Source organism: Boleophthalmus pectinirostris, unplaced genomic scaffold (genome assembly GCF_026225935.1).
Source record: "Boleophthalmus pectinirostris isolate CB_2022bp ecotype Guang Dong unplaced genomic scaffold, ASM2622593v1 HiC_scaffold_13, whole genome shotgun sequence".
Classification (NCBI taxonomy): Eukaryota; Metazoa; Chordata; class Actinopteri; order Gobiiformes; family Gobiidae; genus Boleophthalmus; species Boleophthalmus pectinirostris.
In genome coordinates, this window is record NW_026571036.1 from 29,997,934 (window position 1) to 30,126,642 (window position 128,709).

General features: G+C 38.2%; 2 protein-coding genes across 4 annotated transcripts; both read left to right on the plus strand.

Annotated features, from left to right (window-relative positions):
• Nucleotides 1-2,469: 2,469 nt before the first annotated feature.
• Nucleotides 2,470-81,847, plus strand: evlb (Enah/Vasp-like b). Its single transcript, XM_055149537.1, is given in 14 exon segments — nt 2,470-2,629; nt 59,255-59,423; nt 61,609-61,786; nt 71,314-71,380; nt 77,117-77,190; nt 77,839-78,012; nt 78,015-78,082; nt 78,328-78,428; nt 78,507-78,534; nt 79,169-79,220; nt 79,313-79,370; nt 79,929-79,986; nt 80,075-80,132; nt 81,320-81,847. Coding segments are annotated over 14 exon segments (1,128 nt in total). The 5' UTR covers nt 2,470-2,624; the 3' UTR covers nt 81,358-81,847.
• A 4,440-nt stretch (nt 81,848-86,287) lies between these two features.
• Nucleotides 86,288-93,977, plus strand: yy1b (YY1 transcription factor b). Of its 3 annotated transcripts, none has more exons than XM_020933697.2 (5): nt 86,288-86,963; nt 88,424-88,586; nt 90,025-90,085; nt 90,597-90,755; nt 91,701-93,977. In XM_020933697.2, exons 1-5 carry the CDS (start codon nt 86,429-86,431, stop codon nt 91,881-91,883), a joined length of 1,101 nt encoding a protein of 366 aa, XP_020789356.1. In that variant the 5' UTR covers nt 86,288-86,428; the 3' UTR covers nt 91,884-93,977. The 3 variants fall into 3 exon arrangements, with proteins under 3 accessions (XP_020789356.1, XP_020789358.1, XP_020789357.1); XM_020933699.2 differs by having other exon boundaries at nt 90,037-90,085; XM_020933698.2 differs by having other exon boundaries at nt 88,436-88,586.
• The last annotated feature ends 34,732 nt before the right edge of the window (nt 93,978-128,709 follow it).

A 128,709-nucleotide genomic window follows, 5' to 3' on the forward strand; every position in this document is an offset into this window, starting at 1 on the left:
GAGGAAGAAGAAGAAGATCCCAGTCTGCACTGTCAGAAAGACCCAGGGGAGTGAGTCCACATGCATCCTCCAGAGGGCAGCAGCTGTCTCTCCTCCTCCTCTCTCACCCAAACTGTTTTATGTCTCAAACTGGAGCTATTTTAAGGTCTTCTCTGAGTGTATCTATAGCCACAGCTGCAGTGCAGGTCTTCAGAGCAGACTGTATAGAATAGACTGTAGGCTGTAGACCAGGACAATGTCTGGCCTGGACTTCTGACAGAGTAAAGAATGTCCAAATATACCTCCTAAACTACTAAATAAACAAGTATATGTAGTGAACAACTCTTAAGTATATGTTATTAGGTAAATTTTTCAGACCAATTTGTTTTCATACCTGACAGTTTGGGAAGCTCACGAGTGGTCTTCCTCAGAGTGGTCACGTGATGTTGCTGTGACGTGTCCGCTAAGTTGATTAAAACAGGTTTTGGCGCTGTCTTCCATCCTGAGGAGGCAGGACGACAGCGCCATCTGCAGTTTGACTTCCTCAGGACAGTCTCTCAGGTGTGTAAGAGTAAAAAAAGCCCCCTCGTCCCGGTTTACAGTCCCGTGGGCATGTTTCCATATTTCGATTGCCTCTTTAATCCAGCCACGATGTTTGTTTTCCTCTATCCCAATGATGTTTGCTCCATCCTGGTCCATAATGTGTTTCTCTCTTTTACGGGACGAAGGGGCTTTTTTACCCTCACACACTTGGGATACTGTCCTGAGGAAGTGGGACTGCAGATGGTGCTGTCATCCTGCCTTCATCTATAGGAAGACAGCATCAACACCTGTATAAATCAGATGAGCAACATCACATGACCACTCTGAAGAAGACTGCTATAGTGAGCAGTCCAAACTGTCAGGTATGAAAACAAACACTTGGTCTGAAAAAAGAATCTAATCACATAAATTATTAGACCAAATGAACCTCAGTAATTAATCCGTTAAAGTATTAAGTTTGATTTGTGTTTTCGGCAAATGTGCTGTCAGCTAGTCAAAGTCAAGCAATATGAAAATGTTGGGTTTTCTACACAGACACAATAAAATCAGAAAAGCACATGATTCCAAAAAGTGAGTACTCAAAAGTGAGGGTATTATTTAGGGATGTAACAATAACCAAAATATTGTGATATTGTATCAAAGTTCTCACAATAATATCATGGACCATCACAATATATTGAATTAAGTCTCTTTGCTTAAATGAAGAGTTATGGTGCAGCAATAGCTAAAAAAATAAATTAAAAAAATACAGCGGGAACTACATATACCATAATCCTTTGCTCCATTTCAGTGTAGGCTACATGAAGAAATAACAGTTCTAAGCACTTTTAAGTCTTAGTTCTTTGGATTAAGTATTGTCAAGGCATTTTAAGAGGAAAAAGTAGCATATTAACAGTTTTGTTAGCCTCCACAAAATATCGCAATAAATATCATACCATGAGATGTATATCGTGAAAATATCGTACAGAGAGATTTTGGATATTGTTACATCTCTAATTGTGAGCCTCCCCACCAAATTGTGAGCTTTCCCACGATATTGCAATATATATCGTACCGTGAGGTTCATATTGTCACAATATCGTATCATGAGACTTGGATATCGTTACACCCCTAGTATTGTTACTTCAGCAATAATATTTTGTATAAGAAAACATGGTCCAAGTGTGTTACAGGACTTAAAATCCAAATCCCCCTTTAAGTAATGACAAGTAACCTAATTTATGTTTTTTTTTTTTATCTAGGCTTGGGCATGTCACTCATCCATGCATCAAAAAATAGAAACTTTTATTGTCATGGAGCTTAGATGTGTGATACAGTATTTCCATTTTTTAATTTACTTTTTTTTTTTAATTTTGTCGTTTAGTTTAGTCTAGTTTCGTGTGTGTCTTTCTTCGACTTGTGTGTTCTGTTTAATTTCGATGAAAAAGTGTTTGATTTATCTGTCTTTCCTCCTCTGCAGAGTTCATTTATAATTCTCTCTAGTTCTGGATTCCATTCGCGTAAAAATAAACATTTATTCGTTTCAGTCTCTTTCCCCTCTTTGAGTGCAGCTGTACACAGAAACCTCTCATATTTGTTTGGAATCATAACTGAAATATGACCCATAAAGTTTATAATAGCAGAAATGACAGCTGTGCATTCTCTTTCTGAAGCTGTGGGGGCGCTGTTGTGCAGGTAAAAGTGTCGAGCACGTTACAGCAGCAGCAGCAGCAGCAGCGCCTCTCCTCCATCCAGCCCAGACCAGCCTCCCAGCGGTGGAACAGGGGAAAAGATGGAACCTGACGCCGCGCTGCCAGCCTCTCTGCCCGGCCTCTCCACCCGCGGACGGTCGGCGTGATGGTCCCACTGGTGCTCGGATCGAAAATGGCTGCGAACGAATCTCTTTGACAAAACCCCGGAGTACAGCTGTCTTTACCCCGCAAACTGTGGCCGTTCGTGTAGCATTTCCCCACCCTTTCGCCCTTTTTCTACCTTCCAAATCTTGCACAACGAGACGCTAGTTTTAGGACTATTTAACCAGCTTTTTTGCGACATTTTGGACTTCTTCTGGACGAGCATTCAACCCAAAAGAACATTATTATCACCCAAAAGAAGACTGCGAAATGAGGTAAGCTGGATTTCTGTGCGTAAAAGTCACGACGCATGATTTTATTGCGCATTTGTTTTTGATAGCAAAGCATGTCGCGCTGCGTTTTAGCTAAACATGACGCAGTTTTGTCGAATTTCCGCTGTTTTCCCGCACAAAAGGCTAGCTCACGACCATGTGGCGTTATTGACTGACTGAGCATCACCTGTGGACGCCATAGGCCAAAAAACGCACGGCTTTAAAGTAGCGAGCATCCTTGACACAGCTCTCCTCTGTGTCACGTGGAGGCTGTCGGTAGATGAAAGGGAGGGAGGGGTTGTCATGGAAACCGGGCCACTTTTCGTCCTTAAATCACGACGTAAACGACTTTAAACTAGGATTGTTGTCGTTGTTTATGTAGATATGAAATATTTTCAGGCTTAATTTGAGAATTTGAGAGTTTAATTTTAGAAAGATATGATGAAAGAGGCAACTCCGACACACACCCTCAAATGAACAGCCAATCACAGTGAAGAAACGGGCCGCATCCCAATTCGCAACGTGTCTGCTTCCTCTTTTCCTCGTTTACGCTCAAATGAAGTACATTGTTGTCTATGGGGTTTTCGTCTGTGGGTAAAGCTAAAGGAGAAGGAATTAAGGAGTTAAGATTATGAGAGTTTTGAGGATTTGGATGCATCTGAGGAAACAGCTGGTTTCACTGGCTCTGCAACTGGCCAATCAGCTTTTTTTTTAAAAAGAATCTGGGCACGTAGCCAATCAGCTGAGAGCATGGGTTTACACTGTGGTGGGTGGGGCAGCTGGCAGCATTTGGCAAACAACATGAGCATCAGTATTATATTTCAGCGTTATAGGCATATATTTGTGGTAGTTTAGACATTGGAACATCTTTATGGCCCTTAAAGTACAATGTTTTGGTCTAGACATAATAGAAAAACAAATAATGCAATTGTAAAACATAATTTTAAATATTGTACATATTGGCATGTTGTAGTCTACCCTTTTATGCTATTGTTGTGTACGCTATTAATGTCCATCATACTTAATAAAAACGTACAAAAAATGCCTATTAACTGTAGACATACTGTATATCTTAGACTTTTTAAAAGGTGCATTGTGTAACTTTCTGGTGGTGGATCTGTCAAATGTTTTACTTAATGAGATGTAATTGCTTTGTCTGGAATGTTTCACAGTATGGCATTAAACCTTCCTATCTTCATGGAGACCAAACCAGATCAAGTTACAGGTCAGATCTTTGGAGAGTCAACCCCGCTCACAGTCACAATGCCTGTTTCTCTAGATATTTTTAAACTATAAAACCACCTGTATTTGGATATATGTAAGGTAGACCTTTTTAATGCCATACTGTGGAACATTCCAGGCAGAACAACAAGCAGGTTACGGACCCCCTACCAAAAAATTACACAGTGCAGCTTTAAAAGATAAGAGTTGTGCTTATGATCAGTTGGATCAACAAAAAGTGGTATGTGGACCCTATTTGGCACCCAAGCCATAATTTGGATTTTCCTGATCTATAAAGTATATGTGTAGCCAGGCTGGCACCACCTAGTGCCTCTGCTCAATTTCATTTCTCTCCAGCGACTAGGCCAGGAATCAAAATACACTAGACGGTTCGCAAAACCCTCGGAAGTGCAAGTCTAGGCACTAGCCAATCAGTGAAGAGTCATATATTCAGTGTTGTCAACGATTCCTGAGATTGAGGATTTAAAGCCGGAACAAAGAGAATGTTTGGTGAATTTTATCAAGGGGAAAGATGTTATTGCCCTTCTTCCTACGGGATTTGGGAAAAGCTTATGTATGTTAAGTGGTATACTTAGCCCCATTAGCGGTGCATTACATATGTTACGACCAAATAGCAGCGATTGGTTAAAAGATAGAAAGTACCCGCCTACTGTCGTGTGAACGAAATCTAAGGCTGCGAGGTCAGACGGTTTGTACGAAGTGAAACAATGTAAAACTGGCTGATGAATCAGGCTAGTATATGTGAGAGACGTGATTAATTGATTTACAGTTATACATGATGTGAATTTATGTAAATATTATTGTTTTGAGGTTCACTGACACCCCCTATTGTTTTTATCGTGTTATTGTTTTAAATTCTGAACATTGTTATTTTTAAAAGGTGCATATGAACGCCCCGCACTGGTTTTGTACGTGTGCCTGGAACTAGACTGGGGTGTGTTTTTACAGCAGCAAGGCACTGGATGAGAGCGGGGAGCTGTTGTAGCTGATTTAACTTTTTGATGGGGGCAAGAGACAGTTTTTCCTATTGATAACATTGTACTTTGTCATATAATATTCATAAATGTTGAATCAGATCATTTTGTATTAGTGACTGGACCCAAGAATTCACTGTACTGTATTACAACTCTAACAATATACTTATAAACAATATTAATTTTAGCTCCACTCATCTTTATTAAATATTTTTGGCCTATAGAATGTAGTGAGGTCATTTGAAACCAAGTAATATACGAAGAGTTCACTGTGTAACCTAATACATAAACACTGAGTATAGAGCTGCTGTGTTTAAAGCAGCTGAGTAAGAGCTGCTGTTAGATGCTTTGTTGGCCTTGGTTAAATTAGCAGTGCTTATTCCACAGTTTTCATGTATTTATGGCCTTGTTGTTTTATAGCGCTGCTCTGTAGGGGGCATCACAGACTCATGACTCATAAAGGATCCAGTCAGCACCAGTCAGAGCGCTGTGTGTGTGCTGGGATTTATCACATTATGAGGACTAAAATCTGTACACTCACAATTCATAGAGAGCTGATTTATTTATGGGGACAATGTCAGGTCCATGTGGTGTAAATTGTTGTTATTATTATTAGATTAACAACATGTTTAAAGTTCAGATATGGGTTAAAATAGGTTAAGATTAGGGTTGAGGTTAACGTTAGGATAGGGCTGGGGCATTTCCTATCTGTAACTTGGATTATAATGATCAGAAGCACAAGAGGAGAGAAAGAAAAGAAAAGACGAGGAGCTGCGGCTGGGTCAGAGGGAGGGAGGGGGAGAGAGGGAGCAGGCGCATACACAGACCGAGAGGTTTAATTTTTAGTCCTATTGTGCAGATTTAAGTAAAAACTTGTGAAACATAAGGACACAGGTTCTTGTTGCTGTATGAATGAGGACCACAAAATGAGTAACAGACAGATTTTGTACAGCGATGGTTGACAGCAGGTGTGAGGCTTATGTCAAACAAAGTGATCAGTACATGGTCTGCCAACAACTGTGGTTGTAAAAGTCTGCTGTGACATCCATAAACATTCTTTAAGGTAATTTTTGAAAACAGCAAATCTATTCTCACACTCCTTAGGTCCTGACCACACAGCACGCGTCAGCATTTACACGTGTAACCTCGCGAAACCGCAGCCACATGTCAATGCAAGGACGGCCACGCCAGCAGCTCCAGCAGGACATATATGCGTGGCACTGGCTCTGATTTTCTCAATGAGAAAGCCAATTAAACTTCACTGGGTGCATTAAGCCACTTGTAACAGGTCTACAGTGAAACTAACCAGCTGAACAAGCTTGTATTTACCTTCTCTTCGGGCTGATCACAGCAAACGCAAGGAGTTCCAAAGTAAATTTCAAATTGACAGAATTGACAGAATTGACAGACTTTCTTGCCCTGGGCTCTTTCAAATAATACTGAACTGCCCCAGGAGCATGTTGTGCTGATGATAAATGCACAACTACAGGAATAGATGCATGGTCTCTGTGTAATTTGATGGGGATACATGCCTATGCTCACGTAGTGTGTCAAGAAAAGAATATTTTTTTCTGAAATCTACGCGCACAGGACTGCTGCTCCATACGTGCACCTAGTGCGGGTAGTGTGGCCGTCCTCATTAACTTTTAATGTATTGTAAAAAAAATTTTGTCCAAAAGTTGCAGTTTTTATGCTCGCGCAGGGCGAAATAGGGATGTAGTGTGGCCAGGCCCTTACATTAACCTTGTTTGTCCTTCAATTAACATGAAAAAAACATACTCATCAACTACTGGCCTAAACAGGAACGCTTAGGAAAGCATCTAACTCACTATTGTTTCTGTTTAGGGATGCATAAATAATCGCAAACCAATTGAACTGATACTTTGCGCTGGGGGTGGTCTATGAATCTGTGTTGGGGGAATTTTCAGCAGTTGATGTGACGCAATGCTTACTTTAGCAAACACAAAAACGTTTTAAGATTGTCTGGAAACTGAAGAAAAAATACAACATTGATTTAAACAGAACTTTTTCAGGAGCCTGGGATCAATACGAGCGATCGTGATGCTTTGATTTTTGGCACAGTCCTATGTTAGGCTGTAGTGACTATGTTTCAGGTTAGGATCAGTCTCTGGGAAATTAATCTTAAGTCAATTTGATGTCCCTGAAAAGAGTGGAGAGTATAGAAATGTGTGTGTGTGTGTTACATTTACACACTTGTATAGTTCTGTCTTTACTCTCTGTGTGTGCCAGTGGAACAGCTGCTGATCTGATTTGCATCGATCTGGCAATTCTAACTTAAGCTGCACAATACTTTTAGTCTGTCACTACTTTGGCTATAGTATTTTCCTGTACTTTTTATTAATAGTACTATTAAGAAAAAGCTGCAGGAAAATATGATGATGTAATTACTAATACGATGTTATGTTGGAAAATCACAAATCTAGAAGCTAAGGACAAAGTAATCAGAAATAACTAATGATGTCTTTAATTATTACATGCAACTCGAAAAGATGGACCTGGAGTTGGTAGGTTTGCATCTTAAAACTGACTCTTTTGGATTTTCTTTTGCAGTGCTTTTTCTGCCTTCAAGATACAACTTTGAAGTTTGCTGCGGATATTTTTAGCATTGTTTGAACTGCCTTTCTACTTGTCTTGTCTTGCGTACAAATACTACTCAAAAAATATCAGTGCTTCAGTGTTCTAAATATCTGACTTGGCAACTGTATCCTGTTTCTCATTTCTTTAGATTAGATGTATTAGATGCACTTCCCTCCAGCTGTGCACGGGTGGGGGTAACATTTTGGGACAATAAACTCTAGTTCAGGATTGGAATCTCAGATCTAAAGGACAGGGATTGTAGAACATCTTGTGAGACAAAATTGCCACAAGATCGCGCACCCATGAGAAAAAAATCTTGTGAGATTTTCATGTTTACCTTTGGATCGGACAAAAAAGAGTTAGGTATTGGTGAGTAACATTGCTTACAGTTCCAAAAAGTTACAATGGAAACAAAAATATGAAATCAAAGGAATAAAAAATTGCGAGTTGTAAAATTTAGATATTAGGAATTATGTTGAAATCTTGTCTTGTCTTGTTCTTGTGGACCCAATCTCGTATCTCGTCTCATGGAAATTGTGTACCATCCTGTCCCTAGTAATGGGGCACATTAAAAACTTCCAGTGGTAAGATGTCCAAAATTAGCCTGATCCATCAGCTGATTTCACTTCGTGGAAACTGTCTGATCTTGCAGCATTAGGATTTGTTTGCTCGACAGTAGGTGGGTACTTTTTTAAATTTAACCAATCGCTGCTATTTGGTCGTGACGTACATAATGCGCCAAATCCCCTAGGAAGAAGGGCAATAACGTTTCTTTCCCCTTGATAAAATTCACCAAACATTCTCTGCTTTAAATCCTCGATCTCGGGAATCGTCGCCAACACAGAATGTATCTCTTCGTCTACATCCATCTCGGCTGCTTTGTTTACTGTTGCGCTTGAGTTTGACATCATGGCTTCACAGCTCTTCGCTGTTTGGTGCACGGTTTACAATTTCAAGGGTTCTTGTAAACCGTCTAGTGTATTCCGATTCCTGACCTACTCGCTGGAGACAAATGAAATTGAGAGGAGGCACTAGGTGGCACCAGCCTGGCTAGTCCAAAATATCTGACTATCCAATATTGGAATTTTGTATCATGATTGTCATGGTCAAAAATAATTGCCATTAATGATAATATCACTTGATTAAAATTGCTAATAGTTTAAAATGTTATGGATACTAATAATTCAATTTTAACAAAGTTTAAGTTCCATGTTTAAACAACTTTTATATTGGAGTGAAAACAAAAAGGATCTAGAAGAGAACATTATGAATGAGCAGCTATCTTTTGACAGTCTGGTGGTATGGTATGCTGATATTTTGAGTATCAGAATTATACAAAACGTACCATAAACGATTATTGTCTACCCTTTTTATTGCCGTATTGTTTCATTCATTCATTCATTATTTGGCAAGCATTTCCAGTTTTCATTTGTATAGATTGAAGATTAGCTGCATAGACTCATTTACTTCCATCTGTGCATAGGGGAGGTAACATTGCTCTTGGGGTTTTGCGACAGTTAACTTAGTCCAGGATTTGAACCTCAGATCTCTGGAGCCTGTTGGTCTGATCCAGCTTTGGGCCTCCTCTTGGGGCTTATCTCATCTCCTGTGCCTTTCTCTCCTGGTCCATTTACCTTCACTGTCTTGTATACAGTATATTGATTTATAGACTGAGATCTTACAAATGCTGCATCCTCCTTTTTCCATGGCCTTTTAAGAGTTGTAAAGTGCACTATAATACTGCAGGGATTACAGAGCAGTGGGCTTCAAACTGTACGGGTCCCATTGGTGTGATATACTGTCCACAAGATGTTTATTACGGATTGGTTTAGTTGGTTTTGCCATTTAGTTCATAGTTAGGACTGCCAGTGGAATATTTTGGTCAAGTACACATTCACAAGAACAAAATTTAATGAAATACAGTTGATTTAATTTTTAAATCATGAGAACAGTAAATTGAAAAATTAATTCAGACACATTTTGAATCGATATCAAAATCGTGCAATGAAGTATCGCGATATATCACTGAATCGATATTTTCTTACACCCCTGTATATTACACAAAATAAACTCTTGTGAGCTTTAAGCCACATTACAGTATTGTTACCTCATCAAAATATACCCAGACATGTGTTTTGTTTCTGCTTTTTGTTTCATTCACACCCTGAATTATTAGTCTGACTTCATCTCCAAAGCTCAGACTGCTTTATTCCACCTTGTGATGTCATGTAGTGGTAGTTTTGAAGTTAACAGTTACCTTTTGTTAAGTAAAGATTGACAAATTCAGGTCTAGTGAAGTTATATGGAGTTTAAAAACACAGTTGAGCACTTCCTGTATCGCCACATGACATCACGAGGTGGAACAGAATGTTTTCATTTTGAGTGAAGAACTCAAGAGCCTAAAAATGCAAAGTTTGTGTGTTAAACATGTGTGAATGAAACAAAAACAAAAAAAACCTAAAACAAAACACAACACAACTCCAGGCATGTTTGTGATGAGGACACAACATCATCACATGGATCAGACAGTAGTGTAATCTGTTAACAAAAATATGATTAATACAAAGTGAAGAAAATGTATGAACTTTTTTCTCCCATATGTACTTATTGTAAAACCTTCTATTGTTCTATCCGTGTCTGGTGTTATATCTAACCCCATTCAGTGTAAGTGGGTCTGTGTGTGAGTGTCAATGTGGCTGTATTGATCCATGTCATCACAGGCTCTTCTCTGATCGACACATGCAGCTGGTGGTCTGAGTCTGACCCATTTGTGGAGCTGTGGTTCTAACTGAATTTACTCTAAGTGAGGATTTAACTGGTGTGAGGGGGGCGGGGCATTCAGCCATTGGTGCAGACACAGGAAAGCTTTGGAAATTATCGAACTAACTAGCAAAAGCAAATTGAATTGATAACATTAAAGGGTCTATATTGCACTATTTTCACAATGTTGTTTTCTCATCACAAACAGATCTGGAGTTGTGTTTTGTTTCATTCACACATGTTTAACACATATACCCTGCATATTTAAGATGAATTCTGAAAACACTTCCACCTTGTGGTAATACAGGAAGTGCTCTACTGTGTTTTTTAACTCCATACATGTTCACTAGAATCATTTGGATAATTTCAGCCCTGGATGTTTTTTCCTAACTTTTTTCACTATTATTTCCTGTTATCTTATATCTTGGGCCATCACAAGTTGATAAGGACCGTCCCCAACATGCCCCCGTTTGGTCCCAAAAAACACTCTATTTAGGAAAAGCTGCTGGGGAAATTATGTAACTGTAAATATTAAGATACTGCAACCTAAAAACACACACATAGTAGCCAGGCTGGCGCCACCTTGTGCCTCCGCTGATGGCTCATTCTAACGTGTTAGACATGCACATATTTCAATTATTCACAGTATTGAGCACCAGTGTACAGCCCTCCACTTTGTCTGTGTTTAGATATGTGGCCCTTGATGAAAAAAGTTTTTTCTGTATTTTTTAGTTGCAGTTAATTTGAAAACTACTGCTTCATGACACCACAAGGACATCACAGAACAGAGCATTTTGAGCTTTGGAAATGTAGACAGTACATCTATGCTCAAATGGCTCTGTTATGTTGCTTTGAGTTTATTAAATGTGACAGCCTTGCTTCCACTATAGTACTCACAAGTACAATACTATTAACCTGCAAAGTGGCTCTGACAGACCTCACACCATAGACCTGAGGGTATGTGCGTTTTTACATGTATATGATTCATTAGTTCAGCTTGAGATCAGGTTATGATGCTTCTACTGTACAATAAAGATAAAGAAATCATGTGCACAGCTCTCTCTCTCTCTCTCTCTCTCTCTCTCTCTCTATCTCTCTATATATATATATATATATATATATATATATATATATATATTCCTGAGAGGATACAGTGGCCATTTTGCACATCTCACTATTTAGATCTTCTGAAAACTTCTATCATCGTTTTCTACTTGAGCTCAGTTAATATGGTACCAACTGATATCAGATTATCGCCAGAAAAACAAAAATATATATTTCCTGAATCATGATTATATAAAAAAGACAAAAGCAGTGCAATTTTTTCCTCCAAAGTCTTGAGTCTGCTCTTCATTAGAAAGACCCAAGTTGACAGTTTGGATTGTGAGTTTAGTAAAAGTCCTATAGTACACAAAATTGAAGTTTAAGTCGCGTTAGAATGCTGTTACCTCAAAACACAACTCCAGGGAGGTTTCTGATTAGGAAACAATATTATAACATACATCAGAAAGTAGTGTAATATGAGACCTTTAAACTTCAACTAATTGCACGAATGGAAGGATGCCAAGAGCAACAGGATTTGTGAGTCTGTACCACTCTATCTCCACCTGCTCTGCACAGTCCCAGTGGAAAATTCCCTTGTTTTTGCTGCCTGCTGTGGTAATGTATTATTGAAATATACTGCAGTTGTGTGTTTATATTCAGCGGAAGAGCAGGGGGCTTGTGAGAAGGAACCGTAGTGACCTGGACTCCACAGTTTTAGAAAATGATTTGAGGTGTTAATGAAGGATTGCAAATGTGAGTTCATTTATGTTTCAAAATTAAGATTCTGTGGGAGAAGGCAAGTCATTAATGCACTCAGAAGTTGTATTTGCAGTGATTCATACATGTCTGAGTAATCTTTATGGTTCTACATTCAAGACACCTTTGCTCTGAAAATTCCTGTTTTCCAGGCAAAACAATAACGTTTCCATGGAGAGAAGCAGGTAGTGGACACAAGTTGCGCAGTGCACCTTACCTGGAGTTGTGTTTTGTTTCATTCACACATTCACAACACACAAACCCGGCATATTTAGTAGGGATGTAACAATAACTGAAATATCATATCATTTCGTCAAAGTTCTTACAATAATACCATGGACCATCACAATATATTGAATTACAAGTCTTTGCTTAAATAAATAGTTATAGTGCAGCAATAGTAAAAAAAAAAAAAAGACATAGGGAACTACATAGACCATGATCCTTTGCTCCATTTCAGTGTAGACTACATGAAGAAATGACAGTTCTAAGCACTTTTGATTAAGTCTTGTGAAGGGATTTTAAGAGGAAAAAGTAGCATATTAACAGTTTTGTCAGCCTCCAAAAAATATCACAATAAATATCGTACCTTGAGATTTGGATATTGTTACATCCCGAATTGTAAGCCTCCACCATATCATGAGCTTTCCCACGAGATCACAATAAATATTGTACCATGAGGTTCATACCATGACGATATCGCATTGTGAGACTTGGATATCATTACACCCCTAATATTTAGGGTATATTTAGTTCATCTCTCAAACTGAAAACCCCCCTTCCACCTTGTGATGTTGCTATGACCCAGCTCGCTTGGGGTGAGGGAAGTAACAAAAAACCAAGATGTTACATGGAATAAATTAAATAATGTTTAATTAACAGCATTGTAACAGGTAAATTAACAAAACAGACTAAACTATATACAGAAAATAATCTAAACGAAGAAACGAAACAACAGATGAGGTTCGTGCCACAAAACGGGTCACGCAGGCTTACACAAACAAGTGGTTAACTAAAGGGAGACAGACAAAACTTAAACACAAGTGCCCCAAATTAAACCACATAAGCCCACAAACAGAATCGAGTGACCAAATTAAAAAAGGCAAAAAACAGAACTAAACTACAGAACTAGACACACACATGAACACGAACACCAAATGGCAGACTGGCCACCAAGACCAGCAGCCCTGAACAGGTGCTGCCAATCTCCTTAAACAGGGGGCGGTGGCTGCAGGTGAGGTGGGCATAGACATGCCCCACCAATCACAAACCAGGGCTCCCACAGCAGGAATCCATTGGAACAAGGAAAATTACAACACACACAAAACAAGTTAACAAATTGGAGGCCTGCATCTGTAACAGATGTCTTGTGGTAATACAGGAAGTGCTCCACTCTGTTTTTAAGCTCTATACACCTTCACTTGAATAATTTAGAATTGCCAATCTCTACTGAAGTAAAGGTAAAAGGTAGCTGTTAACTGAAGAATTATTGCTCCATGACATCACAGGGTGGAACAGAGCATTTTGAGCTTTGGAGATGTGGACAAACTAAGAAATGATAATAAAGGATTACTCAGAATTTAGTGAATGGTTCTCCAGGTCTGTTTTTGAGGCGGTAACAGCATTATAACATGGCTTAAAGTTGCTATGAATCAAAATAGGACCTTTAATCTTTTGACCCTAGAGGAATCCACTTCTCTTGTATTGAGTTAATCCTCCCTCCGTGTATTCCCCATCACTTCCTGTTCCGCACTCTCAGGTAATGGCGTTGGCGAGAGGAGTCAGAACGGATTATTCCACTAAATAAAGAGCTGAAAACTGAGAAAAACTGATTTGGCGTCTGACACATTTGTTTCATCTGCAGACAGAGGATTAGGAAACACATAATGACACGCCATCAGCCCGCAGCTCTGCACAGACATCTATATCCAGTGAAAAACTCTTCGCCTAAGCTCCTTTTATGTATAATTTATATGTGTTAGAACATGTGGTTGTGTATATTAAATTTAATGACTGGTCTGTGGCGGCCTTTTGAACATAAATATCTTTGTTGATATTCTAACATCGCGCTGGGGGGTTTCTCCGGAATGTTCAGCAGTTACTATGGTGACACAGTTTAGCACACATTAACCGACACTTTAACTGGAACTGGAAATTTTCTGGTGAAGGGTATGGCATTAAACCTTTCTGTCATCATAGAGACCAAACCAAGTTACAGGTCAGATCTGTCAGCATGTTTGCTTTTCTAGGTATTTTTCAGCAGTAAACGCACCCATAATTTAATAAATGTAAGGTAGAACTGTTTAATGTCATACTGTGGAACATTCCAAGCAGAGCAATGACATATCCATTAAAAACAAGCAGGTAATGGACCCCAAATCAAAAAGTTACATAATGCATCAATAAGATACAAATAGGCCTGAAATGATAACACATTTTGTTGGATTATTAATTGACCAAGATATTATTGTACTTTTTTGAAACCATTAAGACAAAAGAATAAAAATGCTAATACACCGCTTTAAAGATCATATCTTTTATTTTCTAAAGAACATTTAACACAGCAAGACAACCAAAAACAATAGGCCTAAAAGGACTTGTTAACAATAAATGCACTTGAATAAACCATTGTTGAACCAAGCACAACCAAAACAGTAAATAAAATGGATTATTAACACTCTGTAACAAAATTGCCCTTAAAAGTTATTTTAGTCGTTGTCTTATATTGGAATATTGTGGCCCATCTCTCTGTGGCTGCTGCTGTGGCCTCTGTATTTTGGTCTCATATTTCTTTCTCTTATTTTGTCCATCAGAAAATCATATTTATAATATAGAGCAAGGCTCCTCGCTTAGTCCACTTTTTTATACAGAGATTATCTTTAGGAAAATTTTTTCGAGTTTGTTAAAAGTTACCGTACGATTAATTGATTTATTGATTATCGTTACAGGCCTAGATACAAAGAAAATTGATTTAAACAACACATAACACACTTGTTGTAATTTCAACAAAATACATTCTTCATAGTCAGATTGTTAAAATAAAGCTCAGATTAAAGTCAAACTTGAGTAACAGCTTCAGACAGAGCAGTGCCTCCAGTTGGTGGTTTTCAGATTCTAGAAATAACTGATGTCATATTTCCAGATTTCCTTATCCATTGCACAACACACAGTGGATGGAGAGAGAGCTGGAGATGGAGAGAGAGCAGAGGCAAACTTCACAAATGTTGAACCTGATCATTTCTATTAATGGTAAGACCCATATACCTGCTTTATCACTAAACTACATTTCAACAGTATTCATTTTAGCTTCCCTGCCGGGAAAGTCCAATCTTTGCTTGACATTTCACACTGTTTTTGTGTCATCTGGCAAGACACTTCACCCCCATGTGCTTACATAATGGATGGGATTGTCTGCTCCAGAACAGCTGAGGCCTGAAATAGATCGAGGAGTGAATGAATAATTTACACTAAAGCAACGTGGATCTTGAAAACTGCTACAGTGGATTCACAACAATGGGAATGAAATTATGTACAGTATAAATGTAAATGTGTGTGTGTTTTTTTTTTCTTTTTAAATTTTTCAGACTTTGTATTTTTCTTAATCAAAGTTTATTTATTTATTTGTTATCATAAAATTGTTCTGTAGTTACTTGAGGGATACGTTGCAGCCACATTTGGATCAGTTTTGTCTTTTTTACTTTTCTTTTAAGGAAATAAATCCAGATTTTAGTCACTGCCCTGGTACTGTTATATATATATATATATATATATATATATATATATATATATATATATATATATATATATATATATATATATATATATATATATATATATCGGGTATTGACAGATACTTAAATTTGCATTTTGTATCCATAGAAACAAGTAGGTGACGGATCCTCACAATACGCAATACACCTTTAAATCCGTAGTTTCGAAAGTGAAAAAACTGAATCAGTGCATCCCTACGTAGACTACAGGCGAATCACACCAAATGTAGGATTTTTCATTCATACTTCATTCATATACTTCAAAGTGTGCCATAATCCGTGTACACTGTGAAAGATGGTGTGGTCTTCATTGAGCCGTAAAGGTCCTGTCTCTTATCAGCCTCTCTCAGCCTCTTCAGCTCCATCAGTGAAAACAAACAACCACATGACATTACAAACTGCTCTGTCAGGATATTGTTTAGCACTGTCAGAATCATCAAATACGTTAGGCTATTTAGAAATACACAGATACAACATCACAAAAGGACTAAACTGTGCAGTATTCTTATGTAATGAGCCGTTTTCCCCAAAGGTTTGGTTTAATCCAGTTTAATAAATTGAATGGAAAGTGAACAAGATAAACAGCCACACTGTAAAATCATAAATGAGTTCATATTCAGGTTGCTTTATAGGTGGGAGGTAGGAGTTTTTTTTTTTTTTTTTTTGTTCGTTTGTTTTGTTTTTGTCCTTTGGGAGTTCTGGTCCCATATTTCACATTCATTCATTCCCATTATAAACAAATACACCACAAATAAAGTGTTGCTGTGCTCCAGTGTAAAACACATACCAGGCTAAAAGTCAAGATAAATATAAAGTATAGGAAGAGCCTGATAAAAGACAAAGGAATAACAGATAAAGAATTTACATTTTACACAAGAATTTATTTTAACAAAATAGCAGCTGCAAAGCTTTTGGTGTAAATCAGTTAGTGAAGAAATGGCTTCAAATATTCTTATCTTAATGTCCATAGATTTTGACTAAAGATTTGACATTTTGAGAGAGAGATAAAATAAGTCATTTTTACTCATCCATTTTTGTCTGCTTATCCGGGGCCAGATCCTGGATGCAGAAATCTGAGCAGGGAAGCCCAGACTTCCCTCTCCCCAGACAATTCCTCCAGCCCCTCCAGGGGATCCTGAGGTGTTCCCAGGCCAGCCCAGAGACATAGTCCCTCCAGCGTGTCCTGGGTCTTCCCCGGGGCCTCCTCCCAATGGGACATGAACAGCTCCCCAGTGAGGTGTCCAGGAGGCAGCTGGAACAGATACCCTCCCTCCAGCTGCTCCTCTCCATGTGAAGGAGCAGCGGCTCTACTCCAAGCTCCTCCTGTGTGACCAAGCTCCTCACAATATCTCTCTCTCTCTCTCTCACCTCACTTTTTCTGTTTCTCTCACCTCTCCCTCTCTTTCTCTCTCTCTCTCTCTCTCTCTCACCTCAGTCTCTCTTTCTCTCCCCTCTCTCCTGCTGCTCTCGTCCTCTGTGCCCTCACACTTCCACACTTCCTCTGTTCAGGTGATGTCATGGTCTGGCTGTGTCCAGGACAGAAGGTCAACTCACCTGCTGTTCAATAACAGACTCTAATAGTATCACCAACACACTGCTGCTACTGAGAGGCCAAAGAACCAGGAGAGACTGTGCACTTCAACTGCTCCTGGTCAGATCCCAGTTTAGTCCTGTTAGATCTTGGTTTGGTCCTGTTCTGTAGTCCTAGGTTAGTCCTAATCTACATCATATGTGAGACAGTCAAAAACAAATGATTGAGATGCCAGGAATTTTCTGTTAAAGGAGCTGTGGATAATTTAAAAAAGTTATTAAGTAAAATTAGTTTAAACCCTGTACAGACATATTGTAAAAGCAATTCTATAGGGTCAAAATAAGAGCACTGTGTGTTGTCTGCATCTGCGAATTATAAAGCCGCGAACCACGGAGTAACAATGGTGCTCTGTTAGCATGCTAGTTGTTGTTATCAGCCTAAACTCAACTTTGTCGTGTGAAATGTGCTTATAAACTCATAGTACTTACAACACTCCACTCCAAAGTCACATAGCGTACCTTTATCAGTTTTTTGTCAGTATGACCCAGCCTTACTTCCTGGTTGAATTCTTTTTTTTTTCTTTCTTTCTTTTAAAACTACATTCCTGTTTAATTCTACTTTCATTGTTTTTCTAGCTTGTTCTTTGTGTCTAACCCTTTATTCCAGTGTAGACCAGTGACCACTGCCCTGCCTCTTTCTGTTGCATTTTTCATGAAGTTATTTTTAGCTTTACGTTTGAGATCCACTCAGTGTTAAACAAGACTGTAGGCCTACTCCCCCCAATACATCAATGCTTGAATGAATAATGCATTTGTAAAGAGGAGAAAGAGGGAAATTGACTTGAGCTGAAACAAAACTGAAAGAAACTCAGTATACCCTATAGTTCACTTTTTTAATTTGATAATGCTATAATTTCAGAGGAAGGCAGGGGACTATGCAACTGTTTGGTGGTTTGAAAGAAATATCCAAAATGAAAACACAATTTGAACCTTATCATTAATTGTCAGAGACTGGCTCATAGACTGTATATATAAATGGACATAGCTAACCTGTTAGCTACCGCATTCCAGATAGGAAGTGTTCATGGGGGATGCTTCCGGCTCCATTGCCTCTGGTTCCAGTGGACTTTTCATTGAAAAAACTGTCACCCCTCTGTGCTACTGCTGCAGAGAGCATCATAATTTTTGTCTTAAAATGTTCGTATTAATGCACTCTACATGATCCTGGTGTTTTTATTTAGCTATTTTGTCAATAAATAAATTCCTAATATGGAACTTGGCTCCAAATTTGCTCCTGTAACTGCTAGCCTCATTTGACTGGAGCTGAACTCCAGAGGTGGGGACTTGCAGGTTGTGACTTGGACTCAAGTCAGACTTGAGTCACTATTTTTAGGATTTTTTGGATTTTGAGCCATGTGACTTGAGTCTGTTCTCACCATAATGATTTGTACTAAGACCTTGACAAGGAAAAAATTGCATTTTTACAACTCTTATATAAATACTCATATATAAATATACCATGACTTTTTAAGTACAGTTTAGTTTGAAAGTCATATGTTGGATATGACTTGAAATGACTCAAAGTTGATGACTTAGACTTGATTTATGGGTCAGTGACATGAAATTTGTCTTGGTCTTGCTCGGCTTTGACTTGGGACTTGACTCAAACTTGAGGTCAAAGACTTGTAACTTACTTGAAACTTGCAAAACAACGACTTGGTCCCACCTCTGCTGAACTCTATGGGTGACGCCACATTTCCTTGGTCTGCTTCTTTATACAGTCTACAGATTGGCTCTATAAACACTCCATGTAAAGTCCTTTTAACTGACAATAATCATGTCTTTGGGGTTGAAAGAAATATAAAATATAATAACAACAAATATGCTGTTTAATGATGAGAATACACTGAACTTTGTACCAGCTAAAACATATTATCAGATTTTATGCTATTTATTCAGTTAGTTTTTATAGAGGCCAAAATCACAACAGCAGTCAACTCTGAGGGATTAACTAAATAGAGCAGATAGAAGATTAAGGTGCAACTATGTAACTTTTTGAGTGGGGGTCCATCACCTTCTTGTTGTTATGGATATGTCATTGTTGTGTCTGGAATGTTCCACAGTATGACACTAAACACCTTTACCTTACTTTTATTCAGTTACAGGTGGTTATATATAAAACAGACATTCTGACTGTGAGCGGGGTCGCCTCTCCACAGATCTGACCTGTAACTTGGTCTGGTTTGGTCTCCATGAAGATAGAAAGGTTTAATGCCATACTGTGAAACATTCCAGACAAAACAATAACAATTCCATGGAGCTATATTCCTTCATTGCTTTGTATTACATTCCTTTACTTTTATATCTTCTTACAGAAAATGAACTAATTTGACCTGAGCTGTCTTGGCATCCTGTGTACATGAACAAGCAGGTTAAGAATCACTAAAGCGCAGAGAATTGACCCTGTTTTTGCAGAGCACTCAAAATGAAGCGTGTTAACTTTAGCCGCTACATGTCCAGTCCAATCAATGATCCCCCTCTGTCCTGCAGGCAGACACAGCAGAGGAGCAGAGGACTAAAGAGGGCATCAGCTGGCTTATTTTTTAACAAGACTGAAAAATATCACCACTTTTCTAACAAGCTTTGCAATATATTTGTGATTTATGTGTTATATTTTACAGAATTTACCCTTGTGAGCTTTAAGCTGTGTTATAATGTTGTTACCTCCTCAAAAACAGACCTGGAGCAGTGTTTTTTCCATTCACATGTTTGAGTAATCCTGTATTATTAGGCTGTCCTCATCCACAAACCTCAAAATGCTCTGTCCCACCTTGTGATGTCATGAAGCTATAGTTTATAGTTAAATTAATACCTTCAATTCAATTCCTTTATTGTCATTGTCATATAAAATTGAAATTACGTTAAAGTATCATACAGATTGCATAATATTTTAAAAGTGCACAATAGTGTATAATAGCCTGTTACTTTACCAATACCTTCTACATTTTGTTCAGTAGAGATTGGTAATTCTAGGGAAGGAATTATCCAAATGATTCTAGTAAAGGTGTATGGACTATTGACATAGTGGAGCATTTCGTGTATCACCACATAACATCACAAAGTGGAACAGAGTGTTTTCTGTTTGAGGGAAGAATAGAGAATAGTGTAGTATGGTCTCTTTAATAATAGGATTCTTTCAGTGTTTACAGTTCCAGACTATGAACAAAAACACTGAAAACTAATATTAGAATCACAATTCAGTTTTTTTATTTTTATTTATATAAATTTTTACAATGTTATTTATACATTTCAACAGCAAGTTACATATGTGTAACAAAACAAAAATGATGATACTACTACTACAACTACTATTACTACTACTACTACTACCACTACTACTACCACTACTAAATAATAATAATACATTTTGAAGTTGAACCTGCAAGTGTATAGCCTGATTCATCAGCTGGTTTCACTTCGTGGCATTAGAATTTGTTTGCTCGAAGGTAGGCAGGTACTTTTTTTATTTAACCAGTCGCTGCTATTTGGTTGTGATGTATGTAATGTGCTGCTAACGGGGTTAACTGGTATATTAAGCTTTTCCCAAATCGTGTAGGAAGAAGGGCAATAATGTCTTTCCCCTTGATCAAATTCACCAAACATTCTCTTTGTTCTGATTTTAAATCCTCGATCTGGGGAATCGTTGACAACACAGAATTTATGGCTCTTCGCTGACTGGCTGGTGTGCTGTCTACAACTTCAGGGGTTCCTGCAAATCATCTAGTGAATTCTGATTCCTGACCTAGTGGCGGGAGAGAAATTTAATTGAGCAGAGAAAGTAGGTGGCGCCAGCCTGGCTAGCAAGTGTACACCTCACTTTAAGATATTTTGTTGTTTGTGGAGGAAAATTATTAGTACTTCAAAAATGACAGTCTTAGTGATTTTTATTGTGATTAATCCTGGAGAGCTACACAGCAGCGGACAAAGGGGCAGAGTACTAGAAATAGGGCATTTGTGTGTGTGTGTGTGTTTTTTTTTTTTTTTTTACATTGATGCATTTACTGTAAACTCAAGATGAAGAGGATTTATTTATGATCACAAGTGGATGTAAAACAGCTCCAGCTGTTAATCCAGTGACATTCATGATTTACTGTATATGTGTGTTAATCTGGGAGCATTTAGAGCAAAAGGGGAGTGGGGTTGAAACACTCTGTTCCACCTTGTGATGTCATGTGGCAATATAGGAAGTACTCCACTGTGTTTGTAAAGTTTATACTCCTTCACTAGAATAATCTGGATCATTTCAACTCTGGAATTAAAAATCTCTGCTGAACAAAAGATAAAAGGAGCTGTTAACTTGAAAACTACTGGAGAGAACAGTTTGAGCTTTGGAGATGTAGACAGACTAATAATAATGGGTTACTAAAAATGTGTGTCAATGAAACAAACCACAACTCCGGCTATGTTTTTGAGGAGGTAAGAACATTATAACATGACTTAAAGCTCTCAAGATTCTATTTTGTGTAATGTAGAACAGTTTTATTTCAATGTGTGGAAACCAGTTGGAAACACAAAACAAGCCAAATTGGATAATGCAGACTTATTAAGTAACAAATTTCATTTTTGCAATCATGAAGTAATTATAGTCATGACCTTATGTTATTAATAATTCAGTGAATTCAATGATATGATGTGGTGCACACTTTCTCTAGTGAAACATTGTAAATCGTCACGGTAACACATCTGATAGTCTCAGTATAACTAATCTTTCTGGTATTTTTGTCTATTACCCATATCTAAAATACATTTAAAAATTACCAACATATCCATATCGTTATTGGGATACTCAAAAGACATATTTTAGTATTAATTTTTGTCAATATTATTATGGTAAAATAAACCCGGAATTAAATAGTTTCTGATTTGTTTTGAAATATATTCCTCATATTTGAATGAGAGTTGTCAGTGCTTGTTGTGTAGTCATTCTTTCTTCTATAATTGAATGAACTTATAATACATCATCTTTATTGTTACATTTTATGCCAGTACAGCAAAGCTCTCTATATTCTACAGGGTTTGTGCATTATATAAATGTTGATTTCTTTGGATTGTGCCATTTCATTGCTGCTTCTTTGTTCACCCTCCACCTGTGTCCTCATCTCCCGGGCAGCCCCACTATGAGGTCACTGTGCGCATGCGAGCGCGCACGTGAATATGAGCGTGCACGTGCGAGATGTGTTGCATGTCCGCGGCTCCACCCAGGGCTACACACGCCACTTTCAATCATGGCACAAAAAGACATGAACCATCAGATGAATTAAAACGCGCCGCCCCTCCCCTTTTTTCACCAGAGCCTTACGCGTACGTCGGCCCCGGCCAATCGGAGCGCGGAGTCGGGGGGAAAAGGGGAGGGGGGAGGGGCCACAGCTGGGAGGGGGAGAGAGTGAAAAAGAGAGGGAGAGAGAAGAGAGAGAGAGGGAGGAGGGAATCCAATGAGATGCACACAGTTTGGGCATAGGGGCAACGCCTCATAGCACCGCAAATCTCTCTCCATCTCTCGTCTCTCTTTCTCTCTCTTCTGTCTGAAAACCATTAGAACCTGCAGGACTATCTCATCTCATTCAGTGTCTGCTTGGCAATGGACTAGACCGATTTTAAATCTTTTTCTTAATGCTCTTTTTTTTTTTATATCTCACAATTCACCTGTTAAAGGATGCAACGCTGAGTCAAAACCTGGATCTGGTCATTTTTACGTGATTTTCCCCTTGACTTTTCAAAACTGCCAGATCATCTTTGTTCTTGTACAGCTGCTGACTACACAGTGTGGAAATAGGTTAGTAGTAACAGTTTGCAGAGGTGGGTGAAAATACATGGAGGAGACCAGGAGAAAGGACATGTCTTCTTGGTTATAAACTAGAAATTCTGAAAGGAATGGACTGAATCTTTAGGTTGCAGCTGGAATGAACTCTGGAAATTGGTGCTAGACAAGAGTGAAGACAAAAGGACTGAAAACCACCTGCGCTGACCCATCTTACCGCTCATTTTTGGTGCTATTGTGTGCAGAGGTAATGGATATTAACCTGCAACACCGATTCTACTTCCCCCCTATTTACTGTGCGGAACCAGGGGCGCAACCACAGCTCCCCGAATTCAAAGTGAGGTATGTAGACAGCTATTTAACCATGAAAATGAATACTTTTATCTATGACACTGTTTTCTATTGTTGTTTCGCTGTTATTCTCAATGGAAGTACTGGTATATAAGATGCTCGTACTTGTGTCTTCTGATGCAGTATATGTAGCGCTGTGTGTAAGATGCTGTGGGTAACCTTGCAGGGGGATGGGGCTGCATGCTAATAGGAGCTAGCTGTGCGGGTAGCGGACTCCTGGGAGGAAGTAGAGGGCATTGATGGCCCCGGCGAAGCGTGCCAACTTTGGACCCGAGAAGACATGACAGTGCTGCAGTTGTGTGGGGTTCTGCTTCCTGGGACCAAGTGTGGAGGTCTTGGATTTGTGAATGGTTGTGTCCATCTGTAACAGAATGGTGAAAGATTAGGATGGTTGCCATAGCGATGAACACATTTGAAACTAATTATTATATCGTTTGAATGGTAAAAAGTCCTTAAAGTGTCGCCTATACAGGAAGCTGAAACCATAGAACCATTGAAGGGTTAAGAGGTCTTGGAATCAGGACTTAACGAGGACTGAGTCAGGTTCATACCAAGACTAAACCAGGACTTAACCAGGACTAAACCAGGAGCAAGTCTAGACTAGACAGACTCAGGACTATAACAACCAGGACAAAAAAAAGCCTGTCTAAAATGAAACCTGAAGCAGGTCTAAACCAGCACTAAACCAGGACATGTCAGGTTCAAATCAGGATTAAACCAGGACTTACAAACCAGTAGCATGCCTACACTAGACCAAAGTTAAGAATCATGTCTAAACAAAGACTAAATCAGGACTTAAGCAGACGGAAATGCGGACTAAACCAGTACACAACACCAGGACAAAAACATGTCGAAGATGAAACTTGAAGCAGGTCTAAACCAGGACTTGAACTACGACTACTCCAAATAAAACCCAGGATTAAACCAGGACAAGTCAGGTTCATATCAGGATTAAAACATGTCGAGGATGAAACCTGAAGCAGGTCTAAACCAGGACTTGAACTAAGACTACTCCAAATAAAACCCAGGACTAAACCAGGACAAGTCAGGTTCATATCGGGATTAAAACATATCAGGAGTAAAACATGTCGAGGATGAAACCTGAAGCAGGTCTAAACCAGGACTTGAACTAAGACTACTCCAAATAAAAACCAGGACTAAACCAGGACAAGTCAGGTTCATATCAGGGTTAAACTAGGATTTACAAACCAGTAGCATGCCTACACTAGACCATAATTAAGAATCAGGTCTAAACAAAGAGTAAATAGGACTTAAGCAGACTGAAATCCAGAGTAAACCAGTACACAACACCAAGACAAAAACATGTCGAAGATGAAACTTGAAGCAGGTCTAAACCAAGACTAGGACCAAGACTAAACCAAATCTAACCCAGTGCTTAATTAGGACTAAACTGGGAGCTGAACTAAGATAAAGTCAGGATTAAACCAGGACTAAACAATAATTTAACCAAGGTGAATCCAGGTTTAAACATGGACTAGACAGTACATGAACCTGTACCACAATTTAACCAGACCTAAATGAAGTCTAACCCTGGACTAAATCAGAAAACCTCCAGTATCTCACTAGAACTACACCAGAACCTGGACTAGAGCTAAACCAAGACTGAACAAAGATTAAACTAGAACCAAGCTAGACCTCAACCAGGACTAAACCAAAACTTGAACCAACTAAAACCTGGCTAAACTGGGAGCTGTCCTAAACTTATTCCATGAGGTCTAACCCTGGATTAAATCAGAAATTGAAGCAAGAGCAAAACCAAGACTAAACCAGCACCAAGATAGATTTCGAACAATTTAAAAAGAGGACTAACCAGGACTAATGTAAATTTTGAACCAGAGCAAAGCAAAAGCTAAACCAGATTTAGACTAAATCAGGACTGAAATCAGCACTACAACAAGACATACCTCCGTATTTCCTTTTTCTGCATGACAAGTGCTTAAGCATGAACTAAAGCAAGGCAAAAACCTCAGGACTAAACCAGATCTAAACCAGATCTAAACCAGGATTAATACTGGATAGACACAGTATCTCCTAGTTCCATAAGGCCTTGCCTCATCATGGACTAAGGCAAGACAAACCCAGTACTGGACCAAGACTGAAGAAAGACAAAACCAGATCTAAATCGGATCTAAACCAGGACTAACACTAGATTAAGCCTTAGTAGCCTAACCCTAGACTAAGACAAAACAAAACCACTACTAGGTCTGAAGAAAGGACTGAACCAGGACTGAACCAGGTCTAAACCAGGACAGAACTAGGACAGAATCAGGACTAAACGTGGATAGACATGACCATGCTGAACCATAGACAAATCCAGACTAAAGAAAGGCTAAACAGAACTAAACCAGGACTAAACAGAACTAACACTAGATAAAACTTAGTATTTCCTTGCTCTGTACCACCATCTCTAACCCTAGTCTACTACTTGAACAGGACTAAAGAAAGACTAAACCAGGACTAAAGAAAGACTAAACCAGGACTAAACCAGACCTAAACCAGGGCTAAACCAGGTCTAAACCAAGGCTAACACTAGGTACACCTCAGTATTTCCTAGTTCCATATGCCCATGTGTTTGTGGTCCTTTTGTTCTCCGTCCCTCCTCTCTCTCTCTCTCTCTGTACTGGAGCTCAGATCTCTCTTTTGCTTGTTGCATCCACAGTAAATGCCTCCATCATGGCTGCAGACTGCTCCATGGCGCATGCTCAGATCCTCCCCAGACTCTCTCCTCTTTGTCTGAGAATGAAAACTGTACAGGAGGTGTGAGACTGAGCCAGACAGAACACAAAAACTCACCTGTTACTATGGAAGTTACAGTTTGAAATCATAGTGAAGGAGAAGGCAGTAATTCACAACATGAGTCATGAGTGTTTTCAGAAGAAACATGGCTTTATTGGCACCACCGTGTATGACAAGTGAAATACTTATGTCAAATGCTCTGATTTACAGTTGTGTTCCTTTACGGTTGTCAAAAGTATTGAAAATCAGATATGAATTGATACCAAAACTAGTACTGGAACTACTGTAGATACTCATTAAACAGATACTGACACTAAATAACTCCCATTCACAGGACAGACATTAATATTAAATGTGTCTATCTCCATAGAGACAAGCAGTTGATGCCACCAAGTTACAGTTCAGATCTGTGGAGAGGCAAAGCCACTCACTTTAAGAATACGTGTTTTTCAAGACACGTGTAATTAAGCAAACCTAAAACAGAGTCCTGCACAGGTCCATTTTTGGAGACTGGCACCCGCACAATACAGCACAACACTTGTCCGTTAACCCGTGATTATATATAAGTTAAATCCACACCCGCCTGGACCAGTTAAAATTCCACCCATTACCAGCCCGTGCCCGTGATAAAATGACATCAGCCCAGTAGTCAAAGACTAAACCAGGACTAAACCAGGATTAAACCTTACGCCATGTCATTAGTGTATTATAAAGATATACACGCCGCAACTGCAGAGACGATGGCCAGGACTACACCTGGATTGGACCAGGACTACACCAGGACTGAACCAGGACTTAACCAGGACTAAACCAGTACTGAACCAGGACGTAACCAGGTCTAAACCAGGACTAAACCAGGAGTGCTGCTGCTGAGCCGATCACCTCTGCTGATGTTTTTTTTGTAATAAATGCATTAAAGTCTCTCTCGGCCTGGTCCATTGTTCCAGGAAAAAAACAGGAAATGGCACTTGTTCCCCAGGGCAACAGACACCCTGGACACGCGTCAAGTATTTTTTTCCCGTTCGTCGTTCATTTGATTCATCTGACCCGCCCGTGCGTAATCACCACCCGCCCGCATACCCGCCTGTAAATAAAACAGGTACTATTTCATTTGTATTATTAATTACCATATTAACAGTCCTACCTTTTCAACACTCTGAAAACCATGGATACCTGTTAGCTGAGTCGTCCCTCCTCACCCTCTTGCCCTGTGGCTTGCGTTGCCATGGTAATCCTCAGTGATATGATTGACGAGTCTGTGCTAACAGCTCTGATTAGTGCAGCTTTAAAGGACTCAGCCCCAGTTTTGTCTCATAAGCAGCTTTTCGCTTAGCCACAACTCCAGGCACCACTGTCAGCGCACGGCCAGGTCCATCGCCATAGAAACAACAGAAAAGAAACAATGACGAACATGATCAAATCCAGTGAATGGGATTAGCGTTGGACTGTATGGACTGGGGGCTTTTAACACTGTTTTAAAGCCAATTGAACCAGGAGATAATTAGACTGAGACAAATGAGTGAGGTAATGAAGCCAGGGTTTAAGGGAGGGGAATAAATGCTTCCATTGTTGTAGAATTTGATAATTGAAAACGTAATTCTATCTTTTTAGAAATCCTCAAAATGGCATCCGCAATAGAATTGAAATCTATGAATAGTTTTTGACCCAGGGAGGTAAAGATGTTAGTGAAAAATATTATAATAATGAAATTGTTGGTTATTGGGCAGAATTTCAAATATATTGTCTATAATATAACATAAAACATTGCAAAAGTGCTATAAAAAGGAAAATCTTTCTTTGTAATCCTTATATATTATATTTTCCGTTCAATTTTATGTTGTTTCCTCATTACAAACATACCCAGAGTTGTGATTTTCTTTCACACGTTTAACACACAAACCCTGCAAATTTAAGCTGAGTTCTTCTCTTAAACAAAAAACACCCTGCTAGGGATGGGCATTCGATGAAATTTTCTTAATCGATCGTCGGAAGAATTAACGATCGATTATCGATTAATCATTAACGTTTTTATATTAAAATGATCATCATTATTATTACTATCTGCACTACTAATCTGCATAAATAAATTCAACTTTACGACATATAAACCGTAACCACTCTAGAGCCACATCGATCCGTTTGACATTATAATGTGTTTAATTCAGTTTTGTGCAACTCTCACAGAAACGAAACTTAAAACCACATCGCTAATTTGCATAAACTAAGCGAAGATAAAACTACAGCTCTTGTGTCAATTTCTGTTGGATTAAAAGACATGACTCAGTGGAATACAGGTTAGTGTGACCATATTTGCGTTTGTCAAAACCAGGACACCGTACGGGGGGTAGGAGGTGGGGACTCGTCATCGACATTGCGCGACTCTCACCTGGTAAAGCTTTTTCCCACTGGACACTGAGACATATGTTCCTGCTTTATACACTGTGCACATGGACTCACACTTGTCCCGAACGCAACGGAAAGCGTGGAATTTCTTGTACAAGTCATCGTTAAATACACATTTGTGCTTCAGTACATTTCAGATTGACCGACTGTTTGTGTCTCGCTCCTTCTGAGTGCAGAGACACATGTACAGACCTGTTTGGTCACACTACACACAGCAACCTACATTCGGTTTGTCGATTAAAATTAACGTAATCGATGAAATTCTTAATGATCAATTATCGATTAATGGATTAATCATGCCCATCCCTACACCCTGCTCTACCTTGTGATGTCACATGGTAATACCACGAAGTGCTCCACTGTGTTTTTAAACTCCAAACACTTTCACTAGAATCATTTGGTTGATTTCAGCCCTGGAATTGCTGATCTCTACTGAACTAAAAGTAAAAGGAGCTGTTAACTTGAAAACTACCACTACATGACATCACAAGGTGGAACAGAGCAACAGAACAGAGGAAAAAAAACAAACAAACCATGACTTGAATTTCACAAGAGTCGATTTTGTGTAATATTGGACCTTTAATTGATTGACATACTGTATTATATTGTATTATCAATAGGATTTTATTGGCATATCATCTTTAACTTATTCTATCTTTGTATATCTTTGAGTGGTCAAAAGTCCTCAGAATGGCATCCACAGAAACTGAAAACCGCGAATAGATTTGGCAATAGATGGATAGTCAGGTACATCATATACATTTATATAATTACACCTTATTTGACACCAGTCCTTTGTTATTTTTACTACTGTTCTTGAAATTATTATTACCATTTCTATTTTTGCTCTTTGTTATTATAATATATTGTGATGTGTGAGCTACTGTGGCAAGAATAATTTCCGTTGTGTATTAATAAAGTTTGTCTAAGGCTAAGTCTAAGGTACAAATGTCCGTGTGAATAATGGAAGAGGGAGTGCATTGATATGATATGATTGAGAGGGCAAAGGTAGCATGCTGGGATTTGCTGACAGGGACATAAAACAGGAAATGGGCTGTTCCTGGTTGAGTTTATTGCCTCAGTTCATTAAAACAGTTCAATCTGGTGTTTCAGTTCACTGACCCCACAGCGCATGGACCGGTCAGATCGTGTCATTGGCTTCAGTCTGTCGGTCTGTGGTCTCAGAGGGACAAAACTATCACACATTTCTGAATACAACTCACACATTTGATCCTCAAGGGCTGGTCCATTACAAGAAGTGAATTATATTATGATATTTTGTCGAGATTATCCCTGTATTTCAACAATAATTTTGCCATCCGTAAAAAGTAATAAAAAAGGAAAAAAGTTACTATTTTCTCAGTTTAAAGTCAAGGTTTAACTCTGCTAACTACTGACTATATTACGCAAAACTGACTCTTATTGACTCTTTAAAGGAACAGATCGGAATTTTGGACATAGAACTTCATTTCCTAGTTAGCCAGAGTGTTGGAGACGTGTGGAGACACTTTTTAAAAAAATATTCCATCCAGTTCTTGTATTTGCAGAGGTTGCTGGTGCTAGGCTAGTGCATGTCAATGGCCATAGTTATCCTGCCACTAAAAACAGTCTTTTCCACTCCACAAAACACCCCAGGCAAATTTATTATTACTCCAGACTGTCGATGTAAATATCTGTGTTGATAGAATAATTTTAGAAGTAAAACCAACCTTTCATTTGAAGGATTTATGTCTGAGCAGCAGCAGTGAGTTCTACTTGATGATAGAAAGCTCGGCAACAGCGGACTGATATATGAGAAAATAGTCCCTCAACATGCGACGATTCATGCGATGCAAGGTTAGTTTTATTTCAAACATTATTCTATTAACACAGACATTTACGTCAATAGTTTGGTGTAATAATAGATTTGCTTTCGGTGTTTTGTGGAGTGGGTAAGACTTTTTTTTTTTTGTGGTAGGCTAACTATGACCATTGACATGCACTAGCCTAGCACCAGCGATCTCTGCAAATACAAGGACTGGATGGAATATTTAAAAAAGTGTCTCCACACGTCTCCAACACTCTGGCTCACTAGGACATGAGGTCCTATATCCAAAATTTGAACTGTTACAATGTTATCTCCTCAAAAATATGATTTGTGCTTATATTCCATCTTGTGATGTCATATAGTGGTAGTTTTCAAGTTACATACCTCCTTTTCCCTTTAATTTAGAAGAGATTGAAGAGATTGGCAAGTCCAGGGCTGATATCATCCAAATGATTCTAGTGAAAATATATAGAGATTAAAAACACAGTGAAGCACTTTCTGTATTACCACATGACATCACAAGGTGGAAGAGCATGGTTTTTGTTTGAGAGAAGAACTCAGCCTAAATATGCAGGGTTTGTGTGTTATATAAGATGTGTGAATGAAACAAAACACAACTCCAGGCATGTTTGAGATAAGAAAACATTATAATAACATAGATAACATAGATTTAAAGGTGCACTATGTAACATTTCGTGTCTCTATCTTGCGTTTTTTCATTTTTTTTGTGTGTTGAATGGCAATGATGTTATATTTAGATGAATCAATATTTCATTATTCAGATTATCAGTTGTTTAATTTAAATAAGCCATATTACTAATACAACAAGACTACAGTGTGATGACTATATACTTCGAAACGTTCCATTATTAAACCTGACTGGAAGCTAAGAACACAAGAGATTGGAGATAGGAAAAATGATAGAGACAGAAGAGAGAGAGAGGAGAGAGGGAAAAACGCAGAGGAGAAGAGAGCAGAGGAGAGCAGAGGGGGGATGGTGCAAAGAACTGAGTGGATTGTAAATGTGCAGCTAGGAACAGCCTGAACCATAGTAACCAGGGATATAGAAATGAAAAAAAAGCTACGAGGACACAGATTAACCGCAAGGAAATGAAAATTGCGATTTGAATAGTTTAAAGTAGTTTTTTTTTTTTTTTTTCAATTTCAACATATATATTTATTCATACTGGGCAATTGCTATGGGTCTGTTTTAGTTTAATTATAAGAACTGACAACCTGTTACATTTTTTTATTTAATTCATAAAGTTATTCATTTATTTCATAGATCTACATCAATAAAACTCTGCTAAGGTTTATTGTTCATGCAAATAGAAGATCTGAGCTTTAATAACAATCATTTAATTTTTCTATTCAGTATTAGTGGTTGATTTAGTGTTTTAAGGTAACAAATAATGTTAATTTAAAGAAATTATCAAGATCAAAAAGAGTAGAAAATCGGAAAGACTCCAAAATCAAAAATCGGATCGAATCGTGACTTCAAAATCTATTGTATAATTTTTCTGGTGGAGGGTTCGTCAAATGCCAATGGAGATGTTATTGCTTTGTCTGGAATGTTTCACAGTATGGCATTAAACCTTTCTATCTTTGCCAAACCAGACCAAGATACAGGTAAGATCTGTGGAGAGGCAATCCCGCTCACAGTCAGAAGGCCTGTTTTTCTAGGTATTTTTGAGCTATAAAACCATCTGTAATTGAATAAATGTAAGATGGAGCTGTTTAATGTCATACTGTGGAATATTCCAGTAAGCATAGTGACATATCCATAGAACCCAACAGGTGATGGACCCCCAATGAAAAAGTTACACAGTGCATCTTTAAGTGAATCATCCCATCCCTAATCTAGACTGTATATATCATGTCCTATGCAAAAATGCGTCTTATAAAATGTGTAGTTTTGAGCTTTAAAAACACATTCTGAATTGCAAAGAATTCATTTATTGCTTTATCTGTTCATAATCTTCTCTCAGATTTTAATGAAATGAAATTAACACTGATTTATAGCAAAAAAAAAAACAAACCAAAACAAAAAAAAAACAGGATCTCATAATTTGGCAGAAAAATTGTATTGTATTGGATTTTTTCCTCCAATCGTTAAACCCTGTTGGGTATTGATGTGCTTTAGATGAAATGATTTGCAAAGGATGCTGGGACATGAGCACACACAGGCTCCATGACGACCACTATCACCAGATAACCATGACAACAGGGCTGGCCATCCATCAATATGTACTAGACATGTTCTGCACCAAAACACCACAAAGAGAAAAAGGCCAAGAGGGTTACAATCTCAAAAGGAGAGGTCAGATAAAAGAAGATATAGGTCATATTATTCTATTATTTCAATGTTAGCAATGAACAAATTTAATGATAAAGGGAGAACAAACACCAAAATCACCATAGCAATGGAGAATGTATTTAAAAAAATAGACTGTATAAAGAAGTGGACTATGGGAGTGTGGCATCACCCATTGCGTTCAGCTCCAGTCAAATGAAGTTCACAAGGCTTGGAACCGAGTTCATGCTGCGAAGGGATGGAGGGACGTCAAGGCGGCGGCCACTTGTTGTCAAGGCGGCCGCCGTGGCTATAAAATGCTGTGGGAAACACTGCAATTTGGCTGGCATTGCATTTTGTCCCAATTAACATAAAATTACTTTTGCAAAATTTTGAGCAATTCAGTTGAGATTAGGGTTGCCACCTAACACATGAACTTTTGTGAAATTTCAAAAAATGTGCAGTTTTTAGTTTAATTGCCAAAAAGTTGACCTGGAAATGCTGAGTACAGTGAACTTTCAGTCAGTATGATGTTCTAAAGGATTATCAAAGTGAAAGTTGTTTGTTTGCCCTTTAATCAACTTTGCATTTCTCAGAATTCAAATTTCAAGATTCTCCATTCATTTGTCCCATAGACAAAATGACTGGAGGTTTATATGTACAGTCTATGGTGTAAAATGTGAATGATGTTAAACATGTTAAGTTATCATCAGTGAGAGAAACTGATCATTTTACCTGAGGCAGACATTCCCCAGACCATCTGTCATCCGCCAACCAAAACCCCCATAGCATGTGTTCATGTTATGGATTCGAAAATATCTATCTTATCCATTCCCACTGTTCTGTACTTTGAAAAAATCTGACTCTGGGTGGTTTAAAATTACCCAAATCATTCTTTATCTGGTTATACAATCATTTATTAACATGAGACAAATATTTGAGAAGAGAAATCAAACTTTTGCAGAATCCAGTTGAGAGAAAAACACAAAGAAAAACCTTCCCTGTCTTTCCTCAAATAAAGACAAATCTCCTAAAATAGACCAAAGACCGTCCCTCCTGTCAGAATGACTCATTTCTTGTACTCGCCCCCTACAGGCAGCTGTGTGCAGTGTCAGATGTGAGGTGCTGTTTGCCACACGTGTCTGTCAGACTCAGACTCTGTGAGGACTCGGAGGATTCTGGGTCACTGGCTCCACTGAGCGATGAGTCGTGGCACAAACAAGGACTTCACAAACCACCACAGCTCAGACCACACAGCTCTGCAAAAAGGAGCTGCATCAGATGAAACAAAAAACATAAAAATAAAAAAAGATTTTTAGAGACAGAGTGGAAATGGAATGTAGGCATGGTCCAAATCCACATATTTAAAGGGCCCATCTTAAACTGTTTTCTGATGTATTTTATAATGTTATTTCCTCATCATACCATACCTGGAGTTTTATTTTGTGTTTTGTTTCATTCACACATGTTTAACACACAAACCCTGCATATTTAGACTAAGTTCTTCTCTCAAACTGAATACACTATGTTCCACCTTCTGATGTCATGTGGTAATACAAGAAGTGCTTCACTGTGTTTTTAAACTCCAGACATCTTCACTAGAATCATATGGATAATTTCAGCCCTGGAATTGCCAGTCGCCACTGAACCTAACATAGAAGTTAGTTGTTAACTTTAAAACTACCGCAAAATGACATCATAAGGTGGAACTGAGCATTTTGGACACAGTAATGCTAAAATTTTACTTAAACGTGTGAATGAAACAGAACACAACTCCAGGAATGTTTTTGAGGAGGTCACAACATTATAACACGGCCTAAAGCTCACAAGATGCGGAATGGGAGGGGAACTGAAAATTACAATTCTTTGCGGCAGCGGGACTGAAAATTCTGTCCCACTCAGACCTCTAATGTAAACTACCACATTATATATTTAATCTTTTTAAAGATGCACTATTTGACTTTTCTGGTGGTACACTACTGCAGGGGTCCCCAACCTCCTCCCATGTTTCCCGCGCCTCTAAACCAGAACTAAAACCAGGACTAAATCAGAACTAAACCACAACTAAAACCAGGACTAAACCAGAACTAAACCAGAACTAAACCAGGACTAAACCAGGACAAAAACATCTTGTGTACCTATACGCCACCGCTCCCTGAAAATATTGTCCCAAAAGAGCACCCTCCCCTGTCTGTGAAATACTGTTGGACATAAGACTGGTCCATGGCACGAAAAAATTTAGGCACCACTGCACTACTACTACTACTAGTTGTCCCCATGAAGATGTTATTGCTTTGCCAAAAACTTTCCAAAGTATGGCGTGTGACACAGGTGGTGACACAACCAGGCCAAGTTACTGGTCAGCTCTATGCAAAGGTGACACCTCAGCTCACAGTTCTATGTATTTCTATGCTATAATACTGTATATGGATAAAATGCTACTGAATAAGGGTGAGATTTAATTGTGTTATGCCACTGTGGAACATTCCAAACCAAGCTATATCATCACCATGGAGATAAGCAGGTGACATAACCCCACCAGAAAAGATAAGTAGTACTACACATAGTATCTCTCACATAACCTGTGGTCTTACTACAGCGCACAATACGAAAGCACTTACCCTAATGGCCCCTGCGTTCACTGCGAGACTGAACTGTAAACAAGTCTAGAGCGGGATGTGTGGGTTTGAGACGCAGCAGTGAAATCTCATCATGCAGACTGCTCCGAGCAAATCAGAATCCTGCCTTTCTTTTACATATACTGGGTCTGTTAGGATTATCAAAAGAATCAAAAATACTACTAATACTAATTGATATTAAAAGTAGATACTCAATTGTAGGTATTGAAATCAAAAAGTTGCATTCACGGGACAGAAATGAACCTTTGCGTCTTTTTAAATCTCGGTGTTAACGCTGTAGCTGCTCTCACCTCCTCTGTCTTTCTGCATAGCGGGAAATCTTGCTGATGCCAAATGGAGACACATGCATTTTTCAATAGTCTTCGCCGCTCCTTTCCTCTGCTCCTGTTCTACTGTCTCATTACTCTCCCATGCAGCCTTCATAGCTTCTTCAGTTCATACTCTCAGTCTCTATATATGGTCTTAAATTACAGTTAAGATGACTCTTGTGAGCTTTAAGTCATGTTATAATGCTGTTACCTCGTCAAAAACATATCTGGAGTTGTGTTTTGTTTGCAGAAAGCCAATAAAGTGTACCCATAAATGTAACTATAACAATCCACAAACTGTTGACATATTCATTTCTGTCGATATCGCCCACTCCTCATTAAATGTTTATCACTGCGTCCTCTTGTAGCTCACAGCAGTACTTCCTGTTTACAGTAGCGCACAGCTTCTGCCCCAGGCCCCAGATTAAACCCACATCAAGATTCCCACAAACAAAGAACAATTTAGGAATGTCTGACTCTGCACGGGGCCTCATACTTTTGAATATCTCAGCAAAACTATAATTACACTTACGAGGCCTGTCACAATAACAGATTTTGAAATGAGATATATTGCAAAAGGAAATATAGACAATAAAAGATAATAATGAAACTAATTTATGCCGATGACACAATAACCCTAAAGTAAGCCTATCCTCCAAAAACTATTCTAAATTTACAATATGGTTAAAAAAAAAAACATGAGGTGAAACAAATAAATACTAGGAATGTAACAAAATCCAAATGTCTCTGTACGATACTATCACGATATGCATCTCACGGAACGATATTTATTGCGATATTTTGGAGAGGAGAATATAACTGTAGATGAGACACTTTTTTGCTTCTAAAATACCTTGACAAGATTTTGGTGTGATTTCCGTCGTAATCCCAAGATTTCAAGTAAAAACATATCTCTTCATGTTGTCTGCACTAAAATGAATCATGGGATATGTAGTTCCCTATGTTTATAAGCTGTTACTACTGTAAAACCATGCATTTAAGCAAAGGAACTTATGATTCAATATATTTGTGAGATTTTTGACAATATGATATCACAATATTCCGGTTATTGTTACATCCCTAAAAAATACAACACTTTAGTACTTAGTGTGCATTTATGAGCTATAGTAGTTATTAATTCAACCTTTTACAGATTAAATCTCATCATATAGCCAAAAAATATCCCAAAATTACTATAAATACTGACCCCAATAAACATTGTTGTAGTTTTCATATGTTGAATGATATAGTATACTAAATTGATAGAGTAATTATGACAGACCTCAGACATAGCTCAGCAAAACTACAATTACCTACTACTACTACTACTACTACTACTACTACTACTACTACTACTACTACTACTGTTACTACTAATACTAATATTGTGTGTCTGGTATATAGTGAAGTGTATGCAAATTTCTGCCTTTACAAATATAAATGAATGTAAATACCTTAGTAGAGATTTACTGTATAAGCAGCTCTAAAAGTCTAAATGAAACCACTGTGTGATCTCTGCATAAACACTCTTATCATCTGCAACACAAAGTATTGCTGTTTCACTGTTAGCATGCTAGTAGTTAGAAGCAGCATAATGGCAAACCTGCACCCTGGCCTAAGCAATAACAAAAAATGTTGCACATATTTAATGTGCTAAGTTGAGGGCAGATCATAGACTGTATAAATGCACATAGCTAACTTGCAAAACGACGCCTTCCAAATAGGAAGTGAGCATGGGGGCGCTTCCCGGCTCCATCGACTCTGGCTAAAATTGACTTTACATTGAAAAATTGTCAGCCCTCTCTGTGTAACTGCTGCTGTGAGACTCGTCATTTAAATTTTAAAATGTTAAATAGCTCTACATGGTCCTAGTATTTTTATTTTGTCTGTAAATTGTATTCCTAATATGGAACTTGGCTTCAAATTCGCTCCTATAACTGCTACCCTCGTGAGCTTCATTTGACTGGAGCTGAACACTATGGGTGACGTCACACTTCCTTAGTCCTCTTCTTTGCACAGTCTGTCTGGTAGAGGTACATTTTGTTGTTGTGGAGGACTAAAGCCTGTGATTGTCTCTGTTACATCACAGGATTTACTAGAGCAGACAGAAAGGGACAGTCTGAGCCCAAATCCCCCATAATGCTCCACTGTTTCCTGTTGAGCTGAGTGGAAACTAATACGTACATATATAGGCACATGTTGCTGGTCTAATTTATGTTGCACAGACAAATATACCAATCATCCCAACTAAATTTCCACAAAGTTTTTGCTTTTGTCGTCTTGGTAAACAACTTCATCAGCATTTTCTCCTCCTTCCTTTTGTTTATTTTCACAAAAACGGCCCATTTTGCATTCATTTGGTCCCAGGAAATTGTTTTTGCATCCATAAGGGCCCATATTGTGCTATTTTCAGTCTCTGTTATAATGTTGTTTTCTCATCACAAACAGATCTGGAGTTGTGTTTTGTTTCATTCACACATTTAACAAACAAACTCTGCAGATTTAGGCTTGAGTTCTTCTCTCAAACAGAAAACACTGGTAATATAGTAAGTGCTCCTTTTTGTTTTTAAACTTCACTACAATCATTTGGATAATTTCAGCTCTGGAATTGCCTCTCTATACTGAACAAATAATAAAAAGTAGCTGTTAACTAGAAAACTACAGCTTCATGACATCACAAGGTGGAATAAAGGATTTCTCAAGCATGTGTGAATAAAATAAAATGCCACTCCAGGTATTTTTTTGATGAGGGAACAACATTATAACATGGCTTAACTCTCACTAGAGTCAGTTTTACGTACAATAGGACCTTTAATAAACACGCCTCTTAGTGTGTTATATTTTCAAACATGTCCACATTTGAATCACTGCAGAATCCTCACACGAAAACATGAGTCTAATACAAGAGCTGTGTCGGACATTTTAAATCCACTGCACGAGGATCAGACTCGGGGAGAATTTCATAAATGTTTGTACACGACCACATGAACTGAAAGGTAATCCACAAAACACCTCTCTCCTCCCGACTCCCTCCATAATACATGCAGTTAGGAGCCAGGCCTTAGACACCAGAATATATAATGCCTCGTGTTCATTTCCGGATTAGCTCTGCTGTTTTGTGGGTTGGAGCAGATGTTACTTAGGAGCTGTATATTTTACCATCTTTAAAAACTTGAAAAATAGAACTAGTTCATTTTAAATAGTTCGTAGTGGTCCAGTTATACCTCATTTACCTTATGCATTCTGAGCATCCTAATTTTTCACTGAAATATGAGTTTATACCATCTTTTCACAACTTTCAGAGACAAGGGGCATTGTTGTCATGGTAACACTAACAACTAGTATGCAAACACGCACTACCTGCATCTCAGACAATAAAAGTAATAAATAAATAAATAATAAAATAATTTGATGCTGACATATCATAGCAAACTTATTTTGACTTCAAAAATTGCTTATAGATCTGTACATTCTATATCTGCACTGGGGCAAAAAAACATGGAAAAGAAAATCAGGTACAGGCCCTATAAAATGATGCTGTGCGATATTTTCGTTCCTTTTACTCTTTATGTAAAACGATCTACATAAAGATTCTGTACTTTATGTTATCACACTATACCACAGGTGTCAAACATACGGCCCGGGGGCCAGATCCGGCCCTCCAAGACCTTTAATCTGGCCCTTGGCTGATCTTATTTAAATATTGGTAATTTTCTGTGGTGTTTATCACAGCAGCATCTCCAGCATCTCAGAGCAACACAAATGAAGACTTGTCTCTTTCCAAACGCTCTTAAAGGACGATTGTTTTGACTGTTGACCGTGACACCCTCATCAGAAAAATGTCCAAAATGAGAAAAGTGGAGCCAAGTGCAGGATTTTCCAAGAAAAACTGACTTATTCCTATTTGCATACAAGTTCATGTTAAGACTTTGTGTTGAAATAGCATTTTTCTTAAAGTTTCAGGTTGTTCCTAATATAATATTTTGTAAAAGAAAGAGTTCATCAATTAAAAAAGATTTCTGTAATAGATTTGTGTTTCTCTGCACAAATATTTGAACTTATTGTTATTTTGGGGTTTATATGACATGAGTTTTCTGATCTGGCCCCTTTGGGATCAAAGTAGGTTGGATACGGCCCCCGGACCAAAATGAGTTTGACACCTCTGCACTATACGATCTGATGCTCAGTGTGGACTCCTCACAAGAGGCGACTGGATTTCAAACAAGTTTGTTATTCTTGCAACCTACGATTGCAGATCAGGAGCTGGTTGTGAGGTATTAATCGGATGTCGTTACCCCTGTATGTACGTATACTAGATGAAGCACGACACATGATTAAGTAAAAACTCTGCACGATCCCAAAAACAGTCGCACGGGTGAAAAATCGGCTCAAAAAGGGCCAAAAATCACACAGTGTATGCCCAGGTTAACTGCTCAATTATATAATGAAAAGATTTATAACAAAGGCTGCAGAAGAAGAAGAAAAAAGAAAAAGCTCTTTAACCATTAGAAAACGCAATTTTTTTGTTTTCACAAAATACGCATCAAAAGTATTTAAAAGTCCTATATTGTGCAAAATTGACTCTTGTGAGCTTTAAGCCATGTTATAATATTGTTAACTTCTCACTTCTCGCAATTTAAGGTCTGAAATTATCCAAATGATTCTAGTGAAGATGTATTATGGAGTTTAAAAACACAGTGGAGCACTTCCTGTATTGCGAGAGTCTTTTCTTTTTGAGAGAAGAACTGAGGTTAAATCTGCAGGGTTTGTGTGTTAAACATGTGTAAATGAAAAAAAAAACACAACTCTGGGTCTGTTTGTGATGAGGAAACAACATTATAACATGGATCAGAAAATAATGTAATATGAGCCTTTTAATAATGAAGTCGATATTTATTATAATGTTATGCTCTGAGGCAGTCCCAGATGACCTATTAAGAGAAATGCCGTGATTATTCTTATGAGCTGAGCGTTGGCCTGGGGGAGCTGGATGTGTCTGCTACAGTGGGTTTGACAGTAGCACATGTGTGTAATGTAAATATTGTTTACGGTCTGGGGAGCGGCTGTGGTCTGTCTGCCTTCTGGGCCAAAAGGCGTTCAAAGTCTGTACGTCACGATGCGTTCAAGTCCATACAGTCTCATTAGACAGAGAATAGAGTAGACAGTGAGTCAAAGAGGTACCATTATACTGTGCTGGAGCCAAAACACTGGAGTCTATAATTACGGGATTACGCTATAAAAAATGTCACGCCTGTGTTCACATGAGGATTTACGAGTAATTAATTGACTTGTTTAAATCACCCGTTTTACATTATTTCTGATCTCTGTTTAACGTTGTTTCCTTCTGAAAAACAGACCAGGAGTTGTATTTTGTTTCATTCACACATGTTTAACACACAAACCCTGCATATTTAAGATGAGCTCTTCTCTCAAACAGAAAAACTGTGTTCCACCTTGTGATGTCATATGGTAATACAGGAAGTGCTCCACTGTGTTTTAAACTCCATACACTTTCAGTAGAATCATATGAAGCTGTGTATCATGCATTCATTTGTTTTTCTAAATAAAACCAAAAATAAGAAAATGAAAAAACAACAATTTTCTTCATTATTTGTCTCCAAAACCAAAATGAAAAAACAGATAAGGATTTGTATTTTCAGTTTTCCAGTTTGTGTTTAAATGAATAATGGATAAAATGGATAACGGCCGTTGGACTGAACCAGGACTGAACCAGGTCTAAACCAGGACTAAACCAGAACTGAACCAAACCAGGACTGAACCAGGTCTAAACCAGGACTAAACCGGTCTCAGTCCTGGTCTCAGTACCGGTCTCTGTCCCAGTCTGGTCCCAGTCTGGTCCCGGTCTCAGTCTTCGTCTCAGTCCTGGTTAGGTCCCAGCCAGTCTCAGTCTTGGTCTGGTCCCGGGTCTGGTTCCGGTCTCAATACCCGTCTGGTGCCAGTCTGGTCCTGGTCTGGTCCCAGTCTCAGTCCTGATTACCTGACAGTCCCAGCCCGACACGCGGCCCTGGTTCAGTTCTGGTTTAGTCCTGGTTTAGACCTGGTTTAGTCCTGGTTTAGTCTTGGTTTAGACCTGGTTTAGTCCTGGGGTTCAGTCCTGGCTCAGTCCGGCATCTCAGTTTAAGTCACGGAAACGGGAAATTTCCATTATTCGTTTTTTCCATTATTCATTTACAACATAACACAAAGTCAAAAACTGAAAAAAAAAAAAAAAAAAATCGTCAGTTTTTTTCATTTTGGCTTTGGAGACAGATAGTGAAGAAAATTGTTGTTTTTTCGTTTTCTTAATTTTGGTTTTATTCTGAGAAACAAATGAACGAATGATATGCGGATTCATATGGATAATTTCAGATCTGGAATTTCCAATCTCCACTGAACTAAAGGATTGTATAGATATTAGATCTGATAGATTTGTTTGGTGAAAATATGAAAATTGTGGTTGCCGTTGGTGATATATAAACTTAAATTGTTTATGAAATTTGTACAAATACAGATTTTTTGAATGATATGGTTTTATTTAGTATCGTGACAAATATGTAATTACTAAAATGGTTGCTGGATTATACCATTATTTATAATTTTTTTTACTTTGGCTTATACAGCTGTTCATTCATAATTTCATCCTCGTGTAGTAGCGTTTTCTAGGTCGAGCCGTTGCCATGGTGACAGATTACATTGGTGCAGTGTGAGGCAGCGGGGTTTAAAGAGCACAGTGGTAGATTAGCATTAGGGTTTTTCAGAGAGTGTAAACGAGCCACAGAGCTTAGTCAAATTAACATCAAAACATGGGCTGTCATGACTTAACCAGTAGCAAGAGAAGTATTTTGTAAAATGGGATAGGAAAGTTTTCTAAGCTCTAATAAGGCCTCGTCGTAGTCCTTTTTTTCTGACTATACCAATACTGCAGTAGAATATGCTATAGAAATATTAAAGAGCCCATATCTATGTCTGACTTATGATATAATGTTGTTTCCTCCTCACAAACATACCTGGAGTTGTGTTTTGGTTCACTCCACTATGTTTTTAAACTCCAACTCCTTCATTTGGATGATTTCAGCCATGGAATTGCCAGTCTCTACTGAATATAAGGTAAAAGTCGGAAACTACTGCTACATATATCACTGATGAACTGAGTATAAAAGTAAGTCCAGAGTGGTGGCTGTGTAGCGGTGGAGTTGAAAAAGGAAAAAAGGATTATTCAAACATGTATAAATCACTCTAAATACAGTAAATGAAAAAAAGGAAAACAACTGTGATGGAAATTTATATTGTGGTCCATCTGTTTTTGTGTAAATGAATGTGATTATGTGATTTCTACCTGAGTCCAGACCAATGAGTAACAAGTGTAAAGGCTCAGCAGACACAACTGTTTCCTCCCTTTTAGGAAACTGTGTTGTCTTAGCTGTCATCAAATGTATGTTAAGTTGATTAACACTAGCCTCTAAAACAAAAGTCACTCTGCTTTGATACGTATGTAACTTGTATTTCTGTATAAATACTCAGAGCTCAAATTCTCAGGGGAGAAACTGAGAGCTCAGAGACTCAGGGCAGAGACTCGGGAGAAAGACTCAGAGTGGAGAGGCTCAGAGGGGTTTAACATGGGAGGGAGATGCTGCTGGTGGGGAGATACTGGTCAGGGCAGGCCTAGGCCCTGTCCATATCTGCTGTAACAATAAGAATAAACCTTTGTATGGATTCCAAAACCTCATCAGGCTTCGCAAATGGAATTAATTATTTCATCAAGAGATATATTTTTTTCTACAACACAATTATAACATGTTTTTGTTAAAAGTCTGTTTTGCATAATAGATCTCATTTAAAGTTTGCTGAGCAGGCTTGGTTCATAGACAACACAAAAGCTGTTTCGACATATCTGTCTTGTGTAAAATTGCTGGAAAAATACCTTCTTACTGTGAGTGGGGTCGCCTCTGTCTCCGCACATTTGACCTTCAACTTGACCTAGTACTGTGTCCGGCTTATCTTCATAGAAGTAGAGAAATTTAATGGTGGCATACTCTCACAGAAATGTACTTTTAAATAAGAGCTGAGTGGAGGCTGCAGAGGTGAGCGTATAGATTCTGCAGTTATTTTTTAGTCTTGTCTAAATCTGGAGTTTTGTTTTATTGGAGGAGACAGGAAGTTTGAGCATCTGCTGTCAGAGCTGGACCATCTCTCTCTTCACTGTGTCTGTTGAATCATTTTAGATCTCCCTCTACAAAACTTCAAATCTACAAAATCAAAGCAGGATCGCAGAGAATATTTAAACATTACTGATTCCATTTGAGTGCATCTCTTGACGAAGTTGAGCTCTAGTCCTGGTTTAGTTCTGAGTTAGTCCTGGTTTACATTCGTTTTGATCCTGGTTGGGTTGTAGGTAATTCTGGTTTAGCTCTCAAACTCTTGGTTAACTTGAATGTAGACCTGGTTTAGACCTGTTTTAAACCTACAAAAGGATGATTTTAGTCATGGTTTAGTCCTGTAGTGTTGCTTTAGACACGGTTTAGCAATGGTTTTGTCCATAGATCTGGTTTAGTTCTAAGTTAGACCTGGTTTAGGCCTGTTTTTATCCTGGTTGAGTGGTGGTTAGTTCTGATTTATCCCTCAAAGTCTTGGTTAGCTTGAGTGTAGGCCTGGTTTTAGACCTATTTTCAACCTACAAAAGTCAAATTTTAGTCATGGTTTAGTCCTGTGTTGCTTTAAACATGTTTTAGCACTAGTTTTGTCCATAATCCTGGTTTAGTTCTAAATTAGACTAGTTTTAGGCCTGTTTTTATCCTGGCTGGATGGTGGTTAGTCTTGGTTTAACCCTGATAGACCTGGCTTGGTTCTAGTTTAGACCTATACTAGACCTACTAAAGGCACAGTTTGGAATTAAGTCCTGGTTTAGACCTAGTTGAGTCCTGACTTAGTCCTCATTTTACTCTTGAACTGGTGTTAAAATCTTGAGGCCTGGTTTTCAGTAGTTTTTAAGGTTTGGCCCTGGTTTGACTCTGACATAGTCCTGGTTTAGTTCTAGGTTAGTCTTATTTTTCCCCAATTTCTTCCATGCTTTGTTTAACCCTAGTTTAGTTATAGTTTTGCTCTAGTTTTGTCCTGGTTTAGTCCTGACATAACCCCGGTCTGTTTGTCTTTATATAATCCCAGTAAAAACACAGCCATTTGACCTCTAAGTGTTTACAACCGTGCGCCAAACAAAAGTGCAGATTTCTTGCAGATCTGAAGCCCAGACTGGAGCATTTGTCATAGATATATACATATACACATCCACTGCTGTAAACACTGTGAGTCACTGCTGTGGAGAGATCTCAGTATACGCTCTGTGAAATGTGTTATATCAGACATTTGTATTCATTATAGAGGTCTGCCCGGGGTCTAGGAATAGTACACAGAACAAGTGAACATGTTTATTTAAAAGAGAGTGAATGAACAGAATGAACAGTGATTTATAAAGGTCCTATATTACACAAAATTAATTCTTTAAGTGATTTTATAGCTTTACGTCATCAAAAACAGACCTGGAGTTGTGTTTTGTTTCATTCACACATGTTGGAGTAATCTTTTATTATTAGTCTATCTGCATCATTGTTTCCTAAAGACTCATGTGGGTTGCAAGAATTTTTTGGGAGGGCAGCTTGTCATGATTATGTAGGTCTGTGCTCCTCACTTTTTCGGCAGCACCACCTTGCCTAAGCAATTTTCTGTGGAAACAATGATTATTGTTTTTCTTAGTCAACAAAAAAATATCCTCATTAATGTTCAATAAAGGTCACAAATGTATTTTGTGATTTACGAATAATATCTGTTGACTTTGGTTGCGAATATTTATGACTTTTAAAATATGGCTCCCCAGAAAAAAAGTTTGGGAAGCACTGGTCTATATCTCCAACACTCAAAATGTTCTGTCCCACCTTATGATGTCATTAAGTGGTAGTTCTCAAGTTCAACAATAGCTAGTTTTTACCTTTACTTTAGTAGAGATTGTAAATTCTAGGGCTGAAATTATCCAAATGAAAATGAAAATAGTTACTTTAAAACATTTCATCAATAGATTTAATTTCAATCACAATTATCAATGTTTAGTTTTATGTACAACAACTTACTTTTCTTTTTCGTACACACACATTACACTCGATTTTATTACATTTTTTTAAACGCCCTCATTGTATTGGTCCTTTGATATCTTTGTCAAGACTATTCCATAAACAAACTCCTTTCACAGCGATGCTTCTCTCCATAACCTTGAATCTGAATCTGGGTTTTTATACATGTCTGTTGCTTTTAAATTGTAGAGGCTTGTTCTGGTCTCAAACTGTTTTTGAATATTTACAGGTAATACATTGCACTTTGCTTTATGACTTTGAGGATACTTAAGTCAACAATATCATACATTTTCAACACTTTAAGTTGAACAAATAATGGGTTGGATGGCTCTCTGTAATGACTGTTGGCGATACTTCTCAAGGCCCTAAATGAAAACATGCATTCTTACTGTGAGTTACCTCGCCACAGATTTTACCTGTAACTTGAGCTATGTGGTGTCACTTGCTTGTCTCCTTGCCGATAGATAATGCCATAATTGAGGAATATTCCAAGCAAAGTAATAATATCTCCATAGAAACAGAGGACCTTCCATTAGAGCATTAATCATGTTCCTCAAGCTTTTCTTCACCTTGGAGAGTTTTCAACAAGAGCTTTTATTACCTGTGTTTTTACTATATTCAAGTCCAAAAAAGGAAGTCTAGCCTGTAAATAAGGAAACATGAGTCTTTGTATAAACGTCCCCAGTCTGAGCTCCTGCTGTGAGCTGTGGGCCTCTTCTGTTGTTTTTGTACCTGAATATATCAAGTGCCATATTTGCATGAAAAATCGTTGTTATTATTTTACGTTCTCCGCCTCCTGGACTTCTTCAGCAGTTCCAACATGGCCGCTGTCCAGCCCTGCCTGTCCCCCCAGACCCCCTCACACAGAGTGGCCCCTCCTGCAGAGTGGAGAGTGTTTAGCTCACATGAGTGCCACTTGTTGAAATAACTGCTTTTTCTGCCAATTGGACTGATTACACAGGCTGGATGTGCACTACAAAATGTGTACAATTTGTAAAATAGATTTGCATTCAAAAGTTGGTTTTATAATATTTTTTGTAGTATTCAGCTGCTAGGCCAATTCAGATTAGAATGATATGGCCAAAAAACCAAATCTATATGTAAATATATTTTTGCACACACTAAATCAGGGGTCTCCAACCTGTAGCTCAGGAGCTACCAGTAGCTCTCCACCCCCTCTCAAGTAGCTCGCCAACTGATCTTGGAGTCATACCATTGTGCTGAATAACAAAAATTACACGGTTAATTACATGCCTATTACCATTGTAAATGTATCATTTTGAAGCCCAACTATGTGCATTAATAAATGGACAATGATTTGTGTTTTAGAGGCATCTAACTAACATCTGTACCCCAAGGCTCGCCTTCTTTCTTATAATCTTGCAGTCGCTAAAATGAGTTAGTCAGACTTGCGCCACCTAGTGCCTTCACTCAATTTCATTTCTCCAGCGACTAGGTCAGGAATCAGAATACACTAGACCGTTTGGAAGAACCCCTGAAGTGTGAGTTCAGGCACCAGCCAATCAGCGAAGAGCCATACATTCTGTGTTGGCAACGAGTTCCGAGATCGAGGATTTAAAGCCGAAACAAAGAGAATGTTTGGTGAATTTTATCAAGGGGAAAGACGTTATTGCCCTTCTTCCAGTTAGCCCCATAGCAGTGCATTACATCATGACCAAATAGCAGCGATTGGTTAAATTAAAAAAAGTACCCTCCTACCACCGAGCAAACGAATCCTAATGCTGCAGGGTCAGATGGTTTCCACGAAGTGAAACTGATTGAATCAGGCTAAAAATGTGTAGCTCTCTGGCATTTTTATGCTGGAGAGCTCACCGGAGGAAAAAGGTTGGAGACCTCCGCAGTAGATGATTACGATTTCAATCATTTTTAATGAGAGTCAGAGCTGTGACTGCTAGTCTTTCAAACAGGGAAGGCTCTTCATTTTTATTCTTCATAACCTGTTATTTAAAGGTGCGCTGTGTAACTTTTCTGGTGAAGTGTCCGTCAGATGTTTTTCTTCATAGACATGTTATTTATTGCTTTGTCTGGAATGTTTCACAATAAGATATTAATCCTTTCTATCTTCATGGAAAACAAACCCCCAGCAATCCCGCTCACGGTCAGAATGTGTATTTTTGAGCCACCTGCAATTAAATATATCTAAAGTCGGGCTGTTTAATGTCATACTGTGGAACATTCCAGACAGAGCAATGACATATCCATAGAAAAAAAGCAGGTGACAAACCCCTAACCAAAAAGTTACGTTTAATTTCATTTTTCGTAATAATCATGCCATTTGTAAAGTCCAGTCTGTAGTTGCACCTGGTCTTGTTATAATAGCTTTAGCTGTCAGTTGCCTCTTGTTCATTTGACAGTTGTGTTTTTTTCAGTCGCTCTCTTGTTTATGTCTGTCACAAGGCGTGTCATTGTGCATTCTATTTGGGACAGAGATCTCGTCTTTTGGCCCAGTGTTTGGACACAGAGAGGATTTTGTCGCTGTAAAAACTTTGTTTGTTTGTGGTGAGGAGAGAGCTCTGGGGATGGGGCTGAAAGGGAGTGTCTGTGATTCAAACTCATTTGCTTTTATAGCAATAATGATACAATGACGTACTGAACTACTAAAAGTCCAGTGTTATGCAGAATTGACTCTTGTGAGCTTAAAGCCATGTTAAAAAGCTGTTACCCCCTCAAAAGTTGTGCTTTGTTTCATTCACACATGTTTGAGTAATCCTTTATTATTAGTCTGTCTACATCTCCAAAGCTCAAAATGCTCTGTTCCACCTTGTGATGTCATGAAGAAGTAGTTTTCAAATTAACAGCTACACATTTCATTTTGTTTAGCAGAGCTTTTAAATTCCTGGGATGAGATGATCCAAATGGTTCTAGTGGAGGAGTATGGAGTTCAAAAAATATTTGCACAAATTTGGTGAACTGTCACTGAAAACTTTAAACAAATGTTCTCATAGTAGGGAAAATAAAAAAGAACTACATCTAGTCATAAATTAAGAGTATTATTATGGGGGGGGGGGTGATATTCAAGTCTCACAATACGATATCATATATCGTGGGAAAGCTCACAATATGTTGGGGAGGCTCACGATTAGGGATGTAACAATATCCAAATCTCTCTGTATGATATTTATTGCAATATTTTGTGGAGGCTAACAAAACTGTGAATATGTGACTTTTTCCTCTTAAAATGCCTTGACAAAAACTTTACCCAAAGAACTAACTAAAAGAACTTAAAAGTGCTTAGAACTGTTATTTCTTCATGTAGTCCACACTGAAATGGAGCAAAGGATCATGGTCTGTGTAGTTCCCTCTGTCTTTTTTTAGGTATCGCTCATCATAACTCTTCATTTAATCAAAGAGACTTGTAATTCGATATACTGTGATGGTCCACGATATTATTGTGAGAATTTTAACAATACGATATGACGATATTTCAGTTATTGTTACATCCCTATAATATTGTGATCCCAAGTCATTTGATGTAATATTTTTTGCGCTGTACTAGTAAGTGAAAAGTGCTATCGTCGACCTCCTTCAATAAGCTGTAATTCTCTATGACCTCAGCTTCATATTGTAATGAACAGGCTTCTCTGACATCTGTAATTATTATTATTATTATAAAGACCATTATATTCTATCCAGTGTTACAGACTCATTTTTTTTCCCTTCATAACACACAATTAGTGTAGAATAGGTTCCTGCTTCAGTGTGTTATTTATTATAGGTTCACATGACATGAGCATCGGGCAGGCAAATGTCTATTACTGACTGTATATTTGGTGGTGTTTGAATCATAGACCGTATAAAAGAATTTATGAAGTGTTTAGTAACTAAGGAGATTTAGTGGACGTCACCCACAGCCTGTCTAAAGTCAGACTTTCATCTTAGTCAAATGTTTAACTAAACTGAGCTGACTGTTAAAAAGGCAACTGTTTTCAAAACTCCTTGAACGCTCGTATTGATCACAGGCTCCTAAAAATGTGCTGTTTAAATCCATTTTTACAATGTACATAATTAATTGTTAAATGTTTTTTTCTTTATGGTACTGAAATATTATTGAGAATTGAGTTTTTGTTGAGTTTGTATTAGAATCAAGTTAAAAATTGTATTGTGAAAAACACTAAACAATGCAATGCAACATGCTCTCGGGAAATACTGAAATGTGCTAAAACAAAAGAGCTAAACATTATTATTATTATTATTATTATTATTATTATTATTATTATTATAGTTAGGAATACTGGTTTGTGCCTCCATCTGAGAGAAAAAACACAGTCTGAAAACAGACCTATTAGCCTAATTGCTCCTCCTGATTGAACATAGTGATAGTAGAGTTAGCTCTGTGTGATACTAATCTGAGTCCATCTGCAGAGTCTGTGTCCTGTGTCCTGTGTCCTGTCTCAAGGTCATTGTGCAGTGAGTCTGAAACTGTGTGACTTTAGGTGAATAAACATGGAGCCCCTCAAGACAAAAACTATTATTCATCTGTGTAAAACTGTCCAGGCTGTTGTGTACTATCTCCAGGTAGAAAAACTACTCCATGGTATATATAGTATAAACCAGGACTAAACCAGCACTGAACTAGGACTAAACCAGGACTGAACCAGGATTAAAACAAGACTAAACCAGAACTAAACCAGGATTAAGCAGGACCGAACCAGGACTGAACCAGGACTAAACCAGGACTAAACAAAGGACAAAAAACCAGGACCGAATCAGGACTAAACCAGGACTGAACTTGGACTGAACCAGGACTAAACCAGGACTAAATAAGGACTAAACCAGGACTAAACAGGACTAAACCAGGACTGAACTAGGACTAAACAAGGACTGAACTAGTACTAAACAAGGCCTAAACCAGGACTAAATCAGGACTAAATCAGGACTAAACAAGGACTGAACTGGGAATAAACAAGGATTGAACTAAACAAGGATTGAACCACGACTGAACCAGGACTGAACTAGGACTAAACCAGGACTAAAACATGATTGTCTGATTTGTACTGCAGATTAATAGTACCCAAGTGCATGTACTGAGCAAATGTAGTTTATATAAATATACATGTTTTGTTGTTTTATAACAGTTTAAACTATAACATGTCACAGTATCACTTTTTGAAGCATATGTCGCTACAAAGAAATATTGTGATAAAGGATAATATTGAAACTGACACAAAGCAGGATCATCCCAGTAAACTTTTTACATATATATAGTATCATTAAAAGCCTGAGCTACTGCAAATCAATGGCAAAATGTACTACCATGACGTCACTGCAAAGTATCAGTTGGTGTAGTAATTAAATGAGTATAAATTGTACATATATTGAAATGTATATATAGTTAAAATACCTCTGTGCGCACCTGGACAAGTTATTGACTGGTTCCGTTGATTTTGAGAGGCCAGATTTCCTCCATGTTCACAGACTGTCACAAAGATGTTTTTGCTTTGAGTCACAGAAGGAGCAGGTGCAGCCGAGACACCGAGAGAGAAGCTACGAGCGGTTAGCGGAGGAGCTAATTAGCACTTTTACTTTCTCGTTTACAGATGAATAGACAAGAGTGACATGTAACTTTAACATATGCAGCAATAGTCTGCTATGTGTGATGTTAGCTGGAGGCACTTCTCTGTCTGAAGCTCTATCAGACTTATCTTTGTTGTTTCTTATCTGACCAGAAAGAACAACAGTAATTTCTGGACTATTGAGCGTACTTCACTATAAGCCGAATCAACTCGATAAAAAAAAAAAGTGTACATATATAGGCCACACCTGTCTATAAGCCGCAGGTGTCCACGTCTTCAAGAATGTTTTCGAGTTTGGGCCATCTGCTTTTATTGCCTCTGAAAGCTTTTGTCGTCTTTTTGCACTGAGACAGTTCGTCTCGCTGCTGTCGCCAACATCTCACCATCGACTAATTGATGTCAAGCTCACGTGCAGCAGCTCGATTTCCTTCTTCATCAGCCACATCAATTGCCGTTAACTTAAAAGCTGCGTCATCTGTATTTCTTTGTGTGTTTTCCATGAGGAGGCTGTGTGTATTAAGAGCAAAATAACTGTTCAAAACACAATCAAACTAGAATCTTCCTCGGCACATCATCTCTTCCACCTGTCTGTCTTGCTCTTGCACCCCCGTCTCTCCCCGCACTCTGCTGCACATGTGCAGAAAGAGCCTCTGTCCTGTCTGTATCATGTCAGGTCTTGTGACTTCAGCAGATTTCAGACTCTCCCGGGGGCGAGGTTAGATGAGTATTTTAGCCTGATTGTTGTATAAGTTGCAGGGCTCAAAGTGTGAGAAAAAAGTTGAGGCTTATAGTCCGGAAATTTTGGTGAGATTATTTGTGCAGTTAAACAGTGCAGCAACAACTGTGCTGCTGAAGTAAAGATCAGTAAAGATCAAAGATGTATTTATGTGGGATATAAAATCATATTGATATTGAATATCGACATGGATAGGTGGCCCCGCTCAGACTACAATTTATGTTTTCAAGGTATTTTTTGGTAATGAAATAAAACTGAAAAAATGCAAGATAAGTTTAATGTCATTCAGTGAAACATTACAGGTACCAGAAAAGTTACATAGTGCACCTTTAATTGAACAATATTTAGTATTTAGTATATCGACTATAGTTGTGTTTTTTAAATCAGCAGAATCAACCAAACAGGAATCTCACTGGCCCCCAAATGCCCCAGTACTGAGAAATCCACCACAACAGTTTCAAATAAAAGTGCAATCTGTTTCAGCAATTAGCCTGTTCCCGATGAACTCCAGTGGTGCAGTGCTGAATAATGCATGTGTTTATATGAGCACAGAACCTCATTACTGTGACCCCGTCTACGCACTGATCCACGCTCCACAAACAAGTCAATAATGAACGCACAAATGGGCATTTAAATAGGAAATTACACTTTGTTTTATTTGATGTATTAAAGTCAAAGATTATTCACTTAATTTTGATTTTGACGTGGGAAAGTCTTCAACTTCAACTTCAGTGTAAATTTAAGAATAAAACTCCCTTTGTAACTTAATAATAATAATGATGCATCAGTTTTATATAGAGCTTTTCTGGACACTCAAAGACACTTTACAGAGCATTATTCATTCACTCCACACCCAGTGGTAATAAACTGTTACTGAAGCCACAGCTGCCCTGGGGCAGACTGACAGAAGCGAGGCTGCCAATCTGCACCACCAGCCCCTCCAACCACCATCACTCTGACACACACCACTTTCATACTAGGCAATGTGGGTGAAGTACCTTGCCTAAGGACACAGCAACAGTTTTTGTGACAGGCGCCCCACTGTGGCTCCTGATTTTTCCAGAGGTCTCCCATCCAAGAGCTAACCAGGCCTAACCTTGCTGAGCTTCAGGCTTTGACAAGCCGGTATGGGCTTGTCAAAGCATCATCCCACATAACTTGACATAATTTATCTGGTATGGCGTCCATGATTTGCTTATCTCCATGGAAATATGCTTCACCTGGAATGTTCTGCAATATGGCATTAAACATTAAATATGCATTCTTACTGTAAACGTGATCTGGCCCAGTGACTCCTGTTTGTGTCCATGGAGCTAGATAAGGTTAATGCCATACTGTGGAAGACTCTAGATGGGAAGTTACATAGTGAATCTTTAGGGGTTCGATATTACTCAAAACTGACTCTTGTGAGCCTTAAGCCATGTTATAATGTTGTTACTTCATCAAAAACATACCTGGAGTTGTTTGAGTAATCCTTTATTATTAATCTGTCCACATCTTCCAGTTAACAGCTACATTTTACCTTTGTATTTTGTGGAGATGGGCAATTCCAGGGCTAAAATGATCTATATAATTTTGATAAAGGTGTTTGGACTTTAAAACACAGTGGAGCACTTCCTGCATTACCACATGACATCACAAGGTGGAACAAAGTGTTTTGTTTAAGAGATGAACTGTAAAGCCTAAATATGTATGTAATATGTATTTGTGCGTTAAACATGTGTGAATGAAACAAAACACAACTCCAGGTCTGTTTGTAAGATCATAAAATAGCGTAATATGGGCCCTTTAAAAAAAACATCCTCTTATATTGTATATTCTTTTCAGAACACAGCTCGGTCACACTCTCTGGATCTCTGTCATTATTTATATCTGCTCTTCACTGGTGAATATTTCACTCTCTCCATCTCGTCATCTGAACATCTGCGCGCTCCATAACTGTCACTCAAACCCACAACCTCCTGATTTCAGTTTTAGCCACTTCACAGCTTCAGCCTTCTATGTTATATTTTCCTCCACTGAATTCTCACAAACCTGATTTATTTATAGTGTTGGGCTCTTGATGCCATTTTGAGCTAGACGCCGAGAAGTCCCTGTTTAAATATTAACGGTTCAGACAAGTGGAAGAATAAGAATTAAACACACACTTGTCTTGATGGTTTTGCCAGGATTAAAGGATCCATATTACATTATTTTCTGATCTATGTTATTATAATGTTTCCTCTCATGAACGTATCTGGAGTTGTGTTTTGTTTCATTCACACATGTTTAACACACAAACTCTGCAGATTTAGGCTCAGTTCTTCTCTCAAGTAGAAAACTCTGTTCTACTTTGAGATGTCATGTGGTAATACAGGAAGTTCTTTAGTGTGTTTTTAAACTCCATGCAGCTTCACTAGAATCATTTGGATAATTTCAGATCAGTAATTGCCAATCTCTATTGAAATCAAGATAAAATGTAGCTGTTAACTTGAAAACTACCACTACATGACATCACAAGGTGGAAAAGAGCATTTTGAGCTTTGAAAATGTCATTGAAAATTACATTCTAATAATGCAGGATTACTCAAACATGTGTGAATGAAACAAAACACTGCTCCAGGTCTGTTTTTGAGGAGGTATTTTTTTTGGTCAATATTAAAATCACGATTATTCAAACTATTATTTTTTAATTGCACAATGCATTTATTCAGCGTTTCTTGTTATCACTTTGTTATTGATTATTTATGCAACACTTTCAAATTGAAAATAAATACAGGCTACAAATATGAACCTTAGAGCAGTTTTGCGATGTATAAAACATAAAATGAATAAAATATACTTTGAACATGAAATAAGGCATAGAAAAACATAAATGTATCCAAAATAAACTGTATATCCCGCTGTTCTACAATCTCTATATTTAAAAAATAAAATAAAAATATATATTTATTTGCCTGGAAGAATCCAGACTCATCGCTGTACCAACGGCTGATATGGAGCTGTATAACAAATACAGAGAAATATCCTTCTGGATTTCCAGGCAACATATTTATATAAAAAATATCCCAAAATAAACTTTCTTAAATCATTTCAACTCGATTATTATTTTGGTTAGTTTGGTTTGGAGATGGCGATCAAAATTCAATCAATCTGATTAATTAATTAATTTATTCATAAGGGAATTAATTGCACAGCCTTAATATAGGACCTTTAAAACCTTTTCAAATTTCACCAAACTCTCCACTAGTAGGGCTGTCAAAAGAATCAAAAATCAAATAATAATCAATACTAAAACTAGTATCAAGAGTGGATATACTGGGAATATAAAATAAAGTACTATGATAAATAAAGAGTGTTTTTATTATCATTGTGGTGTCAGAATCGGTATTGAGCATTGAGCACATCTTAGTATCGAAACTGAGTTTGAAATTTTTGTATCGCCGTGATCACATTCTCCACATTGTTCTTTTGAAAGTCTTCGCTCTGACTCAGCCCTTTCACTCTTTGCCTTCAGGGTCACTCCTCTAATTTTAGTTTAGGCACAGCCGAAGCAGATGGGTGTTTTTCCTTGTAAAACTAATTTGCAAGTCAAAAATGTTTCTTTATTTCACCTTAGCCTTTTAACGCTGCCGCTTTGATCCAATGAGGCAGCAGCTGTGAAAAGTGAAGTTGGTTACAAGAGACAATATAGGACATATAGGACTCACGTGCTCTGATATTAGAGACCAGGGGTGAAAGGAGTGCTCAATTTTGTTACTTAAAGGTGCACTGTGTAACTTTTTGGTTGACTCTACTTTACATTTATTCAACAGGTGGTTTTATAGCTCAAAAATACTTAGAAAAACATACTGGAACTATTGCCTCTCCACAGATCTGACCTGTAACTTGGTCTGGTTTGGTCTCCCTGGAGATAGAAAGGTTTAATGCCATACTGTGAAACATTCCAGACAAAGCAATAACATCTCCATGGAGACAAGCATCTGACAGACCCTCCACCAGAAAAGTTACACAGTGCACCTTTAAGTAAGAGTACAGATATAAGAGCAAAGAAAATACAAAAGTAAAAGTAAAAGTATATCACATGATGAAAGTATTAAAGTACCTGTTTATAAATGTACCGTATTTTGTCAGCGTATTACGACTACCGTAGTCAGGAGCCTCAGGAGTAAAGGGTGAAGTCTAGTTCTGCGTCGGCATTTATGATATCAATGAAACGCTACAGAGAATATATGTCCATTCATATATACAGTCTATGTGTACGACCTGCAGACTTATAATCTCTGAAAGGTTTCACATGAACCATCTCCAGCGTGAGAGAAACACAGAACAGACTCACCATCAGCAGCACATCCTGTGTCACAGAAAAAACACTCATATTCCACTGAGTCGGATCCTTTAGTCCGACAGAAGCTGAACCACATCAGAGCACAAGGAGCGAGCTGTTTTTTTTAATGCTTATAGTTTATGCAAATGAGCTATGTAGTTTTAAGTTTAGTTTCTGTAAAACGTAAACAAATGTTCTCAAAGCTGTATTAAACACATTATTACTCAATGCATATTTGAATCCTCCTCGTAGGAAATAAAAAAACAAACCACCCATATACGCATTCATAATACACACATGCACACATTCACCAAGACAGAGAGGCAACGCCGGGCGAGTTACGCCACGATCTGCCAATGGATCGTGGACGCCTGGGCTAAGGATCAGTCTCAAGTGTCGTCCGTTTGTTTCACTTAATGCCTCTTATAATCCAGGGCACCTTATGTATGAAAATAGATGGGAGAATTCAACATTATTGATATTGCGCTTATAATTCAGTGTGCCTTATAGTTAAAAAAATACAGTACCTAAAGAGTAAAAAATAGAAGTATTTTGCATAGTTTTTGTGATCTAATAAAGGTTCAAATGCTCTGATTTTGATAAAGAATTTTCTTAAATGGGAACAACTGAATTCATATTTTTTCCTAACTGTGTTTATTTGTATATTTTTGTTTGCTCAAACTACAAATGTGCTTTTAAATCCCATACACCTTCACTAGAATTATTTGGATAATTTCAGCCTTGGATTTGCCAATCTCTTCTCAACAGAAGGTAAAAGAAGTTGTTAAATTGAAAACTTCCACTACATGACATCACAAGGTAGAACAGAGCATTTTTTTGTTTTGGAGATGAACAAAGACTTACAATAAAAGATTACTCAAAAGTGCAAATGAAACTAAACACAACTCCAGGTATGTTTTTGAGGAAGTTACAACATTATTAAACAACATGTCAATTTTGCGCTATATAGGACCTTGAAGAGTAATTTTATGAGTCCGACCTTCTAGAATATTTTTGCTCAAATCAAATAACATAGATTATTTATAATTAAGTGTGTATTAATTGTTATAAAGCAGTGATTTGTGAGCAGTGGAGGCCTCACACACAGAGATGTTGTGTGGTGGGATGGTCTCATGCAGAACAGATGTTGGATGAATGCTTGATTGACTTTGGATTAAACTATTACCACAACACAGGATTAGACATGATCCAGACTGTCTCACTGAAACTCCTCCTCAGATACTTCATGCTGTTTATTTTCTCTATCACTTATCCTGCTTCATCCACCTGCCCTGCACTAATGAACTGTTGTCACTGTGAGGCCTGTCACAATAATTACTATATCAACTTATTGCTTAGTATATGAAAGAAAGAACAGTATTTTGGGGCTCAATATTTATGTGGACTTTTTCAATAATTTATATTTAATTGCAAGTGTTTTTATTGCTCAAAAATACCTAAAGCAACTTAAAGCATGTATTATTATTGTGCCATTCTCCACAGATATGACCTGCAACTTTATCTATTCTCGATAAGTAGAAATTTTAATGCTGTACTGAAACATTTGAGGCAGGTAGCAGACCAGAAAAGTTAAAGAGACAGTCTGGAATTTTGGACATAGAACTTCATTTTCCTAGTGATAGGTGCTAGGTGATATCAGTCCACCGCTGCCAAGCTTTCTATCAGGAAGTACAACTCAATGCTGTTGCTCAGACATAAATCCTTCAAATGCAAGGTTGGTTTTACTTCTAAAATTATTCTGTCAACACAAACATTCACATTCATGTTATGTCCATAGTCATGGTCAGTTCAATACAATCAATTCAATCATTGTGTCCTTAGACAAGACACTTCGCCCTATTTGCCTAGTATGAAAGTGGTGTGTGTGTGAGTGATGGTGGTGGTCGGAGGGACCGATGGCGGCGAGTGGCATGGCAGCCGCGCCCCTGTCAGTGTGCCCCAGGGCAGCTGTGGCTACAACAGTAGCTTACCATCACCAGGGTATAGAGTGAATGAATAATGCTGTATGAATGAATGCTGAATGAATAATGCTGAATAATGCTGTGTAAAGCGTCTTTGGGGACAGAAAATATCTGTGAAAGCGATATATAAATAAAGACTTACTTACTTACTTACATTGACAGTCTGGCGTTATAACTGTTTTGCTTTGGGTGTTTTGTGGAGTGGGTAAGACTGTTTTTAGTAGCAGGCTAACTATGGCCATTGACATGCACTAGCCTAGCACCAGTGACCTCTGCAATGTGTCTCCACACGTCTCCAACACTCGGGCGAACTACGAAATGAGGTCCTATGTCCAAAATTCCGGACTATCCCTTTAAATAGGGCACCTTTTAAAAATACTGAAACATATTGCAGGGATGCACCGATCCAGGTTTTTCTGTTCCGATACCAATCAATACTTGGGCTTTAAGTCCCTGTTAATGCCTGATATCAATCGAAAATGTTATTTATTTCCTTTAAATACAAACAGCGTATGGTTAAAAAAAGTATCCAAATGTGTTTTGTAACTATAGAAAAAAAAAAATACAACTAATAAATAAAATAAATAAAAATAGTTTAGTTTAATATTATGAGATGTTTTGGACCAACATTGGCCAGTAAATTGTCTTATTACATCACTTTATAGACTAAAGAGAGATATAGAACCAGAGATCCGATCCACCGCAATTTTCAATATCGGCATTGATATCTGATACCAGTGTTGTATCTGTGCATCCCTAATATATTGTCGACTCACATAAGATGTATTCATGTATTCATTGTACTTTCGCTGAATCGTCATATTACGATATGATTATCTCAACCATGCAGCCAGTTATCAGTCAGTAATAATAATGGTTTTGTGTTGTCTGTTGTGTTGCAGTGAGCAGAGCATTTGTCAGGCGCGGGCCTCAGTCATGGTCTATGACGACACCAGTAAGAAATGGGTCCCGATCAAACCAGGACAACAGGGCTTCAGCCGCATCAACATCTACCACAACACTGCCAACAACACCTTCAGAGTGGTGGGGGTCAAACTGCAGGACCAACAGGTGAGACTAAGCCAGGACTAAACCAGGGCTGAACCAGCTCTAAACTAGGACTAAACCAGGGCTGAACCAGGACTAAACCAGTACTAAACCAGGACTGAACCAGGACTAAACCAGGGCTGAACCAGGACTAAACCAAGACTAAACCAGGGCTGAACCAGGACTAAACCAGGACTAAACCAGGGCTGAACCAGGACTAAACCAGGACTAAACCAGGGCTGAACCAGGACTAAACTAGGACTAAATGAGGACTACACCAGGTCAAAAGCAGGACTAAAACAGGAGCAGATGCAAGACCAGTAGGTGAGACAAGAATTAAAACAGGACTGAACAGGGACTAAATGAGAACTAAATCAGGACTAGCAGGATCAAACATGGACAGAATCAATACAAACCAGGACTAAACCAGGATCTGATTCCTATTACCAGTCACTATTACTGCCTAGATCTTCCTTAAAAAAGGTTATGTGATTCAATAAAAATGTGCTTATAATATTTAATGACATTTTCCAGTAATTTGCCTTAATGACAACAATTACTATTCTGATTTTTAAACATTTTAAAGTATAATAGTAGTATTTTATGCAGTGCTCAGATATTTCAGTGTTTGGGGCATAGATTGCAACATCCAGCAGTTATTTTTGGATCTGGATTCAGAGATGCTGCTTTGAACTGACTTGAAAAAACAGTCGTCATCAAAAAGAGAGCACAAATTTCTTTGTGTTTAGTTTTACATTCGGTGTCAGAGTCAAAACTCAGAAACTTGTTAATAAGAGGAATGTTGTGAATAAAATATGACAGAACGAGAAATGAAATGCTGAAGCAGGAAAAGCAATCTAGGAAACATGTTGTGTCAGATAGAAAATGATTCATAAAATGTTTAATGAGCCAGGACTAAATCAGGACTAAACCAGGACTAAACCAGGACTAAACTAGGACTAAACCAGGACTAAACTAGGACTAAACCAGGACTAAACCAGGACTAAACCAGGACTAAACCAGGACTAAACTAGGACTAAACCAGGACTAAACCAGGACCAAATCAGGACTAAACCAGGACTAAACTAGGACTAAACCAGGACTAAACCAGGACTAAACCAGGACTAAACAACATCTACCACAACATCTACCACAACATTGCTAAAAGTATCTTTAGAGTGGTGGACCTACCAATGATGAACTCAGAACTAAACCAGGACTGAGTCAGGGTTATAGCAAGACTTGAATTTGAACTAACCTGGACTGAACCAGGACTAAGCATAGACTAAACCAGGAATGAATCAGGACTGAACATCTAACACAACAACCTGAATAGTGGAGGTAAAGCTACAAGAAAGGCAAGTAAGCAAGAACTGAATAAGGACTAAATCAGGACTAAACTAGAAAAGCACTCAGAGAACGCAGACCTCCGCCAAGGACTACCCCCATTTTTTATATAAATTGAGATAAAATCAGTCTTCTGGATCAGATCTGGATCAGCCTTTGGAATATGAAAGAGGATCCCATTGTCCATCCCTGAGTCAAATTTCATGGGGTTTGGTCAATAATTAACCGAGATATTGAGAAACAAAATTTTTGGCCCCATTTACCACAATGTTAACTAAAATTTCAAAGTGATCCAGAATCCAGGATTTCTTCCGGATCACCCCCAAAATGAAATCAGTTCTTCCTTTTCACATTTCCAACAAATCCTGAAAATTTCATCAAAATCGGTCCATAACTTTTTGAGTTATGTTGCTAACAGACAAACAAACAAACAAACAGACAAACGCCGGCAAAAACATAACCTCCTTGGCGGAGGTAACTAGATCTAAACCAGGTCTAAACTAGGACTAACCCTAGACTGAACCAGGACTAAACCATTATGACTGAAACAGGGCTGAACGAGTACTAAACGAGAGCTAAACCAGGATTAAATTGGGACTAAAACTGGTTTAAATCAGGACTGAACCAGACCTAAACTAAAAGGACTAAACATCTACCACAACAACCTTTAGAAGAGTGGACATAAAGCTACAATAAAGACAAGTAAGACAGAACTAAATTAGGAATAACCCAGGACTAAACCAGGACTAAACCAGGACTAAACCATTATGACTGAAACAGGGTTGAACCAGTACTAAACGAAAACTAAATCAGGACTAAACCAGGGAAAACCCATCTTTCCCTTGATGTCCCCGTGGTGCAGGTGGTGATAAACTACTCCATAGTGAAGGGGCTGAAGTATAACCAGGCCACACCCACATTTCACCAGTGGAGAGACGCCCGCCAGGTCTACGGTCTGAACTTTGCCAGTAAAGAAGAAGCCACCACCTTCTCCAACGCCATGCTCTTCGCCCTCAATGTGCTCAGTGCCCAGGATGGAGGTGAGAGGGCTGCTAATGTTGTGGTTATGTAATAAGTCTAAAGAGTGAATACTTTAAAGCTGCATTGTGTAACTTTTCTGGTGGAGGGCCCGTCATATACTTTTCTCCATAATTGCTGTCTGGAATGTTTGACAGTAATTGTAATTGAAAAAATGTAAAGTAGAGCTGTTTAATGTCGTACTGTGGAACATTCCAGACAGAGCAATGACATATCCATGGAAACAAGCAGGTGACGAACCCCAACCAAAACGTTACATAGTACAGTTGAGTTCTAAAGAGCAGAATATAAGTCTGGTCACCACAACCTATAGCCGGAACCAAGTATCATCGTCCAATCAGATTAGTTTATTTTTCAATGACATGTGTGAAACGAAGGTGCTCATTGTTCATTTATCATTTACAAACAAAGTTTACAAATTTTTCGCACCTCAGATTAACAGTTTAGTGCAGTGTTTTCCAAACTTTTTTCTGGGGACCCATATTTTAAAAGTTACAAACCTTCCCAACTCAAACCAATAGACAAAATAAAGGTGGATTTGACTTTTATTGAACATTAATGAGGATATTTTATTGTTGACTGAGTTAGTTTAGGTAGTTAGTTTATTTATTAATTATTGAGACAGCGACAGTGCACAATATAGATTAACCTTAACAGGAGAGATGCATTGTACCAGGTTGTAGTACCAGTGCTCATTTCCACTTATAGTCTCTGGGCAGGTTTATTGATTGTATTTAACTGACCTTAGCTATCAGCTATTCTCCCTGGAGACCTATGAAGCATGTTTTGGGTGATTGGGTCTCTCTGAACAATTAGTATTACCCAAATTTAAAACTATTTTATTGCTGGTCATTGAACCAGCAATAAAAGGGATCCATAAATCACCTATTTGGACATTAAATGTAGAATATGTCTTTTTCTTATCAACATTCAATTGAACTAGCCATACTGGAAGAAAATAGTCAATAAAATAATTACAAAAAGTGAAATTATAGAAATTAGAAATTATACTAAATATGTTTTAACATTTCAACAGGTGTCAGAACTGTATATTGCAGACCTACATGCAGATTGTGACAAGGCGACCACAAAAACCTTTTGTGTGCCCCACCTGAGGGTCTTGACTCAGTCTTTGGGAAAGAATGGTTTACTGCTTCACTCACGGATTGAAAATGCAAAAATCTACCATTTTTTTTTTCTTTTCCTCATAAGCAGCCATATTTTTTTTTGATACAGACACGCATGCCCCTGATTGGCTAATCCACCTGTCAATCACGCCTATCTAAGCTCGGAAAAGATGTATTCAGATGGACACTGACCAGACTCATATCTTTGCAAAGTATAGGAGAAGTGTGTATTCTGGACTTCAGGCAATGATGTCCTAACTCTGCTTCTGAATTCCAGCAGTGTCAGACCTCATAATGGCATTTTTGCTGAATTTATCCCATCTTAGGGCTTCTTTTAAAGGTGCACTGTGTCAGGTTAGCCTCTGAGCTGGTGGAGGAGTTTTAATGTTTTCAAATATTAATACGCAGTTTATTAATAATGGATTCAGACAGTCCGACTGCAGCAGAAAGGATCTGATAGACTCTGTGATTTAGACTGGAGCTTTGTACGATACAGGGAACAACTCATTTACAGGCATCAAATTCATTTATGTTATTTTTTAGTGTGGTGAATGAATCCTTTATTATTAGTCTGTCTATGTCTACAAAGCTGAACATTCTCTATTGCACCTTGTGATGTCATGTAGTGGTCAAACATGTGAATGAAACAAAACACCACTCTGGGTTTATTTATGAGGAGGTAACATCTTAAATACATTTTGCATTTATAGGACCTTTAAAAATGTTTTCACTGATAAAATAAATGTTTGTAGAAAAACTACACAAATACATGTATGCAATCTCATCATTCTTAAGTAAATAACAGAAACCCACACATGACTGGAACAACAGCCAGATCAGATGCAGCCAAGTGTCTCCCCCTACTGGTTCCTGCTGGTACTTTAATAAATGTTCTTTTTTTCACTGAGGTGGAGAACACATTGTTTCTTTTGCCCAACAAAGAGAATCAAATAACAACTACTGTGGTACAGGAAGAAAAGAGAGAGGAGGACAGGGTGGGACAGAGAGAGGGGGGAGGAGAGGGAGATGGGAGGAGGAGAGACAGGAGAGATGAAGGAAGAGAAAGGGAGGAAAAGGGGAGAGAGGGTGAAAGGGCAACATGATTAATCAAATCAAAATAACAATTTGAATGTTCACAGTTAATAATGACAACGTATGACAGATGAGACTATTATTTCACTAAATCATAGTTAATGTAATTAGATTTAAGATTTAATAAAAAACTTTATCTAGTTTTGTGGGGTTTTTTTTAATGAAAGATTATTCTTTTACTTGCTGGTTAGATTGACATGGGAAGCAAATATGACATAAGAAATAGACAATTATACACAGTAACAATAAACACAGGCTAAAATTTGTTTAAAATAGACAATGGTTTTGATTAGAATTGTAACATATGTATTTTGTTAAATCTATTTTTAAAAGGGCCATATAATGCAATTTTTCTGATCTATGTTATTATGTTGTTTTCTCATCACAAACAGACCTACAGTTCTGTTCCAACTTGTGATGTCATGTGGTGGTACAGGATGTGCTCCACTGTTTTTTTCCTATCCAATCCAACTTTATTTGTGTAACACATTTTATAAACAAGACAGTTTCCAAAGTGCTTTACACAGCAATGTAAACCATTTTACTAAAAAAAAATAAAAATAAAAATGTTCCAACTAAGAGGAAACTAATATAATCAATCAATAAAATAATAATAATAAAATCAATGAAGAAAAATAATTAAAATCAATACATAAAAGCAGTACTAAAAAATAAAATCAAATAAATAAATACATTTTAAAAAGCCACAGTTTTTAAACTCCATACACCTTCACTAGAATCATTTCGATGCTTCCAGCTCTGGATTTACCAGTCTCTACTGAACTAAATTATCTGTTAACTTGAAAACTACTGCTTCCTGACATCACAAGGTGGAACAGAGCATTTGGAGTATCGGAGATGTAAATAGACTCATAATAAAGGCTTACTCAAATATGTGTGAGTTTTTGATGAGGTAACAACATTCTAACATGACTAAAAACTCACAAGAGTCAGTTTTGCGTAACAGACGACCTTTAACTGAAACCTCCCATCTCCTCCTCCTGAACAGTGTGAATGAAGCTGCTGTAATGATATTAATGACTTTCATAGTTGTCCGTCCAGAGTCTGACCTTTTAAAACATTTACCGAGAGACTCCGCTCCACTGCTGCTGCGGCGGCGGTGTGGTTTACCTGGAGATGACAACTGATACCTGAGAGCGAGGGAGAGGGAGGGAGGAGAGGGACAGATAGAGATAGAGAGGAGAGAGAGGGAGATAGAAGTGCATGTAGGAGAGAGGGAGGAACAGAGAGAGCAGAGGGAGGGGTGAATGAGAGGAAAGCGGCACATAGAGATAGAGAAAGAGAGAAAGAGAAGAGCAGGGGAGGAAGGAGAGGGGGAGGGAGAGAGAAGGAAGAAAGAGAGGGCCAGAGGCGAGAGATAAGAGAAGGGAGGAAGAGAAGAGGGAGAATGAAAGAGGGGTGGTTAGGGAGGATGGAGAGAGAGGAGCTAGAGAGGGAGAGAAGGAAAAGAGGGGGAGGAGGGACACAAGAGAAGAGAAAGGAGGGCCAGAAAGGAGAGGAGAAAAGGAGAGAGGGGGGTGAAGAGAAAGAAAGGAGTAGATAGTAGGAGTTGTCTGAGTAGAGAGAGGGGGAAAATGGAGGGAGAGAAGAGGAGAAGACAGAGAGTAGGAAGTAAGAAAGAATAGAGAAAGAGAGAGGAGGGAGAAGAGAGAGAGAGTGGAGTGGAGAGAAAGAATAGAAGATGGAGAGAAAGAGGGAGTGGTCAGGGTGAGAGAGATAGTGAGGGAGAGAAGAAGATGAGGGGGAGGAGAGAGAGAAAGAGTAGATGATAGATGGAGTTGTCTGGGGAGAGGGAAGTCCCGGTGCAGGTGGAGATGGAGCAGGAGGAGAGCGATGGTGAGCAGAGAGTGGCTGTGTCAGTGTCTGTGCGTCTGCTTTGGACGGTTCCTCTTCTTCAGCATGTCATGTAAGAACTATAACAACTATCACGTGTGAAGAGTGGCTTTGAGTCTTTAACTTTTGCATAAATTCAATAAATACGACAAAATCATAATATAACTTTTTAACTTTAACTTCTGACTTCTGCTGCTGTCTTTGAGTGTGCATTGAGCACTTGAAGAAGACCCATTAAAAGTCTTATATTAAGCAAAACTGACTCTTAGAACATTGTTACCTCATCACAAACATACCTGGAGTTGTGTTTTGCTTCACGTGTGTGTTTTTTTAATGCGGAAACAACATTATAACACCAGAAACTGCGTAATATGGGCCCTTTAAGTTGCACTAGTGTTAGGGCAGGTGCTAAATCTAAAAAAAGCCTAACAGTCTTAGTTCAATAATTCACCACATTTGATGCATATTATACATTTAACAGGAACATTACAGAGGTTTTTTGTTCATCTGTTTGGTAAGGTAAAGTAAGGTTAGCCTTTATTGTCCCCGTAAGGAAATTTGTTCTTTGCATTTGACAAATTTTATCAAATTTTACATGATTTTCCGTTAACCTTTTTGGCACACGTCCCTGTAAACGAAAGAGATGGGTGTTGTTTTTGTCTGCATCAGGGGTGTCAAACTCAAATTCACAGAAGGACGAAATTAAAAACTGCCAAGTCGTGGGCCAAACTAAATAGTTACTGAAAATGTTCAACATCATCTGCATGTTTTCTCTTCTTTCGAGATATGTAATGTTAAACCTTTTCTTATTAAAATACATGTTTAATAATAGTTTTGCTTAAACACTGAACCCAGAACAAGCAAAATATAAAATAATAACAACATTTTAAATAAATAATGTCTCTATAGTTGATCTGTAGCCAGAGGGCCAGCTCTAATACAGATTTGATATGATCTTGCGGGCCAAATATAATTATATGTTTAGGGATTTCATAATATCAAAGTTCAGTTAAAATGTTTGCAAGAGAAACACCACGATTTTATGATTATGATTCAGAATTACTGACACTGTAATCGACTGTGAAATTCTTGAGCAAGCAGTTTTTTGAATGATAGAAACGTTCATGGGCCAAAAAGCCAGATTAAAAACATTTTAGTTTATACTTTACTTTTTTGGAGATTAGACTGGATTGAAATGGCTTAATTTTTCTTTTAAACCTTTTGCAGTTAGTTTTGCATTATTATTATTTTTTTTTTCGATTGTGACCTTTATAAACGATAGACCTGTATAGTATTGATTTTCCAAATTATCTTTACATCCCTATAAATATTTGAATTAATTTACACTATATAAAATACAATTTTTCAGTGTACTTTTGCATTGAACCAAATCGTTATCTGACTATATCATATACTCCTACTCTCCCTACTCTATACATGAACATTTTGGTTGGTTGTTAGGGTTCATGTCCAGTGTTACCAGTAAACACTACACACACACTGTTATTTAGTGCTCACACACACACACACACACACACACACACACACACACACACACACGTACACACACAGATTAGACACCTGAGCTGAGCTGTTGTAGGGTCTTATGTGTCTCTCTGGAGTGACTCAAGGCTTTTGTTTGGCCCCTGTTATTTTTACCTCTGAGTCACCTGATCTAGGGACTCCATTAACTCTGTCACTTCAGCAGGCCTGCCCTCTCTGAGCTGTGAGCTGTTTAAAGGGTACACAGTTCATTTGACATATTGGTCACTCTGGAGATGGGTTTCTTGCCCACACTTCTCCTGACAGGTTTCCCCAGTGGCACTGAAGGATGGGTCATGCAGAGGACAATAAATTTTTAACAATATTTTGAGCCCATTTATACCAGTGATTGTTAAATATATTAGTTTGGTTTTCACATTAGTTTCCTCGTATGTTTCATGAATTCTTTCCAGAAACACAAAGAGTCTGGGCAGGTCCAAAATAAGTGAGAGGTGGTTTCATGTTTCAGTTTGCAAAATATACAGTTTGTGTCCATTGCCGTTCTAAGGTGAATGTTTAGTGGATAACAGTGATGTAGAAGTTTGTAGCAGATTTCCCTTTGCCTGTTGGTGATGAGATATTTGTGAGGTCATGTCCGTACATTTTTCCATGGAATATTGTCAGTAGAGTCGGGCTGTTAACAGCGCACGAGTAGGGCTCCGTTTGGGAGGTGCACTTGTGGTGATAGTCGCTCTTTTATAAGGCAAGATTAATTGAAGATGAAGCCAAGTAAGTTCCTTTTGAAAAGTTTTTCAAAGTTTGGTGTGCAGTGTCTTCACTCACGCCTGCTCAAGCTGCCATCTTCAGGTGCGGCCCTGTCCTGCCGCTTCCCCACTTTAGGCTCCAGGCAGCACTAATGACATCACTCTGTTGCAGCCAGTGAAACCCTGTCATCATCACTGAATACTCTCAGAACGTCTAATAAACAAAACGTGAACTAAAACATGTTAAATTAATACTATTGAGTTTGGAAAAATATCAGAATATATTTTTGTTTATTCAAATAAAATGGCAAATACTGGTAGGGACTATTTTGTCTTCCCCAAATATTGGTTATGACATGTCCCCACCGTCCCTATGCATACCTATGCCCTTGTACAAAAGCCTTGAAAAACATACATTCTGACTATGAGCGGGCTTGCTACACCACAGATCTGACCTGTAAATTAGCCTTTTGGCATCACTTGCTTGTCCCCACATTGTAAACCCTAACAGTTTTCCTTACAAGAAAAAATGTTAGTTAGTTTACTTAAAGTTTATTAAATGCACTTTTTACTAAACATTATTGAGTAATGTGGTGCGTTTTTGAACAAAAACAAGACACACAAAGCACTGCTAACTTTTCTTTAGACAGTAACATAGAAGTATGTACTGGGACTGAGCCAGGACTAAAGCAGGTACTAAACCAGGACTAGACCAGGACTAAACCAGTTACTGAACCAGGTCTAAACCAGCTCTAAAGGACTAAACCAGGATTAGAGCAGAATTACACCATGGGACTGAATCAGGACTCAACTAGGACTAAACCAGGACTAAACAGGACAGTAGGACTGCAAATCAATAATGCCATACTGTGAAACTATGCAGGTAAAGCAATAATGTCTCCTTGGTGACAAGCAAGTGATGGACATTTCACCAGAAATAGTGCTCCTTTAAATGAATATACAACCAATTGTCACTATTTACATTTGGAGACAATACAGACATAATACAGTTTTAAAGTCAACATTTTATTGTATTAGTGTAAGTGATATAAAGTATTAAATCTAGCCTCTCTTCCCATATATTTACAGAAATGCTTTGTTGGCTACTTCTTTCATTCTCCCTGTATATACTCTTCGTCCCCACTTGTTCCTTTGCTCTTGTACAGTGGAGTGTCCCAGAGGAGCTCTCCAGATGAGAAATGGTGTAGTTCCATTGTGCACAGTCTGTTCCCGTTCATAATCCGTCTGTCTGGCCCCAGTCGTATCATGTTTTAAATTAATTACATAGTTTATCTGCATCTCCATCTGCACATCACAGCACTGTTTAAAGGGATTACAGCAGAGCGCCCTGAAGCTGATTTCACCAAATACAAGAGGCACTGTCATGAGCTGTGTAGGCTCATCTGATGTTTTATCTGGAATTCTTATGATAATGCTGTTAAAAGAGCACTATGTCATTTTTCTGGGTGAGGGTCTGCCATCTGCTTGTCTCTGTGGAGATGTTATTGCTTTACCTGGACGTTTTCACAGCATTAGGGCTTGATCAGGCTTTGATAAGCTTGATATGACCACTTCATAAGGCTTGAGCACTGTTAGCATGCTAGTTGTTGTTAGCAGGGGCTTGGCGTCAGTACGTTTCAAGTGTGAATCATTGCCCTATTTGCAAGGGAGAAGTTCAACCCGAGGACGTCTGGTAATTTGCAATTTACTGCCTCACCTCTGTGTTACTTGCAGCGCATTCACATGGGATAAGTGAAGTCCGTAAATTACTCTATTTTACTGACACTGACTGAGACTGAAAGAGAAAAGAATCCAGGAAAGAAAAGAAAGAGATAGAAAAAGGCACGAAATTACAACAAACACTGAGATGCAGATTTCCACGGGACTAGTACTATCACCGCACGTCTGTTTTTGGAAATATAATAGGACATTTGCGTCTTAATTTTTACTAGACATGGCACATTTGCGAAGGATTCAGCTTACAGGCATCCTCCACAATTATTACAAATCACCAAAGGTCCACACTGCCCTATAAAGGCAAAAGAGCTTCACTCTTCAGAGTGTGAAACTGAGAAAAATTACTTAAAAGTTTCAGTTTTGTCCAGATAAAAGTATAATAGCTCCCAAAATTTGGCAACTAGTTGCTATAATGAAGAAATATTTGTATGTGAAAAATACTGAGCTCTAAATTGACCTTTGACCCTTATTTGGCAGTTACTGTACACTGCCTTTGTATCATGAGCCAAAAATAAGTGGAAAACATTTTTCACACTATTTATTCAAATGATAAAGAAGGTCTCAAACACCCCCAAAATGACATTAACTCATTTTTGACCACACATGCCTTCTGCCTTTGTAGGGCAGCACAGGTCATACTAATCCTATGTGAATAGGGCTTAAACTCATTGCAGATACTAATTAGTTTTTAAGTCTGGTACAGTGATCTACATGGGGATAAGCAGCAGAATTCACAGATCAGATCTGTGGAGAGGTAACCCTGCTCAGTCAATTAAAAAAAAGAAAGGGCCGGAGAGTGGGTGAGTGAAGAGAAAGAGAGGATGGAGCAATAATATCTCCATGGAGCTGCAGGGTGACAGACTTCTCATTTTAACTCTAACTTACTTTTTATGGTATGGTCACATTATATCTCTGGGCTCATTTGAGAGAGCACAATTGTCAGAAATGTTTGAATAATGACTCATTGAATGTAGTACATCTTAATAAGCAGGATGGCTGGGTAAATTTATGCTCGTTAATCTGGAGCGAAGGATTAATTTTCTTTCATTGTCATTTCGCTCGTTAACATAGCACATAATTAACTGTCTCAGAGTGTCTGGGACTGTCGGAGACCTAATTGAATTAACAGTGAAAAGCATGTAATGGGTAATTATTATGATAAAGGTCACTGAACTCTGTGTGTCTCTCTGTGTGTGACAGGTCCAGTCATATTGTACAGTTTTCCTTTTGCATAAAATCAATAAATATGCAGTGATTTAAGCCATGTTATGAAGCTGTTACCGCACCAAAAATATAGCTGGAGTTGTGTTTTGCTTCATTCACACATGTTTGATTGACACTTTATTTGTCTGTCTCCATCTCCAAGGCTCAAAATGCTGTGTTCCACCTTGTGATGTCATGTAGTGGTAGTTTTCAAATTAATGTAATGTTAAAGGTCATTGAACTCTCTGTGTGTATGTGTGTATGTGACAGGTCCAGCTGTACAACGCCAAGTCCAGAATGGGCCGACCTCAGAGGAGATTGAAGCTCAGAGGGCCAGGTAAGACAATATGTAAAATATAATACAGAAAATAAAATATACATGGTTAAATTATTACAGCTGATCTATTTAGGAAAGATATGTAAATGTGTTTTCTGACTGCACTGCGATTTGTTTTCAAGTTTTTATAACATACACAAAACAAATACAAAACTTGGAGCACTGTTAGGTTACAATAGAGTTATAAAAAAGGTGGATTATGTCTCTTTTTGTTCATCCATAAACATGTGTCTTTTAAGTCATAGAAAAAAAGTCAGTTTCTCGACAGAATATATTTTATTCTACGGTGAGTCATTTTGAATTCAGCTCCTTGCAGCTGCTTTTCTAGTTGCAATTGACAGAATTTTAAAAAGGGATCTGTCCTGGTTTTCAAATACGTCTCCAGTGTGACATTAAACAGCTCTATTTTACATTTACAGGTGGTTTTAAAGTTCAAAAATACCTAAAAAAAACAACAACATTCTGACTGTGAGCGGGGTCGCCTGTCCACAGATCTGACCTGTAACTTGGTCTGGTTTGGTCTCCATGAAGATAGAAAGGTTTAATGCCATACTATGAAACATTATAGACAAAACAATAACATCTCCATGGAGAAAAGGATTTGACAGACCCTTGCTTTTTATTAAACTGAATGTATTCTAAACCTAAAAAAAAAAGTAGAATTCACTCCATACTCAGTATTAATAAGCTACTCATACTTTGCAGTGGCATCATGCTGGAGGTGTTCTACCTGTATGTCTGTGGTGGAATGTTCAGCAGCAGTTACCATAGTGATACAATGCAAATACAGTCCAAAAAGTTTTTCATTCTGACAGGACTCTACATTTGTTGCATTTCATTTCAAATAGATCTCCAGGCAGAAGGCTCAACAGAAATATCTTGGGATAACAAAAGTCAAAATAGAATCTGTTTTTTCAAGCACTCTGTCTCAGAATGGTTTTCATTTTGTACACGTCCAAAGATGTGAGAGTGATTGGCATTTGAGTGACTAAGCCCCTGTACTCTGGCAGTATTTGAGGATTCCCTTAAACTAGTTGTCAGATAAAACAATATAAGAGCTGCTTTTTCAATATGTCTGTAATGGGGCAAAACAAATGTGCATTACATGGCTATAGTTGAATTAGCTCACACGTTTACGTTTATTTAAATGACGTAACAAAATATCCTGTTATATTATGCACACAACCCCATATCTCTGTTAGTTTCTATGTTATAATGTTTCCTCTTCAAAAACAGACTTGGAGTTGTGTTTTGTTTCATTCACACATTCACATTTAGCACACAAACCCTGCAGATTCAGGCTGAGCTCTTCTCTCAAACTGAAAACACTGTGTTGCACTTTGTGATGTCATGTGGTAATACATGAAGCGCTCCATTGCATTTTTAAACTCCATACACCTTAGAGGTGAGATCGGGCCTAAAAAATCCAGCCCGACCCGACCCGGCCCGCGGGTATTAAAACCCGACGCGGCCCGAGCCCGAAGCAAACCCGAAATGTCATATTTTATTTGTGAGGACTCGGGAGGAGGAGCAGTGCTCAGCGTCGAGGTGCCAGTCTTTTTGCTCTCGTATGAAAGCAAAGCGCCACATTGACGACATTCAGCGAAGCCAACGCAAGTTTCTGTAGCATTTTCAACAATCAATCTGAAGCTTTTCCACACCTCACTCTTACCGGTGCGTGTTTGTCTTTTCAGTTCTCCTGCCTTTAGTTTAACTTCTTGCTCCTCCATATTGGGGATACCAGGTCAAAATAGATGCAGACTTGCGGAGGGGAAGATTATTAAATTAAGAGGGGGCGTTCACGTGAGCTCTGGCTCTGCGGATCCTGTTTAGTAGTTAAATAGCAATTACATTACATTACTTCTCTGTTTTATCCATATTATTTTATTTTATAACAAGTATTCCTTAGTTTAGTATCCACACATCGTTTTAGCATACATTTTATAAACATATATTTATTTGAAGCCCGAGCCCGACCCGACCCGAAGTAATGATTGACATTTTAGGCCCAATTCGGGTCGGGTCGGGCTTGGGCTCGGTCTTAAGATCTTACCTCTAATACACCTTCACTAGAATCATTTGGATAATTTCATAATTTTGGAATTGCCCATTTCTATTGAACTAAAGGTAAAAGGAGCTGTTAACTTGAAAACTACCACTACATGACATCACACGGTGGAAAAGAACATTCTGAACTTTGAAGATGTAGACAGACTAATAATAAATAATAATAAACATGTGTCATTACACAGTTTTTTTAGACCAAGAGTTTGTTTTCATACAGTTTTGACTGCTCACTAGTGGTCTTCCTCAGAGTCACGTGATGTTGCTGTGACGTGTCCGCTCAGCTGATTTATACAGGTTTTGGCGCTGTCTTCCTACTGGTGGAGGCAGGATGACAGCGCCATCTGCAGTCCGACTTTCTCAGGACAGTATTCCCGCTGTGTGAGAGTAAAAAATAAATGGAGACGAGGGGGCTTTTTTACTCTCACACACCTGGGATACTGTCCTGAGGAAGTCAGACTGCAGATGGCGCTGTCATCCCGCCTCTGGTAGGAAGGCCAGTGCCAAAACCTGTATAAATCAGCTCAGCAGACACAGCAACATCACGTGACCACTCTGGGGAAGATCGCTAGTGAGCAGTTGAAACTCTCAGGTAAGAAAACAAACTCTTGGTCTGAAAAAAGAACCTAATCACATAAATTATTGGAAGACCAAATGAACCTCTTTGGGCCAATAATAAACAAGTGTGAATGAAACAAAACACAACTTCAGGTCTGTTTTTGAGGAGGTAACAACATTATAACATGGCTTAAATCTCACAAGAGTCAGTTGTGCGTAATATAGGACCTTTAAATATCAACTTTTAACATAATCCTGGTATTAAAAGATACATCTCAAACTTAATCCTACTTTTTCCACATTCGTTCAGCCCTAGTAGAAAACCACGGTGCACTAAGTAATACCATGTGTTTGTGTGCGTGCATGTGTGTTTGTGTGTGTGCATGTGTGTTTGTGTGTGTGCATGTGTGTTTGTGTGTTTGTGTGTGTGCATGTGTGTTTGTGTGTTTGTGTGTGTGCATGTGTGTTTGTGTGTAGTAGCGTTCAGCAGCTCCCCTGTCTGTCTGTGGTCTGCGATCTGCCACAGGTCATGTATTTTAGATCAGGCAAAAAAGCTTTTCTCTCGATCCTTTTCAAACCAGTGAGTCAACTTCAGATGAACTCAGGCCCCTGTAAAGTGGATCAGGGTTTGTAAAAGCACTCAGCCAGAGCAGTGCATCCTGGGATACGCTCAGAGATGTTTTGACAGTGTGCTCTGAAAGTGTGTCAATTGCTGTTAAACATTACTACGCCAGAAGAAGAATCAATCAGTCTTCTTTGGTTTTGAGTATTTTTGGCATCCTCTTTTATTTTTAAAGGTGCACTGTGTAACTTTTTGTTTGGGGGTCCGTCACCTGCTTGTGTCATTGCTCCGCCTGGAATGTTCCACAGTATGACATTAAACAGCTCTACTTTAGATTTATTTAATTACAGGTGGTTTTATAGTTTAAAAATAACTAGAAAAACAGACATTCCAAATGTGAGCGGGGTCGCCTTTCCACAGATCTGACCTGTAACTTGGTCTTCATTCCAGCCAAAGCAATAACATCTCCATCAGAAAAGTTACTCAATGCACCATTAATTATTCAAAAAACATGAACTTTGTTGCTACAGAACAACAATTGATTTTTAGTAAACTGGATGTATTCTGAGCCTAAAAAATGTAATTCACTCAATTTTATTTGGTATTAGTAAGATATTGATACTTGACAGTGCCATCACGCTGGAGGTGTTCTGCCTGTATGTCTATGGTGGAATGTTCAGCAGCAGTTACCATGGTGATACAATGCACATAGTAGCAAACTCAGTCCAAAAAGTCTGCAAAAGTTTGGGGGGCAGGAGTGCTACTTGGATATACAGAGATTGTGCAGAATTGTCCTTTTGGTGCATGATGGGACATGTAGGCAGAACAGATTGTAGTTACAAGCTATTTAAGATAAGATATAATACAAGATATAAAGAGTACAATTCCCAACAACCAGTACAAAGAAAGATGCATAGTATAAAAATATATATGGTGCAAAAATTCAAAAGTGCTACAGATACAACATGTTAAATTTGTATAATATATTTGAGGGCTAATCTTAAACACTTTCATGGAGACGAAAATGTAAAACAGTAAGTGATTGCACAAGAAAGGGGGGAAAGGCAACTCTCCACTGAGCCCTGGAAACGTGTTGGCGTGATTTTAACTTTATCTGCCATTTGGTATTAAAGGCTTTTCATTATTTTGTACTTTTTGAGTGCCTCCATTTTTTTCAACTATCCAGAAAGTTTTTACATTGTCTGAAAATTCAAGAAAAAATTCTAAATGGAGGCTGTGATCAATACGAGTGTTCATGGTCCTACTTAGGTGTTTTTTGGGGTCTTTTTTTTTTCAACTAAATGTGAGAGTGACTAACTGAAAAACTGTTGACTAATGCTAACTAGATTGTAATTTTATGCGTGAGAAACTTGCGCAAATGATCTGCTGCCCCTAGGCTTACTCCAGTTAGATTGAAGTACTTTTACAGTTTTATTCTGATTGAGGAATATTTTAGGATAGGACCCTTCCTTTTTTGTATTTCATTTCATCAAATTAAAACACTCTCTGACATTTCTTAGACTGTCTGGATGGCTCAGCAGCTTTGGGTCCCCATGCTTTCACTGGGGGAAAAAGAGAGAGGGAGAGAGAAGAGAGAGAGACAAAGAGAAAGAGAGAGCGAGAGACAGATTGATGGGGTGGAGGGCAAATGCTGACTCGGCTCTGTACGAGGCTTCTGGAAAATTCTTCAAATCCTGTCCCACATGTTGTTCACGTCAGACACAGAGAGATCTGAGGGAATAAGAAATGAGAGCAGGTTCAGTGGAGATCTGGAACTACAGTGTGCAACTTAAAATATGACAGTTAAAGCATTAAACATGAGGTGTGCGCTACATGTACAAAATGTTAAACAGGAAGATCAGAGAGAAAAGCCAGATAACAAAATAATAGTTGTAAAACATAAAAGTTAGTAAAATGATACCCCTATTCAAATATCTGTCTGATGTTTAGTCATATTTTCACTGTGGATTTGCAAACAATACAATAAATCAATAAATAAAATGAATTTAGGTTCTTGTGAATCAAATACACAAAGGATACATGTATTCAAGTCATGTATCTCAGTGTTGCCTATGTTGTATTCATTAGGGTTTGGGATGAGACACAATTTTCAAGACAAGACACGCCAAGAGATCAGGTCCATGAGAACAAGACAAGTCGAGATTTTGACATCATTTGTAATAAAAAAGTAGTGCAATCCATTTCACAATTATGGCTTCACTATTTTTTTTATTTCATGTAATACTTTAGCTTTAGTCATTGTAGTACTGCTTTTTGGAACAGCTTCTCAAATTGTACTCACCAGCTCTTAACTCTTTTTAGAGGCAAAAATTCATTCATTTAGAGGCAAAAATCTCACAAGATCATTTTTCTCATGCGTGCACAATCTTGTGGGAATTTAGTGTCGTGAGATCTTGTGGCACGAGATCTTGTCACATCCGTAGTATTCATACCAGAATCTGTCAGTGTATGGTGTGTAATGGTGCTGGTTAACTCGGTGTTAACTTTAAGATGTTTTTTTTTAACTGTATACATTTTCTTTGTGTTTTTAGGCAGATGATGGAGCAGCAGCAGCAGCAGCAGATGCAGGCACACATGGAAAGAGAGCGAAGGTCTTCCAACTCAGGTACCAACATTACTTGCATCACTACACAAAACTATACAAAACTACACAAAACCGTACAAACACAAATAACTGTTTGACTGTCAAAATTCTATAATCTGTTGATCAGTTGTTATAGTGTTGAACCCAGAAGTATAGGTTGAAAATATTATGTTTTCGCTTGTTCCCCCTCAAATTAAAAGTGTACTATTTAACTTTCCTGGTTGTTAGACTGTTATGTGCTTGTCTCTATGGAGATGTGATTGCCTTGCCTGAAATGTTCCACAGTGTTACATACATACACAGGCGTTTTTGTTGCCTTGAAAATCATGCATTCATACTGTGATCAGACTCGCCACTCCACTTACCTGTAACTTGGGCTGGTGGTGTCACTTGCTAGTCTATAGAGATAGATACGTGTAATGCCATATCATGGAACAATTCTGGCAAAACAATAACGTCGCCATAGAGACGAGGTGGTGGACCAGGTTACATAGTGCACCTTTAAACAAAATGTAAAAATTTTGTTGGTTTAGATTGACTTTGGTTGCTTATTTACATATTTGAAAATATTTCTTGTCATATTAGTTAGGGCTGCACACTGTATCGCAAAAAATGTATTTATTATTTATTAAATTTATTTATATGTTTATCCTTTCTTGTGTTCTGCAGGTTCTCCTTTCCAGGGCCACCCCGCTGTGCTGTCTGTAGCGCCCCCTGTAGTCCCTCCATGTATGAACATGGGCGGTGCTCCTCCTCCCCCTCCGCCTCCCCCGGGCCCCCCTCCCCCACCGCAGCACCCCAGCCCCCCTCCCTCCCCCACTGCCTCTGGGGGGGCCCACGGAGAGATGACTCACCCGCCCCGACCGGACTGGCCGCCATGATCGCAGGGGCCAAACTCAGACGCGTCCAAAGAGTGAGCCTTTTTCAATTTTATTTTTACAATGTTCTTTTTATTTGAGAGATCTGCAGCAAATCCTTGACAGTAAAAGTGTAGTTTGGAGTTACGACTTTGAAGAAATCTGGAGAAGAAATTGGACAATTTTTTGTCTAAATGAACAAATGAAAAAATAAAATGCAATTATTAACGTGTCTGTAAATTAGTAATGATTATTTTTATGTAAACTTTATGTGTATTTATGTAAATATTCCTCCTTTCAGTCGGAGGAGAATTCATCGTCAGCTCCAAAGAGTGAAGCGAACCGGACGAGTGGAGGGAGCGGAGGTCTGATGGAGGAGATGAACGCACTGTTGGCCCGAAGGTCAGAGGTCAAATACTGTCACCAAAATATACTTTATATCTGTGCAGTAATTTATAGATGTTTATTTTGTGTCTACAGAAGGAAAGCAGCAGAAGATGGGCAAAATGTGAGTAAATCCTTAGTTTTGTTTGTTTTTTTATAGTTGTAAATAGGGCTGTGCAGTTTTTTTTCACATTTTAATTCGAGATTCAGTCATTTCTACAGTAATTGTCATTGATCAGTTTGGGTCTTTTTATTGGAGACGTCTACAGCCAATCCTCTGTCAGTAAAGGCATGTGGTTTGGACCAGAGTTCAGAATTTGGAAGTTAAACGACACTGATTAAAGCTGCATTGCACAACTTTTCTGGTAGAGAGTCTGGTTATGGTTATTGCTTTGCCTGGAATGTTCCATGGCATCACATTAAGCACATCTATCTAGCACTTATCCATTATGGGTCTCTCTATTGCTCAACAATACAATAGTTCTCTCTGTGAACAGCATTGCCTCTCCACAGATCTGATCAATAATGTAGCCTATAGTTTTCACTCATAGATTATCTAAGCCTAGTTAAAAGTAAAAAATGGTATGTGCTGTGTTATACTCAGACTAGTAAACTACTTTTGATCTTAAGGGCATAGGTCTTTCACACTGTGTTGTTAAATTTTGTGTATAGAAAACTAGTTAATTAAATCAGATGCATTAGTAGGTTTGTGAATAGTTTATAGTAGAGTTTTAATTGACTTTGTGTTTTTTGTGTAGGATGATCCAAATTCACCTTCACCCAGCACTCGTAGCGGACAAAACTCTACAGGTAAAATCAGTTTATTTCAGAGAAAGATAGATAGATACATATGAATTGATGCATTGAATTTCACATTTGCTTTTTATTATTCATTTATTTAGACGGTGTGAGGAAACCATGGGACCGGGCCAACTCTGCAGACAGGTCCATGGTGTCAAGGTAAGATGTTTTTATTATAATATTTTCTGATTTGTTATAATGTTGCTTCCTAATCAAAAACACAAAATTGACTCCTGTGAGCTTTAAGTCATGTTTTAATGTTTTTACCTCATCAAAAACAAACCTGGAGTTGTGTTTTGTTTCATTCACACGATTGAGTAATCCTTTATTATTAGTCTGTCAACATCTTCTAGGCTCAAAACGCTCTGTTTCGCCTTAAGATGTCATGAAAGCTTTCAAGTTTTCGAGTTAACAACTACCTTTTAAGTTTAGTTCAGCAGAGATTGGCAATTCCAGGGCAGAAATCATCCAAATGATTCTAGTGAAGGTGTATGAAGTTTAAAAACACAGTGGAGCATTTCCTGTATTACCACACTCAACCTAAATATGCAGAGTTTGTGTGTTAAACATGTGTGAATGAAACAAAACATAAATCCAGACATGTTTGTGATGTGGAAACAACATTATAACATAGATCAGAAAATAGCGTAATATGGGCCTTTAAAAAAAATTCAAATAAATAAATAAATAAAACTAAAATATCTCTTGTCCACACAGGGCCAGAGCTGCAGGGAGCGGAGGAGATTCAGATGTAGACTTCGATAGGATGAAACAGGTAAAACATTATTTGATTTTTAAAGCATTTACAAAGAGAATATTAGATTAATGATTAATGTGTGTTTTTATTTTCTTTTATTTTGAAGGAAATTTTGGATGAAGTTTTCCGTGAGTTGCACAAAGTAAAGGATGAAATTATCGATGGTAAGTCGTACACACTGCAAAAACCATTACAGAGTTACCATATAAGTATTTTTAAATCTAATCTGTAAATGTAACATGCCACACAGATACTGACAAGATGTAATGCATAATAATAACCACTAGGCCACACTAAAGATAGACATGAAATATAGAGTGAACAAAGTACACTCCTGCTTCAGTTTGCTATCTGAGAAAAATAGTTTTAAAGTTGTGTATGTTTCCAAAAAATCATGCATATAAATACTAGGAATGTGCCAGGTAGGGTTGGGTAAGTCTAAAGGAACTGTATGTAAACTGTGCTCTTACTGTTTTAAAAAGGAATAACTATCACTACTGAACCTGGGTTGCCAGTGCATTAACCTGCAGATAGAGGACAGATACTAGTACATGTTTTTCTCACTGTATGGACAGACCAGGCGTTATGTGAAAGCTCAGAACCTCCAGAATTCCCTCACTAAGCTGCAGAGGCTGCACTAGCACTGATTCATGATTAGCTGTAGGTTCTGGGGTTTAGGTAGAGACCATTCAGATAAGAGAGAGGCATTTTAGGTTTAAACCAACTGGATTTGAGCATTGAAACTGGCAACCCAAATGAGAGACTCGTGTGAGGTTCATTCTGTTTTCTGATTGGATAATCATCTTTAGAAATAAAACACCAAATTATAACATAAATAAATGAGACTTCATGTCCAATGTTTTTGTAGTTAATTCAGTAAACCGCATTAGAATAGTTATCAATAAAAGCTATATCTGATTTGTGAAAATTCTACCTCATATCTGGAGACACAGCCTGGTTATGTTTGTGAAATTCTAAATCTTACAAACAGTTCCCTTAACTACCTACCTCCTACTTTGGTTTTGGTTTGAAAATGAGGTACAGACCTTACATTTGTTTAATAGTACCTTCATTACATATAGCCCCTATATATTTAACTCTTTATTTTCAGTTTTTTATATTATTTAGTTGTATAGAGATCAACCCTTAACTTAGACTTAGACTTAGACAAACTGTATTGATCCACAAGGAAAATTACTTGGACACAATAGTTCACACATAACAATATATTACAATAACAAAGAGAAACACTATTTTAAAAAACGGTAATAATACTTCTAAATAAGTGGCAATAAAAATAGCTACAGACAGGTGTCAGTGTTAATGTTTTTTCTTGTATTTTCCTTCACAGCCCTTAGACATGAACTCACTCGGGTTAGCACCACATAATCTTTCTGAGCCACTGCCCCAAAAAACAAAACCTTTTTCAAAACCGACCTGCTGCGGCGTTGTGGCCCTCAAGAAGAAACGAACAAAAAGAAGAAGAAGAATGAAGATGAAGAAGAAGAAGAAGAAGAAGAGGAGTGAAAATACTGTGACATCACCCGTCCCACATCCGCCTCTGTAATGTCTGTGTAACATTCGGTTTGGTTGTTTGAACATGTGATCGCCAGGGCACAAAGCAAGAACTCTATCTGCAGTTGAGTTAAAATGACTTGAATTCAGAATCTTAGGTTGAGTGTCTTGTGGTTTCTCCAGGGATGTCTCTAAAAAACATCTTAATACCTTGTTTATCTGCAAATATAGCATTTTCAAACCACCTAAAGGTCACATAGTTATCTGAATATCAATCAATCAATCAATCAAACTTTATTTATAAAGCGCTTTTCATACAAAAATGTAACACAAAGTGCTTTACAGAGATTAAAAACAATCCACCCACCCAACCCCCACAGCTGCCCGACAACACACACACACACAAACACACATTAACCTGCTAAAATACATAAAACGACACATAGTAAAATGTGAGGCTGAATACAGGCGAACCAGTTGAGAAAGCACCATCAGAGGAGCCGAGAGACGTCCACCACCATATATTATATGTATGTTATGTATTTGCAATTAATTCCAATTAGAAGTGTATTACCCCATCTTTAAGGTTGAGGTACACTTTATTGACCCATCTTCAGATCTTCAGTCTTGTTCAGGAGTACCTCAACTGGAGTATTTTTTACCTATTGTTATTTTTTGCTCAAACGTAAAAACTCTGCACAGAAAGGCCTGGGACTTGAGCCCAGAACCTTCATGATGGGAGGCGAGACTGCTAGCAATTCAGCCACACTGTCCTGGTTTTGTTCTGGTTTGAGTCCAGTTTAGTCCTGATGTAGACCTGGTTTAATCCTGATCTAGACCTGATTTAGTCCTGATCTACTCTTGACCTAGTTGTGATGTAATGATTTAGTTGTGATCTAGTCCAGGTTCAGTTCTGAGTTTAGTCCTAGTTTAGTCCCAGTTTTAATGGTGTATATACAAGTAAGTTGATCAAACATTTTAAAGTGTAAAAAAAGAGAGAGAAATTCTGACAATATATAGGCCTATTTTTTCCCCAAATTTCAAGAATATAATCTGCAAGTGTAGTAAAAACTTGAAAAATACTTCAAATATATGATTCAGTTCATCTAAACTGATTGTTTAAGTGATAAGAACAAGATTAAAAAGGTTGCAGTTGGATCCCAGCTCAAAACAGTGCATGCTTTTGTTTTGTCCTTGAGCAAGACACCCAATTTACCTTTGTATGAATGTGGTTTATGAGCGATTTGTGGTAAATGGAAGGGACAATAATAGTAACCACACTCACACCAGGCAGTCTCAGGGCAGCTGCAAAAGTATTATATAAGACTAATGCATACTTCTATTTCTAATAAAACCTCTCAACCCCAGATTCTGAAGTGAAGTGATTGTAGCTCATGCAGATATGTGTATTTTGCAGTGCTCCCTCTAGCACTGATCTGTCTGTCTGTTAGCCCACTCTCCCTCTTCTCGGCCTGAAGGAAAACGATTCACTTTATTTCTGTTTCACAAATGTATTTTATCTTTTTACACTGTCACTGTCTCTGTTAAGGCTCTCGTTGCTGTGGTTGTGATCAGAGGTGGGGAGGACTGGGATTATATCCACTCAGTTGCTTTGACTTGAGCAACAAATTGTACTTAATCAGACTGAACTTGTTATATTTAAGTAGTTTTAAGTAATATTATAGAGAATATTGCTTTAAAATAAATTCTGTGTTCCCAAATACAAGGAAGACATGTTCAAATCAAACATAGCTTTTACTAATAACAATTCTAATGCTGATTTATTTTTAATGGCAAAAACACTGGATATGATTTCCTATTTATTGATGTTATAATTTGGTGTTTTGGTTCCCACGGCGATTACCCAATCAGAAAGCAGAATGAGCCTCACACAACACGAATGCTGAAGTCCAGTTTGTTTAAACCTAAAAGGACTCTCAACTTTTGGCATTTCAACAGAATAAATTTGAAAATGTGAGAAGTACCACAATACAAGGCAGATATTGAAAATGGTTAGACAGATTATTGTCAGTTACTTTTGTCTTATAAAAACGTAAATATTATTCCATGTATCAGCAATAGGAAAAAGTATAAATATATACTAATATATGAACAAATACATAATGTAACATAATAAAAAGGAAATCATGTCCAATGTTTTTGCCATTAAGAATAAATCTATTCTAGCCTGATTCATCAGCCGGTTTCACTTCATGGAAACCGTCTGACCTGACTAGGATTCGTTCCCTCGACACTATGCGGGTACTTTTTTTATTTAACCAGTTGCTGCTATTTGGTCATGAAGTATGTAATGCACCGCTAACGGGGCTAACTGCTATATTAAGCTTTTTCCATCCCGTAGGAAGAAGGACAATAATGTCTTTCCCCTTGATGAAATTCAAGAACATTCTCTTTGTTCCGGCTTTAAATCCTCAATCTCGGGAATCGTTGCCAACACAGAATGTATGGCTCTTCACTGATTGGCTGGTCTGGGCTGTATTTTGATTCCTGGCCTAGTCAATGGAGAGAAATGAAATTGAGCGGAGGCACTAAGTGGCACCAGCCTGATTAGAATAAATCAGCATTAGAATAGAATTGTTGTTAGTAAACGCTATATTTGATTTGAATATGCCTTCCTCGTATTTGGGAACACAGAAGTCATTTTAAAAAGATATCCAAGTCCAAACTCTGGCTCTGGGGCCAATTGCAGCCCTCAGACAATTTTTTCTTGGCCCTCAGGCTTCCAGGTAAATTGTTATTTGGAAACAAAGATAAGTAAAGTTTATGAAATTTTAAGCCTTAATTTTACATACAGTTCCTTTAATGAGTATTCTCCAAATATATATATTTTTTATTTTAACTCAAGTAATTCTTCTAACGTAACAGTACAATTACTATAGTACTAGTCGGCACTTCCCACCTCAGATGTTTTGTATTAAAGTGGATGTAGTAGTACTAGAATAGAGAGTACAATGATAGCAGTAGTGTCTTTACAGAGACTTTGTCAGTAACGATAAAATGTATTATTGCACATGATTTTTGTTAGTTTTTGTATTTTATATTATTTTAAAAGAACACGTTTGGTTTATTCTCATCACACAACCTGCAGAGTTTTTACAATGTTTTTTACCCCTTTTACCGACACAAATATGTGAAAACAAGGCCTGAAAAAAGTTAAAGGGTTGAATAGACTTGTTTGGATTTTGCAATTAAAAAAGAAAAAAAGAAAATAATATCACACCAGAGTATTTGTGACCATGTTGTTAATAAAATGTTTATTGGCTGCAAGGATTTGGTGAAGTATTTTCCCTTTTATGACAAAGTGCTTCCTGATGACAACTAAAAAGACAAAAAAGAAACACAAACTTTACAATGAATTTAAATAAAACTGTGAATTATATGTTGAACTATTTGAAGTGGTTTAGTGGTTATTATTATTATTATTATTATTATTTATCTGAAGTCACGTATATATAGAAAATAGAATAATATGGTAATTTATTAAACGGATAAAATTAAATGCGTTTGGAAGAACTTGCATTTTTAACTTTGGACAACATTAACTAAATACATAAATTGCAAGTTGAAATTAAAGCTAGAATAATAGGATATCATTTCACATATTTAACAAGGGAAAAACCTGTGCATTTGGAAATAACTTTAATAAAATATAGGCCTATTGAGTTTTAATGGTCCTGTATTACACAAAATTGACTCTTGTGAGCTTTAAGCCATGTTATAATGTTGTTTCCTCCTCAAAAAAATACCTGGAGTTGTGTTTTGTTTCGTTCACACATGCTTGAGTAATCCTTTATTATAGTCTGCCTACAGCTCCACCTTGTGATGTCCTGAAGTGGTAGCTTTTGTTCAGTAGAGACTGGCAATTCCAGGTCTGAAATCATCCAAATGATTTTAGTAAAGGTGATTACCCAAATCAGAAAGCAGAATGAGCCTCGCATGACTCTCTCATTTGGGTTGCCAGTTTCAATGCTGATTCAGTGTTGTTTCAAACCTAAAATGACTCTCAATTTATGTCATTTCAACAGAATAAATTTGAAAATGTGAAAAATACCACAATACCAAGGTAGAAACTGAAAATGGATAGATAGATATATTATTGACAATTATCACAAACTGGCATCATATACTAAATTAAAGCTTAATCCAAATGATTCTAGTGAAGGTTTATGAAGTTTAAAAACACAATGGAGCACTTCCTGTATTACCACATGATATCACAAGTGTTTTCTGTTTGAGAGAAGCCTAAATATGCAGGGTTTGTGTGTTAAACATGTGAATGAAACAAAACTCCAGGCTTGTTTATGATGAGGAAACAACATTCTAGCATAGATCAGAAAATAGTGTAATATGGGCCGTTTAACTGTGGGTAACATTAACAAAATACATAAAGTGCAAGTTAAGAGTACTGTTAATCACCTTTTTAGAAAGCTAGACTAATTAAATGTAACCTACTTATAATATTATAATTTGATTTGAGTATAAACTATCGGCTACGGTAGAAGTAAATGCTAGCTTTGGCGCCATCTAGTGTACAAAAGTGAAATTTCTGAAGTTTTGGAATGTCCCTGCTATAAACTATTACATTTTGCACTACTTGCTTTAGAATTACTTTCAATTTTAGCAACGGATAAAAATAGACCATGCAAATAATAATACAATTTCCGTGTAATATTTGCATTCTAGTTTGTAAGCTTTAGCGCCCTCTGCTGCGCAATGGCGAGAACTCTCAGTCTCTGAAATCTCGCGTTTTTTCCGTGTCAGAAATGCATAGTGGCGACGGGATTTGGCGTGGGAAGGAGCGAAGTTGTTGTCGAAGAGGGCGCAGACTGCAGACAGCGAGCAGAGCAGGGGGTGTGTGCGCTTTGGCCAGAAATTCACTTAGGAAAGCAGCGTGGATGAGACAGGCAAACTGGCGCACTACAACATGGCATCGGGGGACACTCTGTACATTGAGACAGATGGCTCGGAAATGCCCGCAGAAATAGTGGAATTGCACGAAATTGAGGTTGAGACTATACCCGTGGAGACTATCGAGACTACGGTGGTTGGTACGGATGAGGACGACGACGGGCAGCCGATGATCGCGCTTCAGCCGCTGGTTACAGACGACCCGAGCATGCACCATCACCAAGAAGTTATTTTGGTGCAAACCCGCGAGGAGGTGGTCGGAGGAGACGACTCGGACTTGCACGCAGATGGAGGTGGGGGGTTCGAAGATCAGATCCTCATCCCGGTACCTGCTCCGGGAGTTGAGGACGAATACATCGAGCAGACTTTGGTGACTGTGGCCGGGAAAGGCGCAATGGGTCGGGTGAAGCGAGCAGGCGGCGCCGGTGGGAAAAAATCCGGCAAAAAGAGTTATTTAAGCGGTGCGGACGCCGGGGGACGCAAATGGGAGCAGAAACAAGTGCAAATTAAGACTTTGGAAGGGGAATTTTCTGTCACAATGTGGGCGTCGGGTAAGTAAAGCAGCTCTAGTATTTCTATTGCATGTCTCATAGGCCTCGTTATCTGGGCGTTGTCCTCTGCGCCTGTCTATTTCCTGGAGAGGTCCATTGCGCGCCGTTTAAAGCGACAACTAATGCACGTTTTCGATGCAGAACCTGACACATAGACAGCTAAATGTTTTTGTTTTGAAGGGAAGCCATGTTTTAGGTGTTACTGGGCGCCGCCATATTCCCCGATACTAGTAAGTATGGCGGCGGACCCGAAAAAATGGCGATGGCGAGGGGCGAGCTATGCGAAGCGGAGCCACAGCTGCGCCTTTAGCATGTCTGCAGGCCCCAGAAACGTGTCGCACTCTGTTTAAACACACAATCTTAACTAAATGGTGCCCCTGACTGATCAATATAACAGTTTTGAAACGTTTAGAAGCGCAAAAAGCATGTAGTTTGCAGTTTATAATCGATTTGGCTGCGCGTGTTGGTAATGGTTAAGCTGCTTTGTGCACAGCCTGTCTGACTACGGGCCGACGCAACAATGCTGCTACTCCTGACCTAGTTATCATTAAAAAACGGCGCGCAATGCAGTTTAAAGCACATTTATAACATCAAATTAAATCTATTATGTTTGGTAGGTGTGTATGTATTGGTTTTTGGTTTATTTTTGTTGTTTTCTTTGTACATTGTGAGTCACGCAGCTCTGTTCTGATTGGTGGAACGTGGACAGTCATTTAACTGCTGATGTAGCGCATGCAGTTAAATGGACCATTGATTTGTTTGTTTTGATCATTTTAAACAGATAAAACGAAAAGAATGTGAAATTAAATCATTCTAATCACAAGTTTATAATATTATGACTGTAATGTATTGTTAAATTTTTATTTTGTATGAGATTTTTTGTTTGTATTGTTTAATTATTAGTTTGCCATGCATGTATTATCACATTTTCTGATTTTTTTGGCATAAACTTTGTGCTATCATTTCATTTTATTTTCATTTGTATTGTTTTGTATTTTTATTTATTCTTTAATATTGTTATTACCCATTTAAACTGAAAATTTCAATAATTTTCTGTTTAAATTGTATATAATGGAACAATAATATGTACTGAAATGTATATTTATTTGACCATAGCCATGGGAGGTGTAATAACATAATAAAGAAATAGCTATATTAAATTTTATAAACACATTTTGAACTTTCCACAATAGTTTTTAACACCACAATTTATTCTAGGTTAGACTGTAGTTATTGGAACTTTATCAGCTTTGTATACATATGTCTTACTCAAATTTAATGGTTTGCTTATATTTAAATCTGGTTTATTATAATGCAACAGTTTTCATAGTAGTTTATTTCTCCTGTTTTACTATAATCTGTTACACTTTCTATGGCTATGACTATGACTTGGTGTCCTTGTGTGTGTAGCTAGTTTAAGCTTGTATTTTATCCGTTCAGTCTCTGTAACTTGTTCCTAGGATACTCTGAAGACATTGATCATGAGTCTGTGGTGGAGGAGCAGATCGTGGGAGAGAACTCGCCTCCAGACTACTCCGAGTACATGACGGGGAAGAAGCTGCCCCCTGGTGGTATCCCTGGAATCGACCTGTCCGACCCCAAACAGCTCGCCGAGTTTGCCAGGTGAGTGCAATATTGAGAAATGATAGTTTTTATAATTTCAGCTGCCACTATATAAGGTTTTCAAAAGTATAGAAAATCAGGTATTAGTCAAAGTAGTATCAAACCTCATTTGGGCAGGTATTGAGAGTAAAAAAAAAAATCACATTCCTACAGAAATGAACTTTTCCTGAATAGCTTTAGAATGATCTTGAGCCATATCAGAACAAGTATAAGAGCACATAGACTAGTATACACCCATGGACCACTGAGGGATTACACCGATATAACACCACATGGGAATAGAAAAGAAAATACTAATGTTGAAAATGGCATTATATTGTCTAAAGCAGGGGTGTCAAACTCAAATTCACAGCGGACCAAAATTAAAAACTGAGACTAAGCTGTGGGCCAAACCAAATATTTATTGAAAAATCTCAACAAAATCTGCATGTTTTCTCTTCCTTCGAGATATGTAATATTAAACCTTTTCTTATTGAAATAAATGTATAATAATAGTTTTGCTTAAACATTGAATCCAGAACAAGCATAATGCAAAATAATAACAAAATTTTAAATAAATAATGTCTCCATAGCCGATCTGTAGCTGGTGGACCAGCTCTAACACATATTTGAAATGATCTCGCGGGCCAAATATAATTATAGGCCTGAGTTTGACAAGTCTGGCCTAAAGAAAGTACTTTTTAATTACTTTCGAGTTTGAAATTTTGGTATTGTGACAACACTACACCATATATTATTCGGTGCTTCATAAATAGTACTACATAGTCCTGTCTAGTGTTAGTCCTGGTTTAGTCATTTCTAATTTGACGAGTTACTACACAGAATGGTTAAAGGTGCACTAAGCAACTTTTCTGCCACTGGTTTTTCTCCATGGAGATGTAATTACTTTGCCTGGAATGTTCTAGTGTATTGTACAAAACATGAATCTCCATGGAGACAAACTAGTAATGCAGTCAGGCAAATATATAAGTCAGATCTGTGGAGAGACAACTGTAAGAAGGAAGTAAGATATTTTTTTAGTAATGTCAACACCATTGCTGGATGCAGTTAATGCTAAACAGTGGAACATTCCTGGGAAAACAATAACAACATCACACTATTACATCACTACAGACTGTCTACATCCTTTGGGACTTTTGCTTTGTATATTTTGGCAAGAATGAAGAGGTTACATTTCTGTATTTTCAACTACCAAGTCCTTTCTCATCCCTTAAATAAACATAACACATTCTGTATTCTCTAAAGAGTGTTTCTGTACACTTGAATTTGCTTTGAATCTTCAGAGAGATCGTAGACCCTTTTAAAAAACTACTGCATTTTCAGCAGAAGGATCCAAACCGAAGGAGTTACTTATTAATCGTGAAAACCAAAGTGCAGAAGGCTGCAAAACAGACCCGACCCGATCAATATGTTTGTAACTGATTATTTATTTCTACAGGATGAAACCCAGAAAAATCAAAGAAGACGATGCTCCGCGGACAATAGCCTGTCCTCACAAAGTAAGACTTCTCTTTTCTTATATGTTCACAAAACCATTACCTATTGCACCATAACATCACATCTCAATTAAATGTTTTTGTTAGACCTTTGTATTTCATTAATGTTGTATGTTTGTGTCCCCATTCCCCTGTACAAATTTAAGGTCATATATTATACATAGTTGGCTTTTTTGAGCTTTAAGCCATGATATAATGTTGCTACTTCCTCAAAACATGCCTGGAGTTTTGTTTCATTTCATTCACATATTTGAGCAGTCCTGATTTATTAGTCTGTCTGCATCTCCAAAGCTCTGTTCGACCTTGTGATCTCATGAAGCAGTAGTTTATAAATTAGCAGCTACTTTTAACTTTTTGTTCAGTAGAAATTGACAATTCCAAGCCTGAAGCAATCCAAATTATTCTAGTGAAGGTGTATGGAGTTTAAAAGCACTTCCTGTATCACCACATGACACGCAATATTATCTAAAATAATTCTGCTTTCTTCATATTCCTCCCTTTGTTTTCCCTTCAGGGCTGTACAAAGATGTTCAGGGATAACTCTGCCATGAGGAAGCACCTGCACACTCACGGGCCGAGGGTTCACGTCTGTGCAGAGTGTGGAAAGGCGTTTGTGGAGAGCTCCAAACTAAAGAGGCACCAGCTCGTCCACACGGGGGAGAAGCCTTTCCAGGTGACTGCTCTGACACCTGTGCACATAAAGTCTGTTACAGAGTCTCATTTGAGCACATTTAACAGGGCAACCCCAAGGCCCAGTGATAAAACCTGTAAAATTTGATGGTGTGAAAAATCAAGGTCTTAATGTTTTATGGCCTTATATTCATTTTGTTATAAAGAGAATCCATTTTCAGTAGCTACTTGGTACGGGGAGTTATTTTTTATGCCAGCTATATTCATAATTTTGGATCCACTTTGCATCGCACTTTGTAAGCTTCACCCTTCCTGATCTTTTTAAATGATCTGTAACTCTAGTAGGCTGAGGGATTTTTCTTGGGCAACTAGTCAAGCCAAATAAAATCCCCCATCTGAGGCAGTCCTGACCAAGTCTAGCTCAACATCTGAAGACGGGTCCACTAACGCGCTGCTTGTCATAAAAATAGCAGTTCTATATTTTTTATTAATTAATCAACCATTGGATTTATATTGCGCATTTCAGCAAACCTAAAGTGCTTCACAGAGCATTATTTGTTCACTCCACACTCTGCGATGAAAAGCTGTTATAGTAGCTACAGCTGCCCTGGGGCAATCTGTGCCATTGGCGCCTCTGACCATCACCAATACACACACACACACACCGCATTCAAGCTTTTTGCACTGGCTCCCCACTGTGGCCTCTGGAACTCCACAAACAAAGTCCCACTGACCCATCCAACTGTTGTGTTTCGTTTAAAGTCCAGTGCGGTTTATCTGTTAAAAAAGTTTAGAAAATAGACCATTCTATGACAGTGCGTCTTATAATCCAGAGCGACTAATAGTGCGGAAAATACGGTACTCTGACAAGATCAGGTTTTGACAAGCTGGTGTGGCCATTTTTCTCAAATCATTCAGCTGTACCACTGACGTAGTAATTTCCTTGTAATCCTTGTGAAGTAAAATAATCTTTCTTTTGTTATGACAGTGTACTTTCGAAGGCTGTGGAAAGCGTTTTTCTCTGGACTTCAACCTGCGCACACACGTCCGGATCCACACAGGAGACCGGCCGTACGTCTGCCCCTTCGACGGCTGCAATAAGAAGTTTGCTCAGTCCACCAACCTCAAGTCTCACATCCTCACACACGCCAAGGCCAAAAACAACCAATGAGAAGGCCCCAAAGAAGGCTTCAGTGGACTCCAATCTGAAAAACTATTCAAATGGCCCCTCACAAACACTTCAAAAGACTGATTTGTGAAAGATTCGGCTTTAAAGGTGCACTCTGTAGCTTTTCTGCATCTGCTTGTCTCCGTGGAGATGTTATTGCTTTGTGAGAATGATACACAGTATGGCATTAAGCTTAAAGGTGCTGTACCTGATTTTTATTGCCTTAAAAACATGAAAAATAGAGCTAGTTCATTTTAAACGATTTGCAGTGGTCCAAAGTTATTCCTCACTTTTCTTATGCGTTCTGAGGATCCTAATTATTCACCACAATGGTTTTATAAACACTTTTCACATCAACAATTACCATGCTAACACACACTTCCTGATTCACGAATTTTAAAAAGCTTTATAATTGGATGCAAACAGTACACAGCAGAAATATCTACACAAACAAGCAGGTAAATGGTACTAGACAAAGTTACTAGTCAGATCTGTGGAGTGGCGAGCATGCTCACACTCAGGAGACATGTTTGTAAAGGTGTTTTTAAAGGTGATTTTTAGCAATAATTAGAATTTGAATGGGAAAAAGAAATGTCTGATGCCACACTGGGGAACATTCCAGAGAAAGCAATAACAGCAGCTTTATGAAAGTTACACACTGCAGCTTTAAAGGTGTGGTAAAGCTTGTGTTACTTTTCTGGGATGTTCCACAGTATGGCATTAAGCAAGTATATCTTGTATTTATTCGAGTACAGGTGTTTTTTTGTTTTTTTCTCAAAACTACCGCATTATGTCTGTGAGTAGAATCTGACCTTTAACTTGACCTGGTGATGGGGGAAAAAAACAACATGGAGTCAAGCAGGTGGCGCACCCTCTACTAGACAAGTTACACAATGCACCTTTAAGCCCAGTTTTCCTGCATCCACACTTGTCCTGCTGTCTGATCGGACGAGGAAGACTGACTGATATAAACACGCCCCCTACTGGCCCCGATGGCACTTTGCAGCCAGACGAAGGAACTTGAAAAACATCGGAATAATATTTTTACCTGAACGCTGAGGGAATGGCAGCGGATTTAAAGGTCCTATATTACGCAAAACTGACCTCTTTTGAGCTTTAAGCCACGTTATAATGTTGTTGCCTCCTCTGAAACATACCTGGAGTTGTGTTTTGTTTCATTCACACATGTTTGATTAACCCTTTATCATTACTTTATCTACATCTCGAAATCTTAAAATGCTTTGCTCCACCTTGTGATGTCACGAAGCGGTAGTTTTCAAGTTAACAGCTACGTTTTTAACCTTTTGTTTAGTAGAGATTGGAAATTCCAGGGCTGAAATGATCCACATGATTCTAGTGAAGGTGTATAGAGTTTAAAAACACTTCCTGTATCACCATGTTACATCACAAGTTGGAACAGTGTGTTTTCTGTTTGAGAGAACTCAGCCTAAATATGCAGGATTTCTGTGTTAAACATGTGTGAGTGAAACAAAACACAAATCCAGGTCTGTTTGTGATGAGGAATCGACATTGTAACAGATCAGAAAGTAGCGTAATATGAGACCTTTAATTGTAATTTTATTTTGTCACATAGCTTTTATTTTATGAGTGCGCATATTGTACACTTAACTTGGGCTATGTTCAGAAGAATGGTGTTTTGTTTTCAAACTGCATTATGAGATCGTACTATTATTATATTATTATTATTATAAACAAATTTGTGTGACCTGTTTCACTTATAACACAATGGGAAACGTTTTTGCATTTTCATACCCTTTAGTTGTAATTCTCTAACCACCGAATAACCTGTATACTTGTATTGTATGGCTGTATTCAATAGACAATAGCTAGAGGTGTGATTCAAGTGATAACCGATTTAGTCAGTTGCTTTCTATTTTCTATGAACTGTCTTTACACAGATTAACACAAATATTATAGTCCCACCCAGAGCCCGCTTCGGTTTGAAATGACTGCAAGATCTGCACTTGTTTGTCAGAATGTATTGTACAGACTTTGGACATTAACCTTTTCTTTGGTATTGGCTCCCGTGTATCCCGACTGCCCACAATAAACTGGGTAATTCAAACCTGTTACAAATTTGGCTACTGTTTACTGTTGTTAAATCAAATACTATGTTTTTTTTTAATATAATATTTTACAGTTGGTGGTCGTGGAGACTCAGAATCGACGCAGCAATTTTTTGTCTTATGGGATGTTACCATCATTGTAAGAAAAAAAAACATTTGATTTTAAAGGTCCTGTATTATACAAAATTATCTTTTGAGAAATTTAGACCATTTTATAATGTAGTTTCGTTATCCAAAACATACCCAGAGTTGTGTTTTGTTTCATTCACACATGTAATCCTGGAGTATAAATCTTCATCCACAAATTTGAAAATGTTCTGTTCGACCTTGTGATGTCATGAAGTGTAGTTTTCAAATTAACAACTACCATTTACTTTTACTTCATTAAAGACTGTCAATTCCAAGGCTGAAATGATTCAAATGATTCTAGCGCAGGTGTATGGAGTTTAAAAACAGTTAAGTACTAACTGCATTACCACATGACATCACAAGGTGGAGTATTTTTAGTCTGAGAAAAGAACTTAGCCTAAATATGCATTTCTGTGTTCAACATGTGAATGAAGCAAAATGTAACTCCAGGTCTGTTTGTGATGAAGAAACGGCAACATAACGTAGATCAGAAAAGAGTGTAATATGGGCCCTTTAAGAGCAGGACACTCCTTTGTGAGCCTCTACATTTGACTCATCTATTCTTCATTCTAATAATGTCAGTGTCACAAAATTATTATTAATCTTTACTTTTAAGGTTCACCAGGACCAGACCAAATCTACATCAGGACTAAACTGGGCTCAAAACAGCACCAAAACAATGATCAGACCATTTCTCTAATTACAGTAAGATGCTGTAGTCTTAATTAAAGTATAACATTCTTTCAGACTGCTGATTAAAATGGATTCCTTTTGTGTTACAATGAGTGCGTATACATGTGCATGAGTGTCCTGGTTATGATCAGGTTTTTGAGTAGCCTGGTTTCGTCATGGTGCATGTATCTCAAACACTGCCATAACCGGGATATGGCTGATAACTGGGATACTGATGTGAATGTATACGCACTCAGTGAATATGCTGCCTTTAATTTACAATAATACACACATACACTGTTTTATATCTCACAAATGAATTAGTTATGCAACATTTTTCTGGTTAATCACACCCAATATTACTCCAATGACCTGTGTTGACCTTTCTTTTTAGTTTTTAATTCAATTCAAATTCAATTTTTTTATTTTTATTTGAAGGGCTTATATTATGCAAAATGGACTCTTGTGAGCTTTTAGCAATGTTAGAATGTCAAAACATACCTTTTGTTTCATCCACACGTGTTTGAGTAACCCTTTAGTATTCATCTATGTCTCCAAAATTCTAAATGCTCTATTCCACCTTGTGATGTCATATAGTGGTTGTTTACAAGTTAACAGCTGCCGTTAACTGGTTAATAGTTTAAAAGTTAAAAGTTAATAAGAGATTGGCAATTCCAGGACTAAAATCATCCATATGATTCTAGTGAAGGTGTATGGAGTTTAAAAACGCAGTGGAGCACTTTCTGTATTACCACATGACATCACAAGATGGAACAGAGCGTCTTTTTGGTTTGTTTGTTTTTGTTTTGTACAGGATTTGTGTGTTAAATGTATATATGAAACAAAACACAGCTCCAAGTATGTTTTTGAGGAGGAAACAACATAATAACACAGATCAGAAAATAGCATAATATAGGCTTTTAAAATATTTATTTCATTCCACAAAAGCATACAGAAACATATAGATAAATAGTTTTTTCGTGAAGCAGTTAGCCTCTGCGTGAGTAACTTGCCACATTAGAAAATCAATATCATACATATTTAAAATACTAACGAGCTAAATTGCTTCATCAGCCTTGGTATAATTTCCTGTTTTACTTTTACAGGATTGTGTAAGTGCACGTGTCTCTTTGCCTGCTCAGCTCATCTGTTGTGCACACGCCGCTTCAGTGCACGTTCTACCGCCGCCCTGTGGACACAAAGAGAAGTGCACGGCAGGCGATGGAGCTCTCCGTGGTGCTGAATCTGGCTTCTAAGCAATAAGTCATCACAACTACACAGAGGTGGGTGGAGTAAACAACAACAAAAACAAAAAAAAAAAAGAAAGAAAATGCTCAAATACGAATACTGTTACTTCAAAATAACTACTATAATATTACTCTAGTAGAAGTACAAAGTAGTTGTCAAAGAAATTATTAGACTTAGACTTAGACAAATTTTATTGATCCACAAGGGAAATTTTGGACACAGTAGCTCACACATCACAATAAGACATAATAACAAAGAGAGAAAATATAAATGGTAATAATAAATTCTAAATCAGTAGCAAGAGCAAGAGACTGGGGTCAAATAAAACATAATTATATAAATGTAAATGTACAAGTCAAAATAAAATAGAAATAAAAAAAATCTCAGCTCTATACAAGAAGTCATAAGGAAAACAGTGAAAATTGATATGATGATTAGGACAGGGTTACGGTGAGTTGTACAGTTGTAGGGAGTATTATCTGTTCCATAAGGGTGAGTCGTTGCACAGTTGTAGGGAGTATTATCTGTCCCTCTATAGTCTGGTGCAGTGGGTGAGTTGTTGTACAGTTGTAGGGAGTATTATCTGTCCCTCTATAGTCTGGTGCAGTGGGTGAGCAGGAGTGTCCATGATGCAGAGCATTATTCAAGTAGTAGTAGTAGTATTTGGAGAAAGTACTACTCAAGTAAGAGTAACTGTCTGAATGTATCTTATTTTTTATGATTAAAGGAACGACAAAACATGAAATAATACACAAAATCTGGTCATTTTAAAGGATAGATGCTTGCATGCTCTTATTTATTTATATAGAGGTAAGGATATACTGTATATCTGTGTGTATGTGTGTGTGTATGTGTAATATATATATATATATATATATATATATATATATATATATATATATATATATATATATATACACACACACACACACACACACACACACACATATATATATATATATATATGTGTGTGTGTGTATATATATATATATATATATATATATATATATATATATATACACACACACACACACACACACACACACACAAGTTAATTAAATGGACACTAAACATTTTTTCTGAAACTATACAATAAATATACATTAACAAAAGAAAAAAGACCAGAAAAGGAGAAAATCACCGTAAATAACATCTGAAGGAGCAGTGCCAGAAACACAAATGATCAAATCAGTTCATATTGTCAACATCCAAATATGAGTCTTGTCTTGTGAGCTTAATGTCTCCTCTTTTCTAAATGTGTAAAAAATAAAATTAAATAAAATACTGAAATTAATGGAGCACTGTGTAACTTTTCTCGTGGAGGAGGGTCCACCACCTGGTTTCACCACGGAGATTAGATGTTATTGCCTTCCTGATACAGTATGACTAATGACCTAATAATAATGACTAATCATTATTTTAATAGATCCATGCTAATGACATACATATCGCCATGGAAACAAGCAGGTGAACCCAATAGCAAGTCAAGTTGCAGGTCAGATCTGTGGAGAGGGAAACCCCCTCACAGTTTTTTTTTTTTTAAAGCAATAACACCTGTAAAAGAATATAAACAAGACAGATAAGTCTAATGCCATAGTGCACAGTGTGTCATAGAGTATTCCAGGCAGAACCGACCTTCACGCCAGAAAAGTTCCACAGTGCACTTTTAAATGCACATTCTGGCTTAGAGTTATGTCAGATATTTTTAGCAGAGCCTTGCAAGCTTCACACAGTCTGTTTGAGATTCCAGACACTTCCCCCTCTCTGTTACCTGCGCGACGTTAGTGTTAGCGTTTGCTGCTCTGCGTCATGTGCCCCGTTCATCTTTGTGAGGGGGTTTTCATTCCACTTGGGGGTCTTCGTCTGGTTTTTGTTCTCTGTCTCTCTGGGGCGAGTGTTGAGAGGGTCTCATATTTTGATTGACAAAAGCAGAGGAGAGGAAATGCTCTACTTGATATTCAGCTGAAGTCTGTCAGGACCACAACACCTGCTTGGTTTTCAATGCTTATTTCATTACACACTGCAAAAATAAAAGGAATATTCAGGGATGTAAACATGACCAAAATGTAATGTTGCGATGTCATAAGTGAAGATGTGTTGAATTACAAGCTTTAAAGTATTGTTTTGTTGCAGAAGCATTCAAAACACAGAGCTAACTGTCCAATGAGGTTCAATTGTTCCTCCAATAATTTATGTGATTAGATTCTTTTTTCAGATCAAGAGTTTGTTTACATATCTGACAGTTTCGACTGCTCATTAGCGATCTTCCTCAGAGTGGTCACGTGATTTATACAAATTTTGGTGCTGTCTTTCTACCGGAGAAGGCAGGACAGCAGCAACATCTGCAGTCCAGCTTCCTCAGAACAGTATCCCAGGTGTGTGAGAGTAAAAAAAACCCTTCATCCCGGTTTATCGTCCCGTGGGCACGTTTATGTATTTCAATTACCTTTTTAATCCAGCGATGATGTTTGTTGTCCTCTGTTCCAGTGATGTTTGCTTCATCCCAGTCCTTAATGTCGTTCTTTCTTTTACAGTGTCAGAAATGTCAGATTAGAGTTTTGTGTTTTGTTGCTCGTGTTTCGCCTTCACTGTTTCCTTCTCACATTCTGTTCTATGTTCCTTATTTCGTGTTCTGAACGCCCTCTCTATTTCCCTGATGTGTGTTTTATTGCAGAACATGCAGGGTATTTTGTACATGACATTAGATTTATGCTCCGGCTCTATTTTATCTATTGTCATTCTCCCTCCACCGGTAGGAAGACAACGCTGAGTATTTTACTACTAATTTAAAGGTCCTATATCAGTGTTTCCCAACGACTAGGTCACGACCCTCAGGTGGGTCGCAAGAGATTTTTTTGGGTCACCATGTAGGTCTGCAATAAACAGGTCTAGATTTAATGTCCAAATAGGCAACTTCTGGAGACCTTTTATTGCTGGTTCGATTAGAGTTTTTCATTGTTACGAATACTACTACTAATATTACTAATACAATACTAATTGTTCAGAGACACAATCACTCAGTCAACAATAAACTATCCTCATGAATGTTCAATCATGGTCAAATCCACATTTATTTTGTCATTTACGAATAATGTCTATTGTCTTTTAAAATATGGGTCTTATATTGTTCAAAACTGACTCCTGTTGGATTTAAGTCGTGTTATAATGCTGTTACCTCTTCAAAAACAAACCTGGAGTTGTGTTTGTGTATTTATATTTGACTAACCCTTTATTGTTAATCTGTCCACATCTGCTCTGTTCCACCTTGTGATGTCATGTAGTGGTAGTTTTCAAGTTTTCAGCAGCTTTTACCTTTAGTCCAGTACAGATTGACCTGCTCCGTACACTACACTGAAAATGGTATTCTTCTTCCTGGAATCTTATGTAACAATATGGCATTAAAATTATCTTCAGGGAGACAAGCTGACGACACCATTAGGCCAAGTTACTGGTCAGATCTGAGGAGAGGCAAGCCCGCTCACTGTAAGAAAGAATGTTTGCTTTTCAAGGTATTTTTAGCAGTAACACCTATAGTTGGATAAATAATTGACACATGTTTGAATAACCCTTTATTATTAAGCTCAAAATGCTCTATTCCACCTTGTGATGTCATGTTGTGGTGTTTTTAACAGCTCATTTTACAGTTTGTTGAGTAGAGACTGGCAGTTCCAGGTTTGAAAGTGATCCAAATGATTCTAGTGAAGGTGTATGGAGTTTAAAAACACAGTGGAGCACTTCCTGTCTCACCACATGACATCATAAAGTGGAAAGGAGTGTTTCCAAAAAGAATTCACACCAACTCTAGAGCTTAAATATGCAGAGCTTATGTGTTAGGCCTATCTTAGATCTTGTAGTAGAATTATACTTTGTACACGATTAGGCCCAGTTACGGGTTAGATCTGTGGAGAGCCAACCCAGCTCATTGTAAGAAAGAATGTGTGTTTTGATTTTAGTTTTTTTTGTTTTTTTTAGCTAGGTTTTATGTCATTCCATGGAACATTCCGGGCAAAGCAATAACATCTCCAAGCAGGTGGTGGGCCAGATCCTTCATCCAGAATAGTTATGTTTTGCTTCTTTAACGACCATAAAGCCGCATTATTTATAGTGCAGTATCTGTCTCTGGTGTATCTTTTGCCGTGCGTGTTTACCTGCTTGTAGGAGTGTTTCTTTTCTTCTCTGGTAGGACCCTTATCTCTGCTCTGGCTCCTCTGCTGGATTCTCTTTCATTAGTTTGACTCTGGTGGCTTTGGTTTATCACAGCGGAGCAGTGCAGCTTTAGCCCCTGTGTGTGTGGACCGGAGAGAAGGAGGGAGGGAGGAAGGGAGGGAGAGATGGATGGAGGGAAGGAGGGAGAGAGAGAGGGAGGGAGAGAAAAGAGAGAGAGACAGAGGGAGAGAAGGGTGGGGGGCAGGGAAAAAGAGAGAGGGAGGGAGAGAGAGAAAGAGAGAGTGCCAGCAAAAGATGGAGAGAAAGAGAGAGAGCCAGCAAAAGAGGGAGAGAAAGAGAGGGAGAGAGAGAGGGAGCGATAGAGAGGGAGAGAGAGACGAAAAGAGGAAGGGAGGGAGAGAGAGAGAGAGAGAGAGAAAAGAGAGAGAAGGAGAGAGTTAGTGCGAGAGAGAGAGAGGGATGGAGGAAAGGATGGAGAGAGGGAGGGAGGGAGAGAGAAAGAGAGGGAGAGAGAAAGGGAGAGACAGAGAGGGAGAGAGAGAGAAAGAGGGAGAGAGAGAGAGAGAAAGAGACAAGGGGGGAGAGAGGGAGGAGGGAGAGAAGGAGAGAGAGCCAGCAAAAGAGAGAGAGACAGAGAGGGGGGAGAGAAAAAGAGCGAGAGAGAGCCAGAGAGAGGGAGAAATGGAGAGAGAGACAGAGAGAAGGAGAGAGAGAGGGAGGGCGAGCGAGAGAAAGAGACAGAGAGGGGGAGAGAGAGAAAAACAGAGAGCCAGAGAGAGAGAGAGGAAGAGAGGGAAGGAGCAAGAGAGGGAGAGAGAAAGGGAGACACAGAGAGGGAGGGAGAGAGACAGAAAGGTAGAGAGAAATAGAGAGAAAGAGGGAGGGAGGGAGGGCAAGACAAAGAGACAGAGGGCGGGACAGAGAAAAAGAGAAAGAGAGAGAGAAAGAGAGAGAGAGAGAGCGTGAGAGAGAAAGAGAGAGAAAGAGAGAGAAAGAGAAAGAAACACCAGAAATCCAGGAGGATCAACAGCAGGAACACCATATTTTCTTCTTTATTTTACAGAGCTGTGTAATGCCCCTCGGAGGATAACGACGGCTGCTGCATTTTGCTCTAATAGAGGATGTAAATAAGGCCCAAAGACAGCCCCTGCACTCTCTCCCTGTGGCGGTAAGAAGATTTCACTTAAAGAACTGTCTGTAGCCTGCACTCTGAAGAAAAAAAAGAAAAAAAAAAGTACTATCTACAATTTAAAAACTAAAACTACAATCACAGAGCCTTAACCTGCAGATAATTGGAATCTACTATAAACACTCTGATTCCTCCTTCATATTATTATTGTTGTCTGTGTTTGCTGTACGTGTCCTTATTCAAATAAACAATACATTAAATAAATAAATAAATGCCGCAAACACGTTTTTCAAAGTATATGCGGACAAGGCTCATGTGAAAGCTCAAAACCTCCAGAATTCACTTCAGAGAGAGAGAGTGCTTTCGGGTTTAAACCAACTGGATTTCAGCCCTGAACCTGGCAACCCAAAGGAGAAAACACCACATTATTAAACAACTTGTATTATTTATTACTCGAGTAGGAGTAAAAGTAAAAGGTCTCTGAAGAACTACAATATCAAAAGGTTATGAAAGCAAATGGAACTACCAATCCGTGTATCATTCATTCATTCGTTTTTCAAAATAAATCCAAAAAGAAGAAAATGAAAAAATAACAGTTTTCTTCATTATTTGTCTCCAAAACCAAAAAAAAAAAAAAAAAAAAAAAAAAAAGGATAACGATTAGTTTTTTCAGTTTTCGATTTTGTGTTTAAATGAATAATGGAAAAAATGGATAACGGCCGTTTTCCGTTTACGTGACTTAAACTGTGATGCCGGACTAAACCAGGACTAAAACATGAGTAAAACAGAACTGAACCAGGACTAAACCAGGACTAAAACATGAGTAAAACAGAACTGAACCAGGACTGAACCAGGACTAAAACAGAACTGAACCAGGACTGAACCAGGACTAAAACAGAACTGAATCAGGACTGCACCAGAACTAAAACAGGACTGAACCAGGACTAAAACTGGACTGAACCAGGACTAAAACAAGACTAAAACAGGACTAAAACAGGACTGAACCAGGACTGAACCAGAACTAAAACTGGACTGAACCAGGACTGAAAAACTGAAAAAACAAATCGTTATATGTTTTTTCAATTTGGTTTTAGTGACAAATAATGAAGATAATGAAGAACCCTAAAAGTTTTTTTTTTGTTTTCTTATTTTTGGTATTATTTTAAAAAACAAATGAACAAATGATACACGAATTAACTACCACCCACCTCTGCCATCAAAGCCACGAATCACTGAAAATCTCAAAAAGAATATTATAATTATATCTTGTATCCTTCTTAAATGTAGTTCTAGGTCAAAATATTACTTCAAAGTGGCAATAAAGAGGAGTATGGAGAGACTGAGGAGGCTGGTGGTTCTGCTACTGCGAAGGAGTGTGAAGAAAAAGTGTGTTTATATGAATAACCGCGATCTTGATGCGATGGGTTGAGTTGTGAGGTAAAAGTAGAGCGCTCCGATTGGCCGACTGTAAAATCGTTGAATTACCCGTGCCCCAAATTCAGGCAAACGTTTCACATTTACATTTTCTTGTCTTCCTGATTGGACTCGTCTTTGTTGTAACCTTCCTCTAAACATGTTCTACCTTAACTCCAATCTGCTCTGGACCAATATCCGCCTTATTTTTGTTCCAGTGGGCACACACAGGGGCGAGCGATGCTATTTCTATGCAGGAAATATGTTGCCAAGGTAACAGAGGAGCGAGAGAGAGAGAGAGGTGGAGGGAGAGAGGGAGACAGAAAGAGATGGAAAGAGAGAAAGAGAGGGATGGAGAGGAAGAGAGAAGGCAACTGCCACTTGGCTACTTAACAAATTATCATCATAAAACCATATGACTAATTAAAGTCTATCTCTATCTTTTGTGCTAAAGGTAAAAGAGGATAGAGAGTGGAAGAGAGACAAAGAGAGAGACGGAGTAAGAGACAGAGAAATGAGAGAGAGAGATGGAGGGAGAGGAGAGAATGCAACCGGCACTTGGCTACTTAACAAATTATCATGATAAAACCATATGACTAATTAAAGTCTATCTCTATCTTGTGTGCTAAAGATAAAAGAGAATAGAGAGAGGGAAAGAGAGACGGAGAGGGAGAGAGAGAGACAGAGAGAAACAGAAAGAGAGAGAGAGAAGGGAAAAGAGACAGAGGTGAGACAGAGAGAGGTAAAGAAGAGGCAGGGAGAGAGAGAGGGAAGAGAGGTGAGAGAAAGGGAGAGCGATAGAGAGAGGTGAAACAGGGAGAGGGGAAGAAGTGGGAGGGAGAGAGAGAGATTAGAGAGAGAGGTGAAGGAGAGGGAGGAAGAGAGAGAGAAAGAGGAGGAGAGGGGTGAAGGAGAGGGAGGGTGAGGGAGAGAGAGAGATAAAGGAGAGGGAGGAAGAGAGAGAGAAAGGGGGAGAGAGAGAGAGAAGGAGAGAGGTGAAGGAGAGGGAGGGAGAGCAGAAGAGAGAGAGGTAAAGGAGAGAGGGAGAGAGAGGTGACGGAGAGGGAGGAAGGGAGAGAGAGGGATGAGAGAGAGGGGGAGAGAGGTGAAGGAGAGGGAGAGATAGGGATGAAGGAGGGAAAGAGAGAGAGAGAGGGATGAAGGGGAGGGAGCGAGAGAGAGGTGAGAAAGAGAAGTGAAGGAGAGGGAGCGAGAGAAACAAAGCGACAGAGAGAGGGAGCGGGAGGGAAAGAAAGAGACAGGAACAGAGAGAGACAGAGGGAGGTAGAGGCGAGAGAGAGAATGCAAGCGACACTTGGCTAATTAACAAATTGTCAATATAAAACTAAAACTAAGACTAATTAGAGTCAGTCTCGTGAGCTAAAGGTAAAACAGGATATAGAGAGAGAGAGTGGAAGAGAGACAGACACAAAGAGCGAGAGAAAAAAAAGAAAGAGGAGAAAGAGCACCATCACACCAGTTCTATTGACAACACAAATTTGAATATCCTTGAATAGCCGCACGTGCCTTGGGGCAGACTGATGCAACTGAGTCTGCTCCACCAACAACCATTCACTCAAGTCATACAAAGACGAAGGTGGGTGACGTGTATTGCCCAAGGACACAACGTATGTATGCATGTATGCTTAAGTAGTAGTGGAAACCGATCAATGAGGAGAGAAAGAAAGGTCCAAGGTAAGAGAGGGAAGAAGAGGAGGAAGACAGAGAGGAAAATATTGGTCAGTGCATACAGTATATAACCACTGACAATGTTCTAATATTAAATCACATGACTACACTTTACACTTCGTTTCTCATGCAAATATGTAAGGTAATAGCAGAGGAGAAAGAGAGAGTGAGGAGGAGGAGGAGGAGGAGGGGGAGGAAGAGAAAGAGAGAGAGAGTACATCTTGCCTATATGACATTTTTATTCATTATCAAACCATTTCACAATTTTATACTTAATTCCTTATGCAAAGGTAACAGCAAAAAGGAGAGAGAGAACATGGAGGAGGGGAATAGAGAGAGAGAGAGAGAGAAAATATATGACATCTTGCCTATATTCCATTTAGTATCAAACCACATAACTTTTGCATATAAAGAAAGAGGAGGGGGAGGGGTGAGATGAGACTCCCACTGATGGAGGTAACAGTATTATAACATGACTAAAACCTCAGAATCAATTTTGCTTAATATAAGACCTTTATGACTAAAAGTATAAATTCCGGTTTGATTTAAAAACACTTAAAGTCATGTTTGGGTGATGCCAGTATAGACAGGTGGGTGCAGCTGGGGGGTAGGTGAAAACAAAAGGACGATACACGATTCCTTAAACATGCATAAATCAATAAAAATACAATTCTGAGTAAACTAGTCATATGGGAACACTGATAAAGCATGTCAGAAGGGTCTTAAAAGTCGATTTGCCATATTAAAGAGACATTATATTAAAGAGTCTGGAATTTTGGATATAGGACCTCATTTCCTAGTGAGCCAGAGTGTTGGAGACGTGTGGAGACACTTTTAAAAAATTCCATCCAGTCCTTGTATTTGCAGAGGTCACTGGTGCTAGACTAGTGCATGTCAATGGCCATAGTTATCCTGCCACTAAAATCAGTCTTACTCACTCCACAAAACACCTGAAGCAAATCTATTATTATGCCAGACTATCAATGTGAATGTCTGCGTCGATAGAAGAATTTTAGAAGTAAAACAAATCTTACATTTGAAGGATTTATGTCTGAGCAACAGCAGCAGCAGCCGCAGCGAGTTGTACTTCCTGATAGAAAGTTTGGCAGCAGTGGAGTGATATATGAGGAAATAGTCCCTCAACATGTGACGATTCATGCGATGCAAGGTTAGTTTTATTTCAGACTTTATTCTATCAACACAGACATTTACATGGACAGTCTGGTGTAATAATAGTTTTGCTTCAGGTGTATTGTGGAGTGGGTAAGACAGTTTTTTGTGGCAGGATAACTATGGCCATTGACATGCGCTAGTCTAACACCAGTGACCTCTGCAAATACAAGGACTGGATGAAATATTTTAAAAAGTGTCTCCACACGTCTCCAACACTCTGGCTCACTAGGAAATGAGGTCCTATATCCAAAATTCTGGACTGTCCCTTTAATATTAGTCTGTCTACATTTCCAAACCTCAAAATGCTCCAGCTGCCTTTTACTTTTTGTTTAGTAGAGAAAGGCAATTGTGAGGCTGAAATTATCCAAATTATTCTAAGGTGTATAGACCGTTTGTGATGAGGAAACAACTAAAATAACACAGATAGGAAAATAGCGTAATATGGGTCCTTTAAAAATGCATGAATCAATAAAAAACACAGCTCTGAGGGAACGAATCACTTGGGAACACAGAAATAACATGTCTAAAGGGTCTGATGCTGCATATTTAGTCCCCTTTAAGTATGTGTGCATGCTGGAGTGTCATTCATTACTGTGTTCCTTTTCCTTCGCACCCTCCTTATCACCTCTGCTTGTCTCCTACCTCCTCGGGACTATATTTAGAAGCTTCTCCGCGTATACACCTGTGTCATCTCTCATCTCTGGTGCTAGCTCGTGGCGCGCTTCATTAGCTAGCGTAATAGCCTCCCGGATTTGCGTCGCTTACTGTATGTGCATCTGGTATGGTTCCTAACACCGAATGTGCATGGCTTTAACACTGTGTACAAATGAGGAAAGGAGAAAATGCAGCGTACGGAGATATTTTGTTCGTGATTAGTTTTGAAAGATGGAGAAAGAAACGTGGATCTGTCTTTGCCGCGCTAACTGGGTTATAGCAGCGCGCAGTGAGGCAGAGATGGCCCAAATATAGGCTACCATCTCCCTAGACGCTTCCCCTATTTCTTCTGAGGCAATCCCCAACAAGCCAACAGCATGCCTTTTGACCATTTTTAACAACTAGAGATGGCAAGTTCTAATAATTTGGAAGAAGCTGAATCTTTAATGATAATGTCACACTTGATTTTTTTAGTTAGCAACATTAATTTACTTTAGGCATATTTGAATTCTTAATTGTGAAAGTTTTTGCTAGATCTGATGTATAACTTGGACCTGGAGATGTCACCTGCTTCTCCATTGTGAGAGAAATAAGTTTAGGCCCCACCCACACTAGTATGTATTCGAATCATTTTTGTTGTGGATGCAGTGTTCGTCCACATTAATCCGATTGAAAACTGCTCCAAACATGGAACGATCTGGTGCCGCCAGCTCCCACAAATTCATCTGAGTATGGATCTGATCTGGCACCGTGTGGACGCCTGAAAACGCTGATACGCTGATGTAGGTCTATACGCCGCGAAGTAACTAATTTACCGCCAAAATGCTAAGAGGCTAGAATATATTCATATATACGGTCTATGTGTATGACCTGCAAAAGTATAATCTCTGAAAAATTGAACATGAACCATCTCCAATGCAATGGAAGCACAGAACAGACTCACCATCAGCAGAACACCCCTCTGTCACAGAAAGAACACTGATAATTCACTGAATCGTGTGTTTTAGTCTGACAGAAACTGCATCAGTGCACAATAGCGAGCTGTTTTTTGAGTGCTCAGTTTATGTAAATTAGCCATGCAGTTTTAAGTTTGGTTTCTGTAAAACATAAACAAATATGCTCAAAGCTGTGTGGATAAGGAAACGGCGTGTGTGGGCACAGATCGTTTCCGATACGATGATACGATGATACGATGATACGATGATATGATGATTCTTTTCAGTGTAAACAGGGTCTTAATGCCTTATTGTGGAGCATTCCAGGCAAAACAGCAAGATCTCAAGACAAGCAGGTGGCAGACTCTCCACCAGAAATGTGCACCTTTCAATGCGCTGTACCTGATCTTAAAAACTGGAAAAACCAAACCAATTAAGTGGTTATTAAAGTGGTTCAAAGTTATTCTATTACCTGTTTCTATCTGAGCATCCTAATTAGTGATCAGTTTATAAGTTTTTTTGTTTTATTATTCTCAGGCCAGATCAGAGTTTTGCAGTGGAGTAAGCTAACAACAACAAGCATGCTAATGTGCACTTCCTGAATTAGATGCAGACAGTACACAGCAGATTTATTTTGACCTCAAGAGCTCCTTATACAATATAACTGTGCTGGGCAAGACAGGTTTTGCTCAAATACATGGGGAAAGACCCAAGTCTGTACAAGAAGTCCTTCTATTGACAAAATAAATTCAAGAACATTTTTACTAATACTAAAATAAATATAAATAATACTACTAATCAAGAATACAAATAATAATACAAATGTAGGTTGCATTATTTAAAGGGCCCATTATGGAGTAAGAAAGCTTTAGGAAATATTTGTGTGTATAGGATAGAAATCTGTGCATATTTGGCTGTAGTTGAGCATAAAATAAATATTTGTAAACTCTCAAATAAGTCCAGTTATACATAAAATGTGTGTGTGCATTTTATCCATCAGAATACAAATTGACAAGTTACAACATCAAGAATTACAATCACAGAATGAAAATTTATGATTACGCTTTTCTTCAATACGAATATGAATACACAGACGTGACTCAACTCAAAAATACGTCATCACTTCACAGGCATTATTTATTGAGCAGAAGAAATATCAATCGCAATGCCAGACTTTTGTACTGCACATGGACTGAACCAGGACGAAACCAGGACTGAACCAGGACAGGACAGTAAAGTCGTATCTGTGAATTCATATTCGTAATGAAGAAAGTATAAGCGTAAATTTTCATTCCGTGATTGTAATTATTGGTGTTGTAACTTTTCCATTCGTATACACATTTTATGTACGACTGGACTCATTCGAGAGTTTACGAATATTTATTCTATGCCCAACTACAGCCAAATATGCACGAATTTCTATCCTATGCACACAAATATTTCTGAAAGATTTCTTACTCCACAGCCCATATTACACTATTTTCTGATCTATGTTATTATAAAGTTGATTCCTCGTCACAAACAGACCTGCAGTTTTGTTTTGTTTCATTCACACATGTTTAACACACAGACTTTGCATATTTACGCTGAGTTCTTCTCTCAAGCAGAAAACACTCTGTTCCGCCTTGTGATGTCATGCGTAATACAGGAAGTGCTCCACTTTCTTTTTAAAGTCTATACACCTAGAGTAATCTGGATAATTTCAGCCCTGCAACTGCCTTTCTCTACTGAACTAAAAGTAAAAGGCCGCGGGAGCATTTTGAGATTTGGAGATGTTGACAGAGTAATATTGAAGGGTTACTCAAACAGGTGTAAACTCAACTCTGGTATTAACTCTGGGTATGTTTTTGACGAGCCAATGAATAATGGCCTTTATCTGTCAATGTACATACAAAGGAATTGAAATGGGACCTGTCAACCCATCCGTACATTAGTGCTGTGTTTTTAAACTTCATACACCTTCACTAGAATCATTTGGAAAATTTCAGCCCTGGAATTAACCATCTCGACTGAACTAAAAATGAAGGTAGCTGTTAACTTGAAAACTACCACTACATGACATCAGAAGGTGGAACAGAGCATTTTGAGCTTTGGAGATGTAGACAGAATAATAATGGGTTACTCAAACATGTATGAATGAAACAAAACACAACTCTGGATCTGTTTCTGATGAGGTAACAACATTCTAACATGACTTATAGCTGCATTCTTTTAAATGTCATTAGTGGATAAATCCGAGTCAGTTCTCCCGACATCCGTTGTAAATGTGAAAGTTTCATGTTTTTTTTTTTGTTTGCTTATGTAGTTAACGACAAGTATCGCTATCTCCTGCTATAAATAGAGTCTGTCGATGACTCAGTTATGGCAGTTTGACTATTACATTGTTGTGGGGCTCTATTAAAAACTCAGGCAAGATCAAAATTCTAAGTGCAGGTGGTTTATTGTGCCAGTGTCCAAAGTGCAAAAAAATTTCAAAACAGTGCAAAAATATTTACAGTGAGCAAAAATGTCCGAAAAGTATTTACAGCAAAGAAACAGGGTCGAGTTCAACATTAACTGTCCCCTTTAAGATCCTGGTACAGCACACCGACACACCTGCTCTGTAACCGGTGGCAGACTGACTGACAGCCAGAAACGGCTCCCCTTTATACCCCCCTGGCTCCTCCCACTGAGCAACATGAAAATCATTACAGAGACAAACAATTTCAAAATAAACCTACCTTGTCTATGCTACGTTGAGCACACAGTAAAAATGTACATTAAATGTAAAAAATAATAGTTGAATAACGTGAGGAAAATCATATTACATAACGCGCGTCACATGGTCAGCACCACGGCGCGAACAGCGCCTATTTCAACCAACAGGAAATAGTGGCTCGGTTTGGCAGAGGCGCCGCGTCGGAGGAGAGAGAGACGGCGTCATCGGACAGGTAAGAGACAAGTATGAAATAAACTACTCTAACGCGCTCAAGTGTGCACCCTCGAAGAATTAGTAACGGAGGAAAGAGGGGAAAAGGCGTTAATAGAGAATACGGCGCGGGGAAACGGGGAGTGAACTCGTGTGCGGGATGAATCAGCGTGTGTGTGCGCGGGCACGTTAGTGCAGGCCGCGGTTATGTGTAGGGTGGGGAACGCCACCTAAAATCATAGACGGACTGGCTTCGTCACATACATGTTCAGAAATTCATCCAGCTCGATCTGAACTAGCCCGAGTTAGTGTTTCGAAACCCTCATTACATTTCCATTGCACTTTCTCGAGGTGGAGATCGGTTTTCCCAAGTCCTGAGCACAATAGAATGCAGCATAAAGGGGCACTGCGTAACTTTTTCGTTGGGGGTCCGTCACCTGCTTGATGGTTCGATGTCATTGCTCTGCTTGGAATGTTCCACAGTATGATGTGAAAAAGCTCTACATTACATTTATTCAAAGTAGTTTTAAGGCTTACCAATACCTAGAGAGACAGACATTCTGACTGTGAGTGGGGTCGCCTCTCCACAGATTTGACTTGTAACTTGGTCTGATTTAGTTTCGATGAAGATAGCAAGGTTTAATGCCATCCCGTGAAACAGTCCAGACAAAGCAATAACATTTCCATGAAGAAAAGCATCTGACCGACCCTCCACCAGAAAAGTTACACAATGCAATCTTTAATTATTTTATTTTATTTCACCCTGTGTTTGAGAGTGATATTATTGGCAGCAGCTTTTTGAGTTTTGTAGCTGTTTGTGGCTCATTTCTCTGCATGGGGCCCTCTGATTTTTGGATTAAACTCACTGTTGTTAATAATTCACTGTCTGGTGGAGCTTTCATCTCTGAACAGGGAAATGTAATCAACAAAGCCTCATCTCGGAACAGGCTCATTCACACTGAAAATAATCAAAAGGTTTAAAGTTATATCAAGCATTGTGTAGCTGCGTTATTAAATCTGTATCAAAGACAGCAAAGGGCGCAAGGACAAAGTAGTTTAAATGGGACGAAAAACAATAGCTGCTTACATAATGCATTTTGAGTGAGCACAAATGAAATAAAGAGAAACTTTTCAGGAGAAACTTTTCAGGATTCCTACCTCGAGAGATTTAAAATTTTGTTGTTGTTTTGTTTTGTTGTATTAGGAGGTTTTTTGCTAAATAAATTTTTTTTTTTTAGCTTTTTACCATGTTGTAATGTTGTTCCTCATGCTTTAAATGTCATCCATGCATGTCGGAGTAATTTAGGGATCTCTCGGGGGCTCTATTTAAACCCTCCTTATGGTTAGTAGTAATATTCTGTACAAGGCTCCGCCCACAAGCCTAAATCAACCACATGACAATAAATACACAAAAAAGAAACAAAACTGTACAAAACAACTTCATAAACCTGATGTGATGTGCAGTAGTTCCATTAGCAGGATGCACACTGATTGAGTTGTGATAGCTCTCTGAAGGGGGAGTGATTTTGCGTGGAGAGCAAGGGAAGGGATAGCCAGGGTGGCGCCACCTAGTGCCTCCACTCAATTAAATTTCTCTCCAGTGACTAGGTCAGGAATCAGAATACACTAGGCGGTTCGCAAAAACCCCGGAAGTGCGTGTTTGGACACCAGTGGACAGCCAGACATTCTGTGTTGGCAACGATTCCCGAGATAAAAAATGCACATTACATACGCCATGGCCAAATAGCAGCGATTGATTAAATAAAAAAAGTTCCCGCCTACTGTCGAGTGAATGAATTCTAATGCTGCGAGGTCAGACGGTTTCTACGAAGTGAAACCAGCTGATGAATCAGGCTAGGGAAGGGAAAGGAGACTTTTAAAACCTTATAAACATGTTAATATGTTAATGTTTTGGGTGCATATTGCGTCTTTAAAGCAACAAAAGGTTCATAGGCTTTCTGTTCAAATCTACAGAACTGATTATCTGCGGTTATATGACCTGAATGTTTTAAAGTGAGTACAAAGCAGTGGGCGGGGATAGGGGATAAGGGCAAACAGACATTTCCTGAACACTCAAGACTCAATTGCAGGACAATACAAGATTACTCAAAATGAATCAATCAAAATACAAGTCTAAGTAAGCTTTTAAACATTACAGCATGTTTAAACGCTCATAAAAGTCAATACATTTTCCATTAGTGTTCTTCAAAATGATCCGCTACAGTTCATGTGTCAGCTTAATGCTATTTTCTTGCATCACTAGCAAATAATTAGGCTTGAAGTAATAATGATATAGGCTTAGAGCTAGCAGTCACCTTGAAACAGTAACCATCTAACCAGTGGTTCTCAAACTGTGGGACATGTACCATTATCAGACACAGCTACTTTCTGCAATTCAGTTAAAGCCACATCATGTCCTCCTTTAAGTTCATCCTTGTATATAACTGCTGTAATAACTGTTTAAAAACTATTTTAGACCTGGTTTAATTCTGTTATGTACCTGGTTTACATCTAGAATTCTGTTATAGACCTGGTTTAGTCCTGTTAGACTTGGTTTAGAGCTGAAATTTAGTTATAGACCTCTTTAGTCCTGTTATAGACCTGGTTTATCTCTGGAATTCTGTTATAGACCTGGTTTAGAGCTGGAATTCTGTTATGGACCTGGTTTAGTCCTGTTATAGACCTGGTTTAAATCTGGAATTCTGTTATAGACCTGGTTTAAATCTGGAATTCTCTTATAGACCTGGTTTAGAGCTGGAATTCTGTTACAGACCTGATTTAGTCCTGTTATAGACCTAGTTTAGAGCTGGAATTCTGTTATAGACCTAATTTAGTTCTGTTGGTACTTGAAAAACCAAATCTTTTCTTAAGTGGTACTTTGAGCGCTATTGTTCTAGACTAAACAAAGGAAGGAAACGAAGCTTCAAGTCTCACCAAAAAGCAGATTAGAGCAGTGAGTTAGCAGAAGAATACTTGAGTGGGTTTGCAAAAGGACAGAAGATAAAAGTTACATAAAAGACACATGTAGAGAACTGGAGTTGTGAACATTTATGATACTAACTTATCTCAAAATTTAAGGGGTACAAAAGCAAAGGCATTCTGACTGTGAGCGGGGTTGCCTCTCCACAGATCTGACTTGTAACTTGGTCTGTTTTCTCCATGAAGTTAAAAAAGTTTACATGAAAGCATTAACATCTCCATGGAGAAAAGCATTTGAAAGACCCTCCACCAGAAAACCTACACAATGCAATCCTTAATTATAACTAAAAACAAACAAAAAACTGCATAATCATACAAATTTGAAGCCATGTTATTCTATATGTGTACAAGAATGTCTCACCCTTTGGAACATTATAATACTGTGCAGACTGTGCAGTATTATAATCAGGCCTCCCACCGTGTTGTAATGCGCGTACTCTCCACACCATGTACAGTACAAAGAAACCTAACACTTCACATGATTTCACAGCTCTCTCAGTGGAATTCTATAACCATATGTTTCCCTATACATGTACGGCTACTCCAACTTACAGAAAACACAATAGGGCAAAGGTCTTTCTCCACACCCAAAACACAAAGACAGCAAAAACACACACTCTTGTAAGCTTTAAACCATATTAGTGTTACCATATGTTATTACCTCGTCAAAAACATACCTAGAGTTATATTTTGTTGCATGAAGTAGTAGTTTCAAGTTAACAGCTACATTTTCACCTTTTGTTCAGTAGATCAAATTATTCTAGTGAAAGTATATGGCGTTTAAAAACACAGTGGAGCCTTTTCTGTGATACTATGTATGACATCACAAGGTGAAACAGGGTGTTTTCAGTCTGAGAAGAAATCGGTTTAAATATGCAGGATTTGCGTGTTAAACATGTGAAACAAAACCAGACCAGGTATGTTTGTGATGAGGAGGCAACATTATAAGATAGATCAGAAAACAGTGAAATATGAGCCCTTTAAAATCTTAAGTATTAAAGGAACATATGTAGGATTTAGATTTGAAGGTCCATTAACATGCCTTAGATCATGCAATTAATTGAATTTTGATTGTGATTTTAATGTGTATGAAACAATCTCCAAATTCATATTATCAAGTTTAAATGATTAAAGCTTAACAAAGTTTATTTTTGAATATTTTTTATATAAATAAGTATATCTGTTTTATTATTATTATTTTTATATAGAGATTGTAGAACAGCTATATAGTTTTATTTTGGATACATTTATATTTTTCTATGCCTTATTTCATTTTATTCATTTTTTTGTTTTATACATCGCAAAACTGCCCTAAGGCACATATTTGTAGCCTATATTTATTTTTAATTTGAAAGTTTTGCGTAAATGATCAATAACAAAGTGGGGTTTTTTTTTTGAGGGAGAAAAGCTGAATAAACGTATTGTGTATCTAAAAAATTATAATTTGAATAATTTTGATTTCAGTATTGACTAAAATAATTGATAATAAATATAAAATATATATAAAAATCATGTGTTCTTATATATATTTAATATTTATTGTGATTTTATCCAAGTGTGAGGGACGAATTTAACTAATTGTTTATGGAACAAAACATTCTGCACTGGAGCACTGCAACACTTTATTTTACACTTTATTTTGAAATTGTGTTTTATATTTATACGTGTTATTGGATATAATGAGGATGAATGAAATGTGAAATGTGAAATGTGGGACCTGCCTCTCAAATCTGCAAAACAAATTTACCTATGGGTACGAATAAAGCAACTTAACCTAAACTAATTGTGATAATGACTTTTTCCATAATTGAGCAGCCCTAATATGAACTATACCTGTTCAAATCAAATATCATTTTTAATTGTAATACTGATTTATTCTTAATTTCAATTCAACTTTTGCTTATATTATAATTTGGTCTGTTGGTTTTCAAGATAATAATCCAATCAGAAAGCCAGTTTTAATGTTAAAATCCAGTTGGTTTAAACTTAAAACATCTGAATGCACTTACTGTGAGGTAAAATGTAAATAAATAAATAATTACATATTTCTTCTCACAATAGTTAAAACACTAGAATCTGGAATGGACATCTCAGTGCTCCACACATATGTTCTTATAACTATGTTTTCATCTTATATATCCTCGCTTTTGGCTTGGTGCTTGTTATAGTTATAGATACATAGAGATATCAAACCACAGTGTCACTTTTTACATGGTTTTCTCCTAATTGGCCACATAAAGCTCACATGTCTAACACACAGGGGGATACGGCCTCCCTGCTCGCGCTCTGATCAGTTGTCATATAGGACAGCTGACAGTACTAATGCATTGTGGGTAAAAGTAGCGATGTCTGGTGGATCTACATAAACAAGGCTTTAAAGGGGCGTTTGATATCGGACCAGAGTGAGGAAGAGGTGTGAAGGAGGTGTGGTGTTTAAAGTGCTGATGAATTTCTCACTTAGGATTTTGTAAAATGGGAAGAAATACATTTGAAAGATTTTTACGATGAATTGTAGTTGCTGAAGTTTTAAAGGCACAGTCTTCAAAACTGTTTTAACGATGGAGTGTTCCAATGAAGAGAAGGTTTCAGCGGTATTCACCTGGACAATGTTTTAAAATCAAGACTCTCATCCAAAAACCATTTTCAATAGACACTAGCAGATACTGTAATTTACACTACATTGAGTTAGATATGTGCCTCTCCATCTAAGGGAAAACTTTTAGAGTGAAACTAGCTGGTAAACAAGGACAGGACAGTTTCACTCTAAATTTAGTCGTCTGTGTCACAAGCAAAGATTTTCATATGGATGAAGCATGCATTTCCCTGATTGGCTAATCCACCTGTCAATCAAAGCAGCAGGGGCCTGGTCCTCCTTGTATCTGTGAGGGAATGTAGCACATTTTAAATTCAATCTTGTGGCTTAAAGAGTCAGGGCTGTAGCCATTAGTGACCTGCTGTGTGTAGAAATACTGTAAATATGTAAATCTTTCAGTTTGTACATTTGTATTTATAGAGTGCTGAAGAGCTGTGCCCTCTGCTGTTAAGGGGTTATTGGGGTTTGTTTTTTTTCCTCTTTACTTTAAGTGTTCCATGGGTCATTTTATGAAATACCTGCACATGGTTGACCTGCTGTCACTCTGCCTCTGCCCAGAGACAACAGAGGAAAATTAGCTTTTCACTAAATCTGGTCTGTGCAATAGAGACTCCCCAAAAACAACTTTTAAACAATGTTTTCCTATTCACCTGAGCTGCCAGCTTTAAAAAAAATCTTTTTTTTGTCAAGCCTGATGCATCAGGGTAGCACTTTTCTTTCCCCAAACCAACACAGTAATGCCAAAAAACTAGCCTGATTCACTTCGTAGAAACCGTCTGCATTTGAAGCTTAGAATTCGGTCGCTCGAAGGTAGGCGGATACTTTTTTTCATTTAACCAATCACTGCTATTTGGTCGTGATGTATGTAATGCGCAACTAACGGGGCTATGTGGCATATTAAGCTTTTCCCAAATCCCGTAGGAAGAAGAGCGATAACGTTTTTCCCCTTGACAAAATTCACCAAACATTCTTTGTTCCGGCTTTAAATCCTCGATCTCGGGAATCGTTGACAACACAGAATGTATGGCTCTTCGCTGATTGGCTGGTACATTTCCGGGGTTTTTGCGAACCGTCTAGTGTATTTTGATTCCTGACCTAGTCGCTTGAGAGAAATGAAATTGAGTTGAGGCACTAGGCGGGGCCAGCCTGGCTACCAAAAACCAGCCACTTGTGATGTATTTACACCAAATATTAAAGTTCAGACATTCCTAAACCCTTATCTTAACCTGACTGTGAAAAAATATACTTTATACATTATAAGTCAAAAAAAGAACAAAGAAAAGAAGGAATTAGACGTATGCATACTTACATGGCCTTAGCTTGTTAGAAGAAATTTAAAGTTATTGTTAGACCCTCCCACAACTCTGTTTTTAAGTTTAGCTTTATGGATTTGTGAAGCCCATTGCTCTAATGATATAATCAAGTACAACATCCATGTTTTCATGTACACAAGCTGTGAGGTCTTCCACCTGCAGGCTACAAGGCGCTTTGCTGCGGTTAAGCCAGCTAAGAATATGTGTCTTTGACGGACCCTCCACCAGAAAAGTTATACAATTCACCTTTAAGTATAACTGAAAAAATGGTATAATCATACAAATTTGAAGCCATGTTATTCTATACGTGTACAAGAATATCTCACCATATGGAACAGGCTGTACAGTCTTATAAGGGCTCTCGCCGTGTTGTAATGACAGAACAGTGCTACGACAGTACAAAGAATCCTAACACTTCACATAATTTCACAGCTCTCCCAGTCAGGCACGGTGAAATTCTATAACCGTGTGTTTTCCTATACATGTACGGCAACCCCAACTTACAGAGAAGAAAATAGGGCATAGTTAAAATCTTATATTACACGAAATTGACTCTTGTTTCTGTTGTGTTCCTGTTTCTGATCCCAAACAACAGTCAACAAAAGTGAAAAAAAAAACAAAACACAAAAAACTGGATATGTTTTTGTTTCAATTTTCGGTCTAATTTAAGCTTCGACTTGTCAGAAAAGTTTGCTTTTAGGCCTGCAGCACCAGTGAATAGTGAACTGTGAACTGTTTAAAAGTTGGTTGCCATGGTTTCATTACAACCTTAAGCACTGCCCCTGAACGAAATGCCAAGTTTTTAGGGTGTCCTCTGTGCATTACTTTTACTGTGCAATGTCCCTGTTAAATAATAAATAAATAAAAAAGTAATAATAATAATAATAAATGAAAGCGACTCAAATCTTGGTAAAATATTGGAGAAATGTGTATTCTGACTCCCAGGCCATGTTTTTGTAGTGATTTGTTGATTACATTTGGAGATGAAAGCGATCCAGACGACAGTGGCACACATCACAGCTGATTTCTGTTCAACAAAAGATGTGTTTTGATCCAGACTAATTTGAAACAACTTCTGAATCGTCTCCCCTGGCAATCAGCAACGGGAAACCACGGCAACTAACAACAGGAAATAAACCACGTGACACAAAAGTTTGCCAGTTGCACAGCTGTCTCCAAATTAAACAGGAAACTTTTGAGAGATACAAGTTTTAAAATAAATTCTGATTTTAGTTTTGTTATTCTGGTTTAAAGACTTGCACTATGGACTTTTCTGTCTGCACTGAGATATTATTGTGAGGAATGTTCAAAACTGTGGCATTAAAGTGATAATATGGAACATTTATGAGGTAGAAGTAGGAAGGTAAACCCAAACTTTGGAACTTTCTCTGTGGAAATAAAAAAGTTTTATGCTATACTGTGGGATTTTATTAGCGAAGCTGGCGCACCTAGTGCCTCAGTTCAATTTCATTTCTCTCCAGCGACTAGGTCAGGAATCAGAACACACTAGACGGTTTGCAAGAACCACAGAAGTGCGAGTCCGGGCACCAGCCAATCAGCGAAGAGTCATACATTCTGTGTCGGCAACAGTTCCCAAGATCGAGGATTTAAAGCCAGAACAAAGAGAATGTTTGGTGAATTTTATCAAGGGGAAAGACGTTATTGCCCTTCTTCCTATGGGATTTGGGAAAAGCTTAATATACCAGTTCGCCCTGTTAGCGGTGCATTACATACGTCACGACCAAATAGCAGCGATTGGTTAACTAAAAAAAGTACCCGCCTACCGTCGAGCGAACGAATTCTAATGCTGCGAGGTCAGACGCTTTCTACGAAGTGAAACCGGCTGATGAATCAGCTAGTATATTATAGCCAGAGGAACAGCATTTTCATTGAAACAAGCAAAAATAGGCCCTTCTCCAGGCCAAATAAGAATCAGGTTTGTGGAGATGCAAGCCTTCTCACTGTCACGGTCTTTTTCAGTGCAATTAAAACATCCATTATTTTAGTCTGTTTCTGGCAAAAAAGGTTATGGCTTTAAATATATGTCGATCTCGCATTGATTGACTTACAGGTATGGTATTGTTCAAAAGTAAAAACCTACATTCTTACTGTGCGTGGGTTCACCTCTCCATAGATCTGACCTGTAAGTTGTAGAACATTTCAGCAATAAAATCTCCATAAAGACGTTAAAGTTACACAACGCAACTTTAACAACAAACAAATCATGCACTACGTAACATTTCTAGTGGAGTGTGGCTTGTCTCCATGGAAATGTTATTGCTTTGTCTAGAATAAATTAAACATCTATCACAAGCAGGTTACAGCACTACACTACATTACAGTTCAGATCTGTGGCGAGGCGCCCCTATTCACAGAAGAAATTATTGTATTTTTGAGCAATAGAAACACCCGTAATGAATAAAGATGCTATATGGAAATGTTTAAAATCATACCATGGAACATTCCAGGCAAAGTAATAACATCTCCATGGAGACAAGTAAGTAGCTGACCCTCCACCAGAAAAGTGCACCTTTAACATTATTTCCTTTAATCCATTTTCTTGTCAGGCATGTTTGGTTTCCATGACAAAGATGAAAACCTCCCGTCGCTTTGAAGATTTGTCTCGACCTTTTCAAAAATCGCCGACATTTAATTTACCAAACGACTGATGATGTGACAACAGCGGCTCCAGTGGGGCTGAAATGTCTTAAGATGGTGGATTTGATCATAAATTCAATAAGGAATTAGTCTTTTAAAGCACTTTTCTAGACAAAGTTGTTGTATTATTCATTCACTTCTTAGTAAAAAATCACTCAACTAAAATTATTAAAAGTAAGTAGTATTGACTGCATGTTTCTTTCATACCGACCTGGTGTGTGGAGTGTCTTGCCTAAGGACACAGTGATCGCATGCAAACTGGATTACAACCAACAACCTCCAAATTATTAAAGGGCCTATATTGCGCTATTTTCTGTTCCATGGTATAATGTTGTTTTCTCATCAAAAAACATACCTGGAGTTGTGTTTCATTCACACATGTTTATTGCAAAAATCCTGCATATTTTCACACAGAAAACACTCTGTTCCACCTTGTGATGTCATGTGGTAATACAGGAAGTACTCCACTGTGTTTTTAAACTCCATACACCTTCACTAGAATCATTTGGATCATTTCAGTCCTTGAATTGCCAGCCCAATGAACAAAAGGTAAAATGTAGCTGTTAACGTACTGCTTCATGACATCACAAGGTGGAACACAGCATTTTGAGCTTTGGACTAATAATCAAGGATTACTCAAACATATGTGAATGAAACAAGAGACAACTCCATGTATGTTTTTGATGAAGTAACAGCTAGGGATGTAACAATAACCGAAATATTGTGATATCGTATCGTCAAAATTCTCACAATAATATTGTGAGCTGTCAGAATATACAAAATTTGGAGTCTCTTTGCTTAAATGAAGAGTTATGGTGCAGCAATAAGTTAATAAAAAGACAGAGGGAACTACATAGACCATAATCCTTTGCTCCATTTCAGTGTAGACTATATGAAGAAATAACAGTTCTAAGCACTTTTAAGTCTTAGTTCTTTGAGTTAATTTTGTCAACGCATTATAAGAGGAAAAAGTCACATGTTCACAGTTTTGTTATCCTCCGCAAAATATCACAATAAATATCGTACCGTGAGATGTATATCGTGAAAATATCATACTGAGAGATTCGGATATTGTTACATCCCTAATCTTGAGCCTCCCCACTATATCATGAGCTTTCCCACGATATCATAATAAATATCGTACCGTGAGGTTCATACCGTGGCGATATCTTATCATGAGACTTGGATATCGTTACACCCCTAGTAACAGCATTCTTATACTTAAAGCTCACAAGAGTCAATTTTGTGTAATATAGGACCTTTAATCTCTTGTAAACAATAGTTCCATTTGTGAATACTTACGTAAAGTAAAATATAGGTAAAAATATAGATAAAAAGGTAGAATAGTGCTAACACAGTATATGGAGGACAAGTCTGGATTCAGGAGGAGCTGAGAAATTGGATGATGAGGCAGCAGCAGGAGATGGATCTCTCATCTCACACTATTCACTGCCCCCTCCCTCTACAGACTCACAAGCTCAGAACCAAACTACAGTAAGTTTTATCCTGACTGTGTTAAAGAGGAGGTATTTTACTTCTATTGGGTATTAACAGGTAATACATAACATATATATAAAGATCACCATGCTACCTTTTATTGTTTTGAAAATGCTATATTTGCCGAAAATGTATTAACATGTTTTATAAGTTTGCTTCTCCATGCTAAGTCACTCCCCCTTCATGCGCTATCACAACACAATCAGCGTGCGTCCTGCTAATGAAATTACTGCACATCGCATCAGCTAACCATATGGAGGGTTTAAATAGGGCCCTGGAGAGATTGTAAAATTACTGAGACATGCATGTATGACCTTTAAAACCTCTTCAGGCATGTTTTTGATGAGAGAACAGTGTTATAACATGGTACAGAGCTTGCTTAACGCCCCCTCTTTAAACAAGACATATTAAAGGCTCTGCATTTAGATTTTTTTTTATCTTAAAAAAAAAAGTAAAAACATAACTAGTTTTTTGTTATTAGCATTATCGTGACAGCAAAACTCTGCTGTGGCCTCCAAAAGTTGTAAAAAGTGAGGAATAACTTTGGACCACTGCAAACTGTTTCAAACGAATTAGTACTGTTTTTCACATTTTAAAGTTACTATTCGTAAGTCTATTTGATTTCTTTTCACCAATAAATAGCAGATGGAAAACCTGCTTCCCCTCCCATCCCTGGCCCCACCCCTGTCACCTGGCCGCCCCCCTTCCGTCACCTGGCCCCCCTCCCCCCTCCCCTCACCTGGCCTTTGTTCAGTCTCACCCGTGCTCTCTGGTCGTCTTCTGTCAGGCCAAAGCTGGCACATTATCAGACAGCAACAACTTAGGCTATGTTCAGACTGCAGCCTGAAGTGACCCAAATCAGATTTTTTCGCCCTTTGTGAACTGTATCTCATCTTTTAATGACGGCACAGATCTGATTTTTTCAAATGCAACCCAGGCCACTTGGATATGTGCTCCTAAAACCGATACATATCCGATCTTTTGACATGCGACTTCAGTCTGAACGGCCAGATCACATTCATCCCACCTACACGTCAGGCTCAGAGTCTAGTCAATGGAGGGAAAGCGAGGTTAGAGAGTTCATTAATATTTGCGGGGATCGCTGTATTCAGGCCAAATTGGAGGAGTCTTATCGTAACCGGGCAGTTTTTGAAATGATTGCCAAAGAAATGTCCGAGTGCAGCTACTGACGGTCCTGGCTCCAATGTCAATGAAAAATAAAGAGCCTGCGAGCCAAATACAAGGAGGCTTAAATCTCAACTGATAATTATTTATATTTTGATCCGTTTGTATTCTGATTTTAATGTCTTTTTTATTCTGTAAAGCACTTATTATACTACTTTGTGTATGGATGTCCCATAAAAATCAACTTGTCTTTCCTTGCCTCTCGAGTATAAAATATCTTTAGTGACCCAAAATCACCCATCTGAGTCCATTCACTTTAACCGGACACGTTGCTAAGCGCTGGGGTCAGTTGAGTGGATTTTAGCGCTAAATGATGTAGCACCCGGCCTGACAGCCACTTCCTGTTTCCCATTAGCGACAGCCTGGAGCGATAACGCGATTAGCATAAGCACTCCTGCTATATCTGTGAGAATGGGTTTCTTAAAGAGGCTTAAAAAGTGTCCCCTCTTGCCCCGGTTGATAGATAGTTAAAAGTGACTGCTCCATCTGTCTGGTCTCCTCAGTGCAGGCAGAGGAAGAGGAATTTATCATGCGGAACAGAAGAGACAGGCTAAAGTACCGCTAACCGTGATAGCGGCTATCAGGCTAATAGTTTCTAATGGTGGCTAATGCTGCTTGTCATTACTCAGCATTTTAAAGGTTTTAGCGTTTGGAGGGGGAGCCGTCTGCACTACAAGAGGTAGACGGAACTGCTTTTACCTTGTTGAAAATAATTGGCAGTACAGTTTAGGGCTGGGTATCATTTAGAAGTTGCCGATACGATACATACCTCGATACATAGGCCACGATACTATATGTTTTTCGATACAGTGCACTTTTGATTCGATACAGTTCAGTGAAAAACAAAGGCTAAGTCATGGCTCTGATACTAAAAGTCTTTTAAACCACAAAGTCTGTGCAAAGTTAACATGAAACACATTTTACTCAAAACTGTGAAAATATCAACACAACTGTAGGTCTTTCACAAAATAATGGAGTAAAATATTCCTAAAAAATGCTCTTGCTGATATATCGATACAGCACCCAACAATATCAATACTGTATAATCAGTGTTGGGAAGGTTACTTTCAAAATGTACTCCCCTACAGATTACAGATTACATAAACCAAAATGTAGTTTGTAATGTAATCCATTAAATTACTTAAAGTGAGTAATGTAATCTGAATACTTTGGATTACTTGATATTGTCATGCTTTGTAAAATGACATGAATGTAGCGACCACATCCTGAAAATTCTTGTTTGTTCTCTTCAAATGGTTTAGAGGCGCACAGGAGAAAGCGCAGTCAGCGCAGCGTACGCCAGAAAATGCAGTCCACATGAGGACAGTGGTGTCTGCGCAGTAGCTACGGAAGGAGATGTGGTCTGCGCGTTCTCAGGTTGATAACGATGATGAAGGCGTGTGTTTGTGTGTGTTTGTGTGTGTTTGTGTCCGCGTCCCCGTTTACATCGCTCTTATTGCCACGTTCTGTTTAGGTTTCCGGCAGTGAGTGGAATTACCGAAATAAAAAAAATTAATGGGATGTAGCACAAAATGTGAAAACAGGAAAATACCGCCTTGTCATCCACTTATTTCAGCAAAGTAACTGTAATCCAATTACCACTCATTGAAACAGTAACTGTAACCGAATACAGTTACTCATAATTTGTACTCTGGTTAAGTAACGGCGGTACATGTAATCCGTTACTCCCCAACACTGTGTATAATTAAATTAAACAATCCAATAAGATATATCGATATTTCAATATTTTTGCACACCCCTAGTACAGTTATGGGGACCAGATTTTCAAAATAATCCCCACAAAAACAAAACAAAAACTGAGACACATCCAGGTTGGGATAGGTGGTATAAACCAATGGTCAATAAACTCACTTAGGGCAATATATAGAACCAATTTTGATTATTTTTCTCAAATTATGCCATTTAAACATACTATAAACTCACCCTCAGCCCAGTTTTTTTTACCACAAACCTATAGTCTCAGCTATCTGTCATATTAAAGTGTTCATATAAATCATCGTCTGTATCTGAATAACAGTAGTTCAGTTGGTAAGAGCGTTTGTTTGTGATTCAAATCTTGTTTTCAATATAAACATCAGTGGCTGAACAGTCAGATCCACTGACCCAAAGGTTGGCAGTGTGATTCCAGCTCCCACAGATGAATGCTGTTGTTGTGTGCTTCTGTGTACACTGGTGTATGAGTGGGTGTGTGAATGGGTGAGTGGTTCCTTGATGTAAAGCGCTTTTGAGTGCCTTGAAGGTGGAAAAGCGCTTTATAAAATGTGAGCATTTACTATTTTTTTTAAACAGCACATCAACCTAAATAAAATATTGGCCTGTGCTGGAGATTTAAAGCTCACAGACCAATATACAGCACAATCAATCTATCAGTCTATCTCCACTAAGGTAGTTCTGATCAAGACTAGCTCAAGATATGGAGATTGGTCCTTCAGCATTGAAGGATGGGTCAAATGCACAAGATAAATTTCCTACAGGGACAAAAAAAAGTGTGCCTTAACCTAAAACCATTTATAAACCTAGCACCTAAACGGTAGCATAATGATTTCTTAATAGAGTGAAACTGCTCCTGTCTACTGAAATACTGTTGTTGTGTCCTTGGGCAAGACAAAGCACCCACTAGTCAGAGGGAACACTGAGCAGATTGGCGGGCAGTTTTCATGAGTTGGTCATGAAAACGAGCTTGAAAACTACTGCTTCATGACATCACGAGGCGGAAAAGAGCATTTGAGAATTAGTCAAACATGTGTGAATGAAAGAAAACACAGCTTCAGGTCTGTTTTTGAGGAGGTAACAACATTCTATCATGGCTTAAAGATCACAAGAATCTACTTTGTGTAATGTAGGACCTTTAACATGACCTTTCAAATCTTCTCAAATGTCAAAATCAAATCATTTTTTTTAATGTATATATATTTTGTTCAATATCTGAAGATGAAAATGTATTATCTCAAAACCAACCTCAAACAGTGTTATATGAGTTTGGGTTGTATCAGTAAGGGCATCTGGTTTAAAAGTGTACTAAAACTGAATAATAATCACTTGTTTTCAATTCAGTTTGTTTTTCTCTGCAGCTTTATCCTAATCCCAAAATGATTCATACTTTGTGATTTTGAATATTACAGTAAACGTCGCTTAGTAACTTTTTAAACAGTGTCATAACATTTCACTTGGGCACTTCTCAGTATCAGTCATGAGCTGACAGTTTAACAGTTACACATGAATAAAGTGGATGTCTTCATTTGGGCGCTTTTCTATTCTGTCCTTTTCTCATGCAGTCTCTGAGATCCATCATTAACAACCCATTTCAACTGTTTAATAATGCACGCTCTTTTCAAAGTCTCTGTGAATACTTAAAACTGTGCTCCCGTTTTTGTCTCTTCTCTCTGTAAGCCAGTTTTTAAATCTTCACTGTGAAAAAGGTGGTAGTTCCATTGGTTGAAGTTCTAAGTAAAATTTTGAGTCTGTTTTTTTGCTTTAAGGTGCATTGTGTAACTTTTCTGGTGGAGGACCCTATGGAGATGTAATCCCTTTGTTCAGAGTGTTTCACAGTATGGTATTAATCAAACCAGACTGAGTTATAGGTCAGATCTCTGGAGAGGCAACCCTGCTCACAGTCAGAATATCTGTTTTTCTATGTATTTTTGAGCAATAAAACCACCTGTGAGTGAATAAATGTAAGGTAGAGCCTGCTTAATGACATGCTGTGGCACATTTGAAGCAGAGCAATGACATATCCATAGAAACAAGATTTGATAGAATGTTGACAAGATTTTTGATTACTTAAAGGTCCTATATTATGCAAATTTGGCTACTATTAGCTTATTTTAGGCGTGTTATAATGTTGTTTTCTCATCAAAAACATACCCTGAGTTGTGTTTTGTTTCATTGTGTAACCCTTTATTATTAGTCTGTTTACATCTACACCCCCAAAGCTCAAAAATGCTCTGTTCTACTTTGTGATGTCATGTAGTTTTCAAGTTAACAGCTGCCTTTTGTTCAGTTGAGAAATGGCAGTTCCAGAGCTGAAATTATCCAAATGATTCTCGTGAAGGTGCATGGAGTTTAAAAACACAGTGGAGCACTTCAACTCTAGTCTGATTCATCAACCTGTTTCACTTCGTAGAAACCGTCTGATGTTAGAATTCGTTTGCTCGACAGTAGGCGGGTACTTTTTATCATTTAACTAATCGCTGCTATTTGGTCATGATGTATGTAATGCGCCGCTAAGGGGAATAACTGGTATATTAAGCTTTTTCCAAATCCTGTACGAAGAAGGGCAATAACGTCTTTCCTTTTGAAGAAATTCACAAAACATTCTCTTCATTCCGTTTTTAAATCCTCGATCTCGGGAATCACTGACAACACTGAATATATGGCTCTTTGCTGATTGGCTGGTGGCCGAACTTGCACTTCCGGGGTTCTTGCAAACCGTCTAGTGTATTCTGATTCCTGACCTAGTCGCTGGAGAGAAATTAAATTGAGTGGAGGCACTAGGTGGCGCCAGCCTGGCTACATTAACCCACCTCCTCCCAAAAAATGCAATGCAACATAGGTCTCCAGGAAGAATAGCTGATAAGTAATGGAGGTACAACATCAACATCATTTAAATACAATTAAATACAACTTCCTGTATGATCACATGACATGGCATCAGAAGGTGGAAGTGGAGTGTTTACTGATTTAGAGAAGAACTCAGTCTAAATACACTGTGTTTTAGTGTTAAATTGTTAACTAAATGTGCAAATATTGTGGCATAAAGTCAGAATGCAAATCAGAGATAAGTGGCTTGCCTAAGGACACATTAACAGCGTGCCAGTTGTAGTAATAAAGAGGCGCTAACTCCCTGATTAATACTTTGCTGTGACATCATGCTAGGAGTGTTATACATTTCACCATTGAGATGCATGTTGCAGTTACCATGGTGGCACAATGCACATAATAGCACTCACGAAAAAGTTTTAGGATTGTCTAAAAACTCAAGAAAAAACACAAGATAGATTTAAACAACACATTTTCAGGAGCCTATGATCAGTTTGAGCGTTCATGGTCCTGTTTAGGAGTTTGATTTTCAGAAAAAAGAGTGACTACCTGAAACACTGTTGGTTTGTGACTGTAATTTTAAGTTAAGTTTAAAAGCACAAATCAGGTCAGATCATGTGATGACAATTTCCGGCGGGCTCTGTTTGCGGTAGTAAGTCTGACAAAATCTAGGAAAAATGAGAAAATGTCCCAGTTTTCTTCATGTCCATGTCATTGTAGCGTTCTGTTATGTTTTGCTAATCAATAATTACAACCACAGCTGAGTTTTCATCATTTTCCTAATGACGCACAACTTTGAGCGCACCGGGTACATGCGATTAGAAGATTAGATTAAAAGAGATGAGGCACCAAATTCAAGATAATTCCAAACAGAACATACGTCTGCAGTCTTCATTTTACCGCTGATCACATTTACTTCAATTGGTTTTATCGCAGTCGGTCGGTGAGCCCAGTGTCAGGAACTACACCGGAAGTCATCATCGTATGTCTCCAATTGTCTTCCTGGTTTGTGACGTAAGCGTGAACAGAGCCTCTTGTGTTAGAATAAAACTCAGATTAAAGCCCTATTTGCACGGATTAGTTTTACCTGTGGACCTTTGGTGATTTGTAATAATTGCGGAGGATGCCTGAGGTCTTAATCCTGTGCGAATGCGCCATGTCTGTAATTTATAACGTCAAAATTCTCCCGCAAATTGCCTACTATATTTTGCTATCAAAAGAAACAGAAAATGGACACCAAAATTCCTGTAGAGATGCAAATGTAAGAGCAAAAGTGAAAAAATGCATAGCACACATAGCAGATGGCCGATATCCAAAAGCTTTTTTATTTTTAAATAACACAGAAACTTTGTTTAAAAATAAAAAAGCTTTTGGGCATCGGCCATCTGAGTGTGCTATGCATTTTTTCGCTTTTGTTTTTACTATATTTTGCTAAACACAGACGTCCGGTGATAATACTAGTCCCGTGCAAATTCTGCATCTCAGTGTTTACATGCCTTTTTCTATTTCTTTCTTTTCTTTGCATGTTTTCTCTTTCTGTGGCAGTAGCTCAGTGTTCATCCACTGATCTGTTTGAATCCTGCTCTGGACAACATCATTGGGTTGAGTGGTCAGATCCACCGACACACAGGTTGGCAGTGCGATTCTAGTTCCCACAGATGAATGCTGTCGTTGTGTCCTTGGGCAAAACACTAAACCCACCTCGCCCCAGCGTGTGTGTACACTGGTGTATGAATATGTGCATGAATGGATGAGTGGTTCCTTGTAGTAAAGTGCTTTGAGTGCCTTAAAGGTGGAAAAGCGCTGTATAAAAATGTGACCAATTACCATTTCAATCTCA

Bases quoted from the DNA above. Each gene is read 5' to 3' on its own strand.
- yy1b (XM_020933697.2), top strand. From the start codon at position 86,429: ATGGCATCGGGGGACACTCTGTACATTGAGACAGATGGCTCGGAAATG. The intron at 90,086-90,596 runs GTAAGACTTCTC...TTTTCCCTTCAG, and splicing joins CAATAGCCTGTCCTCACAAA to GGCTGTACAAAGATGTTCAG. The intron at 90,756-91,700 runs GTGACTGCTCTG...TTGTTATGACAG, and splicing joins CGGGGGAGAAGCCTTTCCAG to TGTACTTTCGAAGGCTGTGG.